Below are 144,179 nucleotides of genomic sequence, written 5' to 3'. Positions count from 1 at the left end.
CCCCCCAGGATAGCAAGGAATAACGGCCACAAGTTGTTGGAGAGTAGGTTTAGATTAGACATCCATAAGAACTACTTCACAGTTAGGGTGGCTAGGATCTGGAACTGACTTCCAAGGGAAGTGGTGCTGGCTCCTACCCTGGGGGTCTTTAAGAAGCGGCTCAATGCCTACCTGGCTGGGGTCACTTGAGCCCAGTTTCCCTCCTGCCCAGGCAGGGGGTCAGACTTGAAGATCTACAAGGTCCCTTCCAACCCTATGATTCTATGATGATTCTGTGATTTCTAAAAGCCTGTTTGTGACAAAGTCCCCTTCAAGCCCAAGTGTCTGAAGCCAGAAGACACACAGGCTGGGAAACTGAAGACATGTGCCACACTGTTCCATAACAGAGATAAGGGACTCTGCCGCATTGACCAGGTCATAGTGCCCAGTTGCAGAGCCCTTGGAACTTTCATTTTTAGGGAACAGATGAAATTAGGAGGTGTGGTAAAAGCCCAAATTAAGGTGTGTCCATGTGATGGGTTTGTGAAACAAAGAAATATGCTGACAGGACAGAAAGTGGACAGCATTATGACCACAGAGGAACCAATTAAAAATGCCCAGAAGTGAAGAGTCAGCAGGGGGAGGGAAAGAATACAAAAGGAAGAATTTCAGAGCAGCAAAGGGTCCCCAAGAAGGGAACCGAGGCCGCCAAGGACAGAGGGCATACCACCATCCCATCTCACCCACCCCACTGTGGAGGAAAGGGGCCTCAGCCCTTGACCTTCAGGCTGCTGACATCTGACATTCAAGAAAGAAACTCAGGGTGAAGCTCATGCACTGGCCAGATGTACCTTCCCTCTGTGCAACTCTAGGACTGGTAGATATAGAATTGTTTGCATTATTCTTATCTTCTATCACTGTGTATCAATAAAATTTGCCTATTGTGGAATGGAGAGATTGTGGTTGGTCTGAGGGTTTGGGTCTGCCTGGAACAAGGTATCTGGGTCATAAATCCAGTGTCAACAGCAGCAAAGAAAGTTTAGGTTAGATATTAGAAAAATCTTTCTCATGAGGAGAGCAGTAAAGTACTGGAATAGGTTACCCAGATAGGCTGTGGAATCTCCATCCTTGGAGGTTTTTAAGACCCAGCTAGACAAAGCCTTGGCTAGGATGATCTAGTTGGAGGTGGTCCTGCTTTGAGCAGGGGGTTGGACTAGATAACCTCCTGAAGTCCCTTCCAAGCCTAATCTTCTATGATTCTATGATTATATAATTTATTATAAACCAGAAAATCAGGGAGTAGAGGTGGATGAGGCACTCTTCAAGGAGGTGACCTAATTATCCAAAAGTTGACAGAATCATTACAAAGTAGGGTGTGTTATTCAAAAGTTTCCCCTGGTGCATATTGAGGTTATCACTCCTAGTCCTGTCCCCTGGGGCCACAGAGAAAAATCTGTCTCCATCCTTTCTATAATTAGCCTTCAGGTATTTGAAGACTGTTATTAAATCCCCCTTCAGTCTTCAGAAAAAAAAGTAGGCTGTAACCAGACAGTTAATAAGGTTTATTTTGATAACAAAGGACAGAAACTGAAGTATGAGATAATAAAGGAAACAGTCAGACTGCCTATACACATGCTCTTTTGCATTCTAAATAGAACACATTCCAATTTGAATGCTCCAGCATTGCCTCACTGTCATGTGTATTATTCCCTGTGCATTTTAAACTGACTGTGAGAGGGGGGACTTTATGTAAACCTTGTCACATGAACTTTTGATAAAGCATCCCACAGCCATTTTTAAACACACGGGGTGCATCCACACATGCAGGCACATGCACTTGCAGCAGCTCAGATAGGAGCAGCACAAATTTGAGCTGCTTATTTTTGCTTCAGCGCACATGCCCGGACCTGCACTTTGGTGTGGGGCAACTTGTGCCTCTTGGGGCAAAATAACCCTACCCAGCTCCTCCCAGATCTGCAGCCAGGGGGAGCTAGAGCCTGGGACAGCACCTGTGCTGGGCCTAGCAATACAGAAACTGCCCTGGCAAGCAGCTCAGGGCTACTCTCTCTCAGGAGTTTCTGGGGGAGGAGCCTCTGGGAAGAAGCTGGCCGTGTCCCTTCCTGTCCCAGGCTGCTGCTGCTGCTGGTTGCTGCAAGCTTGGTCTCAGGAGCTTCTGGGGAGAAGATGGCCAGGCCCCTTCCTGCCTCTGGCTTCTATTAGCTGCTGGCTTGGTCTCAGAGGTTTTGCAGTAAGTTAGCCACACCCCTTCCTGCCTTGGACTGCTGCTGCTGCTGTTGCTCAGTAAGCTTCAGCCCCCTTCCTCCCTATCCCCCTTCTGCCCCACAACCCCAGCCTGCCCCTACTAGATTCACCAGCCCTATGAGATATTTTGTTTTTCTTTATTGTCTTCCCTGCCCTCATGTGAAACAATGGCAGGGCAGGAACCTTCTGGGAGGTCAGATGACCCCACAGAGCTTCCTTCAGCCCCCACTATGGGGGTGGATCCCAGCCAAACCCCCAAGGGGATGCATGCCCTGCTGCCTCCACCCTGGAGGCAGAGTCCAACCAACCTCCTCCGGGGGTGGAGAAGCCTGAAACCTCTGCTGCAGGGGCAGGTGGGACTCTGGTAGGGAGCCAACAGGGCCAGGGGGTCACTCCTGGCCAGCCCCCACCCCTGGAGGGGTTCCCAAGCCCCCTCTCCTGTCATCAGGGACCAAGGGAAAGGGCAGTGGGAAGGGATCCTCTTCAGCCTCCTCCACAGCTGGGGGTTGGAAGGGCAAGGGCCCTGCCCTGAAGTCTAGACCACCAGTGCCTGAGGGGACCAGGTGCACTACACCAGCCAGCATGCCCACTCAGCCTGTCCCTGACCCTAGCCCCGGTCCCACCAATGTGGCCCCCTGGAGGGGAACCGCAGCTATGCACAGGCAGCTGTGGGGAGACCTTAAGCCAGGGGGCCTGGACCCTTCACTACCTGCCGTCCCAGCTTGGGCAGCGGGGCCCCCTTTCTGGCGCTCACCCACAGGCATGGGGTGACGTGCTAACTGTGCAAGTGGCAGAACCTGTACTTTGAGACCTGGGTACAGGCCCTGGCTTGGGCAGTGGGAGCCCCCAAGATTGTGGCAGCCTCCCGCTTCCATGGCAAGGGGGTCTTTTTCCTTGCCTGGGAGGCCACTGCACAAAAGGCGGTGGAGAGGGGGCTCATGGTGGGGAGCGAATACATCCCCCTTGAGCCTCAAGAAGAGCTGGGGACCAGGGTGGTCCTCAGCTCCATCCCTCCCTATATCCCCAATTGGGCCCTGCTCCCCCAGCTCCAAACCCACTGGAGAGTTATCTCCCCGGTGGGCCGAGACCCTGGCCTCGGCCACATGCACTCTTTCCATCACCAGGTCATGATCCAGCTGGTGGTGGGAGCATGACTGGAGGCTGAGGGGTGCCTGGTAATTCCTTATCGGGGGGCCCTGGTGAGGATTTTCTATACACTGGGGGACCTTCGGTGCTTCTGGTGCCATGCCCCATGGCACTTGCACCATGAGTGCCCCATGGGCCACGTGGGGAGGGCATCTCCGGGTCCCACTGGAAAAAGGGGTGCCCCTACCACCAGTGCCCCACCCCCCTCAGGCCCCCCTGAGTCCCCCTTCTTTTGCACAGTCCTCCGGCATGACAGGGGGAGTTCCTCACTTCTCTTGGATTTGGCCCAGATCATGGAAAGGTCCGGGCTGAGGACGTCCCAGAAGACCCATTAGAACTCCATGGTCAGCCCTCCAATGCCCGACACCTTATTGCCAGGCATCAGGCGAAGGGCGGCTGAAAACTCAGCCAGAGTGAGAGGAGATTCCAGCCCATCCTGGTCATGCATGCTGACCTGCAGGTGTCCCTTCCACAGAGTCTGACTGGCTTTGGAGTCGGTCAGATCCAGGGAGAAGAGCTCTTCATAGAAGGCCTGCACTCAGTAGCGCATCTTGCCTGGATCCATGAGGGGGGTGCCGTCACTTGCCAGAAGGCAGGTAATGTACTTCTTGGCCCCCCGCCTTCTCTCCAGGGCATATAAGAAGTGGGATCCATGGTCCATCTCCCGAAGGAGGTGGACATGTGAGTGGACAAATGCACCGTGGGCGTGGTGAGTGTCCAGAGCATGAAGCTCTTCCTGCCTCTCTCAACACTCTCCCCAGGGGGACAGGTTGGTTGGGTTGGTGACCAGATGCCTATCCAGCTCTAGCACTTCCTGCTCAAGCTGCTCCCAGACCATCTGCCTCTGCCAGGTGTGCCCCCAAGTGTAGCTCCAGCAAAAAAGCCAGATTCATAGATTCATAGATGTTAGGGTCGGAAGGGACCTCAATAGATCATCGAGTCCGACCCCCTGCATAGGCAGGAAAGAGTGCTGGGTCTAGATGACCCCAGCTAGATGCTTATCTAACCTCCTCTTGAAGATCCCCAGGGTAGGGGAGAGCACCACCTCCCTTGGGAGCCCGTTCCAGACCTTGGCCACTCGAACTGTGAAGAAGTTCTTCCTAATGTCCAGTCTAAATCTGCTCTCTGCTAGCTTGTGGCCATTATTTCTTGTAACCCCCGGGGGCACCTTGGTGAATAAATATTCACCAATTCCCTTCTGTGCCCCCGTGATGAACTTATAGGCAGCCACAAGGTCACCTCTCAACCTTCTCTTGCGGAGGCTGAAAAGGTCCAATTTCTCTAGTCTCTCCTCATAGGGCTTGGTCTGCAGGCCCTTAACCATACGAGTGGCCCTTCTCTGGACCCTCTACAGGTTATCCACATCCCTCTTGAATTGCGGCGCCCAGAATTGCACACAGTACTCCAATTGCGGTCTGACCAGCACCTGATAGAGGGGAAGTATCACCTCCTTGGACCTATTCGTCATGCATCTTCTGATGCACGATAAAGTGCCATTGGCTTTTCTGATGGCTTCGTCACACTGCCGACTCATGTTCATCTTGGAGTCCACTAGGACTCCAAGATCCCTTTCCACTTCCATGCCACCCAGCAGGTCATTCCCTAGGCTGTAGGTGTGCTGGACATTTTTCCTCCCTAGGTGCAGCACTTTGCATTTCTCCTTGTTGAACTGCATTCTGTTGTTTTCTGCCCACTTGTCCAACCTATCCAGGTCTGCCTGCAGCTGTTCCCTGCCCTCCGGCGTGTCCACTTCTCCCCATAGCTTTGTGTCATCTGCAAACTTGGACAGAGTACATTTCACTCCCTCATCCAAGTCACTGATGAAGACATTAAAGAGTATCGGTCCAAGGACAGAGCCCTGCGGGACCCCACTGCCCACACCCTTCCAGGTCGAAGCCAACCCATCCACCACGACTCTCTGGGTGCGACCCTCCAGCCAATTCGCCACCCACCGGACTGTGTAGTCATCCAAGTCACAGCCTCTTAACTTGTTCACCAGTATGGGGTGGGATACTGTATCGAAGGCCTTCCTGAAGTCCAAGTATACGACATCCACCCCTCCTCCTGTGTCCAGGCTTTTCGTAACCTGGTCATAAAAAGAGACTAGATTGGTCAGGCACGATCTGCCTGCCATGAACCCATGTTGGTTTCCCCTCAGCATAATTTGTCCTGCCGGGCTCTCGCATATGTGAGCCTTGATAATTTTTTCAAAGACTTTGCCAAGGATGGAGGTGAGACTGACTGGCCTATAATTGCCCAGGTCCTCCTTCCTCCCCTTCTTGAAAATGGGGACCACATTAGCCTTTTTCCAGTCCTCTGGGACTTGGCCCATGTGCCACGAGCGTTCGAATATTCCCGCCAGTGGCTCTGCAATGATGTCGGCCAGTGCCTTCAGCACCCTCGGATGGAGCTCATCCGGGCCTGCCAACTTAAAGGCATCCAGTTCCTCCAAGTGACTCTGCACCATCTCAGGGTCTATGCATGGAAGTCTGGTGCCTTGCTGCTGCCTCTCTACAATCCCAGTGAGAGACTTGTCGTGACCCTCGCTTAGGAACACTGAGGCAAAGAACTCGTTGAGGAGTTCAGCCTTGTCCCCCCTGTCCGTCACCAATTGTTTCTGCCCATTTAGCAGGGGCCCTATTCCTCCCTGGGCCTTCCTTTTACTCCCTATATATCTAAAAAACAATTTCTTGTTGTCCTTTACTTGGGATGCCATCCTCAGCTCCATGGTAGCTTTGGCCCGTCTAACTGCCTCCCTACAAGCACGAGCAGAGGAAGTATATTCGTCTTTGGTGATCTCTCCCTGTTTCCACTTTTTATATGCTCCCCTTTTGGCCCTTAGGCTGCCCTGGATTTCTGCGGTCAGCCAGAGAAGCCTCCTGGCCCCTTTCCCTCTTTTACCCCGTACAGGGATCATCTCGCTTTGTGCCCGAAGGATCATTTCCTTAAGGCACAGCCACCCTTCTTGGGCTCCCATCATTTCAAAACTCCTACTCTGCAGTGCATCCTTGACTAATCGCCTGAGTTCATTTAAATCAGCTTTCCTAAAGTCTAGTACTTTCACCCTACTAGTTACCTTACCCACTCGACGTCTTATGGTGAATTCTATTATTAGGTGATCACTGTCCCCCAGATGGCTACCGATCTGTAGGTCCCCTACCATGTCATCCCCCGTTGCCAGTACCAGATCCAATATGGCATTCCCCCTAGTGGGACCATGCACCTCCTGTGTCAGGTGGAGGTCCTGTACACAGGTTAGAAACCTGCGTGAGCGGTGGGACTTTGCCATCTGTGTCTCCCAGCAGATGTCTGGGTAGTTTAGGTCCCCCATGACTACCGCCTCTTTAGCTTTTATGGTCTCTGAGAGCTGCCTCAGGAGCCCCATATCTATTTCTTCCCCTTGATGTGGGGGTCTGTGTGCGGGCCGGGCAGGAACCCGGGCCCTTTCGTTGCGCTGCACGTGGGCTGTGGCCGGCAGCCCAGGCAGGCCGGGTCGGAGAGGGCGGGTGCCGAGCTAGAATTAGGTACAGACACGTAACAGTTGATTTTAAGATTGTTTACTTACACCGAGATGGTCGCGGTGCAGGCTGGAGACTTGCTTGAGTTGCGGTTACAAAAGAAAACACGAACAATCACGTGGAGTTTGCTAGGCTCCACACAGACAGAACACAAACAATCATGTGGAGTTTGCTAGGCTCCACGCAGACAGAACTCCAGATGTCCAGGACAAGCGCGCATCAAAATAGAAAACTCGTCGATACGTCTTATAGAAAGTTACCGCTCGAAGACGGGAAGAGGTGGGCGGTGGATCAGGCCGCCAAACTCCTCTGAGTAACAAACAGGGCTTCGATGACCCTGCCGAGCACCCAGAGTCCCCACGAGATGGATGCGGAGTCCTCTTCCGCTTGGGCGGAAACTGCTCAAGCCTCTTATACGACTAGCAGGCCAATCGCTAGCCGCCACGTGGGAATAATTTAGCACTAGCCAATAGCGGGACACAAATTTGCATGCGAAGAGCGGGAACTCCTTTGCACTGTGCATTTCTGTGTTGCAAAGGAAATGCACCCTGCAAAGACAGCTGCAAAGTGGCGGGAACTCTCTCCCTTGCACGCGGGTTCTCTGTGCAGCAGAACTCCACCGTGCTATTAAGCTGTAAACCCACGGGGATAATTCTTAGTGCCGAAGCACACACAAAAAATCAGACCTTTGGGTCATGACAGTCTGTAGCAGACCCCTACCACCAAATCCCTTTCTCCTTGCCCCCCATGTAGCCTAAACCACAATCCTTCTACTTCCTCATCCTTGGATTCCGTCTTGATTAGGGTTGATGTATATTGCTCACTGACATAGAGCGCAAACTCTCCCCCTTTTTTCCCCACCCTGTCCTTTCTGTACAATCTATAACTCTCAATATGTACCGCCCAGTCGTGGGACGAATCCCACCAGGTTTCCGTTAGCCCTACTAAGTCGTAGGTGTTTTCTGCAAGCAGGAGCGCTAGTTCATCCTGCTTGTTCCCCATGCTCCTAGCATTAGTGTATAGGCACTTGAGCCTTGCGACAGGTGCCTTTGCTGCCCCCCTGCTCCGAGTCCCAAGGGGCCCCTTATTTCTTACCTTCTCGTTTCTTACCTGTGCCGTAGTGCTGGCCACCCCGCGTCTTGCAGGTTCCCAATGTTCTCCTTCTTCAGGCTGGGCTGTCCTTGTGGGTGCCACATGGTTTGGTGGTCCACAGCTTCCCCCGCCCTCATCTTCCCCTCCCCCCGGCGAGCCTAGTTTAAAGCCCACCGGAGGAGATCCGCCAACCTAGAAGAAAACACACACTTACCTTTGGGGGACAGGTGAAGCCCATCCCAACTGAGCATGTCCCTCATCGTGATGTGCGGGTCGTTGTCCAGGAAGCCAAAGCCTGCCTCGAGACACCACTGCCGAAGCCGCCAGTTGGTCTCTCGGATGCAGTTCTCATGCCGTCTTCCGCATCCGTTCACAGGTAGGATGGAAGAGAATACCACCTGTGCACCGAACTCCCTCAGCACGCCGCCCAGAGCACTGTAGTCCGCCATCAGGTGATCGGGGGTTCTCCTGGCCGCATCATTAGTACCCACATGGACTAGGACCATGGGGTAGTAATCGGTGGGCTTGATCCTGACCTGGATTACCTCCTTCACATCCCAAATCTTTGCTCCGGGCAGGCAGTAAACCTCTTGTGTTGAGGGGTCCTGGCGACAGATGGGCCCTTCCGTACCTCTCAGGATGGAGTCGCCTATGACGAGCACTCGTCACCTCCTCCTCTGGGTCCGCTTGGATCTCTTGACCTGTTCGGAGCATGAAGAATGTGGTGTTTTTTCCTGTCCAAGGGTTTCCTCCTCCCCTTCCATCTCCTGCAGGGTCGCCAGGGCCTCATACCTGTTCTCCAGTTGGACTGGAGGAACTGGCACCTGTTCGCTGCTAGCAGCTCCGGTCCTGGATGTGACCATCTGCCACTCTGCTGTGGAGGGCACTCCCCGGGATGCTTCTTCCTTAGGTGCCTGGTCCTGCAGGGAAAAGAAATAGCTGTCAATTTCATCCTCCGCCTCCCTGATCCCCCTCAGCCTGCTAACCTCCTCCCGGAGCTCCCTCACCTGCCGGACAGGTGTGGGGGCCCCCAATCTCTGCCCCCCCCGGCCCTGCTGGGGATCCCCCACAGGCATGGAGGTAGGGGGACATCAGCTCCCCCATGGGCTTGGTCTGGGTGGAGGCCTCAGACCAGCCCCGGTTAGCCATGTCCCTCTGGGCAGGGGCCCTAGTAGCACTCCTTGTTGACACCATTCTAAGCTGCTGTTTGTTTGTCTACGCCCTACCCATACAGGAGTCTCTCTCCTGACCCTTCCTGCCCGCCTGCCGGCGTGAACGCCTGTGCAAACGCCAGCGCGCCCTTACAGAGTGCACCTGTTTGCGCGCTCTGTTCGCGCTGCATGGCTCAGGAGTGCGGCTCCCTACCGGCTCAGCTATATGGGACCCGGGGGGTTTCCCCTCCGGATCCGGCTCAGCTGTGCCAGGCCCCTCCGCCCCTCTTACCTTTGGGGGATCAGCTGTTGCTGCCCCCGCTGCTGTTTCCTCTGCTGCTGCTGCTGCTGCTTCCTCCTCCGCCTCGGTTCAGTAAGTTAGTTAGTTAAGGGGGCACACGTGCGTGCGGGACACACGTGTGCCTGGATCCTCTCCTTCCCGCTGCTGATTCCTGAGATGGGCACCTTCCCCACATCCCACCATCTTCTAGCTGAGGGGAAAGCTGCCCATTGCTCCAGCCAGGTCAGCCAGAACTCCCTGAAGGCCTCCCTGAAGTCCACATCCTCCAGCAGACTGGAATTGAAATGCCAGTAGGCCGACCCCAAATACCCAGGCCCTAGTGTGGCCTGGGCCCAGACAAGGTGGTGATCACTGAAAGGGGTTGGCTGAATGCCAGAGGAGTGGGCTCGGGCAAAGTACGGCAAAGACATATAAACCCTGTCTAACCAGAAGTGGCATGTCTGCTCCTCCCCCACCCTCACATAAGTCAAGGCAGGGAGGTTGGCAGGGTGACAGACACGCCAGATGTCCACCAGGGAGTAGTCCATCAGGATCTCCCTGAGTACGCCCACGGTGGCCCGGTCCCACTTCCTGCCTGAGCAGTCTCGTGCCTCTAGGGTGACGTTAAAGTCCCCACCAAGGACCAGGCACTTGAGAAGATTGAGGGTGCCGGTGTATGTGGCCACCTGGTGGAAGAAATCCACCAACTCTGGGTCCCTCACAAGGGCGTATACATTTTGAAGGTTCAGGACCAACCCCTGCACCTGCACCCAGAGGTGCAGCAGGTGGCCCAGCATCACCTCAACGTCCTGGAGAACCTCTGGCTGCAGGCCTGGGGAGAAGAACAGGGTGGCCCCCCACATGAGGTGACTGAGAGGTGACTAAAAAAGTCCCTGCCTCCCCACTCCAGCTGCCAATTTTGCCTGTCGGCTGGAGTTGTCTGGGTCTCCTGCAAGAACACCATGGAGTACCCTCCCTCCTGAAGGAAGAGATCACCCGGCACGCTGTCAAGATCTCCCCAGTGCTCCAAGGCTAGCTGTACCTTGCTGGTGGACTGGCAGGTGTAGTCACAGTCAAATCCGAGAGAAGTGAGGAACTCCCCCTGTCATGCTGGAGGGCTGTGCTGACCCTCCTGCCAAAGAAGGGGAATCCCCATGACCTAAGGAATTGGCATCCTGTGTCCCTCCTCCACATGGACTACAAGGTGGTAGCAAAGGCCATCTTGCTGCACCTGTGGTCTGTGCTGATGGACATGATCCATCCCAACCAGACATACACGGTGCTAGGACATTCCATCTTCAACAACCTGTACCTAGTTCAGGACCTCCTGGAGCTAGCATGCCAGGAGGGCCTGTCTTTTGCCCTCCTGTCCCTGGACCAGGAGAAGGTGTTTGACAGAGTGGATCATGGGTACCTCACAGGCATGCTGCGGTCCTTTGGCTTTGGGCCCTGCTTTGTGTGGGCTCTCCAGGTGCTGTACACCTCTGCAGAATGTGTGGTCAAGCTCAACTAGACCCTGACAGAGCCCATTCCATTCAGGAGAGGGGAATGTTGAGGCTGCCCATTGTCATAGATTCATAGACATCTGGGCTGGAAGGGACCCCGGAGGATCATCGAGTCCAGCCCCCTGTCCCAGGGGCAGGAAGTTGGCAGGGATCATAGGATCCCAGCAAGATAAACATCCAAGCATGTCTTGAAGGCATTCAAAGTGGGTGCTTGAACCACCTTCTTTATGTCCAGCCTGAATCGGTTGTGGAGCAGTTTATGACCATTCGATTTTGTCATCCCTTGAGGTGCCCCAGTTGAATAGTCATTCCCACAGATCCTGGTGAACACCACGATGAACTTATTGGTGGCCACCAGATCACCCCTGAGCCTGTGCTTTTCCAGGCTGAAGAGTCCCATGGCTCTCAGCCTCTCATCGTAAGGTCTGTTTTCCTGACCTCTGATCATGCGCATGGCTCTCCTCTGTTCCCTCTCAAGCTTCTCCACATCCTTTTTTAATTGTGGGGCCCAAAACTGGACACAGTACTCCAGCTGCAGCCTCACCAAGGCCAAGTACAATAGGAGAACGACGTCCTGGGATTTGCTTGAGAAGCATCTATGGATGCAAGCCAGAGTTTTGCTCGCTTTACTAGACACAGCATCACACTGAAGGCTCATGTTCATCTTGTGGTCAGTCATGACCTCCAAGTCCTTTCATCTGTAGTGCTAACCAACACAGCACTGCTGACCCTATAAGCATGCCGTGCATTTTTCCCCCCAAGGTAGATAACCTGTTATTTTTCAGTGTTAAACACCATCAGGTTCTCATCCGCCCATTTCATGAGCCTGTCAAGATCTGCCTGGATCACCCTCCTGTCCTCAGGTGTGGATGCTTTAACCCAGAGCTTCGTGTCATTGGTGAACTTGGCCAGTCCGCTTCTGACACCAGTGTCTACATCATTGATGAAGATGTTACATAGTATAGGCCCTAGGACAGAGGCTTGAGGGACCCCACTGGTCACAGGGCACCACAACAATTTACTTCCATCAACGAACACCATCTGGGTCCTACCACAGAGCCAATTCCCCAGCCAGCAGATTGTGGTGAGTTCAAGGCCGCGGTTAGCCAAGAGGTGATCATGGGATACCAAATCAAAAGTTTTTCTGAAGTCAAGATATATGACATCAATCTCTTCCCCCTCGTCCAGGTGATAGGTTACCTGGTCATAAAGGAAATGAGATTGGTCAAGCAAGACCTACCCGCAACAAACCCGTGCTGGGTATCTCTCAGGATATTGCCATCAGCTAGTCAGTTAAGGATGGTCTCTTTCATAATCTTTTCTAAGACCTTCCCCAGGATAGAGGTCAGGCTGATGGCCCTGTAGTTTGCTGGATCCATTTTCCTCCCCTTCTTGAAGATAGGCACCACATTGGCCTTCTTCCAATCTTCGGGCACTTCATGAGAGCACCAGTTCTCAGAGATCCATGCCAGGGGCTGAGCTATGGTGCTAGCCAGCTCCTTGAGTACCCTTGGATGTAAACTATCAAGGCCAGCTAACTCGAAGGTATCCAGCCTGTGAGGGTGTTTCTTCAAAAGGTCAGCTTTGATGGAGGGTAAGGAATCTCCCTCACCTGGGCCTCCCTGTCCCACAGTGGGCAGGGGCGTCCCATGGGACTGGTGAAAAACTGACCCGAAGTACCCATTTAGCAAGTCAGGCCAGCTGTACGCCTTGGCCCTGGAAGCCTTCCTCATTCTCCTGTGGAAGCAGGTGGCGGAGTTGATGCTCCAGGAGCTGGCAGTGCAGCTGGTCCTGTCACCGTATGCTGACAATGTACTACTCATGATCCAGGACTCAGGTGACCTGGCGCAGGTGGAGGCCTGCCAGGCATTGTACTTGTTGGCCTCCACTGCCCAGGTCAACTGGGTCAAGAGCTTTGGCCTGGTGGTGGGTGACAGGTGGCAGGTGGGCTCACTCCCACCTGTGCTCTATGGGATCCACTGGAGCATGGGCTCACTGCTATACTTGCAGGTCTACCTGTCCCCCACAGACCCCTCCCTGCCAGAGAACTGGCACCAGCTGGAGGCAAGGGTGGTGGAGCAGCTCCAGGCATGGGCAGGGCTCCTAAGATGTCTCTCCCTGCATGGGAGAGTGCTGGTGCTGAACCAGTTGGTCGTGTCCATGCTCTGGCACCACTTACATACCCTGCCTGTGCCCTGTGAGGTCCTGGCAGGACTCCATAGACAGGCGCTGGAGTTTTTCTGGCCAGGATGGCACTGGGTCACTGCAGAGGTTCTGAGCCTCCCCTTGCAGAAGGGCCTGGTTTGCCTGCACAGCGAGATCTTGGCATTCCACCTTCAGGCCCTGTAGCAACGGCTATACGGTGTCAGTGGCCACGTAGCATTGGACCACCTGGGGTGCACTTTCCTCCACCACTTCTGGGGACCCCGACATGAGTGGCAGCTCCTTGGCCTGTGGGGCTTCTCCCTGCAGGACCTTTAAGGGCTGCCAGATTTCTACCAGGACCTCCTCTACCAGGACCTCCTCCTCTCCCTCCAGGTCCCATGCAACACTCGCCCAGGGCACCAACCTGCTCATTGAGCCCCTCCTTGGAACCCCCAGCTGGAGGTGCCAATAGCAGAGGCACTCCAGTTGCAGCAGAGGTTGATCCTGGCTGGTGTCATCCAGTGAACCCCACTGCACTAGCCCAGTGCATGGGTCTACCCACAACACTTGCAGTCAGCCATCTAGAACAGCTGGACTACCTCCTGACCCCTTTTCCGTGGTCATCCAGGTCTTTCACAGTGGCAGCCCCTTCCCCCACTACGTCCTCCAGCCCACCGGAGTTTGTGGTGGGGCCAGTGCCTCGCCTCACAGCGCTCCCCGCTCCACCACCTAAACTGGCTGGAGGACATCAGACCAGCCCGCTTTTGCATCGTCCATCACCTTCACCTCTACACATTCGTGTGCTGCATGCCATCATGCTGCCCTCACGTCCCACCCAGACACCAAATGGCAGGACCTGCTCAGCAAGGGCATGGCTGGGGCACCCCAGTGGCTGAGTCTGTACTCCATCCCCATCCCATGAGCCATTGGGGACCTCAGCTGGAATCTCCTTGATGGAGCTGTCGCCATGGGCATCTAAGTGGTGAGCTTCACAGACACCCCCGTCTCCTGCCCCTTCTGCGGGCAGAGGGAAACCCTGGTGCACATGACCCTTGAGTATTCCAGGCTGAGCCCCTCCACCTCCACCTCCAGAACCTCCTCCTTAGGTTCTCGTTGAATTTAATCCCACACCTGTTTGTTTATGGGCACCCCATTCATGGCCCCACCAGGTCCCAGGACCTCCTGGTCAACCTCCTCCTGGCCCTGGCCAAGTGGGCCCTGTACTTGACCAGGAAAGAGGCTCTGGCCAGAAAGGTGCCAGGAGACTGCAGGGCCATTTTCCTCTCCCTTGTCTGTGCACATTTCCAGGCAGAGCACCAGCGGGCAGTGTCCAGCAGCTCCTTGGATGCCTTTGAGGACAGGTGGGTGTGGCCCAGATGGCTCTACTTGGTGTCCCCCTCGGGCTCACTTATTTTCACATTTTGACCCTTTGCCTGCACAACACTTCTATCTTGTTGTTTTCATTAGTTGTCCCAAGACTTTAGTTGCTCTATTCATCCACTAGCCCCTGTAAAAAGGGGCTGCTAGTTAGCCAGGTAGGCCTTGCCCATAGTAATCAGATGGACAAATAGGACAAATAGGAGCTTCTGGGGGGAAGTTGCCCATGCCCCTTTCTGCCTCAGGCTCCTGCTGCTGCTACTACTATTAGCTCATTGGGGGGGGGGGGGGTTCCTCTGCCACATGTCACATGCTGCTGCCCCCCTAGGAGGGGAGGGGCCCACCAAATCCTCAATGCACTGCACCCCAGCTTCTGCACTCCTGTTTCAGCCTGCTGCCCAGCCTGCCACTAAAGCGACATCTAGGGGACAGCCCAGGAACTGGGCCTGCACTGCCTGTGTCCCCACCTCCTCCCCCCCCCTCCCACTGCCAGTACCTCAGCAGGTCATCCTTCACCTTCACCTGAAACATACCTTGGGTGTCTGATCTGGATGGCTGCTACCACCGCTGATGCTGATGCCGCAGCACCATCTTGCACCACCCTGGACTGCAACTGCACTGGATTACTTCTCTAATGTACTGTTTGCTCCTGCACTCCTCCACAGCTGCCTCACCACCTCTGATCCTGTGCCTCATTTCCTGCCTCCTGCCCTGCTACTAAGTGCCGGCTGGAGGCCTGAGGGGCTCCTGGACTGAGCTTCAACAAACAGAGCCTGTCCACCTCTCCAGCCATTTTTTACACCTGCCTCAGCAGCCTCCCCTCTGTGTTTTCCCCTTGTGTGGTAAGTCCTGTGGTCCACTCCCCCAGCCCTGGTGTTTCTTGTGCAGCTGAGTAAGACAGCTTGAGTCTCCCCAGTCCTTGTGTGTGTGTTCCCTTTCTCCCACCTTACCCCAGGCATAACCTGCCTGGTTTCCTGTGGGGCTGTAGCATAGTAAGCTTCAGTTCCCTTCCCCCCGCCCCCAGCCCCAGCCTGCCCCTATTGGATTCACTGGCCCTCTTGTGTTTCTTGTTTCTTTTTGGTTTCCCTCTCCCTTATATTAAGCAATGGCAAGGCAGGAGCCTTTGAAGGGGGGGCAGGGGCAGATGTTCCCACAGAACTTCGTGCAGCTCCCGCTGTGGAAGCATGTTCCAGCCAGGCCCCAAGGGGGTGCATGCCTCTACATCCCCCACCCTGGGGATAGAGTCCAACTGACCCCCTCCAAGGGAAGACAAGCCTGTGACTCCCACTGTGGGGGCAAGTGAGACTCTAGTGGGTTGCCAACAAGGCCAGGGGGTCTCCCCCAGCCAGGCCCTGCCCCCCACCAGAGGGGATCCCAAGCCCCGTCCCACCATTAGGGACCCAAGGCAATGGGAAGGGCTCCTCTTCGGCCTCCTCCACAACTGTGGGTGGGAAGGGCAAGGGCCCTGCCCCCTGGCCTAGACTACCAGTGCCTGAGGGGACCAGGTGCATTACATCAGCTGGCATGCCCATTCAGCCGGGCCCTGGCCCTGGCCCTAGCCCTAGCCCTAGCCCTACCAAGGTGGCCCCCCAGCAGGGGGGCTGCAGCTATGCCTAGGCAGTTGTGGGGTGACCCACAGCCACAGAGCCTGGACTCTCCACCATAAGGCCCTTCCAGCTTGGGTGGTGGGGCCCCCTTTCCAGCACTCACTTGCAGGCATGGGGAGAAGTACCAATTACCCAAGAAGCAGGAGAACTTGTACTTTGAGACCTGGCCCTGGCTCAGGTGGTGGGGGCCCCCAAGATCATGGCAGCCTCCCACTTTCATGGCAAGGTGTTTTTTTCCTTGTCATGGAGGCCACCGCACAAAAGGTAGTGGAGAGTGGGCATCCCCCTTGAGCTCCTAGAAGAGTTGGGAACCCAGATGGTCCTCAGCTCCATCCATATCCCCAACTGGGCTCTGCTCCCCCGGCTCCAAACCTTGGGGAAGGTTATCTCCCCAGTGGTGGCTCTCCCACTGGGATGCCAAGACCCCATCCTCCAGCACATGCACTCCTTCTGCCTCCAGGTTATGATCCAGCTGGTGGTGGGTGTGCTGCTGGAGGCCATGGGGCGCCTTGTGATTTCCTTTCAAGGGACCCTGGTGAAGTGTTTTATATGCTGAGGGACCTGCAGTGCTTAGGGTGCAGCACCCCGGGGCACTTGCATCATGAGTGCCCCATGGGCCAGGTGGGAAAGATGTCTACAGGTCCCACTGGTGCCTCTGCCACTGCTGCCCCTCCCCTCCAGACCCCCCCAGCCACAACACCCAGCCCCCCCCGTGAGCTCAGGGGACCCTGCCCCTCAACACTCCATACACAGGAAAGATGAAATGTATAATCCCAGTGGAGAAGGCTTCGGAGCTGCTGGCTGGTCCCAAGCAAGAGACCATGGAGGAGGTTCCACACTCCACTAGCCAGGGCCTGCCCCCCTGAGACCATGGGTTCCAAGGCTGACGCCTTGGATGACCCAACGGTAGGTCCACTAGCAAAGTCCTCCCCCTCCTACAATCTGGAGGACATGGGGGCCCTGGGGCTCACCCCAGTGAGTCCTGAGGAGGGAGATACTCTCTCCCAGAACCCTGAGGTGGGCACCAATGCTACCCCAGTGCCTGATGGGTCTTCTCCCCACCTCCCAGAATAGCCTTGCTACCAGCCCACCCACCCCAGAGGGGGTCGAGGTGGGATCCCCTGACTGACAGACCGATCTTGTCATGGACGCTGCGCAGACCACCCAGGGTTCTGGCTCTGCCCTGCAATCTTATGAGGGAGTCTCACCCCCACCCTCACCCCCTGCTTCTGTCCCAAGGGGCTGCAGAGCTCTTCCAATCCCAACCAGAGTCCGTGGCCTTAGCAGACCAGGGGGTTCAGATGGTGCCCAAAGAGCCCACTGAACCCCAGGACCAGGAAGAGGACACCCAAAAACTGGTGGGCTCTGTGGAGACTGCAGACCTCTCAGCTCCAGCAGTCCCCAGGAGTGAACAACATGCATTCCTTGACTGCAAGTACACCCGGCAGTCCACCAGCAAGGTGCAGCTTGCCTTGGACCACTGGGGAGATCTTGAGAGTGTTTTCAACATTGCAAGGGTGCTGGCACAGGAAAGGGGCCCAAGAGCTGCAGCACTTGGATCTATAGGCCAGCCTGCAGTTTCATAGATGTCCTCTATGCATATGGGAAGGTGCTGCATGAGCCAGGAGGCCCAACATCAGGTGTTGTGGCACACAAGACCCATGCCAAACTGTCTCATCCACCTCCCCAGCCATGTGGTCATTTAGATCGATGAATTTTACCCCCACCTTTTTATTTTTAGACTCCCCATCTGTGGCACCACCAAGTCCTGGAACCTCCTGGTAAACCTCCTCCTAGCCCTGGACAAGTGGGCCCTGTACATGACCAGGAAGGAGGTTCTGGCTGGTAAGGTACCCAGGGACTGTGGAGCTGCTTTCCTCTCAGTGGTCTGCACATGCCTCTGAGCAGAGCACCACTGAGCAGCATCCATCAGCTCCCTGGATCCTTTGAGGACTGGTGGGTGCAGCCTGAGGGGTCTCTGCTCGGTGCCCCTGTCAGGAGCACTCATTTTCATGTTTTGACCCTTTGGCCTACACAACACTCCTATCCTGTGTTTTTCATTAGTTGACCCAAGAATTTAGTTGTTCCATTCATCCATTAGCCCCCGTAAAAAGGGGCTGCTAGCTATCCAGGTGGGCTTTGCCCATGGTAATCAGATGGACAAATAGACATGTGTTGTGGCTCATAAGACCCATGCCAAACTGTCTGATCCACACCCTCAGCCATGAGGTCATTTAAGATCAATGAATTTTAGCCCCCACCTCTTTATTTTTAGACACCCCATCCACGGCACCACCAAGTCCTGGGACCTCCTGGTCAACTTCCTCTTGGCCCTAGCCAAGTGGACCCTGTATATGACCAGGAAGGAGGCTCTGGCTGGGAAGGTTCCTGGGGACTGTGGGGCCGTGTTCCTGTCACTGCTCTGCACACACCTCTGAGTGGAGCACCACTGGACACTACTTGGATGCACTTGAGGACCAGGAGGCTCTGCTTAGTGTCCCTCTCAAGAGCACTCATTCTCACGTTTTAACCCTCACGTCACTCCTGTCCTGTTTTTTGCCTTTGTTGTCACAAGAATTTTGTTGTATTTTTCACCCACTGGCCCGACACAGTAAGGGCTTTTAGTTAGCTGGGTGGGCCTTAGGGCCCACAGTACCTGAAGAATACAAATAGACAGGATCTTCTGAGGCCTCTGGAACCTACTCCTGAGGTTCTGGATTAAATTTACCCCCCACCTTTTTATTTTTGAACACCCAATCCATGGCCCCACCAAGTCCCAGGACCTCCTGGTCAACCTCTTCCTGGCCCTGGCCAAGGGGGCCCTGTACATTACCAGGAAGAAGGCTCTGGTTGGAGGACTGTGGGGCCCAGAGACTGTAAGGCCACTTTCCTCTCACTAGTCCGCATACATCTCCCAGCAGAGCACAACTGGGTGGCATACATTGGCTCCCTGGATGCCTTTGAGGACCAGTGGTCACAGCCCAAGGGGCTCTGCTCAGTGTCCCCCACAGGAGCAGTCATTTTCATGTTTTGACTCTTTGACCCTCACATCACTCCTGTTCTGTTTTTTGCCTTTGTTGTCCCCATAATTTTGTTGTGTCATTCATCCATTGGCCCCATACAGTAGGGGCTACTAGTTAGCTGTGTCGGCCTTAGAGCCCACAGTAAATGGATGATACAAATAGACAGGAGTTTCTGGGGCCCAGCCAATTGATATCTGGGGACATTAGACCCTTGTGCCAGATGGACTGCTGAAGCAACCCTAACCCAGTGTTCCCTGCACCCTCTACCCACTGCAGCAATCTAGCAGTGGGGGCTGCTGCCTGGCTATGGCCTGCTGCCACCTGCAATAGCATGTGGCCCCAAGGCTGTGCATCTGTCAGACCTGGATGGGGGCTGCATGGCAGCAGCAGAGGTTTCTGCACCTCTTGGGCATCTGCCAGCAGGCTGTGGGTGCAGTTGGCCTTTGTGTGGCACTACTGCCATGTGTGCAGCCACCCTGCCATCTGGGCAGCTATCACTGGGAAGGTGTTCTCACTGTGCTGGCCTGATTTGAAATGTCAAAGCACATCCTCCTGGACCCAAATGGCCAGGAGGTCAGCCACTTCCAGCTGGGCCCCGGGTGCCAGCCCTGAGCAGGCTTTTCTCCCTTGGTCCTGCCACCTGGGTCCTGGGCCATGGCCTGCCCCACTTGTTTTCTGGGGGGGGGGGGGGGTTGATACCTGGATATCAACTGTTTTGAGATGTGGCAAGAGGCATGTGTGGGTTCATCTGGATGCACACATGACAGTGAGCTGTTTTAATTAAAGTAGCTGTCTGGGAACTGCTCTAATTAAAACACCCCTCCCTCCCTTCTCCCCCCCCCCCCGCCCAATCCCTGAGCATATGTATAGGCAGCCTCAGAACTTTTGATGGATTTGTATGAATTCAAGTCAACAGAGTCTGATGAACTTCATCCCATGAAGGAACTGTTAGAGGAGATTTTGGAGCCCTTGGCAATAATATTTATGAAGTTGTGAAAGAAGGAAGAGGCACCAGAGGACTGAAAAAGGCCAACACAGTTCCCTTCTTTAAAAAGGGCAAAAAGGAGGACCCAGGGAACTATAGACCAGTTAGCCTTAGCTCAATACGTAGGAAGTTAGGGAGAAGGTTAGAAAGGCTAAGGCAGCAACTGAATTTAATCTAGCAACAGAAATCAAAGACAATAAAAGGTCCTTTAGATATGTAGGGAACAGGAGGAAAACAAATGAAAGCATGGGGCCATTACTTAACAACTCAGGACAGCTGGTTACCGATGCTCAGGAGAAAACTGAACTCCTGAATGACTACTTTGCTTCAGTATTTCACCAGACTAAGGGGAAGATCATACTAGATAAGGTTCAGAATGGGCATGGTGGGAATGACTGCCTTCCTACTGTTGATGTTGAACTGATGTGTGATCAGTTAGAAAAGTTAAAACATTTATAAGTCAATGGGACCAGATGAATTTCATCTGAGAGTACTAAAGGAGCTGGTCAAATTTACCATGGAATCCGTCCCTGGTGAAGCTCTTCCAAAACTCGTGGCATATGGGGGAGGTCCCTGAAGATGGGAAGAGGGCCAATGTCGTGCCTATCTTCAAGAAGGGGAGGAGAGAGGACCTGAGCAACTATAGGCCAATAGTTGTAGAAGGTGGGATTCTGAATGACTGCCAGCATGGCTTCATTGCAGGCAGGTCTTATCTTAACAAAATCAGCTCCTTCTATGAACAGGTAGCTCACCACCTGGATATGAGAGAGGTCAACATCGTATACCTAGACTTCCAAAAGGCCTTTGACCTGGTATCCCATGATGTTCTCATGGGAAAATTGGAGGATTGGGGGCTTAATTGCTTGATAGTCAGGTGGGTAGGAATCTGGCTACGGGGTAGGACGCAGAGAGTTCTAATGAATGGATCTGTGTCGTCCTGGTGAGAAGGAGCCAGTGGTGTCCCTCAGGGGTCCATGCTTGGTCCAGTGCTTTTCAACATCGTCATCAATGATTTGGATGTGGGGGTGAAGAGCTCACTGGCCAAGTTCACGGATGATACCAAGTTATGGGGGAATCTATGAAGTTACTGGAGCACATCATAAGGAAGTCCCTTTACAAGCATCTGGAGAAGGAAAGGCTCATCATAAACAGCCAGCATGAATTTACTATGAACAAATCATGCCAAACAAACTCAATCTCCTTCTTGGACAAGGTAACTAATTGGGTGAAAGAATGTAATACATTATATTCATTGTATCTGGATTTCAGCAAAGCTTTTGACAAAGTCCCGCATGACTGTCTCATAAACAAATTGGAGAAATGTGGGTTAGATAAAGCTAATATAATTTTGTCCCCTTTAAGAGTGCCTCTTCTTTCTGACTTGGTGATCTATAATAAATCCCCACCATTATATTGGTGCTGTATCATTCACCTCTTATCTCCAGGTTGGGTAGTCTCTAACACTTCTTGAAGTCTGCAATAGTGTTCTTTTTTGAAGGAGTTCCAGATGATAATATCTTCCATAGCAATGTCCACATCATGAATATGCTCATAAATATTGTGTATGGCTTTATGATACACTTCAGGAGTGGAGGCAACACCAAAAAAATAGACATAGAAATCTATAACTTTCAAATGCAGTATTTAATTACTTAATTGAAAAAATCTTGCCTTTGTGAATTGGGTCTTAATCTCTTTTCTAGGTGGAAATTTATAATGTTATAATTTGAAAGTCTTATCAAAGTGCTTCATATCCAGATACATATAAAACCAGTCTCTTGTTTTTTCTCAATAATAATTACAGAGCTTATTCATTCTTTAGGTTCCTGGATTTTCTGTATCACTTCCATGTTTTCTGTTCTTGCTAACTCTGCCTTAAGTTTATCACAGACAGCAAAAGGCACATTTCTTCATGGCTGAACAATGGGAGACACATGCTTATTTATTTGACTTACATATTCACCTGGCAAGGAACCTATCCCTTCAAATAAATCCTTGTACTTTGACATGGGTATCTCATATTCTTGGCCCATGTCTTCTTATATTGCAAGCACACATTTAACTAGATTCAATTTCTCACAAGCTGCCAGATCCAAAATTTGTGCAACCTCCCTAGGTACAACAATGAATGTAGTTTATATACAGTACTCTACTCTTATACTGGTCAATGCCACACCACAAGCCATGATGCTTCCTCCCTTAGCTTTCTCCTTCAAGCTCTATCAGATGGCTTGGGTTCCTCCTGTTTTGTCTCCTGCAGCCATCTCCTTTTTCTTATTTTACAGTTAATTTCCTTGATAAATAAACTCTTTATTAAGTTTTACAATTCTAACATGTGGGTCCCATTTTGATTTTCATCAAACATCTTTTAGCAATGGAATTTTCCTCGTTCTCTCCTATTAAACATTTCTAATTTAATAATATTGGTAGCTGTTGTGCGGGCTGGGAGCGGTCCAAGGCCCTCGGGGGGGTTTTCTTGCGCGGCGGGCTGTGGCCAGCAGCCCGGACACGCTGGGTCGGGGAAGACAGGCAGCACGCTAGAATTAGGCACGGACACTTAGTGGTTGATTTAAGATTATTTTACTTACACCGAAGATGGTCGCAGTGCAGGCAGGATAACTTGCTTGAGTTGCAGTTACAAAACAAAACAAAAAACTCAAACCTGCAGAACATAAGGGTACGTCGCAATGGGGTTTTGGCGATGGGAGATGAACAAAAACCTCAAGAGTACGTCGCAATGGGGGTTTCAGTGACGGGAAGAAAAAAAACTGCAGGACTCGAACCCCGGGTAGAGCTCTGGATTCACTCATACGAAGTTTGCTAGGCTCCGTGGAACTTGCACGCAGGGAAGGGTACGTCGAGGGATCAGGCGGCGACGGGGAGAGGTGAGAGGCTGGTCAGACCCCTATAGCCTCCTTGAGATACACGCTGGGTCCAATAGGCTCCGCAGCGCTTAGAGAGCTTCACGAGACGTGAAGTTCTCCTCCTCCTGCTAGTCGTAGAGTCCTCCAACTTGGGCGGAAACCACTCAAGCCTCTTATACGGCTAGCAAGCCAATCGCTAGCCGCCACGTAGGAATAATTTAGAACTGGCCAATAGTGGGGCACGAATTTGAATACGAATGGAGGGAACTCCTTGCAACGTGCATTTCTCTGTTGCAACAAAGAAATGCACCCTGCAAAGAAAGCTACAAGTGGCGGGAAATAATTCAGCAGTGCCGAAGCGCACACAAACAAAAATCACACCCTTGGGTTGTGACAGCTGTAATGTGCTGTATATTAAACAGAAAATCTATGCTATCTGTAAAACCAGTGGACCAGAATTTGCCATATTACATAATGACTTCTCAGACAAATTTCATGACTGAGGTAAGGTGTGAATACATGTACATTAGGCCTGTGCAAAGCAGCTAGTATTCTCTTTGGTTTTGGATTTGGCCGATTCAGGGGATAGTGATTCGGTTTGATAATTCGAATCACTGTCCTGAATCGATTCAGCTGAATCTGATTTGAAGATTCAGCTGCTGCTGAATCTCCGAATCACCCAAACCCATCCCCCACCCATTCTCCCAGCCTGACACTTCCATGAGCCCCCCAAAGCCCTGAGGCCGCAGGGAGCCCGGGGGGGGGGGGGGGGGCGGGGTGGCGTTCAGGGTTTGTTTTTTTTAAAGGGCCGCAGCTGGGCTCCATGGGGCAGCCATGGGGAGGGCTGGCAGAGTGGAGGGCTCATGGAAGAGCATCCCATGCAGCGTGGGGTGGGGGGCAGCGGGGATCACCCCCCCACACACCCAGCAGCACCCGGTGAGTGGGAGCTTTTTTTTAAAGCACTGGAAGCTGGGGTGGGAGGGGCAGCAGGCAGGGGATGGGGCCTAGCAGGGGTCCCCCCATGGTCCCTCACACTCCCCCAGTCCTCCCTCCCCGGTATGAAGTCCGGCTCCATTTCCCTACTGCAGTGGGCGGGGGTTACCCAAATTATCAAAGATCTCTGAATCTTTTCCGAAGATTTGGAGAGCTTCGAATCGATTTGGACCTTATTATTGGTCCCCTGATTTGATTCAGATTTGGAGATTTGGCCACCAAATTGGGCTGAATCTCCTCTGAATTGAATCAGCACCCAAAGCTTCACACAGCCCTAATGTGTATGTATATATGAATATAAACACAGTTGGAACACAGTTGGCCAGATTCTGTTGCAGCTTTTAGGCACATAACTGGACTTAGTCAGGTGACTATTCCACCCCATTAAAGTCCCTTAAAAATCCATAATGAATCTATTTATGTAACATATCGTCATCTGACTGTTAAGGCTGATTCACAATAAAGTAGTGAGCCAAGGGCTCCTGTTACATTAAAGGGAAAGGACAGAAACCTAAGCTTGCTGTGGGAAGCTAGCTATACTGCAATAAGCAGCCAAGAGGAAGCTCCCAGGCAGGGCAGAAGTAAAGACTGAAAGCAGCTGGGCTAACCTGCAGCAGAGGAAAACAGGCTGGCCATCAAGACAAAAAAAACTCCTGTGTGCAGCCGGAGAGCCACCTAACAGGAAGGTGTGGGGCTTTGGAGCACACAAGACTGGCATCTGAGAGCAAGTGGACAGTCTTTCCCTGCGGGCTTTCCCAGGGTAGCTACAGGGGAGAATGGAGGACAGAAATACTGCCCATAAGGCAACTGGTGCCTTGAGGCCCTAGTAGGGCCAGGAGGGCCACAATTTAGTGCCCAAGAGCAAGGCTAAGGTGCACTAGGACCTTACTCTGGAACTCTGGGTCAGCTTCCCTAAACTCTATAAAAATTCCATCAAGATGTGGCAGGAAAAGAAAAAAGGAAGGGTGCCCTGAACAGCTGGAGTGGAGTCATGTGGGCACCATGGGGCATCACGGCTTCCCTTGGTGGCAGACCTGCTACATTGGAGGACTCACCCACCTTTTGCATTAACTGTTTCTCAGACGATGCTGAGATGCATAAGTTCCATTGTGGCTATGGAGGTGTTGAACTCTGTGTTGGATGCCAGAAGTGTTCCACACAGCTCACATAACAGGAGTACAAAGTGCAGTTCCATGCATACTCCGATTTAAAAACATGGACAGAGATTCAGACAGGAATGTTACGTAAGAAATAATTTGTTAGAACACTTACTCTGGTTCCTGACTGTCCATGGTTTGACATTCCACCCGGTCTCCCAAACGAAATGACTCTAGAATAGCACCTAAGAGGGAACTCTGTACCCATTATGCTGAAACTATATAATAGAAAGCCAAGAATGAAAAACTTCCAGGTTCAGAACCGCAGCCTTCAACAAGATCTGTGACTGTGGCTCTAAAATGAGTGCCACCCTCTTGGGTTTTTCTTCCTGCACTATCCTAATAATCCCAGTAGTTTGGTTACTCATATAAAGGACTCAGCAAGAGTACTATATTATCAACAATTTACTGTGCACACATGAGCCAGATTCATTCCCAGTTTATTGCCCATTTGTTTGTTGTCACAACATTATTATTAATTTCTTCCCTCCTGCTCAGATACCTGGAAGGCACAGTTGGATAACTGCCAGTAAATCATCCACAATATATTGCCCAAACAGAAAAAATGTGTGCCAGATTTAAATCTTGTGTCTTTATTAAAGCACAAGTCAACAGTAGCACAATACTGCATCTCCATATTTCTTTCACATGCAACTGGGAATATAGTTCTCAATATATTGCCATACATATAGCTGTCATGAGAGCAGAAACAAACACCCTAGTCACATAGAAGACAATATAACATTACCTTTTTAGCCTTGTGTGGGGTTGTGTTGGATTACTTAACAAAGGGTAGAACAGAAAATTTCCTGGCCAGGATCGTAGGTATCGCAATCACTTGTGGGGATGTCCAAGTGGTAGTCCCGACTCTCAACTGTCACACCTTGATATTGAAAGAAGATCTGTATCAGGGAGGAGTTATTCATAAACACCACTTGACATTGGGATATCAGGTCAGGTTCTCCTGGGGCTGCAACCTCCCCTATACCCCAGCCTAGGACCACCCAGCTGTAAAACCGACTTTCATTAATCAGGATCTCACACAGGTCTTTCTTTTCAATATTTTTCTTTTATTTATTAAATTTCTTTCCTTTGTTTTAGGTTCTCACAGTTCTGGCCGATTGTAGCAGCAGACTTCAGTATCCACAGACTGTCAGATTGCCTCTTCTGGCTCAGGTAAGCCTCGTGTCTAGTCTCCCTAGAGATAAAACCCATTTTTGCAATAGGAATTATAAAAGAAAATTAGTAACAAAATGAAAGAAAGCTCATCTGAGCTGCAGTCATTCCATTTTCCCTTTTCTTCAGGGTGTATCAATCCCATCCAGGAGGGTGTCTTTCCCCCTTCAACCCGGCAGGCTGCTTCAGGTTATCTGACACATTAATTCATCAACCAGCAGAGACTCCAGTTCAGTGCTCTCAAAAATAAAATAAAAGTGAAAGGAAAACTTTTACTTGGTTCAGTAGGGGTTCAGCCACACTCCCCTAAGCTAGTCTCGCCTCTCTGGGCTATCAGTTCATCTCTGGCATTGCCCCCTCTCCTGTGTTTCTCCTGCCAGTGGAACTCCTCAAAGCTCCTCTGCCCTCTGGTTGCTGGCTTGCTGCCTCCAGGGCCATCCCACCCATCTTTCTGGGTTTTGGGATGCGTGTCCTTCCCCCTCATCTCCACATCCGGGTTCTCTCCCCTCTTCCAGGGCCTCTCTAGTGTTATGGAGCAACTGGTCCAGAACCGCGGCTCCTGGGGAGCATTTTTTTCTTTTGCTGGCTCCTTACTCAGTAAGTATCCTTGTAGTCTCCTCTTCTCTACACCTCGGTAATGCCAATAAATGTAAAAGAAACACAAGTACAGCTCCCAATGTATCTCTAACATAGACAGATTACAGAAAAGTAATAAAACAAATCCCCACAAAATTCCCATATATAGAGAAAACATAACCTCACTATCACAAACTATCATGACATTATACTCCTATTTAGTTTGTAATATATAATAATACCATGAAAAAATATGAAATCTCAAACATAGCCCACCTGGAAAGCACAACTATGATATTCCTTTAGTATGTTGCTGCACATGTATATGTGCAGCAATTCTTCACGTAATTAATTATCAGACTATCTCTTGAATACCCCAGAGCCAACATTTCCTTTTTAGACACTATGATCACTATCCAGAATGGTAAAATACAGGCCACCATATACAAGAAACCCGCAGACCAACATACATACCTGCACAGAACCAGCAATCACCCTAAACACACCAGGAAAGCTGTAATATACAGCTAAACCCTCCAATACCACTGAATTTTCACTCACAAATCTCAAAGGGGCTTTCACTCAACAAGGACACTCCTCAGGAAAGAGTAGATCACACTTTTGAAAGAGCCACCCAGATAAGACGTGAAGAATCGCTGCAGAACAGAAACAAAACCCCCATGAATCACATACCACTAGTTATGACATATCATCCCTCCCTAGAACCTATACAGAAAATCCTCAATAATTGCAACCCATACTAGAAGACAACCCAATTCTTAAAGAGATCTTCCTACAACCACCCATCCTAGCCTTTAAACAAGCACTGAACCTAGCCAACCTCATCACCAGAAGCAAAGTTTCTACGGCCCAAAACACCTAATGGATCCAAACCATGCCATGACAAGAAATGTAAAACCTGCCAACATATCTCCATCACCGTCACAATAACTCCACCCCACAACAGAACCATCAGCATTCCTGGATCTTACACCTCCAGAAATATAATATATCTCATCCAGTGCACCAGATACCCTGATGGAAGATACATAGGAGAAACCAAACAACAACTGTGTACCAGAAGGAATATGCACCAAAAATCTATCAGAGACAAGAATACCCAATTACCTGTGGGGGCAAATTTCTCACAAGAAAACCACTCTCTCTCTCCAATGTCTCAGTTCTAATCCTCAAAAGGGAATTTACAAAACCTTTCGCAGATGAGCCTACAAGCCTCACTTCATCAACCTACTGAATACAAAAAAAATCATGAACTAAATATAGACATTGTATTTATGACACATTGCAACCTGTCTAAATCTGATACCCCAGGTAACCTCTCTTCTATCTACCAGCTATATTCTTATCACCAGGTCTACATTCCTCCCCCTTCCCACCCCACACCTGTCTCTCAGCCATTGACAGCTTCAATTAGCATTTTCACTGACTAGCATTCTTGCATGCTTACTGGCCTCTGACTTCTATTCTATTCCATCCAGGAAGAGCACAGACCAACTGCAGATGCTTCCTCAGTCTGAAGAAGGGTGTTCATACCCGAAAGCTTGCAAAGCATTTTTTCAACTATTTTAGTTGGTCTAATAAAACATATCAGATTTACCCAAAATCCATGTCTTGCTTTGTATGGGAGTCTATGTCAAGACTTGTAAGAAATACGTAAGCAAGACATTGGTAAGTTTTAGGTATTTTGTGATCATACTGGTGTGAGTTTACGACCTGCTTATTAATCAGTGACAGCTTCTCATGCAGGAATTATTGGCAAGTAGTATACCTGAGTTAGGGGAGTCTCGGGCAGTAGCCCCAAGCATCACAATTTGAGGGGGGTGGGGGAGTGGGCACAATAGCCAATTAGTGATCCCCCATGCAATGCTGCCGCCCAGAACACAGAGAAGTGCTGTTCCACCTCTGGTATCGGGGTTACTCTTCACTCATCCTTATCCACCTAGGTGACACTTATCTGCATAACCACAATGTTTGACATGCCCAGTTTGAATTCTATCTACACTGGAGTAGCTATGCATGCTCAGGAGGCTGTACTCTGGCTGCCTAGGCTCCAGGGTACAAATGAATGATTTGGTCATGCCTGTTCCATGGAGTAAGGCCCCAAACCCTTGTTGCAGAAAAACATAACTAGCCAGTACTTGATGCTGGAGGAGGGGGCACGGAACAGCACTCATATCTTTTAGCCCAATCGTATAATGATTAAAGAACATGACCAGTGTGTGGGATACCCTCCTGTTCACCAAGAGGAGATCTGAACTTGTCCCTGACAAATTCCCAGCTAAGTGTGCTGTATAGCTGGCAATGGGCTAGGCGTTGCCCAAAGAGCTTGAAGCAGAACATCTGAACAGCTGGGGGGGGGGGGGGGGGGGATTTGTGAAATGAGGAGGTAGAGCAGAAGCCATCTGAAGTGAAAGGGGACCCACTCAGAGAAAGAGGAGGCCCTGTCCCTGAAATGAGGCAAAAACTGCCTCAGTACTTTTTATTTGATTCACTTTGAATATAAAGTGCAGCAGGGGCCAGAACCCCAGATAAGGGTTCTTTTCCATTTTACTTCTGGCAGGTCTACATGCATCTGAACAGTCCTACCATGGCACAGATGCAGAAAGAAGCTAAACTGTGTGAATACCCTGTGTTGCAGCTAGATGGTTAAGGGCCACTTGGGCATGTAAATGTGAAATAGGATTTAGGCACTAGTTTGCAGTAAGCAACCACTGCACACTTACTGCATGCTACAAATTTCCATGCTCAGAACAAGCATAGAGTAGCTAAGCATAAGTGTAAATTCACCTTTTATTGAATTTTACAATAACCATAGATAAGGCCACACTTGCTGCAGGAGATGTTTTCCATCCAGAGAGGCTCTTTGGTGAGATGTGTAAAAAAACAAACAAACAAACAGCTTCTTTTTATCAGGGTTAATGGAACGCTAAACTTTCATGCAGAGGAATGGGACCCTGTCAGCTGACAATGGAGCCAGCATTTCATTTTGTGAAAAGTCCCCTTGGCCCAAGACAAAAGGGCTGCACAGGCACAGCACAGATTACATATCCTGTGATGTCCTGCAGCTACTGTCTGCCAAGTCTTTTGTGGACCAGAGAAGAAAATTCCAAACTATGCTTGGTCAGAAAATGTGCCAAAAGCAGAGGCTTCCTGGTAAGTGGCACAGCCATTCATACCTGGGCCTTCCCAGATTCAGGATCTGCTCAGGGTCTTCTCTGTGAGGAAGGGAAAAGGCCTGGCCACAGGAGGCCAGCAGCCCAGGAGTTGACAGTCACATCTTGGTGAAGATTTTCCTGGTGGCAAGTCTCCCCAGTGCACCCTTCACCTCCTTGTTCCTCAGACTGTAGATCAGGGGATTCAGCATAGGAGTAACTACCGTGTAGAAGATGGAGACCGCCTTGTCCTGGCCTGTAGATGAGGTTGCTGAGGTGGGCCTCATGTAGGCAAAGACAGCTGTGCCATAGAAGAGGCTCACCACCAGCAAGTGGGAGGCACAGGTGGAAGCAGCCCGGCGGCGACCTTCCACTGAGTGAATGAGCAGTATGGCAGCAAGGATACGGCCATAGGAGGCAGCAATGAGCAGGAAGGGCACCAGCAGTAGCAGGGTCCCAAAAACAAACACCACCACTTCTGCTGTGGTGATGTCAGCTGATGCCAGTTTAATGACAGCTGGCACTTCACAGAAGAACTGGTTGATACGACTGGGGCCCCGGTAGGGCAGATGCAATGCAAAGCCATTGACAATCAGAGAGTTGAGGAAGCCACTGACCCAGGCTGCAGCTGCCATCCTGCTGCAAAGGTGCCGACTCATGATGGTGCCATAGTGCAGGGGGTAGCAGATGGCCACATATCGGTCATAGGCCATGATGGCAAGCAGCACACACTCAGCCATCCCAAAGGCCAGAAAGATGTACATCTGCAGGGCACAGCGAGCAAAGGGCAAAGCCTTGTGTACTGAAAGCAGATGCACTAGCATCTGGGGCACTGTGACCGAGGAGTAGCACATGTCCAACAGTGAAAGATGCAACAGGAAAAAATACATAGGGGTGCGGAGGCGTGGGTCAACCCCAATCAGCAGCACCATCACGGCATTCCCTGACAGGGTCACCAGGTACATGGCCAAGAAGAGCACAAACAGCAGTGTCTGTAGAACCATGCTCTCAGCCAGTCCCAGCAGCACAAACTCCACCATGGTGCTCCGGTTTTCCACTCCCATGTGCCTGCTGACTGCCACCTGCAAAGAAGCAGAGAGGGTGGAGTTCAGAGCCAAGATATCCAGAGCCATGTCAGCAGCTCCAGCCAAATCAATCACACTAAGATTCCCCCTGTTGTCGGATCCCAGTGACCTCTCCCCAGAGGAAGATGCTCTACCACACCAGCTAGGCCCTCAAGGAGCCCTCCTTGCAATGCAGGATGCAGCTGCCTCCCTCTAAAACCCCCCAAAGCAGCTTCACATGGGTATTTGAAGAAAGGATCATTCTAAGGGGGTGCAATCCTGCTCCTATGGCCACAGAAGCATACCACTGTAGAGTGGATGCCACCAGCTACCAGTGCTGTGTGCGCCTTATTAAGCATGGAGTCATACAGGTGACCAGAGAGCAACTAGCAGCCTTAATTCATGGTTTGCCTGTTATGCCTGCAGAAAGAAAGGAAACAAGAAAGATGTCTCCTCGACAGGCCCTAAGAAACTGAACACCCCAAAAGGCACCCAGAAAACCCAGTAGTTAAGCCTGCTTCTGACCAGCCATGCGTCCAAGAGCAGACATGCGATCAGGCTTGTATGTGGGGCCGGAGAGCAGGATGGTTTCCCAACACAAATATAAAAAAGGTGTCTGTAAGTAGAGTATCCAAATGGAAATTAACCCCCCTCTCCTCCAAAAAAAATAAAAAATAAAAAATTCAATGCAAGTCACTAAAGGGAAATTCAAGGCAACAAAAAACAACAAACACAGAAAAATGTGTAGCTAAAAACTACATCATTCTCTTTGTCCAGGCAATTTGCAGATGAGGGTGTGGGTTCTAATGAAAAATGTTTTCATCGCATACATTCTGCACAGTTGAAAACTGTTTTTTCCACCAAAAAAGTTCAAAATAGACACTTCTCTAGCTTCCTGGGTTTTCAGCTCTTTGCAGTGTATAAAGATGAGTAGCAGATGAGTAAAGTATTTCATTCTATCAAAGTAGAGTAGGGATGGGCAAAATATGATGCACAGGCTGGATGCAGCCTACCAGGCCATTCTATCTGGCTTGTGGGGCCCCTAAAAATTTAGAAAAATAATATTTATCTGTCCCTGGCTGCCTGTCAAAGATGACAGGGGATAAGGGCAGTAGGACCCAGGGGAAGTCACCAGCAGGATCAAGCGACTGCAGAAGCAAGGCCTGGCAGGCCAGACCCCCCCCTCACCCCCCTGTGAAAGGAAGCTGTGAAAGTAGCAGCAGGTAGGGGGGAGGGGCAGTGAGCAGGCACGCAAAGCTCAGCGACAGCTGGACAGGAGTGTGGGTTCCACACTGGTGCAGGATGGCAGGAGCATGGGGCCAGATTGGCAGGGCTCTGGAGCCAGGCCATCTCCCCCTCTCCCTGCTGGTGCAGCCCAGCCTGGCTCCATAGAGCCCTGCCGGCCCACAACCTATGCTCCCGCTCTGAAGCACCCCACTCTGGGCCCCGTGCTTCTACCCAGCTGTCACTGAGCTCCACACACCCACTCACTGCCACTTCCTCTGCCTGCCACCACCACTTGCTTACCACTGGCACCACTCCCCTCCACCACTCTGCCAGTCACTGCAGCACCATGTGATTCCCAACTGCAGCGCTGGGCAGCAGGATGCAGCAGGAGCTGGCCCAACCTTTGTGATTCTCAGCTGGCCCTGTGTGGTGCCAACTGAGCTGTTCTGGCTCCTGCTGTATCCTGCAGTCTCATCCATGCAGCTGAGACATGGTGCCAGAGCAGCGAGCTGGGAGGGGGTGGGCAGTGGTGACAGATGGGGGGGGGTGGGAAGTGGCTTTGAGTGGAAGTGTGGGACCATGCTGGTGCCTCAGAGCCAGGAGCAGCAGGAGAACAAAGCCCCAGCTTGGAGGAGCACTGCAGAGGGGCTCTGGGCCAATCCTCCCCTCTACATATGCCACAACCCACCCCAGCCACCTTCCCCCCTGACACACTCACAACCCCCCGCAAACCCCATACCCACCCACAGCATATATCCACACACACACAAACATGCTCCCCCACCTCACATACACACACAGCCACACCCCACACACACACACACCTACACCCACACTCTCCCTCATACCCACAACCCCCTACAATACAGGAAACCCTCGCTATTCACAAACTCAGGGTTCGCAGATTCAAATATTCGTGGGGGAGGGCAGAGCCAGGAGGTGGGGGGAGAGCAAGCACCAGGGACATGGAGGGAGGCAGTGGCAGCAGCATCTTGTCCCCCAGAGGCAGCCACAGTGGCACTCGGGGGCAAGGGGTCAGTCCCCAGGTGCTGCGGGGGAGCCCCGGGGATGGGGAGGGAGGCAGCAGCAGCATCTTCTCCTCCATTGCTGCCAGAAGCAGCCACAGCTGCACTTGGAGCAGCCGCAGCAGTGCTCAGGGGGCAGGGGGGAAAGGGGTCGGTCCCCAGGTGCTGCGGGGAAGCAAGGGAGGCTGTGGGGCCTGATGGGGAGCCCCGTCAGTCTGACAGGGAGCCCCATCAGTATTCACGGGGATCTCTGGAACATATCCCCCATGAATGGTGAGGGTCTCCTGTATACAGGAATAAGACTGCATTTTAAGCTATTGTGTGATTACCTCTGTGTACACTACACAAACACATGTAAATCAGGACAAAAATATTTTTTTAAATCAAATAATGAATGTTGTAGTAAATGTTTGATTTTTATAATATAATTTGGTATTTTTCTGGTTCTGAGATGGCAAACCCTTGCTGAAAGGTGTACTTCGGGGGGGGGGGTGAGTAAGGGGTGCGACTTCTGGTCCCAAGATGGTGACCAGGGGGTGGGGCACCTGTCAAGGGGAGGATCTACCCTTGTGGCCCTTGATGGCTTGCCAAAACTCGGTAAGAGGCCCTCTGGACAAAATAATTGCCCGCCCCTGATGCAGAGTCTACAGCTTATTAATGTTACCTCTGTTGTGGCTTATGGTATGATGAATAACCTGGTGATAGATAGATATGCAGGGAAGGTCTGCAGGCTGCATATATATATAAAAATAAACACTGTGTGTGTGTGTGTGTGTGTGTGTGTGTGTGTGTGTGTGTGTGTGTGTGTGTGTGTGTGTGTGTGTGTAAACGTAAACACTTTCCAGAAAATAAAATCCGGGATCTATTTCTAACTTAATATCCTGATAATTCCTTAAGACCAGAAAGCAGTTTCACATCCCTCCTCATTTTTTCTCCGTTTTTCAACACTTGCCTGCCAACTGCCCAAAATAGGTATGTTAGAGCTAAGCTAATCCTGGCACCTTACAAGAGGAAATGGGTGAGACAGAGTGTCATGATATGGCCATCCCTGGGATGGCCGTGATGTCCCTAGGGCACTATGACCATGCTGGCTCCGCCCTATGGGGGCCTACTAATCTCACCTGCCACATCTTGTTGTTATGAATGATGGATTGGGAGGCTGCCCTCGAGTTGCTGCTTGGTCACAGTCCTGACAGATTCGCCAAACCCTGTCGGTTGCTGGACCACTTTATTGGGCCCCACACTCAGGAGGGGTCTTACAATACCCCCCAGCCTTATGGGCCAGATGCGTGACTCCAAAACCATCCCTTTATCACGCCCCATGCCTCACAGATGTTATGTAAACATTGTCTCCTTGTGTTGAGGCCTCAACTTAGTCCAGCCTCAGTAATTATGCCTTCTCTGGCTCTGGGGTCCACTCATCCCCCCACCATCACAGCGCCCACACTGGCACTGGGGTCTGCTCACCCCTGCCCCATCACGGTCCCCATCCTGGTGCTGGGGTCCCCACACTGTAGTGGGCCCCCAATGAGGCCTCCTCCTTACCCAATAGCTTCAACCTGATCCACCATTTACAAACAGAAATCAAAATATGAGCTCCTGGGCTATAACATAATGCAAACAGTTCAATCTGTGCTCTGTCCCTTTAAAAGCATTAAACCTCCTCCCTAGCACTATATGTCTTGCAGGCCAGGGTTCCTGGTGAGCTCCTGGAGCTTCTTAATCCTACCAGAAGTAGAACAGGCAGTCAAGCATCTCTACTTATCTTCCTCTAAGAAAGCTCCTTCCCCTTTGGCTGCTGACAGAGAACTGACCCTCTAGCCCCAGCCCTGGGATTTCTGTGTGCCCAAGGCCCTACCTGTTCTGGTCAGCTGACCACCTGCAGGTACAGGCTAATTCCCTCATTCCTGCTGCCACAGTAACCTGCAGCCCTGGGGTTCCTGCCTGACTGGTAGGGCCCTCTCCTTAGGTAGTTTCTGCCCTTAAAGGAGCAGGAGCCTTAGTGCTCTGCGACACAGAGAAACTGACTTTATGTTTAAATTAAAAGTAAGCATAAAATGTCTTTTATATTGAGATACCTTACCAGTTGGTACTTCCACTTTCTGGATAAACAACAGGGGAAAAAATCCCAAGAATTAAAAAATAAACCTATCACCTCTGTACTGCTATGGAGTAGATTAGAGTTCCTGGTTCACTGCTGACAACAAGATTCATTCTTGTCCTGCAGTCTCTGCGTTGATCAGACTACTCACAATCATTAACTTTTTCATTAGAGTGAACACTTTGTAGGTCTGGACCCTGAACCCTGTGCGTTTAAGAAAAATAATTATCATAAATAATTATTAAGACTCTTCCTCTCAATCTGCAAGGCAGACAGTGGCCTTTCTTGTGGCATGTTGATTTATCACATGGCCAAGGTGCATTACCTTCTGCAACAAAAACTTCTTTGGTAAACAGCTTGCTAACCACAAATGAAATATAACTCTCCAATCTGGTTTGCAAGAAGCATCTGGGGTTTATTCACAACAACATTTTTAATTTGTTCAAGAAATATTTCATTGTTCTGTTTGATCCAATCCATTTTTCTCCCTGTCGTTTTGGTTTGACCTCCAAACCAACAAAATCCATCAGTCACGCATTTTGACTGTGGAGTGTTTATTTATAGATTAGCTTAATATTTCCTGTGTATCCAGGTGCAGCTCTGGGCTTCCTGTCTCCATTTCCTTCTATACACAGTCTGATTAAGGACTGCATACAAAGTTCATCCAGGTAAAATCAAAGGTTCCCATTAACTACAGATCAGATGCAGGGGGCTTTTTTCTGTAGTGTTTGATGGCAGAAGTGAAATTTTCCACTCATTCTTTAACTCTACATAGGGGCTTCAGCTCTAAATCCTTGGGCTACAATCCTGACCCAGGTGAGTTTTGCCATCCTTATCAGTTTTTCCTTTAGGTTTACCCCATCTCTTTAGATGGTCCATTTCAGCTGCCAAATGTTGATCCAACCTCTGGTACTGTTCTGATTTACAGGGAAAGATTCAACAAGGCCACAAGAGATTTCTGAATATCCTTACACCTGCTACACTGGAACAGGCTAAGGCACTAAGCCTTGTAGAGAAGGCCCAGTGATTGCAGCTCCCACTCTTTGCAATCAGCATGACAGGAGGGTGTTCTGCATTCAGCAGAAGTCATTTGTACCAGCTGTTGGATGATGACCTACTGTTTATGCCTTCAGCCTGGAATGTGCAATGCAAAGGATTTTTAGGGATACCTTTTATTAGACAAACTATATACTACAAAGAGATGTTGAAAAGCTTTTAGACACAAAATGTCCATTCTCAGGTCTTAAAGAGAAGGTACAGCTTATTCCGATACACTTGGTCCAATAAAATATATTACTAAAACCTCGGTTCTCACATGTTTCCTGGGCCATCACAGCTACAATACCTCAACCCTACTTCAATCTCAAAACTCTTTGAGGTTGGTCATTAAGAGTATTCTCATTTTCCAGACTGGTAAACTATCATCACAGGCCACTGTCCAAGCTGGGAAAAGTGATGAAGTCCTGATGCCCGTCCTGACCCCAAGCTTCTCCCACACACTATATTTGCATCTAAAATTCCCCCAAGTTGGGAAAAATCTTAAATCCTAAAAGGAACAAAATGCTTTAAACCTGGACACACCCTGAATTCCTGGACACTGTGCCCCCTGAAGGGGAAGTGGACATGGAAAGGGACACAAGAAAAGATCAGCCTGTGCCACATCCAGCTCCAGTACCTCACAGGCAACTGGCCAGCTGAAGCCCCTTCCCTTAACAATCCTATGCTGTTCAGTTGACAGACACTTGCACTAAAGGAAGATGGCTTTGCAGAAATAACAGAGCAACAGAAGTGGCCACGAATTTATCTGTGTCTTAGCTATTTATACACCTATCATCAACGTAGCTAAATACTTCACAGTCTATCACACATGCGTGACTACCCTATAAGCCACATACTGTCTTTCTCCTCATGGCATATAAGCATAGAAAGGAAACATGATTTGCCCAAAGTCCGTGGTGGAACAGGAGCAGGAACCCAATTCTCTCAAGCATAATACTAGTACTTGAACCACTGAACTGCTCTCTGGAAAGAATGAAGTAGGAGAAAAAGATGAAAAGAACAGGGTGTCCTGCTTGACTTAGTGTTGTCACAGGAATGACACTGTAAGAGACTGAAAACAACCTCAGAAATGTGAAGAGTGTAAACATGAAGGAGGGAGCTTTTCTTTTCTTTTCTTTTCTTTTCTTTTTAATAGAATGTGCTGCAGATGAGCTGAGCCAGGGCCACTGGGATAGAATTAAAAAATGGAAACTTTAACCTGAATGGCCAAAAAATCTCAAGTAAAGCCTGTCTCCACTTCTGTTTCCCTTCCTCCCTTTTACTTGCCTCAGCTGCTTTAGAATAGAGCATGTGTTCTATTCTGGTAGGGTGGCGGGGGCAGGACCCGATGATTTCACAATATCCCTTCCAGCCCTAAACATCTGTAAATCTGTGAATCTATGAGATGCTACTGCACAGTGGTTACTGCACATTTATTTAATACTTGTATAAGCAGGTATTAAATAAATGCACAGTAACCAGAGTACTGTGCAATAGTGCCAGCAAACATCTTTTAAGTGATGCTACTGCGCAGTAGCCTAACAATACTGTGCAGTAGGATATTAGCACTGTCCATGTTGTGACACACTAGTGTGCAGTACTATTTGGCTACTGGGAAGTCAGTGTCTCGTATAGACATGACCACCATGTCCAAATACCTTCAAATGGTTAAATAACTCATTTGGACATTGATACAAGATGTCTAGCCCACGCTACACATATATTGCAAATACTTTAAAGACACTATCACATGTAGATCCATTTGTTACTGAGAAAGTGGTACCAAAAAAAAACATTTTTGACATACTAACACAAAGCAGTTAGTGTACTCGTAAACTGATAAAAGAAATGCCCAGTAGTACTTACCCGTATAGGTGATATTTCAGCGTGGGGGGGACACCTGGCCAAAGATCCCATTTTATCTGCATTTGCTCAGTCAGTAAGACAGCAGCAGCTTCTCTCCAATCTTGAAATTAGACAACTTTGAGGTCAAGGAGATGTACTTGACAAGTGTTGGAAGGATCTGGAGCCACATGGGAGTCCATACTTACACAACCCATCATTGTCAGACACATCTTGAAGTAAACAGTTGTTCAAATTGTCCTACTGTTCAGCAATTCCCACTCTGGGAGACTTCAAAAACCAGCTTGTCCCTCAAGTATTTGTAACTCGGGACTTTTGTCACAAACAAAGGCTGAACTTTCAGCTGCCAGAGGGATTAGCATCCAGGCCGTCAATTAAATCATAAGTTTTATTGCTTAGCATCAAACTTTGAAAAAGTTTGTAATGATGCTGAAGTGGCACTTGAATAAACAGGACTTTGTGATTCTCTGGTGAGTAAATAACAAGGTATTCTATAGATAGTCAACCTTTTCTTGAAGGCCTGGTGAGGTGGCTGCCATTCTGCCTTTATGTCCAAAGTCACTAAACAAGACAGTGTTCGTCTCATAAAGACTTTATCTTAGCAAAAGCATAAGGCCTGATTTTTTTCTTACTCATTTCACTACAAATGTGATGGAACCCCACTGGAGCCAAGTGGACTGGCTTCTCATTCATGCACTCTAGTGCAGAGCTGCTGTGGCCTAAGAAGAGTCAGTAGACTTGGCTCCTATTGTGCTACAGTAGTTTATGAGGATTTTAGATTTCAGTTTTTCCAACAAGTGAAAACTAAGGTTTGGGAAAGGCCTTACTTCCCTCCCCCGTGTATGCTCCTGCATGGTTGTTTAAATAATAAATCAAATAATCAATAATCAATCAAATGATCAAAACATCAAATAATCAAATAATGAAAAATCTTACACACAGGCACACAGACACATGCACACACATTACAGTAGTCTATGAGGATTTTAAATGTTAGTTTTTCAGGGGAAAAAAGAGATTTCCTCAGGTCTGAAACCTGTACCAGGTTTCTTCTTGTTTGCTGGCCAATACAAGACCTCCAGCAAATTCCCTCCTGGGGTCTGGGTAGTAGGCCCAGGCCTGTGGACTCTTCACCCCACTTACCCACCTCTGCACCTACCCCTCTGTTGCAGCCTTGTAACTTTCAAATCATTGCTGACAACAGAGGAAGCTGTGATCCTGAGCTACAAGACCCTATATGACACTTTATATAGTCTTCTCTTCCTCCCAGCTATCACCTCTGAGGTCTGGGTAATAGGCTCTCTGCCCCACTTGCACTCTGACTTATAATTATAGTTTAATTCTTTACAATGATAAATCATGCACTGCATGCAAGTTCTGAAAATACCTTTTTAAGATTTCTAAATACCTTTTTTCCACCTCTCTGTTGTCTGTTGCACCCTTGTAACTTTGGAATCCTTGCTGGGGAAAAGCATCTTGCTGTGCAAGTAAAACCCTGCCTGCTTTCTGCCCTTCCCCTTTGGGAGCCAGAACCACTGGAGTGGCAGAAGCTGAGGCTTCTTCACATGCTTTGGCGTGAGCATCAGCACTTGTTGCACCCTCATAACTTTGGAGTTGGTGCTGGCCACAAAGCCCTCTTCTTGGCTGCTGGCCAAGACCTCTTCACCCCAGAAGTTCTTCACATGCAGAAGTTCTGCAGGTTCACTTCATATAGTCTTCTCACCCTCAACCTGGTTACTGGGCATGTACCTACCACCAAACTGTAGTCTTTCTTGACTTCAGCAAGGCCTTTGACACTGTCTCCCACCCCATCCTCATTAAAAAACTAGGTGACTGTGGCATCAATGCCTACACGGTCAGATGGATTGCAAGTTGGCTGAAGGGTCGTACTCAGAGGGTGGTGGTGGAAGGGTCATATTCGACCTGGGGGGAAGTGGGCAGCGGAGTCCCCCAGGGCTTGGTCCTTGGGCCTGCGCTGTTCAATTTCTTTATCAGCGATTTGGACAATGGGGTGAAAAGCAACCTGTTCAAATTTGCTGATGATACCAAAATTTGGGGTGAGGTGGGTGCACTAGTAGGGAGGGAAAGACTGCAGAAAGACCTGGATAGGTTGCAAGGGTGGGCTAACAAAAACAGGATGTGTTTCAATACAGACAAGTGCAGGGTGCTACACTTGGGCAGTAGTAACTGGCAGCACACTTATAAGATGGGAAACTCCCTTCTTGAGAGCACGGAGGCAGAAAGGGATCTTGGAGTCATCATCGACTCCAAGATGAACATGGGCCGACAATGCGAGGTCACAGTCGGCAGGGCTAACCAGACCCTATCGTGAATCCACAGGTGCATCTCAAGTAGGGCCAAGGAGGTGATCCTCCCCCTCTACGCGACACTGGTCAGGCTGCAGCTGGAGTACTGTGTCCAGTTCTGGGCACCCCACTTCAAGAGGGATGTGGACAACATTGAGAGGGTCCAGAGGAGGACCACCCGCATGATCCGGGGACAGCAGGGCAGACCCTACAATGAGAGACTATGGGACCTGAACCTGTTCAGCCTTCACAAGAGAAGGCTGAGGGGGGACCTGGTGACTGTCTATAAACTCACTAGGGGGAACCAGAAGGGTTTGGGGGAGACCTTGTTTCCCCTAGCGCCCCCCGGGATAACAAGGAATAACGGCCACAAGTTGTTGGAGAGTAGGTTTAGATTAGACATCCGTAGGAACTACTTCACAGTTGGGGCGGCTAGGATCTGGAACCAACTTCCCAGGGAAGTGGTGCTGGCTCCTACCCTGGGGGTCTTTAAGAAGTGGCTTGATGCCTACCTGGCTGGGGTCACTTGAGCCCAGTTTCCCTCCAGCCCAGGCAGGGGGTCGGACTTGAAGATCTACAAGGTCCCTTCCAACTCTACTTCTATGATTCTATGAAATTCAGATTGGGGTACATATCTTATGACACCTACCCACCACTCTGTCTCCCTGAGGGAGAGTTCTGTCTCCTTGAGTGGAGGTGGGGGCACAGAGAACATACACTATAGGTGGTATGGGGGCCCACAGAATTAAGAGGGGGTAGAAAATGAAGGGATTATTTTCTAAGCTTTGGCCCAGGAAAGATTCCAAAGTTACCATGTGACTGACATGGAGAGTGAGTAGCATAGCCCGACTCAGCCAGCCAGCTGAGTTGGGCCATCCATCTGGACCTAATGAGGCCTCAACCATGCCTGGAGGCCCCCACATGAGGAGGCCCCCTTTGCAACCATGGCTGCCCCCACCCCCACCACCACCATGTTCCTGCTGCGTGGGATATGCTCAGTAACCAGGAAGGGAGTGTGTGGTGGGAAGGTCAGGAGTACCCTTTCATGGAGAGCCCCAACTGAGAAGATCCGTCTGGCCATTGCAACCTGACTGTGCTCTGGAGCGATCTCCCAGTCTGCCCCATGGAGCTTTATCAACTTGTTGGGTGAACCAAATTGGTGCAATTACATGGCCAGGAGCTATTTCATAGTTTCATAGTTTCATAGTTGGTAGGGTTGGAAGGGACCTGAGGAGATCATCTAGTCCAACCCCCTGCTGTGGCAGGAAAGAATACTGGGGTCAAACGACCCCGGCCAGATGTTCGTCCAGCCTCCTTTTAAAGACCTCCAGGGTAGGAGCCAGCACCACTTCTTTTGGAAGTTGGTTCCAGGTCCTAGCCGCCCTGACAGTGAAATAGCGCTTCCTAATGTCTAGCCTGAAACTACCCTCCGCTAACTTGTGTCCGTTGTTTCTTGTAACTCCCGGGATTGCTCGGGGGAACAGGGACGCTCTCAATGCCTGTTGGTCCCTCTTGACTAGTTTGTAAACAGCCACTAGATCCCCTCTCAGCCTTCTCTTTTGGAGGCTGAACAGGTTCAGGTCCCTCAGCCTCTCCTTGTAGGGCCTGCCCTGCTGCCCCCTGATCATGCAGGTGGCCCTCATAGATTCATAGATTAGCCCTCATAGATTCATAGATTCATTTCCGGCAGCAGGCAGTGGTGAGAGGGGGAGGAGACATAGAGGAGAGAGAGCAGGGGAGGCAGTGAGGGGAACCACCTGCCTGCTGCCCAGGACTGAAGTCCCCAGGAATGGGGCAACAGACCCATCGAGTCTTCAATGCTCAGAGGAGCTCAGAAGAAAAAAGAAAGAAAACCCAAGAGAGAATGAGAGAGCGAGAGCAAAAACCCCAGCTCTGCATTAATTGGCTGTGGCTGATGTGTGACTAAGCTGGCGGGACAGCAATCAGCAGAGGAGCAAAGAAAAAAAAATGCTTGATTGCTGAAGTCACCATCGAGAGACCCAGAAAGTGAACAAGGAAGGAGACAGAGGAGATGCTTTCGGGACTTGGAGGGGTTTTTTCTTAATTTTTTAATTTTTTTTATTTTGCCTGGTTGGACCGTCCACCTGAACAAGTGTCAGCCGGCTGGCTTTGGGTCAGGAAAACTATCACCCTCCCAAGCTTAATTAAAAATCATCAAAGACGTGGCAGGAAAGATAACGGGGCAGGAGCCTGACCCGATTCTGCCGACTGGCGCCCACCCTGGTACCAGCAAGGCAAGTGGATGTCCTCAGGACACTGGACTCCATGTCTGTATCCTGTGGTATCCTGACATAGTGGTGCATTGGCCAGGAATTCTGACAACGGCCAAGGGGAGTCTGAAAACATGGAAGTCGCGATGGCGACGGCTGCAACTGGCACAGACCAGATTTTAGCAGACACTACAACTGATGGGGCAAGTCCTCCAGCAACAGCAACAGCAGTCAGCCCGTCAACTCGCTCTGGAAGAAAGCTGGATACAGCAACAGGCCTGGCACCAGAGGAATGTGGTAGAGCTAAAGGTACCCAAGATGTCTGTCCATGATGACCCTGAGGTATTCCTAGAAAGCTTTGAGTAGGCACCATTGGCAGCTAGGCTAGAGGAGTCTCACTGGGTGGGACAGCTGGGAGTGTTGTTAATTGGAAACGCGCAAGCAGCCTATGGGGCTATGACGCGAGAGGAGGCCACAGATTATGACAAGGTAAAGCGGGAGATCCTGTGTTGACTAGATATTAACCTGGAAACCTATCGGCAGGTGTTCAGGGCTAAAAAGAAGAAAGAGGAAAAAGATCCAAGGGTCTTGTTGCAGCACTTGGCAGATCTGGTAACAAAGTGGTTAAAGCTTGCTGAAAGTTCAAAGACAGATATCTGCGACAAGGTCTTACTAGAGCAGTTCCTGATGATCCTGGATGAGGAAACCCAGAGCTGGGTCTGATATCATAGGCTGGTGCCTTCAGCTGAGGCATTGCGGCTGGCTGAAAACTTCAGCAGCGCTTTTGGAGAGAAGCCTCCAGAGTGGAATGTGAAGGTAGGCTTGTACCCGAAGCCTTGCGAGGCCCCGAGGCTGGGGAATAGAGAGGTCCAAGAACAGCGAAGACCCAATAGCAATTCGATAGTTTGTTTTCAGTGTGGGAAGGTGGGGCATATGTCCTGAGACTGTGCTAACTGGATGCAGTCAGTACCTAAGGTGCCTCATGCTCCATTTGAAGACCTGACCATAACTCTGGGCCGTGGGGAACCCGGAGGCGGGAAGTCCATGGACTGTAGTATAGGTAGGGGAATCAACAGCGGCCCTCTGCCTCAACCAGTGGTGGAGGCTTGGGTAGGGAGCAAGAGGTTCAAAGTCATCATTGACACAGGATGTGCGCATACATTTGTTGTACCTCAGTAGCTCAGGAATGTAGGGGGCGGTCAGGAAGGCCAAGGCAGAAGTGGAGTTGGGACTAGTGATCCAGATCGAGGACAACAAGAAGTCCTTTTACAAATACATAGGGGGGCAAAAGAAGGTGCCAGGTAACATGGGGCCTCTGCAGGACACGCTAGGAAATCTGGTCATCTCGCCTGACAGTAAAGCTGACATATTCAACAATTTCTTTGCCTCCGTATTTCTGAGAAGAGACCCGGATATCACCCCCATTGGCACCCCTGAGGGCCCTGTGGGTGGCACACCCAGGCCTAGGGTTAATGAGGACCTTGTCAGGGAACTTCTGGAGGGACTAGATGTATTTAAATCTGCAGGTCTTGATGATCTCCACCCCAGAGTGCTGAAGGAACTAGCAGGGGTCATTGTGGGACTTCTGGTACAGCTCTACGAGCACTCATGGTGCTCGGGCGATGTGCCAGAGGACTGGAAAAGGGCCAATGTGGTCCCCATCTTCAAGAAAAGGAGGAAGGAGGACCCAGGAAACTATAGGCCTGTGAGTCTTACCTAGGTCCTGGGGAAGCTTTTCAAAAGAATTATCCTGGCACATGTCCAGGAAGGGCCAGCAGGGGAGGTTATGCTCAGGGGCAACCAGCATGGGTTCATTAGGGGCAGGTCTTCTCAAACCAACCTGGTGGCCTTCTATGACCAGGTCACCAAGTCCTTGGATGCAGATGTCGCAGTTGATATAGTCTTTCTGGAATTCAGGAAGGCTTTCGACACAGTCTCTCACCCCATTCTCAGTAAGAAACTAGGAGACAGTGGTGTTGATGCCTAAACAGTCAGATGGGTCACTAACTGGCTGGAGAGCCACACCCAGAGGGTGGTGGTGGACAGGTCTTATTCGACCTGGAGGCATGTGGGCAGTGGGGTTCCCCAGGGCTCGGTCCTTGGGCCCGCACTATTCAACATCTTCATCAGAGACTTGGGGGAAGGGGTAGAAAGCACCCTGTTCAAATTCGCAGATAACACTAAGATGTGGGGTGAAGTGGGTACACTAGTAGGAAGGAACAAGCTAGTAGGAAGGAAGGCTGCAAGTGGATCTAGACAGGTTACAGGGGTGGGCCGATAAGAACAGGATGGGGTTCAACACTGACAAGTGCAGTGTAATGCACCTGGGGAGGAAGACCCAGCGGCACATCTACAGGCTGGGGAACTCCCTTCTCGCCAGTGTCGAGACAGAAAAGGATCTTGGAGTCATCATTGCTGCCACAATGAACATGGGCCGACAGTGTGGGGACGCGGTCAGGAAGGCCAACCGTACCTTGTCGTGCATCCACAGATGCATCTCAAGCAGGTCCAAGGAGGTGATCCTCTTCCCCTACGCAACACTGGTCAGGCTGCAGCTGGAGTACTGCATCCAGTTCTCGGCGCCGCACTTCAGGAGGGATGTGGCCAATATGGAGAGGGTGCAAAGGAGGGCCACCCACATGATCAGGTGTCAGCAGGGCAGGCCCTGTGAGGAGAGGCTGAGGGACCTGAACCTGTTCAGCCTCCAAAAGAGAAGGCTGAGAGGAGATCTAGTGGTAGTCTACAAACTAGTCAAGGGGGACCAGCAGGCATTGGGAGAGTCCCTGTTCCCCCGAGCACTCCTAGGAGTTACAAGAAACAATGGACACAAGCTAGCGGAGGGTAATTTCAGGCTAGACATTAGGAGGCGCTATTTCACAGTTAGGGCAGCTAGGATCTGGAACCAACTTCCAAAAGAAGTGGTGCTGGCTCCTACCCTGGGGGTCTTTAAAAAAAGGCTAGACAAACATCTGGCCGGGATTGTTTGACCCCAGTACTCTTTCCTGCCATGGCAGGGGGTCAGACTAGATGATCTTCTCAGGTCCCTTCCGACCCTACCAACTATAAAACTATGAAAGAAAAAAACCCTGGGCATAGTACTTTTTGAAACCATGGCCTTGGCTAATTAGCAGCTCTGCTTAGCTGAGACCCATTTGATGAGGACATGCCATTACCTAGTGTAGAAGAAGGAGGTATTACAATTTTATTTGGATGAAAATAAGTTCTTTCTGAATACATTTTATTCTGGAGAGGGCAGATTACCCTAGGCTGCCTTGGGAGTGCTGCTCCTCATCTCCCTCTTCTCTCTGTCTTTTGATGAGGCTGAGAGGAGAGATATGGCAAGGGAGGACAAAGCAATCCTGAACAAAGTGATGATAAGCTTTCTCCAGGGGGGAGTAGGTTGCGGTGGTGGGGGGGATGCGGTCTCCAAACCCAGTTCCGAAAGGTGCTGCATGCAGGAATTTGTAAAGCAAATGTTGCATTACAAACACTGCATTGAAAAATAAATCATTTTTGCATCGCACCTCCCATAACAGTACAAAGAAAAAAAGAAGCTGTTTTCCTGCCTGCAGAGAAAAAAAAGAGGCTATTTTCCAGGTGTTAACCCCAACTCCCCACCCCCCTCGGAGACCATATCATACGCAATATAATGCATTTAAAAGACTTACTAAATTGTCTTTAAAGACTTGCTAAAGGACCTGAGTGGGGTTGCTTAGTCTTTTTTCTTACAAGACATATCTGGCTGGACCGCACCCTTAACAAGTCCACCCTGCAACTCTTTGCAAGTCTTTCCAGTAATGCTATGACTAAACACCACCCAGGCACAGCATTCCCACCACTGAGGCCAGTGCAGTCTCCAAAAACAAACCCAACCATCCCTGAAAAAACATAACACATCTATTATATGAAGAAAAAACTTTACTGAACTAACTGAAAAACAATAACTGTATACAAAATTGACAATATTAAAATAAAATAAATACAAAACGTAACAAAATAAACAAAAGGTTCAGACTCTTGTCTTTCTTAGCAAAAATAACTATATAACTATACATGAAAAATTCATACGAAAAAATTCATACACACATGTACAATATAAAAAAAATGTAAAAAAAAAAAAAAAAGGTTTTTTTTCAGTATCCACTGTTGTGTGACCCTTCACTGGCCTGTGGGCTTGTCCCCAGTGAGTTCCACCCACAAAAGTTTTATGGAAGGAGGGAGGAAAAAGGAAGAAGAGGAAGAGGAGGGGGGCTTGGTGCACCGTCAAAAAAAAATGGACTTTTGCCACACCCCCCACACATGTGCACACACACACACACACACGCATGCACATGCACACACATATACACACATGAACACATGCATGTTCGCATAAGGTCGGTGGGACATATTACCAAAATATCACCCAGGACACTGCAAACCCTGGGTGTTGGGTCTGGCAGGCAGCGTCCTTCTGCCCTTGGACTCATGGCTCTGGAATGGAATGTGATGAAGTTCAGGTTGCAATATTGAAGGAAGTCATGAAACCACTCACTCCCTCTCCTCCAAAGTTTCAAACTACTTGCAGAAAACTTACCATTACACTGATGCTGCCACTGGTAGCCATAGCCACTGCATTGGCAGAAAACGGGGAGTGCAGGGCTTGCAGCAGGTGGAGGGTACCAGCGGGGCTGGAGGACAGGAGGGTACATGGGCAGAGGGAGAAAACATAGGCAATAGGTGGCAGGGGGGGCAACAATTAAGAGGGGGTAGAAAATGATATTATTGCTCTCCCCCATTCTTTCAATCTTTTAAATAAAATAATAAAATAAGAATAATTGGTCAGTCCAGTCAACCAAGCCTGCCCTGACCTGACTGCAGAGGGAGGGGTGAGGAGTGAAAGAAGGTTAAAAAGAACATACAGTGCCACCTACTGGCTAGAGGCTGGAACACAGTGGCCCCTTATGGCAAAGGGGATTAATTACAAGTCTTTGGAGTCTGGCTGTTTGCACTAATAAAATCCACATTTGGAGTGGCGTAACAGGAAAGGGACACAAATTAAAACAGCTCTGAGTAGTTTTACTTTAAGGCACTAAATGGACTTTAAAGCAGCAGGAAATCCCAGGTCATGCAAAAACAAATGCAGTTGCATCAACGTAAATGGGAAATTTTGTTTCATCTACACATGCCCCTCTTCTCTAAACTAAATAAGCCCAGTTCCCTGAGTGTTTCCTCATAAACAGGGATTCTGGTTTTCTCTGATAAAAAAAATTGCAAATTCTCTGATAAAACCCCCAAAATCCACTATTAAAATTAAAGCCCCCCCACAGCCCTCCTGGTGTCCCTCTTTCCCCCCACTACAACCCCACAGCCCTGCTCATGTGTCCCTTGCCCCTCACCCACAGGCCCTAGCCCCCCAGCCCTGCCAGATTTCACAGTTTCATAATCTGAACAAACAAAACCAATTTGTTTAGGATTCAGTGCTCGAATAGTGCAGAGAAAAATCAACTGCTGGCTGTTTACTTTTCATGCTGTACTGTCTCAGTTTATCAGCAGCACTCCGAGCAGCTATGGATCCTCTCACATTATCAGCTGCTAAGACAAGATGCTCCAACCACAAAATTGTGGTGCTGCTAACAGGCTGGCCAGTTCCCTCAGAACAGCTGTATCCCCTTGTTCTGTTTGTTCAAGTTTCATAAACCCATGGTAGAGACAGGAGTACTGGGCATGGTACTTGATGCAACTGAACCATGTGTTCCACCTGGTCACAACTGGTTCTGGTGGAAGTGCTAGTGAATCAACATTCTGATCCTCCAGGTATCTTAAGAACCATGCACAATGAGCTGGAGCTTTCACTAAAAGGAACTTCATTAAAGCTACAAAGCGATCCACTTGCTTGAAGGTCTCTCACCAAGTAGTTCCTGCCAAAGCAAATATATAAGCATAGCAACAAATATGTACACAGTTTGACCACAGACCACAAAGCACATCATTCCAAACCTTCACCATGTAGCTCACATTGTCTGTTACAAATGCCAATATTCACTGAAGTGGTATGGCAAATTCCATCAGACAAGAAATCAAGGCTTGTGCAATGGTGGCATGATTAAGTTTCCTCAGGCACACTGTCTTTACCAGCTGTGGTGTGGGAATGTTAACATGCTTAGGAGGTTGTACCTTGAGCACCTGAAATAAAATGTTGAAAACTGGCCTGTTTTGGAAGTCAGTTGTTTCATCAGCAATTACAGCAATGAAGTTTCCTTCAAAGTCTTTAAGAAGGCAGTTTTTCCTCTTCAGAAAGAGGTGGTAGGTGGGAATACAATTGGTCTGACTTGGGAATGGCACCACTTCCATTAACGTATTTGCTCAAAAAATCCCTGACAATAGGTAAATCCATTTTATGCAGAGGAATGTCTGCTTTTAAACACATTCAAATAAAATCCAAAGTCATGGCGTCACGGTGGTCTTTAGCAGCTGTAGAACTCTGCAGTCACAGTGCATTGTTTCTTTGATGGCCCTGCTTTTTCAGTATCCTCTTTTCATCTCTTTTCATTCTGTTTATGCTTAGCACTTTCCATGTGTTCCATGCTCGTCTGCCTTTGAACGTGATCTACAGCCTTATTGCATGTAGTGCAGAACAGCACAGTACCATCAGTGTAAACTTATCCTTGCCAAGTTCAGCAACACGGTCTTTAGGTGCGAGTTTCACAGTCTTTGGCATATTTTCTGGACTTGAATACAATGTCTGGAGACTGAAGTAAAATTTGAGATGCATCAAACACATGAACCCTTGTACATAGGGACCAACTCAATTTGCAGTTGCACTTTTTTTACTGAAAGCATGAAATCAATTATTTTCCATGAAATACCCTGCATTTTTGTTGGGGCTGGGAAAACAAAAAGGACTCCCTTGTTCTAAGCAGAAAAGGTAGGAAGCTTTTCCCCGCTAGAGCAAATTGTGGCAAGCTGTACTGCAACCTTGAAATGCAAGGCCAGTGGTTTGGGGGCAACACAGGGAAGGTAACACAGGACTGCCAGGTGCCAGCTGGCACTGCCTGTGGGGCTTGGCCCAGTGCAGCCAGTCAGCAGCTGCTGCAAGATTCCAAGCAGAGGCCATTGCCCCTGCTGCAGAGGAAGACAAACCCCCACAGTCTGTACCAATCTGACCAAGGGAAAAATCATTCCTGGTCCACAGCACCAGTCTGACCCTGAGCCAGATGGGCAAGACCCTGTAGCCAGGACCATTCAGGACTGAGTCTCAGGAAAAGCATTGGCACATCCCTGAATGGTAGCAGACCAACCTCTTCTTGAAAACCTCCAGTGCAGGAGAGTTTACAGCTTTCCTGGGTGTCTGTCCCATTGCCCCGTGCTCCAGCTGGGAATCAAACTGGAACTGAACCAAAACCTAAGAATTGGTTAGAACTGGTGTTTGATTTGCCCCTGAACCATCAGTTGCCCTGAACTACTGAACCACAGTGGGAATCAAACCGTCAAAAATCACTGGGTTCACCAGTTAACCTTGCCTCGCTGGTTAGGCTGGGGTTACTGGTTAAATAGAGGTCACTAGTTACCCCACAAGTCAGATTGAGGTGACCAATTCAGTCTTCATTAAAACTGCCAATAACAATTTATTTAAACTATAAAAACCACTGGCTCACATGAAAACACACAAAGATAGAATGATATACTCACTGCTACCACAAAGACTCATCTCACTGCTCTACTGTGAATCCTGGGACTTTCTGATTTTGCAATTTCTATCACACTACTCTTTCACCCCTTTAGTCTGTATGCTTAACAGAGAATGGAGTTAAATGTATGTAAACAGCTGTAAATAAATATTACTGCTTTCTTAGGGGACTCTTATTCTTAAATCTTACATCTGCTTAAGGCCAACTAGTTCCAAATGCCCACTTCCAAAGCCTGTTTAACACTTTATGCAGTTGTAGCATGTAGGAGGTAGAGAGGGATGGGAGCAGGCAGGATCCTGGGAGCAATGGAGAGCAATGGGATACTGAGGGCACGCTTGCAAGGGCTGTGAACGGGTGAAAGACATGGGACAGGCTCCCTGGCTGGGAGGTAATAGGCTGTGAAGAAGTCCCAGGCAGTCCCATAGGGTGAGAGGGGGCTGGGGCCACAGCTGAGCCTCTTCTGCACATAATTCCCTGGGTTGTACAGAAAATTCAAAATAATGTACAGTAAAACGCAACAACATTATGCAAAATTAATTGCTTTTAAAAAAATATAAATTAAACTAAATATAACAGTATTTCATCCATCCTTAGAAATATATGCAGATACTTTTGTATGGATGGGGGGTTGGTGTGTGGGGGGGGCATTTGTGAAGGTGGTGGAGGTTCATGTGGGGTTTGTGGGGGGTGTGAAGGGTTGCGGGGGTGGGCTTGAGTGTGGTGTTTGTAGGCCGGCGCAAGGGGGGGGGAGGCATGAGAGCCTCCACCATCATCCCAAGCAGTCTCCGTATGCAACATCCTGCACAAGTTCAGGAAACTGCACATGGAGGTGTGGAGCCCACCTAGCCTGGCACATCCATGTTCCACATGCAGGCAGCAAGGCACTCTGGCTGGCTGCAAACCCCCAATCCCTGCCAGACTGCCCAGGCACCTTTATACCCGCAATCCTCCTCCCCTCCTTCCCCCCCTGATATGTGCAAACCCCAATCCCCGCCAGAGTGCCCAGCCACTTTTATACCCTTGATCCCCACCCCACCCCCCCCCAAAGTGCCCGTCTGCCTGCATGTGGAGTGCTAGCAGCCTGACTGGGCTCAGTGCCTCCATGCTTCACATGCTGCCGGCCAGGCACTCCAGCTGGCTGCAAACCCTCCATCCCCAGAGTGCCTGGCCGGCTGCATGTGAAACATGGAGGCACTGAGCCCAGTCAGGCTGCTAGCATTCCATTTGCAGGCAGACGGGCGCTCCGGCCAGCTGCAAACCCCCGACCCCCACTGGAGTGCCTGGCTGCCTGCATGTGGAGCACTAGCAGCCCAACTAGGCTCAGTGCCTCCATGCTTCACGTTCAGCCAACCAGGCACCTAGCCAGCTGCAAACCCCTGATCCCCACCAGAGTGCCCGGCTGCCTGTATGTGGAACACAGAGGCACTGAGCCTAGTCAGGCTGCTAGCACTCCATGTGCAAGCAGCTGGGCACTCAGACTGGCTGCAAACCTCCAATCCCCACCAGAGTGCGTGACTCTATACCAGAGATCCCCCCGCAATTTTTGCAAACCCCTGATCCCTCCTAGAGTCCCCAGCCACTTTTATACCCATGATCCCCCCCCACCCCCCGAAGTGCCTAGCTGCCTGCACATGGAGCACTAAAGGCCCAAGCCGTTTGTTAATCATGACCCCCAAATCCCTTTCATCTGTAGTGCTAGCCAGCGTAGCACTGCCTAGCCTATAAAGATGCTGCAGGTTTTTCCTCCCAAGGTGGAGAACCTTGCATTTTTCAGTGTTAAACACCATCAGATTCTCGTCTGCCCATTTCCTGAGCCTGGCAAGGTCAGCCCTCCTATCTTCAGGTGTGGATACTTTGCCCCAAAGTTTGGTATCATCAGCAAACTTGGCCAGTCTGCTTCTGATACCAATGTTCACATCATTAATGAAGATGTTGAACAATACAGGTCCAAAGACAGAGCCCTGGGGGACCCCCACTGGTCACAGGGCACCATGACGATTGACTTCCATCATCCACCAACCACAGAGCCAATTCCCCAGCCAGTGGATCGTAGTGGACCCGCAGCCACATTTGGCCAGTTTTGCCCAGAGGTGATCATGGGATACCAGATCAAAGGCTTTTTTAAAGTCAAGATATACAACATCAATCTCCTCTCCCTTGTCCAGGTGATTGGTCACCTGGTCATAAAAGGAAATGAGATTGGTCAAGCCAGACCTACCCACAACAAACCCGTGCTGGCTACCCCTTGGGATGTTGCCATCAGCCAGTTCGTTAAGAATGGCCTTTTTGATAATCTTTTCTAAGACCTTCCCCAGGATAGAGGTCAGGCTGATGGGCCTGTAGTTTGCCGGATCCACTTTCCTCCCTTTCTTGAAGATAGGCACCACATTGGCCTTCTTCCAATCTTTGACCACTTCACCAGAGCGCCAGGAGTTCTCAAAGATCTGTGCCAGAGGCTGGGCTATGATGCTTGCCAGCTCCTTGAGTACCCTGGGGTGCAGATTGTCAGGGCCAGCTGACTTAAATGTGTCCAGCCTCTCAAGGTATTCCTCCATGAGGTCAGCATTGATGGAGGGTAAGGAATCTCCCTCACTTGGGCCCCTCTCTCCCGTGATGGGCAGAGGCATCCTGTAGGACTGGTGAAAGACCAATGCAAAGTACCCATTTAGCAGGTTGGCTTTTTCTTGGGTGTCAGTCATCAGTTGTCCCATCTGATTTAGCAGGGGTCCAGTGTTGCCCTTGCTTTTCCTCCAGCTCCCCACATATCTAAAAAAGGACTTTTTATTATCCTTGATCCTAGTAGCCAGTTGGTGTTCTGTCACAGCCTTGGCTTTCCTGGTTTGCTCCCTGCAGGTCCGGACCAGTGTGGAATATTCCTCCTTGGAGGTGGATCCCATCCTCCATCCTTTGTTGGTTTTTTCTTTTTAGATACAGGAGATCCGCTAGTTCCTTGATGATCCAAGGGGGCTGCTGTGCCCTTTTGCTGCCTTTCCTCTGAGATGGAATAGCCTTAGCTTGTGCACCTAGGATCACTCCTTTGAGAAGCAAACACTCTTCCTGAACTCCCCTCCCCTTGGGGTCATGATCCCTTAGGGCCTCACCGACAAGCCTCCTAAGCTTATCAAGGTCAGTTTTCCTGAAGTTGAGGACTTCTGTATTGCTGACTGACTTGCCAGCTTTACGGCAGATGGTGAAGGTGATCAGCTCATGGTCACTGTCACCCAGCTTCCCTTTGATCATTAGGTCACTGATTAGGTCATCCCCGGTTGCCAGTACCAGGTTGAGCAGTGCTTTACCTGTCGTTGGCCCATAGACTTCTTGTGTCAGATAGAAGTCATCCATGCATGAGAGGACTGCTCAGATTTGGCAACTGCTCAGATCTGGCTGAGCGCTCTTCCCACGAGATGTCTAGGTAGTTGAAGTCTCCCATGACAACCATGGACCAGGAGCATGCGGCCTCAACCAGTTCCCTGGTGAACTCCTGGTCAAGCTCTTGACTTTGGGTGGGGGGTCTGTAGTAAACTCCCACCATTGTGTCCAGTGTGCCATGTTACCCATGGATTTTAACTCAGAGGGTCTCCAGTCATCCACCCTGGTCACCAATATCAGTTTGCAGGGATGTGTAGCTCTCCTTGACATAGAGAGCTACACCCCCGCCGCTTTTATCCCCTTGATCTCTCCTGTAAAGGGTATAGCCGTCTATACTTGTGGTCCAATCATGGGTGGAGTCCCACCAGATCTCTGTTATCCCTATGATATTGTAACCCGGGCAGTACTCCAAGAGGTACCCCCTCTCCAATTGAAGGGATCAAAGCAGGTGCACAAGTGCTGTGGGAGGTGTAGGGACTCTCCTCCCCCTATAGAGCAGAGCCAGACCACCAATGGGGACTAAACCATATACCTTTTAATGAGGGAACAATACTGGGAACATAACCATTATAAACCAGGGGGGTATAGGGGACACTACAATGCCCCGAAGGGGAAGGATTCAACAAAGGTTAGACACTTACAATCATAGACATATTCATCCAGTTGACAAAAGACAGGGCTAACCAAAGTGTAAAACACAAACAGCAGAACAAACAATACTGGTTGGTGAAATATAAAAGGCACAAAATACAAAATGTCAAATAACGAGGAATACAGGGCCTAGGTACCTGGAGGGGGAGAAAAGGGGAAAACACAATGGCCCTTTTCCACTGCAAGAGGAATGTGTCCTTGTTAGCTCACTCACCCCAAGTCACCCAAGCCTCTCCTGCCGGCCACAGCCTCTCCTGGAGCCCAGCGGGGAGCCTCTCCTGCCAGCCACATGCCGCGCTGCTGAGGACCCCAGTTCTGCCTGCAGGTCCCACTCCTTCAGGCTCTTCTGGGCCAACTGTTTCCGCCCCGCTGACTCAGCTCTTGCCAGCTCCTTCTTTGTCATCCCTCACTGGTCTCTTCCCCCTGAGTCAGCCACGCTGCCCCTTTTATCCCCCTCCAGGTGACCCAAAGGGCCAATCAGGGGACATGGAGGGTGAGTCTCTGGGGCCTGATTGATGGGGAAAGGGAATCCCAAGTCCTCCAATCATCTTTTACCCCTTCAAAACCCCTGGGCCAAATCATTACCAGATTGGTGAGGAAAGGGAATCCCAAGTCCTCCAATCATCTTTTGCCCTTTCAAAACCCCTGGGCTAAGTCACTACCAGCCAGCCTGTCACAACATCGTATTCCTTTGTGTTGAGCAGGAGGACAAGTTCCTCCTGTTAATTCCCCAAGCTCCTGACATTTGTGTACAGTCAGGCAAGTGTCCCCTTGAGGGCCCTTGCCTTGCTCACAGATTGTTTCAGAGCTGGGGCCAGGGTGGGCTCCCTTAAGTGCCTTGGCCTGCTGGCTTTGCAAGGGTTGCTCAGCAGGCCAGCAGTGGCAGTAGTCCCCCCATCCCCCGGTGGGCTTAGTTTAAAGCTCGGTGGAGCAGGTCAGTCAGTCTGGCTGAGAAGAGCCTCCTCCCCAGAGGAGAGAGGTGGAGGCCATCCCTTCCCAGCAGCTTGCTCCCTCTCTCACCAAAGAGCAGACTGTGGTCATGGAAGCCGAAGCCTTCCCGATGACACGAGTGCCGCAGTCTTTGGTTCACTACCTGGACCTGCCTGCCCCATGATTTTTCAAAGGACTGAGGTGAGGCTGACCAGTCCATAGTTCCCTGGATCCTCCTTCTTCCCTTTCTTAAAGATGGGCTGTGGCAGGGCACTGTTTGCACCTGCCACTTTGAGGGCCAGAAGGCAGCAGCCAACAGGTGCCTGATGAGGGCAACCATTTTAAATTCAGGGCTGCCCATATAAACAGGGCAGTGCTGATGCTAGTGGTCAGGCAATAACATTGCCTGGCTGGAGGGCTGCTGGTGTCAGCTGGAGGTAAGGAAGGGGATGGATAGGAGGCTCCCAGTCCTGGGCATGACCTAAAACTGCACCCTGCTGGGAGTGGATGGCCTGGTGGAGCTCTCAGTGGTGTGGAAGCCCCCAGGAAATGCCAGGCCAGTTACCACCCCAGTGAAAGGCAGGTTGGGGTGCCTTAACCCCTAGCCCCCATGACCAGATGGGTTACCCCTAGTTTGGAGGGCCCAGAGAGTGGACCCTCAGAGAGAGAAAAGGGCCATAGACTCAATGCCTGTCTGAACTTCCCCTGACTGGTCCAAGCTGGGGCCAGGACCAGAAGTGTTGAAGGGCTGGGGGGGGCCCACCGTGAGGAATGCCCAAGAGCTGAGGACCTGGAGGTGGGTCAGGACTAGAGAGCCGAAGATCCCAGTGAGGGGATCACACCTGAAGAGGGATCAGTTCAGGGAGCTATGGTGCCCAGTATGACAGCAGAAGAGACCGCCTGATGAGAGGATTCCAGGTGGGGTTCAATCAAGAAGATTCTGGGGCCCAGTGTGGGGGGCTGGTGATGATGAGCACACCTAGATGACATCTGCGAGGCTTGGGCTGTGGTGTAGGGGAGTAATGGAGCTGCAGATAGCACCCCCTGGCATTGGGGCAGTAAATGGGCAGCCTCCCACTTAATTAACATCCTCTAATTAACTATACCAACAAGGCATGGCGGGCGGTTAGCCCAGGAACAGGTGGGCCACGGTTAGATCAGCCCTGAGCAGGCCCCTAGTTACATGGGTACTATATCTGCCCTTTTGCAATCATCCAAGACCTTTCCCAATCACCATGAGTTTTCAAAGATGATGACCAGTGGCTCTGTAATCACATCACCCAACTACCTCAGCACCCTCGGGTGCATCGCATGCAGCCCCATAGACTTGTACGCACTTAGCTTTTCTAAATAGTCCCTAACCTATTCTTTCATCACTGTTGGCTGCTCACCTCTTCCCCAAATTGTGCTGCCAGGTGCTGTAGTCTTGGAGTTGACCTTGCCTTTAAAGACTGAGATGAAAAAAGCATTGAGTACCTCAGCCTTTTCTGCATCCTTCGTCACTAAAATGCCTCCCCCATGATATTCCTCTTATTCCTGGCATACTTGTAGAAACCCTTCTTTTTACCCTTCATGTCCCTTGCTAACTGTCATTCCAATTTTGCTTTGGCCTTCCTGATTTCATCTCTGCATGCTGGAGCAATACTCTTATACTCCCTACTTTGTCCAAGTTTCCACTTCCTGTAAGCTTAATTTTTGTGTTTTAGTTCACTGAAGCCAAGATTGTCTTTTGCCATACTTGCTACTCTTCTTGGGATGGTTAGTTCCTGTGCCCTCAGTAAGGTTTCTTCAAAGTACAGTCAGCTCTCCTGGACTCCTTTCTCCCTGATACTAACCTCCCAGGGGATCCTGCCCATCAGTTCCCTGAGTGAGTCGAAGTCTGATCTTTTTAAGTTCAGGATGCTTACCCCATTGCTCTCCTTCATTCCTTTCCTTAGAATCCTGAAGTCAATCATCTCATGGTCACTGCTGCCCAAGTTGCCACCCACAATTACATCCCCCACCAATTCTTCCCTGTTCATGAGCAGCAGGTCAATAAGAGCATGGCCCATAGATGGCCTCTCCAACATTTGCAACACAAAGTTGTCCCCAGCACTCTTCAAAAACTTCTTGGATTGCCTGTGCACAGCTGTTTTGCCCTCCCAGCACACGTCAGGGTGTCTGAAATCCCCCATGAGAACCAAGACCTGTGTTTAGGCAACTTTCTCTAGTTTTTTAAAGAAAGCCTCACCCTGCCTTATCTTCCTGATCTGCTGGTTTATGGTAGACCCCATGATGACATCACCCTTGTTGCTCTCCCATCTGACCCTAACCCAGAGATTCTTCAACAGGCCTTTCTCCAGTTTCATATTGGAGCTCTGAGCAATCATACAGCTCTTGTACATAAAGCACAACTCCCCCCTCCTCTTCTAACCTGCCTGTCCTTCCTGAATAGTTTATACCTATCTATGACTGGAACACTCATGTGAGCTATCGTAGTCTCAGTTATCCCAGTCACATTGTACCTCTGTGACTGTGAGGTGCCTTCCAATTCTTCATGTTTATTTCCCAAGCTCCATGCATTTGTGGTCAGACACCTGAGATAACTAACTAGTCAACTGCCCTACTTTCTCAGGAAGACAGAAGGCCTCCCCATCCTGCTTGTGCTTCTTCCACATCAGCAACTTTCCCACATATCTCAGGGCTTTGGTCTCCATCCCCTGGCAGACTTAATTTAAAGCCCTCCTCACTAGGTTTGTGAGCCTGTCTGTGTAGATGTTCTTCCCTCTCTTCATCAGGTGCATCCCAGCTCTTCCTAGCAATCCTTCTTCTTGGAACCCTGTGGTCAAAGAAGGCAAAGCCTTGCTGGCAACACCATCTGTGCAGCTGTGCACTGATCTGCAGGATGCACCCCCTCCTGCCAGGCCCCTTCTCCCTGACAAAAAGTGTCTCCTGGCAGTATCACTGGTGCCCACATGGATAAGCAGCATGGGGTAGTAGTCAGAGGGCTGGATAAGTCTTGATAATCCCTCCATGACATCTCAGATCTGGGCTCTGGGCAAGCAGCAGAGCTCCTAAGACAACAGGTCAGGCTGGCAGAGAGATGCCTCCATCCCCCACATAAGGCAGTCTCCAACCAGCACCACCCATTGCTTCTTCTTGGTGGTTTTAGTCTTAATCCTTCCAAACTTGGGGAGGCCTGTCCTGTCCGAGTCCATCAATGGAACATGCTCCTCCTCCTCTGTTGCTAGATGCACTGGCTGACCACTTTTCCAGACTCTAGGCTGAAGGTGGTAAATAGTAGAATAATGAAATGTACCTGATTAAATACTGTCAACTGAACTCTTGCTTTCACGTGTTTGTGGGAGGAGGGGAAGAATGTGCAAGGTGGGTAGATTATAGGGCTGGGGAGTTGTAAATTTTCAACTGATTGCTGAGCTGTGTTCTTGGGGATGTTGAGGGAGGGAGGGAAGGGAGCTGATGAGAGCTTGGACTGTTTGAGGCTGTAGGCTCTACACAGAGACCCAGGAGGAGGGAGATAGACAGGGAAGGAGGAACTGTTTCAGCTCTCTGTGTCCAGCTCATCCTTGCCCAGTTTTTTTTTTAAGTGATATAGCCATAATTTTGAAAACAGGCAGATCTTTTATTAAACAGAATAGAATGTGGAAACAGGAGCACAAATAAGTAAACAGCTGTAACAAAGTAAACAGATACAATATTTTAAAAAAGCAATAACCTTAATGATGTTTATAATGAAACCTTTTACTCCCCACAGGCCCGGTGTGGCCAAAACACATGCATGTGGTGTGTCTTCAGATGGCAGCAGCCACTGCTGAAAAATTGTTCAGGCCATGGGGCCCACCTACCTGAAGGCTAGTGGGTGCTTACTCATATTTCTGCCAAGGGGAACACCTGTGGAACAGTGAAGCCCAGTGGCAGCACGTACCCACAGGAGCAACTAGACAGACCCACTTGAGGGTTAAATTGTGAGGTGATGTGGAGAGCACCAGGATGCTCTCTGCAGGTTCAAGGCAGACATGAGGCAATCCACAGACTCCTGCTTGAGCCTCACAGGCTCCCTAAGCATCTCATTTGTGCACTTAGAAATGTCTGTGTAGTGGTCCTCAGCCTCTTTATGCCACCTGGGAAGACACACAGCAGAGCAATATGACTCCTTGATCCCCTGCCTGACAGTGGCCAAACACTGGAGGTGCTGCATTAGCTCTTCTTCCCTCTATTGCCTGCCCTCTGAGACCCAGGAGTGGCTGACCTCTGCCAGAGAAGCCAGCAAGTCCATCTTTGTGCAGACCCGGGTTTACCTCTGCCCGGAAGCTTTCCGGGCACCAGTCTCTGACCTCATCCTTGTTTCATTATCTGGTTCCAAGGTGCCATTGCCACCACTTGCAGGTGTCTAGCCTGAAAGTAGAGAAGGATGACTAGAAGCTCATTGTTTTCCTTGCTGTTCCCTGATTGAATGAAGAACTTTTCTGCAAAAGTTGGAACTTGCAAGGCCACCCAGCCAGTGGGCAGGTTCATTCACCTAGCAGACTCTCAACATGGTAAGTTTGCTCTCCTTTGGGCTCCCTAGGGATCTGCAGAAGCAGAAAGTGTGTTTGGGCAGCCACAGGAGAACAACTAAGGGGTTCAGCAAGGGCCACTTTGGTACAGCCTGGGCCTCTAGCTCCCATGAGGCCTATGAAACACAGCAGGCCAGTTGAGTGGGGTAGGGGAAATCTGCTGAGCATGGTCTGTTTACCTGGAACCCCCTACTGCCCCTTCTCTATAACTGCAGGTTGGCACCCTCACCAATGCCATCCTGATCCATCTGAGCCCACAGCGGAGATGGCACCTGTTCATTGCTGTGCATGGCAGTCCAGTGGTATTTGCTTGTCTCTTGCTACAAGAGATGATTGTCTCTGATGACTTTGACTCATGGGTGAACGTGCTACAATGGCTCTCCAGTGTGTTTCACTCTTCCTAAAATGTCAGGAAACACCTGATGGTGTCCTTTACTACCCACTACAACCACCCTGCACAGTCCAACAAAGGCATGTCTCTAGCCTGCCTGTCAGCCAATAAACCACAAGGGCTTCAGAAATGGAGCTGCTGCACCACTGAAAATGCACGGCTTAAGCAAACATTCCCTCTCCCACCCACTCCTGCCTTAAGGGGAAGATAAGAACAGCCTACCTGTACAAGCTATAGAGGGTGTGTGGAAGGATTGTGGGGTGGAAGGAGTCCCAAAAATGTTTCAGGGTTGGAGAATCTGCCACCTCCACCTCCCATTCTCTTCCTTCACATCCCATATGGATTCAGGGCCTCTGGTTCACCCTGTGAACCACCTTCTTCCCCTGAGTTCACTAGGATGGGGGACCAGAGGGAGCCTGAACTGATATTTGTGGCTGGCAGCATTTAGAAGAGTCCAGGACAGTAAAAGCAATGCTGGAGCCAGTTACAGGGGAACCTGAATTCCCATGGTGGTCTGCACCAATTCACCAAGCAGCAGGCCTGATGATTTAAAAGCTGCTTGCTTTATCCTTTCCCTGCTTCTGGCTTGCAATTCACTGACTGTAATAAACTGCCTTTGTCTCCCCTTAATACCTTGTCTGCATGGGTGTCAACTGCTTGAATTCTGCTGCTTAAATTCTGCTTAGGAAATCCTTCCTGAGTCTCAATGCAGCTTCAGACCATCAAAAGGCACTGTGGATATGATTTCTGTGGCACAGAAGATCCAGGAAAAAGCCAAAAAACAACACCAGGAACTGAATATGGCCTTTATTGAGTTGACTGAAGCCTTTGACTCTGTTAACCATAAGGCTCTATGGAAGATCTTATCAAAGTTTGGCTGCCCAGGGAAATTTATCACCATGCTAAGACTCCTTCACAACCAAATGACTGCCTCTGCCTCTATCCTATGCAGTGGCTCTGCTACAGAGCCCTTTGCCAATCAAACTGGTGTTAAGCAAGGCTGCACGATCGCACCAATTTTGTTTTCCATCTTTCTTGTGGTCATCAAGATATTCACCTATGACCATCTGCCACATGGCATCAGCACTGAGCACAGGATGGATGAGAACCTATTCAGTCTCTCCCACCTCTGGGCCAAAACCAAAATTACTTTGGCCTCGATTTCAGAACTTCAGTATAGTGATGACTGTGCTGTTGTTGCACATATTGAGGAGGACCTACAAACAGCCCTTAACTGCTTCTATCAAGCATACCAGTGACCCTTAACATCAGAAAAACAAAGCTACTTCGCTAGCCTTTTCTGGGCCAATTAACTCCCCCAGCAAAGATCTTCATTGGTGGACAGGAGTTGGAGAATGTTGAATATTTTGCATGCCTTGGCCGCCATCTCTCAAAGAAGGCCAACATCAACAAGGAGATCCAGTATATGATCTGATGTGCCAGCTCTGCCTTCGGAGGACTGAATCATTGTCTATTCAATGATCATGACATCAGGATTTGAACAAAGCTCCTATTATATAAGGCTGTGGTAATCCCAAATATTCTGCACAGCTATGAAGCTTGGGTAATTTACAGGGACCACCTGAAAAGCATGGAATACCTTCACCAGCTCTGCCTATGGACAATCCTTGGTATAAAGTGGGAGGACTGTCACACACATGCCAGTGTCCTCACCAGTGCTACACCACTGTAAAACCATGGGAGTCCATGCATGCGCCATGTGACTAGAGGTGAGAAGTTTCTAGAGGGTTTGAACTCTCAAATTTGATGAAGTCATGACCTACTTTTAAGGTCTGGGCATGCACAATATATAATGATATTGTTTGTATTGAGTTGAAATAGTTTGAATTGATTGGTCCTTTTGAAGCATTGCCCAGGTTTGAATTTGATTGGGTATTGCACAAAGGGTGATGATTGGACCATTGGGTGTGACAGGTGGTATGACTGGAAGGCCATAAATCCTGTCCAGAGCAGCCAGCAGGAACTCTGGGGTCTCAGACAAACATCTCAAATTGGAGGCAGAAAAATGACAGAAATGGAAGTAAACAAGACCAAGAAATCCATAATCCAACCCTCCCTTTAACCACCACCTGTGGCATTTGCCAGAGAGTCTGTAACTCTAGGCTCAGCCTTCTTAGCCATTAACAGACTCATTTACAACCCTTTACTAGACTTGATTGTGAGGGATCACTGATGACGACAAGGCTACTGATGCTACTTTCTCAGCGTGGGAGAGAATGCAAAAAGCTGGGGGGGTTGCCTTGTGGTAGTGCTTCATCGCCCTAACATCTGGGCATAAAGCCAGGATCAATATGTTATTTTGAGCTCTAGAAGCTGCAGGGGGGGTCCCTACTTTTGTGTGCTACTGTGTTTCTGGTAGGGGGGATGGATGAGGCGTCAAGTGGGCAATTAGCTTAAGCAGTATTAACTGGACAATTAAAGATGCCCCTCCAAAAAACAAGCTAGTTTCATTAATTGTCCACTTTGCCTAAAGTAGTACCTATTACCACACCATACTTGCATACGAGATGGCCACTGAGGAAATGGGAGCAGTCCCAAAGAAAGCCATGAGGTTCCACTGCAGCAGCCGCATATTGCATTCTACAGAGGGCCAGGGAAGGGGGCAAGAAGTCATGGTTTAAGTGCCGCAGATGCCCACTGAGCCATTAAGTTCCAGAGAGCTCTGACTCCTTGCCCACTCACCTCCCATTTCCTGACTTTTCCTAACCCAGCCATAATGGTGGCCTCCCACTTTTCATCCCCAGGATCTGTCCCATTGTGGGCTGTGTCTTCTGGGGCACTGGGACTGTTTTGGGAGAGAGATGGCTGGATGGGGTGGTGAACACTGGTGGAAGGCTGGGTGCTCCAGGTCCTCATTGTTCAAGCCCAAGTCCATTTCAGAGTCTGCACAGCTCTGGCAGATGGCTAGTGAGTCTGTGTGCCTCAACAGGATAGACTGGTTGCTCCAGATCTGGCTCATCACTGTGATAGCCTGAAAAGGCTGCATGTCTTCATCCATGATTGGAATTCTCATCACTCTCCTGGATAGCACAGGCCACCATGTCCACCATGTTTTCTGACATGACCACAAAGACGTGAGAGAGTGCCTCACAGTGGATGTATCTGCACTAATTGCACCTAATACATGGTTACTGTCCCATGTCCTTGCAAACTGCTGCCTCAGTACCTGGCACTTAGACTGGTATGCAGCCCAGTCATGGACATATCCCCAGGTTGTCATTTCCTTTGCAATCCATTCATAGAATGCCTTGTTTTGGTGGCTTGTACCTGCTGATTCTCAATCTAACACTAGATAATGATATCTGCTAACTCCTCTCTGGTCCAGTTGTTGCCACAGCTGTTCATGACATTTAAGTTGTTGGACTGAGGGGCCATGGTAGAGGGAAGACGGATGGGCGTGTGGGGGTATGGAAGTCCAAACTTGCCTAGGGTAAATGGTGGTTGGGTCTACTAGGGCCTCCCTAACAACTGGATGGTTTGTTGGATGGAGGTTCCCAGGGGTTGTGGTGATTAAAGTTGGTTCAGTGGCTGCAGTTTCTGATGCTGATCCTGGAGGGATGATGAGCATGAAATGGCTGGCAAGTAATCAATCATACAGGGCAATGAACAGGAAGGGGTGGCCACCTGGGGCCTGACAGCTCTGGGCAGTAGAGTTCTGTGGTCAGGGCCAAAGCAGCTACACAGAGTTCAAAAGGAGCCAGAATTGGGACTAAAGCAGTGTATTGTGGGATGCCTGGAGGACCAACTGGTCCATTTGCCCCACAGTGATACTGCAAGACAACCATTCAAGCAACTCTCATGATAGCATGGGACAAAGTATAAGCATCTCTTAACCCATGAACATTTCAGAGGATTTGTCCCATGGGAAACAGCAAGGATGTCTGAAAGCTCGCATTTTGTCTTGCAAGAATATATTTGTGTTCTTTCCTGACAAGGACTTACAAAGTGGTTTTAAACTTTCTGCGTAGGAGGTAGTCAATTACATCAGGATCTGTTTGAAACAGATTCCTCAGGATGTCCTGTTGCACCTCTGTGGATACCTGGAAGAGTTACAGAGACATGTAAAATGGTATTTGCACTGTTTAGAGGAGAAAAGAAGAAATCACTAAGGCTGCTAATCTCCAGGCCCAACAGGAAGCAATCAAATCCTTATGCAATTTAACACAATGCAGCGATACTGCAGGGATGTCATGTTGTCTATTTTTTTTCTGGTTAGTCTGACTAGAACAAAGTCAAGCTTGCACTACGTTCTAGGAGACCCAGACAATGATCAGAGCAGATACTAAAGAACTGAACAGCTATCCAGCAGCTGATCAGGGTAGTCCCAACAACATTATATATGCTCACACTAAAGGTAGATTTATACATTTCTCACTTCCAGAGCCCTGCTCATCTTACTCAGCCACAGAGATGCCCCTTCTTTTTTCCTCATTTCTGATTTCATGAATCTTTCCTTCTTGGCTTCCAAGTGGTCTGGCTTCAACAAGCAGCTCCTGGGTGTTACTATCCCTTGGTCTGGTGGATATATCTTTTGCCAGAAAGTGACAAATGTAGGCTCAACCCTTTCACCTCTTCATCCCACCCCCCACCACAGGTTTCAGGAGCTGAAAAACTGGGTCTCCCACCATCTGGCCAGCTGCACTAGCCTGTTGGGCCAAAGGACTCTCCCCTCCTCCAAATGTTCTTTAGTTGTAGGGTTCTTTTTCAACTGTTTTCAGGGCCTTGAATGTAGCTCCATGCCTTTCCAGGCAGAATGGGATCTTAGCTGAGCAAAATTTGCCATAGCAGATCTCTTTTGAGCATGTCCAGGACAAGTCAAGTTCTTCAGCAGGAGACTAGGATCTAAAAGAAATCCTACTCAATCATCTGCATCTCAGAGGTGGTTTCTCCACTAGCATACAAGTAGCCCCGAGCACCACTTACATAGTGTAGATGCTTAAGTAACATTTAGCTGCAAAAAGGGGCGGTTGGATTTGCCGCAGCACAAAGCACTTGACAGTGGTGGAAGTCCCTGCAGAATCTGTGGAGAACTAGAAAGCAAAACTACCACATTATGGATTTACTCTTACAACTTTACCCTCTACCCTCATGGAGCAGCTGTGTCTGCATGCTATGCCTGAGTGATATTTACTGAATGGAGTTCTGTTTATAGAACTAGCTCCTGACCATAAATGGAAGGGCTGCATTGTGGAAGTTGGCTTCCCTGGATAGTTATCACTGAGTGCTGCTATTCTGGGAACCTGCACGGTATTACACATAGTAGCTAAAGAACATGAGATCATGAGAGCAAGCAAAAAGATTTTTGAGGCATTCAAATAATCAAACTTCATGATCTGTGCTGGCAATATAGAGAGAGGCAGATACTGTTTGGTAGTGTAATTTCCTGGCCATATATCTAGAGCACCTGACAAAAAGCTCACCACTACAATCATGAAAAACTGGGCTGAAATTTTCAAGTGTAGTACACAGGGGTTCATTTTCAGTGTATGGTGTTAATGGGCTATGCAGCCCATGATGGCATTCCCACATTACAGAGAGCACATGGAGATGCATTTAATTGGGGCACAGTGCTGCCAGAGTGTGTTTTTAGGAAGCAAGGTAATGTAGAGATGGCTGAGCAGTAAAAATGCAGGTAAATGACTGGTGCTATTGCATTGCTTCTATTGCAATAATCCATAACCCTCTGAAAACAGATGTGAAGAGGAGTTAAGAGCTGCAGATTATGTATGTTTAGAAAAATATATGTTAGCTTCTGAGACTGATATCTTTTAGCAGACCCTGTACTTGGCATGCTTAGATGTCACTTACATAGCAGCATAACTGCAGTTCCTGACATAATTAAGTTTAGATTAAATTTATACCTGGATATATATATATTTACTTGTCCTATGCTTCCTTTGCAATATGGCCATATCGACTCTGTCAGAATACAATTGCCTGGATATGTGCCTAATACAAAGTAAATCCCTGGAAGCTTAGTCAGAGAAAGAGTGAGGAAAAGTCCTGCACTTTTGCCTAACAGCTTACTAGTTGTGGAGTTTGTCCACTGAAAAGGAATCTGTATTATAGACCCCTGTCACCCACAGGGTCTTTGAACTTGCATTTTCCACTTCCTGGCACTTTAACTGCCAGGTCACAGTTTAGATATGTTCAGGTTGTGCACACTTTTCTTCAAGCTGATCCCTTGGGCAGCCAGAAGGAAAGATAGGAGGACAGAGAACTAAGTGGAGAGCATAAACTGCACTCCATGACCTAGACATTTCCCTGAAAGGGAGGGAACCATGGTCCCTGTTTTCAAGGCTGAACTCCTCAATGAGTTCTTTGCCTCAGTGTTCCTAAGCGAGGGGCACAACAAGTCTCTCACTGGGGTTGTAGAGAGGCAGCAGCAAGGCACCAGACTTCCATACGTAGATCCTGAGGTGGTGCAGAGTCATTTGGAAGAACTGGATGCCTTTAAGTCGGCAGGCCCGGATGGGCTCCATCCGAGGGTGCTGAAGGCACTGGCCGACATCAATGCAGAGCCACTGGCGGGAATATTCGAACGCTCATGGCATGCGGGCCAAGTCCCGGGGGACTGGAAAAGGGCTAACGTGGTCCCCATTTTCAAAAAGGGGAGGAAGGAGGACCCAGGCAACTATAGGCCAATCAGTCTCACCTCCATCCTTGGTAAAGTCTTTGAAAAAATTATCAAGGCTCACATTTGTGAGAGCCCGGCAGGGCAGATTATGCCGAGGGGAAACCAGCATGGGTTTGTGGCGGGCAGATCATGCCTGACCAACCTAGTCTCTTTCTATGACCAGGTTACGAAACGCCTGGACACAGGAGGGGTGGATATCGTATACTTAGACTTCAGGAAGGCCTTCGATACGGTATCCCACTCCATACTGGTGAACAAGTTAAGAGGCTGTGACGTGGATGACTGCACAGTCCGGTGGGTGGCGAATTGGCTAGAGGGTCGCACCCAAAGAGTCGTGGTAAATGGGTCGGTCTCGACCTGGAAGGGTGTGGGCAGCGGGGTCCCACAGGGCTCGGTCCTTGGACCGATACTCTTTAATGTCTTCATCAGCGACTTGGACGAGGGAGTCAAATGTACTCTGTCCATGTTTGCAGATGACACAAAGCTATGGGGAGAAGTGGACACGCCGGAGGGCAGGGAACAGCTGCAAGCAGACCTGGACAGGTTGGACAAGTGGGCAGAAAACAACAGGATGCAGTTCAACAAGGAGAAATGCAAAGTGCTGCACCTAGGGAGGAAAAATGTCCAGCACACCTACAGCCTAGGGAATGACCTGCTGGGTGGCACAGAGGTGGAAAGGGATCTTGGAGTCCTAGTGGACTCCAAGATGAACATAAGCCGGCAGTGTGACGAAGCCATCAGAAAAGCCAATGGCACTTTATCGTGCATCAGCAGATGCATGACGAATAGGTCCAAGGAGGTGATACTTCCCCTCTATAGGGCACTGGTCAGACCGCAGTTGGAGTACTGCATGCAATTCTGGGCGCCACACTTCAAGAAGGATGCAGATAACCTGGAGAGGGTCCAGAGAAGGGCAACTCGTATGGTCAAGGGCCTGCAGACCAAGCCCTACGAGGAGAGACTAGAGAAACTGGACCTTTTCAGCCTCCGCAAGAGAAGGTTGAGAGGCGACCTTGTGGCTGCCTATAAGTTCATCATGGGGGCACAGAAGGGAATTGGTGAGTATTTATTCACCAAGGCGCCCCCGGGGGTTACAAGAAACAATGGCCACAAGCTAGCAGAGAGCAGATTTAGACTGGACATTAGGAAGAACTTCTTCACAGTTCGAGTGGCCAAGGTCTGGAACGGGCTCCCAAGGGAGGTGGTGCTCTCCCCTACCCTGGGGGTCTTCAAGAGGAGGTTAGATGAGTATCTAGCTGGGGTCATCTAGACCCAGCACTCTTTCCTGCTTATGCAGGGGGTCGGACTCGATGATCTATTGAGGTCCCTTCCGACCCTAACATCTATGAATCTATAAGGGGACAGGGACAATCCCACTGCTTTCCCAACAAATACTAAATGCAAGGTGTAGAAAATCCATTGGGGCATAGAAGAAATCCTAGGGCCTTCAAATGCTGAGGGCAGTCCCCATCTCACTGAGCTTCATCCCCTGGTTCTTGGCCAGTAGGCTAGCTTCACAAGGAGGTTTAGAGTGTGCTCTAGCAATGCTCATCCTGTGACCTGTTGGTTAAAGCATTGTGTTGAGTAAGAAGGAGATGTAGGTTCCCAACCTCCTCCAGTAAGGGGAACCCAGAACCTGCATGGTCTGTTCACTGGGTAATTGCCTTAACCACTAGGCTGAAAAGTGAGTGTTCATCTCCTCCTGATTTACTGTAGGCAGGTAGGTAGGACTCCTAGCTTTCTGGGAACCCAGCCCTAAATTTCACCTGTGTGTCATGTGACTATCCCCTGACCGCTCATGCCCTGGCCCCTAACAGTTCTATTGCTCCATGTTATGTACTAAAAACAACTTTTTTTTTTTTAATATTATCCCATTGATTTAATGTGCCCAGGAAGAAACATGGTAGTGGAAACAATTTTGCAAGCATTGATATAGCCTCAGGTTTGAGTGATCCAACTGCTACCTGTAGTATTATTGCTTCTTTAACTATGGGTTTAGACCAGTGAGGCTCAAGGAGGAGGAGGAGGCGGCCTTTTAAGATCTTCAGATCCATCCTTACTTGGCTGCTGCCCTGCCACCACTGACCGACCCCTCCTGGCAAGGAGGTTATTAGTGATCACTGTAATAAGTTAGTTAGTTTTTTAAATGTGGTGCTGTTCAATTCACACAAGTAATGGAGAGGTACCTTAGGTCTAAAAAAGTTGAGAACCACAAGCTTAGGCTTTTTTGCCTTGCTGCCTGAGTAAAGGAGTTTAAGGAAAAAGTGATATCTGTATTTGATATCTATATTCTTTAGACATCTATATCTTTGTTCATATCTATTACACATTATGATTGATATAGTCAGTGTACAGATATAGGATTTCAGAATAAACTCTTATATTGTTTGTGTTTGCATAAGTGAAGGCCATACAAAACCCATCTTGAGACCAGTTTTCCACCATGTGCTGCTGGCCATGTACACATGTGAACACATCAGTAGGCACTATTGGCTTGTGACACTGAGCAGGTGGTATAAGCACAAATGCAGGGTTTGCTGCTCAGAAAGCTGAGGTATCATCTTTTGAGCATGTAGAAAGTTCCCTATAGAAACACCTGCCATCACAGCTCATTTCCTCCTTTCTCCTGTAGTAGTCTGTCATAAGTTCTTTGTTCCCTACCTAAACCTCTGCTTCTCAAAAGTAGCCTTGTTCTAGAACAGCAGCTCTCAACCTTTTTAGAGTCGGGGCACCTTCCCCATAACTTTTAAATCTGGTGGCATCTCAGTTGAGAAGCACTGTTGTACTGCCTCTGATTATCAAGTAGCTCCTTATTCAATAGGGAGTCTACCAGACTCCTAACTTTTTTCTTTTCCCACAAAAGCAGAAGACAACAGCAATGCAATTATTGGCTCCTGTCTATGCTTATGGTGAAAAGAGAAAGCAAACCAAAGAAAAAAAAAAACCCTGCAACAGGTTTGACTTGTCTATTTTTCCCTTTTTTCTTTTCCTGTCACTAGCACAACAAATTCTCAATTAGTTGCACTGGAATTACTCCTGATTTTACACCACACTAACAGAGATACAAATGAAGGCTAGACAACAAGATTAAATGAAGTGGTATTCTACTTTCTCTTTTGAGAGACTCTGGTAGATATGAACGGGATTGTTGTGAGTAGAATAAAGGTAAAATACTGAATTAAATTAATTCCAATTGATCTGATATATAATAGTTTACGTAACACATTTTTCATCCCTTGAATTTACAGAAAGTAAGAGGGTGTGAACTCTTGAAAAAGCTATTCTAAGTGGGTTGCCTACCCTGCTTGCTTAGCTGTGCAAGTCAGCTCTGGCTTCAGGCTTTCAAAGAAGTTTTGTCTCAGGAAGGCTTCACAGCCATAATAGACAAATTGACGAAAACACAGCAAACAAAATGAGCAAACAAGTCAAAACCTGCTGTTTGTCTTCAGATAGTAAGAGAGGGACCTTCTTTGGCTCTGCTCATCCTAAACCAAGTCTGTCACTTGTCCCTTCTTCTATCCTGGAGTTTAAGCCTCCTGGTAGCTCCACCCTCATTAGTGGATTAGCAGTCCCAGAGGCTCCTAGTCTCCTAGCCTCTTATCCACAGACCAGCTGGAACTGGATTCCAAGTTCTTGAGGGCCAAGCAGCTCCTTATATGCATACTGTGTGTGAGTGGCAACAGAACAAGGTGCATCATAAAGAAACACTGACCTTTTTTTGAAAACGTAAGATTACAGCTATCAGTGGCATACTAAGCAGAGTTGGTGCCTGGGGCAAATTCTGCAGGAGACAAAAAGTCAACTGCACCTCTTTAGCTAGCAAAGCCTGCATTCTAGTAGGGCCCTGAATACAGCCTATTAGCTAGGCTCCACATTCCACTTCATCTCCTCCTGCCCAACAGCACTTGACCATTTTTACCTTTTCTCCCCTGCATTTTAACATTGTCCTCCACCATCCCCTGACACACAAATTTCACCCACGTCCCCCATACTGTGGGATTTCCACTCAACATGCAGTATCCTTGCCCCTTCCCCTATCTCATCTCTCTTCAAGTTCCTCACCACAATTTCTTTCCCCACCTTTGGCACTACTCCCTCTATTTTTGGCCTGTCTATGAATGAAGACAGGATCCCCCTGCTGGAGGACTTGTTTCTGCTTGGCATGACAGTCCAGAGGAACAGAACCACAACCCTGCTTCTCCACCTATCCGACCAGGTAATTGGTTGCCAAAAAAGGCAAAAAAAAAATCTCACAAGAATTGCACTGAAATTGGTCTGTGTGGTTTGTGGAAGCCAGGAGGGAATTCCTTGCATGCCTTTCTCTAACACTGCCTCACTGAGGCAGTCGTAATCAACCCACATGCAAAGAACAAATCAAATGTGTGTGCAGCAGTTACAAAGTGTCCTACTCCAAAGACATGCTGGAAATACTTTCGTGTTTATGCTGGCATTAGAGACAACTACACAGAGGAGTGGAAAATTATGAAAAAATGTTTACTGAAAATTGATCCTTTCTTACCGTAAACAGGGCTTCATAGTTCTCAATTAATCTCTGGACCACAAGAATGACCATAGTGGTGTCTTCAATTTCCATGACACTGGACTCTCTCTCCAGAAGTTTCTCCCTTTGCAGAAGGTTAGGACCAAAAATTGTGGCCAAATTTGAGGCAGTCATCTTATTTCCCAGAATCTGTCAGCCAAATAAAGAAGTTACAGTGTCAAATAATGACACTCTGACATAAACTGCTCCTGTGAGTATTCTCTTTCCCAACAACTAACATAGGTCATGCACACACACATTTTTGTCCAAGGATAATCTGATGATGCTTCTCCAAGAGAAATGAAATTTCCTACTCCACCACATCTTTCATCTGCCCTGTGAACATTCTGACATCTTGAACTTCGAGTCCAGTATTATGTTTTATTAAATTAACAGTTTGGCCACAGAGAATTTTTTTCTGAGCTGACTTCCAATACTTCAAAGTTCCCTTTAAAGCATGATGCATCAGATCTGCCTTTCTATCTGCCCCATATGCTGGGCCTTCAGATTCACATCAACAATCATAAAAATAACAATTAATTTCTGATAGCATTGTATACCTAAAGATTTAATACGGAAAACTTCAAATGTTGTAGAGATGCCTATGTTCACGCCTCTCCAGAGTAACAAAACTCCAACTCAACCCATTACATAAAATTGTTTTTAATAGTCATCAAAAGCTAAACATAGAAAACTCTAATATTAAAAAATGCCTACTGATGCCACCGAGCCAGAAGTTAATGAGCCAAAAGGAGCGTGCTGAAAATTAGGCCCAACTGGTAAACAAAATATTCCACTTCTCACAAATTTGGAGGGATCCATCATTTGACACTGATGCACACTCTACTGAGCATGCTCAATAGCCATGTTGACACTTAGACTTCAATACTGCAGGGAATATAGGATCATAAAGTGTGCTTAAGTGTAAAAAATGGTAGTTCACAGCTGGAAAACTTCCATTTGGCCATCTAAAGCAAAATAGGATTCTGCCCTTAGGTTTTCTACAATTCCACTTATGATGTCATGTTATTAACTGATAAGGCTTGTAATCCAAAACCAGTATTTAAAATACATGGGGAATCATTTTAGAACAATGCACTCTGATTCTGCCAGAGTCAAAAGAAAGAGGTACATATCACTGGGCAGCAATTGCAATTAACTTTTCTATGTCACCATCTCTACAGACAATACATACCAGAACACAAAAATTATGGGTACATGAGCAAAAATGTCTTACCTCTTGTCCATCTGGACCTGTGACATTCTCAGCATGCTGTGCCACCTTGTTCAGAAACTGTAGTAGTCGGTAGAGGGTATCACTGTTACAGGGTGGTAGTAGGTAAACCAGTAGCTGCAGTGTCAAGAGTTGAGCCATACCTTTCACAGCTATTTAGATGGAGAACAGCAGTCCACTTAGGCCAGTAACGGGCAAGACAGTCAGCTTATTCCACTCTATTTGTTTTCTTAAGCAACCTAACAAGGATCATATCCATACTTCATGGTTTGGTTAGGGGAACCCATGGTTGTCCCATTGGCAGGGCATGACAGAACTGAAGGAGAAGAGAATAAGTCTGAAGTGGAGGAAGGCAAACTAGTCATGAGATTTCTGTTAGAGAGGCCCCACAACAGCATATCTGAAACAAACAGATGTTGTGGTGACCCAGGCTGAGGATTATCAGGACAGGTCTTGCAGCAGGTAAAAGGAGCAAAGGAATGCTTGCTGGAGTAGAGTGAAATGTGGAGAGCATCAACTATCAAAGGAATGGAAGAAAGGGGAGAGAGAGAGAAGAAAGCAGAGAGCCAGGAAGAGGCAAGAGGACTAGAAGCCTCTGAACCACTGAGTGACAGTGCATAGCAGAGACTCATGGCTAAGGTTATGTAATGGTCAGGGAGGAGAAACACAGAAGCAGAGATTAGAAAGGAGCAGTACCTGGGGAAGGTCAGGTCAAGGGTATAGCTCTCATGGTGAGTAGGTTAGTTGGGCAAGGACTGCAGGATGAAGAAGGTGTGGAAGTATGCAGTTTAAGGTTGATGTACAGTAGCTGAAATCATGGGGATGAGAGGAGTGGTTGTGAGAAGAGGCATTGAGAATGGAGGAGTTGAAATCAGGGAAAGGAACCCCAGCCCTTCTCACATAGTTAGCCTCAAACCAGGGAATGTGAGGAGAAGCCTCCCAGGAAAATTGCTGTGTCAATGTTGGATGGACACATTGCAATGAGTTCTAGGAGCTGGAGAAAGATCAGAAGAGGGGAAGGGGAACAGATCTTTTTGGAGATGGCTGGATGTTGCAAAGAGGATAGTCAATCAGTGACATCAATGCCCCTTTCCTCCATTGGGGGAGTGGCTGGGCTGCACCATTGGCAGGGTCTGGTTGGGATGATTCAACTACCTGAAGCATGGTTACAAAAATGATAGAGCTAAACTCTTCTCAGTAGTGGCAGATGATAGAACAAGGAGAAATGGTCTGAAGTTGCAGCAAGAGTAGTTTAAGTTAGATACTAAGAAAACCTCTCTCATGAGGAACATAGAAAAGTACTAGAACAGATTACCTAGAGCAGTTGTGAAATCTCCATCCCTGGAGATTTTTAAGACATGGGCAGACAAAGCCTTGGCTGGGATCATTTAGCTGGGGCTGGTCCTGCTTTGAGCAGGCAGTTGGACTAAATGACCTCCTGAGGTCCCTTCCAAATCTAATATTAGAATCATAGAATAATAGAAAACTGGGGTTGGAAGGAGCTTGACCTCAGAAGGTCATCTAGTCCAACCCCCTTCTCAAAAGAGGGCCACGCCCAACTAGATCGTGCCAACCAAGGCTTTGTCCAGCCAGGCCCTAAAAAACTCCAAGGATGGAGATTCTACTGCCATTCTGTGTAACCTGTTCCAGTGCTAGTGAAAATGTTATTTCCTAAGCTAACCTAAACTCTCTCTGCAACTTGAGACCATTTCTCTTTGTTCTGCTATCTGCCACCACTGAGAATAGTATAGCACCATCCTCTTTCAAACCACCCTTCTGGTAGTTGAAGGCTGCTATTAAGTTCCCTCTCCAAACTAAATAAGCCCAGTCCCCTCACTCTCTCCTGAGATGTCATGTGCCCCAGCCCCCTAGCTTGTTGCCTCCCACTGGACTCTCTCCATTATGCCTGCATCCTTTCTGTAGTGAGGGGCACAAAACTGGACATAGTACTCCAGCGGTGGCCTCCCCAGTGCCGAATAGAAGGGAAGAATAACATTCCTTGATCTGCTGGCAACACTTCTACTAATACAGCCTAGTATGCAATTAGTCTTCATTGCAACAAGGGTGCACTGTTGGCTCCTATTCAGCTTATTGTTCACTATAGCATCCAGGTCCTTTTCTGCAGAGTTGCTGCTTAGCCAGTCAGTCCCCAGCCTATACTGGTGCATGGGATTTTTCCATCCTAAGTGTAGGACTTTGTATTTGTCCTTATTGAAATGTATGAGATTTCTTTGGGTCCAATCCACCAATTTGCCCGAATCCTAGTCCTACCCTCCAGAGTATCCACTACCCTGCTCCAGCTTGGTGTCATCTGTAGACTTGCTGACAGTGCACTCCATCCCATATTCCAGGTCACTGGTGAAGATATGAACAAAACTGGTCCCAGGAGCAACCCCTAGGGTACTCCACTTGATACTAGCTACCAATTAATGGGATAACAGAGACCTGGTGGGACTCCACCTATGACTGGACCACAGGTACAGATGGCTACACCTTGTACAGGAGGGATCATGTTGTAATGAAGGGCAGGGGTGTAGTAGGGAAATGTACTGCTCCTCAAGTGGAGACTGGCACTCAGGGAGGGCAACTTGAGACCCTCTGCGTTAAAATGCAAGGAGAATGTGGTGAAAGGGATATAACTGTAGGAGTCTATTATAGACCTCCTAATCAGGAAAAAGAGGTTGACCACGAATTCTTTAGGGAACTGGCAGAGGCTACACACTTGTGGTGCATGGTTGTCATGAGTGACTTCAACCACCCTGACATCTCATGGGAAGAGCACTCAGCAAATATGATCGGTCACAAAGCTTCCTCATTTGCATTGATGAGCTCTATTTGACTCAAGAAGTCTACAGGCCAACAAGAGGTAAGGCACTGCTGGATCTGGTTCTGGCCAAAGGGGATGATCTAGTGAGTGACCTGAGGATCAAAGGGAAGCTAGGCGACAGTGATCATGAGTTGATCACTTTCTCTATCCATTGCAAAGCTTGGCAAATCAGTCAGCAAAGCAGAAATCCTCTACTTTAAGAAAGCCAACTTTCAGGAGCTCAGGAGGTTGGTTGTTGAGGCCTTGAAAGATCATGATCTGACAGGGAAGGGAGTCCATGATGAGTGGTTGCTCCTTAAGGATGCAGTCCTAAAAGCACAAGGGAAGTCCATTCCAGCCCATAGGTAAGGTAGCAAACGGGCTGGGAGACCCCCTTGGTTCAACAGGAAACTCATGGACCTCTTGAATCTAAAAAGTGAAGCTCATAAGGGACAGAAGTCAGGAAATGCCACTAAGGAGGAGTATGCAGCACTGGCACGCACTTATAGGGAGCGGACCAGAAAGGCCAAGGCTGAAACCAAACTCAAACTGGCTACAGGAATCAAGGACAATAAAAAGTCCTTCTTCAGATAAGTGGGAAGTCAGAAAAAAACAAGGGCAACGTTGGACCCCTGTTGAACCAAATAGGGCAGCTGACAACCGACACCCTGAATAAAGCTAATCTCATCAATGATTACTTTGTGTCAGTTTTCCACCAGCCCACAGGGATCACCCTGCCAGACAGGATGCAGTTACCAAGGTAAGGATGATCATACACCTATAATTGGTGAGGATCTTGTGAGGGAACACTTTGAGAGACTGGACAATGTCAGCTGGCCCGGATAGAATGCACCCAAGAGTGCTAAAAAGAGTTGGCTGACATCATAGCACGACCAATGGCAAGGATATTTAAGACCTCATGGTACTTGGGAGAAGTCCCAGAAGATTGGAAGAGGACAAATGTGGTGCTGATCTTCGAGAAAGGAAGGAAGATCCAGGGAACTACAGGCAAATCAGTTTGACCTCAATCCCTGGCAAGATCTAGAAAAAAAATTATCAAAGAATCCATCAACAACAGGTTAATGGAAGGCAACATTCTGAGAGAGAGCCAACATGGCTTTGTTGTGGGTAGGTCTTGCCTGACCAACCTCATTTCCTTCTATGACCAGGTGACGCATCACTTGGACAAAGAAGAGGAGGTTGATGTCATATATTTGTATTTCAAAAAAGGCTTTGACTTGGTCTCCCATGATGCCCTCATGGTAAAATTGGGGAACTGTGGCCTTGACAACTTTGTCCAATGGCTGGGGAACTGGCTCCATGGTTGGACCCAGAGAGTGGTAGTCAATGGAACTGAGTCAACATGGTACATGGTGACCAGTAGCATCCCCCAGGGCTCAGTACTCTTTAATATATTCATAAATGTTCTAGATTCGGGTGTCAGAACCAGACTGGCTAAGTTTGCAGATGACATCAAATTATGGGGAAGTGTGGTCACGCTAGAGGATAGGCTGGCAACTCAGGCCAACCTGGACAGGGTCACAAGGTGGGTGGATCAAAACCTGATGACATTCAACACAGAGGTGTACCACCTTGGGAGAAAGAGCCCAAATCAATCATACTTACAGGCTCAGCAGTGTTACACTTACTAGCACCATGACCAAAATAGACTTGGGGGTCATGATTGATCACAAGATGAACATGAGCCTCCAATGTGATGCCGCAGCTGGCAAAGCAAATAAAACTCTGCCTTGCATCTACTAATACATCTCAAGCAAGACCCAAGAAGTCATCCTCCCACTTTACTTCGCCTTGGTGAGGCTGTAGCTGGAGTACTGCATTCAATTCTGAGCTCCACACTTCAGAAAGGATGTGGAGAAGCTTGAGAGAGTCCAGAGGAGAGCCACATGCATGATTAGAGGTCAAGAGAGCAGGCCTTATGAGGAGAGGTGGAGAGGCAGGAGACCCTTCAGCCTGGAGAAACAAAGGCTCAGGAGTGAATTGGTGGAAACCATAAGTACATAAGCGGTGTACATCAGGAACTGGGAGGGTGTCTCTTCACCAAGGCACCCCAAGGGAAGACAAGGTCTAACGGGCACAAACTACTGGAAGACCATTTTAGATGGGACACGAGGAAAAATTTCTTTACCATCCGAGTCTCCAGAGTCTGGAATAGACTCCCCCAGAAGTGATGTAAGCACCTACTTTGGATACCTTCAAGAAACTCCTGGATGCTCATCTTGCTGGGATCATCTGACCCCAAATGATTTCCTTCCCTTGGGAGGGGTGGGGGGGTGGACCCAATGATCTCGCAAGGTTCCTTCAAGCCCTAATGTCTATGAAATCTATGAAATTACAGATCAAGTTACTGACTACTACCCTCCGAGTCTAACAATCCAGCCAGTTTTCTGTCCACCTTACAGGCCATTCATCCAACCCATACTTCCTTAGCTTGCTTGTGAAACTGTTGTGGGATACCAGATCAGAAGCCTTGCTAAAGTTAAGGTATATCACTTCCACTGCTCTTCTCATATCCACAGTACCAGTCATCTAATCACAGAAGGCAATCCGGCTGGTCAGGCATGACTTGCCCTTGGTGAATCCATGCTGACTGCTCCTAATCACCTTCTCCTCCAAGTACTTAGAAATGGATTCTTTGAGGACCTGCTTCATGATTTTTACAAAGACTGAGGTGAGGCTGACAGGTCCATAGTGCCCTGGATCTTCCTTCTTCCCTTTCTTAAAGATGGGCACTATATTTGTCCTTTTCCATTCATCCAGGACCTTTCCAAGAGTTTTCCCAAGATGATGGCCAGTGGCTTTGCAATCACATCAGCCAACTCCCTCAACACCCTTCTATGCATCCTGCCCAATCCCATGAACTTGTACATGTCCACTTTTTCTAAATAGTCCTTAATCTGTTCTTTCACCCCTGTTTGGCTTCTCACCTCTTCCCCAAATTGTGCTGCCAGTGCAGCAGTCTGTGAGCTGACCTTTCCTGTGAAGACTGAGGTGACAAAAACATTATTGAGTATTTCAGCCTTTTCCACATCATCTATCACTAGGTTGTATCTCCCATTTAGTAAAGGACCCACACTTTCCCTGATATTCCTCTTGTTGCTGACATACTTGTAGAAACCATTCTTATTACCTTTCATGTCCCTTACTAGCTGTAACTCCAATTATGCTTTGACCTTCCTGATTTCATCCCTCCATGCCCATGAACTGCTCTTACAAGAAGTGGAAACTTGGACAAACGATTAGGGAGAAGTGTAAGCTTCATTTTTGTGTTTTAGCTCACTGAAGAGTTCCCTGCTAAGCCAAGCTGGTCTTTTGCCATACTTGCTAGTCTTTCTGCATGTTGGGATCATTCCTGCACTCTCAGGGTTTCTTTAAAGTACAGCCAGCTCTCTCAGACTCCTTTCCCCCTCAGACTGGCCTCCCAGAGGGAACTGATGGGCAGGCTCCCGAGTGAGTCAAAGTCTGCTCTTTTGAAGTACAGGATCCTTACTCTGCTGCTCTCCTTCCTTTCTTTCCTCAGAATCCTAAACTCAATCTCATGGTCACTGCTGCCCAAGTTGCCATCCACTACTACATTCCCCACCAATTATTCACCATTTGTGAGCCACAGATCAAGAAAAGCATGGCCCCTAGTTGGCCTCTCCAACATTTTCTCCAGGAAGTTGTCCCCAACACTCTCCAAAAACTTCCTGGATTGCCCATGCACTGCTGTATTGCTCTCCCAGCAGATGTCAGGGTGATTGAAGTCCCACATGAGAACCAGGACCTGTAATGGGGAAACTAGTAGACCCCATCATGACATCACACTTGTTGCTCTCCCCTCCAACCCCAACCCACAGACTTTCAATGGCCCTGTCTTCAGTTTCATACTAAAGCTCTGAGCAATCATATGGCTCTTTTACATAAAGCACAACTCCTCCTCTTCTCCCCTGACTGTCCTTCCTGAACAGTTTGTTCCCATCCATGGCAGTGCTCCAGTCATGCAAGCTCCTACCAAGTCTCTGTTATTCCAATCACATCATAGTTTCATGCCTGTGAGAGGACTTGCAATTATTCCTACTTGTTTCACAGGTTCCATGAATTTGTATACAGACACCTGAGGTAACTAGCCAACTCCCCTACTTCCTCAGGGCTGTTGGCCTACTGCCCCTTCCTGCTTGCACTTCCTTCAAGTCACCCACTTACCTCAGGGCTTTGGTGTCCATTCCCCAGCAAACCCAGTTTAAAGCCCTCCTTACTGGGTTACTGAGCTTGCCTGAGAAGATGTTCTTCCCTGTCTTCATCAGGTGGATCCCATCTCCTCCTAGCCATCCTTCTTCTTTGAACAATATCCTGTAGTCAAAGAAGGCAAAGCTCTGCTGATGACACCATCTGTGCAGCAATGCATTGATCTACAGGATGCGCCTGCTCCTGACTGGGTCCTTCCCCTTGACCAGGGGTGAGAGCACACCTTCACCCCTGCAACCAGAGCCCCATAGTCACTTTTGATCTCCTCAGGGTCTTCCCTGACAGTATCATTGGTGCCCACATGGTTGAGCAGTATGGTGTAGTAGTCAGGGGGCCAGATGAGTCATGGTAATCCTTCTGTGAGATCTTGTGTCCAGACTCTGTATAAGCAGCAGAGCTCCCAAGACAATAGGTCAGGCTGGCAGATGACTGTCTCCATCCACCACAGAAGGGAGTCTTCAAAAACCACCACCCAACACTTCTTCTTGGTGGCAGTGGTCTCTATCCTTCAAACCTTTGGCAGGCCTGGCCTGTCCTCCTCCACCAAGAAAATATGCTCCTCCTCCTCCATTGCTAGGGCTCCATATCTGTTCTCCAGGCAAACTGCTGCAGGTAGGGATGAATATTTCTGCTTCCTGCCAGAGGTCACAAGTTTCCAGCTTCCACATCCCTGGAAGTCCAGGTCCTGTTCCTTGTCTAGCACTGCCTTTGGCAGTCCTTCCTCCACAATCCTAGAGGTCTCTTTCATCATCAAATTGATAAAGTCCTCAAGGCAAAGAATGTTTGGAGCCTTGCCACCTCCTTCTGTAACTCTCTTGCCTGCTCCATGAGGGACACCACCAGAAGGCACCACTCACATCTCAGGCACTCCCCGACCTGGCTGTTACTGGAAGGAACCTGCAAGCCACAGTCTCCACAGCACCATACCAGGACCTGGGTGGTAGCATTGATAGTGACTGGCCCTGCCTGGATAGACACCTCACAGTACATGCAAAGGACAGTTCAAAGTAGCAGTGGCTCTGGCATTGTAATGTCCTCCAGCCATTTCTCTTGGTCTCTAAATCCATCCCTCTTCCAAGCAGACCTTCCCTAGCAAACTCACATGTAAGCTGGCCTGTTCATTGCTCCTTGGTCCCAAAAGGTTCCTTTTTCCCTGCTTACTCTCACCAAGCTTAGAGTGAAGGATGATAAGAGAGAGTTTCCAGGCAAACTCCCTAGCAAATTCCCCCTCGCTTGGGACTCAAGGTAAGCAAGGGGCTTAAACATTGGTCTAATGCCTGAATGTTAACTATTTACACCACACCCACCCACCCACCCACCCACACACACACACACACACACACGCTACTCTTAATCAAAAGAGCTTACCTTAAAGGTTCCCCTTCAAAGAGGTGGGTGGTAAATTGACCTGCAAATTGACTTGGGAACTACTTGCTCTGTTTGCTACTCCATTCACACATTCCCTGGTCACTTGAGGAGTCTCCTTTTATATACTGCTGGGCCTGGACCGGCTCCACCCCCTCATTAGGGCTTCTGTCAGACAGGCAGCAATCACTCAGCTAGCAGCACTCCCAGCTACTCAAAACACCCCCCAAAACACACAGAGCCCATCAAACAAACATTCAGCAAACCAAACACACAATCATATTCTGTTTCTATGACATACCTACTAGGGCTGTGCAAAATTTCATCGCCAGTTTTGTTTCAATGCTGTTTTGACCCATTTCAAGGTTGAAACAGCAAAATTGAAATGAAACAGATATAGTCAAAACAGCCTCAAAACAAAATGAGGCAAGTCGAAATGTTTCACCATTTCAACGCAGTTTCGACGTTTTGCCCATAGGCTATAATGGGGAACATTGAAACAGACTATAACTTTGTCATTTCTGGCCTGATTTGGTTGAAGCTTGCAGGAATGGTAGTCCCTTCTGAGGGCATGAAGCCTGCAAAGTTTAAAGGAGATTGGTGCAGGGGTTCAGGGAAATTGCACCACTGAACCACAAAGTTTTGTAACAAAATTTGTGCCATGTGTATGTGCTAAGCCACAGTGGGGTCAAAACTCCAGGCATGCTAGCCCCTGTGGAGGCCACAAAGCCTGCTAAGTTTCAAGGAGATAGGTGCAAGGGGTTCAGGGAAACTGATTCTTTCCTCTCCTTCGTCTGTGGTTTCGTAGGTGTTAATCCTTGCTCATTAACTCGTTATCCTAGCTAACTACTGTGTATTGAGCTGGTCCCTGAGTGAATCATGATTGATTGCTAACACAGTAACTAGCTAGGATAACGAGTTAATGATCAAGGAAAACCACAGACTAAGGAGAGGAAAGAAACAATACAGAGCCGGGAACTGCTTCTGCCCCAAGACAGACACAGTCAGTTGCACAAGCTCCCATGTCACGAGTTTTGTCTGTCAGCAGCTAGGGATGCAGGGCCCTCAGAAGGGGCTACCGTTCCTGTAAGCCAAATCAAGCCAGATCAAACCAGAAATGACTAAGTTATAGGCTGTTTTGTCTTTCCCCATTATATCCTATGGGCGAAACGTTGAAATCGTTTCGCCGTTTCGACCCTGTTTCAACAGAACAGAACAGAACAGCTGTTTCAAATCAAAACAAAATTCAAAACAAAATGCTGTCCTGTCAAAACGTCAAAATGCTGGTCAAAATGGAACGCTGCCATTTCACACAGCCCTAATACCTACCTTTTGTATTAACTGTTTTTCCAAGGCTCAGGCAGGATGAAATATAATCATGAGGACTATATCAAGCAGTAAAACATCTGTTAAGTAGATTTGCATCATAGCAAAATTACAACCTTTCATGCAAGGAATTTCTCCAGAGCCTATTAAACAATACATTTTCGGCTATTGTCAGACTGCCTCATGGAGATAATATGAAAAATTTGGAGTCCTCACCTATCTGTGACATCAGGAAGCCACCAGGCATTGGACAGCCAGCAGGACACATGCATGAATTTGTGCATGCTGAGAAGGGACTGTGCTGTGGAGCCTGCTGCTGCTGTCTTGTGCCCTACAGCGCCTGCTGGCCTGGAAACTTCCTCTCCAGCCACCACTGCCTCCCAACTATCCCTCCTCTGCCTGCACCAGGGCTGCACAGTGGTGTTCCTGGCTGCATGCTTCCAGCCATTTCTGCTCTGCTTTGCTCTCCATTCAATTCAAAGCAGGGCATTACTGAAACAGAGGTCCCAAAGATTCCTGTAGTTCACCAACACCCTTCTTTCCTTGGGTTCTCCAGCACTAGGTACAACTTCCTTGTCAGCTAAATTAGCCTGCCAGGGTAGATTCCCTTTCTGTAACTGCAATGTTTACCCTGCAGCACCCTCCCCTCAGTGCAGATGCCTGCTCACCGGCCCTCTAGTGGCAGAGCACAAGCTGTGCATAAAAATCATAGAGAAATCAGAGAAATAGGGCAGGAAGGGACCTCCGAAGGTCATCTAGTCCAACCCCCTGCCTGAGGCAGGATCATCCCTACCCAAACCACCCTATACAATCGATAATCTAAGATCTTCTTAAACTACCATAAACCCTGAAAGAACACAAGACATAACACCCTAACCTGCCATAGGTAAAGCAGGGGAACCATGGCAGCCAACATTCTGCTTCCATGAAGCTAATATAAGCTTGATAAATCCAAGGTAGTGGGCCATGACCCCTGGTACAGAGGAAGGCAACGAACCCCACAGTCCCTACCAATCTGACCATGGGGGAAAATTCCTTCCTGACCCCAGATATGGTGATCAGTCTGACCCTGTGTGGAGAGGCAAGATCCTCTAGGCAGGAACCTCCAGCTTTGGGCCCAGCAAGAACACTGGCACACACCAGTCAAACTTTCCAGCCTTGGCTTAAAAATATCTGACACATAACAAAAATGGGAGGGGAAGGCAACCAGCTCAGAAGCATGGCAAATACCCATAGTAGAACATAGGCATAGCTATGCCTAGATCACCCCTGGACCAGTGGCTGTCCAACCTCTTCTTGAACATCTCCAGTGATGGAGAGTCTATCCCACTGCCTTACTGTTCTAACAGTGAAGAAGTTTTTCCTGATATCCAAACTAAACTTACTTTGCTGCATATTCAAGCTATTGGCCCACATTCTACTTTCCACAGCAAGACAGAAAAGGTGTTTTGAGCCTTCTTGATGGCAATCCTTCAAGTATTTAAAGCTTACTATCATGTCCCCTCTTAAGCGCTTTTTCTACAAGCTGAACATGTCTAGCTCCTTCAGCCTCTCCTCATATGACTTGCTTCCTAAGCCTTTATCTCCCTCGCTGCCCATCTCTGCACCCTCTCTAACTTCTCCACATCCTTTATAAAATAGGGACCCCAGAACTGTGCACAGTACTCCACATGAGGCCTAACCTGTGCTGAGTGGAGAGGCATTATCACCTCCCACATCTTGTGCCTAATGCTTCTATTGATGCATTCCAAAACTGCATTTGCCTCTTGTGTGGCTATATCATACTACAGACTCATATTGAGTAGGCCTGTGCAAATAAGAAAGTATTCGATTTGGATTAGGATTCAGATTCAGCCAATTCAGAGGATTGCAATTCGATTTGGAGATTCAGATCACTGTCCCGAATCAATTCGGCTGAATCAGCTTTGGAAGATTCAGCGCTGATTCGGAAAGATTTGGTGATTCAACCATAGATTATAATAGGGAATCACTGAAATACCTATAACTTTGTCATTTTTTGGCAGATTTCAATGAAAGCAGTAGGGATGGTAGCCCCTTCTGAGGGCACAAAGCCTGCCAGGTGTCAAAGAGATAGGTGCAGGGGTTTCTGGGAAACTGCCTCAAACTGCTGAAAGCCAAACTCATGTCACCTGTGTGTGTTAAGGCAGATTTGGATGAAAACAGCAGGGATGGTATCCTGTAACAGGGGGCCTTCCTGGTGCCAGTTAGATCTCCACCCACCTACCTGTTTCTGGGCCAGCCTACTGCCCCTCTTTTGCTCAGGCAGAAACAGCTCACAAAAGGGATAGAAAGGCTGCAGATAAAAGGTTTATATTCTGTTTCTACATCCCTCCCCCAGAGCACTGTGATTGGAAGGGGACTCAGGGAAAGATCAGTCACTGGCCAGCTACAGATGTCAGTCTTTCCCCCCCTCCTTGCTCCCCCTCCCTCTTCTCAGTTTCTGTTCCCCTGGAAGACTGCCTTCTGAATCTCCTAATCTTTTTCCAACCCTTTTCCAAATCGATTCAGAGGCCCCAGATCGATTTGAAGGGTTTTTTTGGTCTCCCAATTCAATTCAGATTTGGTGAATCGGCCTCCGAATTGGGCCGAATCTCCTCTGAATCGAATAGACGACTGAAGCTTTGCACACCCCTAATATCGAGTCTGTGATCTACCAAGACTTCCAAGTCCTTCTCTATAGTGCTGCCATCCACCCAGGTATCACCCATTTTGTTTTTGTAGTTTTGATTATTCTTCCCAAGGGACTCCACTCAAAACCTCCTGTCATTCTGACATGGACCACAGATACCTTTTGGACACCAAGGCTGGCAGTCCCTTCCCAGTCATCTAAGTGGCCATTTTTGGCAGTCTACATGGCATCATCTGGGGTATTTACACACTGGTAGGAATTCTGTTCCTGGCTGCATAAGCCTGCACACATGGATGACTCCATACACACACACAACTAGCAAAAGGAACTCTGTATTGAACTCTTCACCTTCATAAGAACAAAATGTTCATATTTTTTCTTAAGAAACTGAAGTGCTGATGCCTTGTCCCCAGTCCAATTAGGTAGGCTGTGGTTTTGTGTACTTACAGGCTGTGCTAACAAAAGCTGTATAGAGCTTTCTGGGAATCAGAGAATCCGGCATATCCCGGAAAAACTCTTTCAACAGAGCTGCCACTTCATGGACACTTTGATGCTCATCCAAGAAAACATCAAGCCCCTGGTCAAACTCTTCCCGCAGCTTAATGACATAGAGGAAAAGAGAAAGGAAAAGTAATAATTTGTGCCTTCTCCCCACAAAACCACTGCAGTCAGAGGTCTATCAATATGACAATGCTAGGCACTGAGTTCCCTTTAACATGAATGGGATTAAAGCACACAGATGACAGGCTTAGTACTAGATTCTACAAGAAGAATAATCACCCTCTTTGTCATCTGTGCATTTCAGCCATAATTCCTAGTTACTCTAAGGGATGGGACATTTAAAAAAAAGACATCCAATATTGATTTTAAGACTAAAAGGACATGTCTACACATGCTACGGCAACAGTGTCTGTGGGTGTCTACACATGACCAGCAGCTACTTCGTTATAGTGACGCACTCCTCCAGTAAAACATGCCATTACGGCAAAATAGCTGCTAAAAATAACCGTGTGTCATGCATACAGTACAATATAGGATGTTACTGCGCTGTGTTAGTATAAGGAAGTACTAATCATGGTTCAGTAACAACATCACCATAGCAACACATGTAGATGCTAAGCGATAGTGAAACCATCACATCTGAGATAAGTGATTTACTCTAATAATTAAGTGCCCCATTTAAAAAATGTCCACCTTCTTTCTAATGTGAAACTCATCCAGCAATTGTATTTTTTTCTCAGTCTGTCTGCCAGACATCTAGGAGAATATTCTGTTTCACATATTCTGTGTGCAAATAGCTGTTAGCACTCTGCAAATTGTTACATGTGTCTGTTGTGGAAGGTTCTTAGGTGAGGGTCCAAGCCCTCATAGTGTATGTGCTGACAGGGGAAGCTCTTCCTATCAGAAGGCTGTCTCTTACTATTACTTTCAATAAACTCAATTATAGCTTCTGGAATCTGACTCAGACATGTTGATCAGAGTTGAATAGAGTTCTTATGTGTCCAAGGTGGTGGTTCTCAACCTTTTCAGAATCAGAGCACCAACCACCACTTTTTGAACATGGTGGCACCCCCAGTTGCAGCCCACTGTTGTACTCAACTTACCTCAGTGTTTCTCAGTGGTGCTGCTACTGCCAGGTGAAAATATTCCACATACTTACTGCACAGCCAGAACAGGGAAAGTTATGGCACACATGCACTCCTCCTGAATTAGGGCTTTCTGATGACCCTAAAGCAGGTAGGAGAGCTGGCTTCATCTATAGCCCTTCCTGGTCCAACCCTGCACCACACTCCCAGAAACAAAGGTGCACAGGACATGTGGAACTGTCCTACATTCCTTTGGCTTGTGAGGGGGAGTTGGCTTGTGGAGTTAGGGCTGGACCAGGGAGAGCTGTATCCCAAGTCAGCTCTCTTGCCTGCTTTAGGGTGCTGCAGCCCTGCAGATGGGACAATTTTCCTGGCTGCGACCGCAATGGTACCTGCATTGTAACACCCCAGAGGAGATCTCCAATTGGCTGAAGGCTGCCCCAGGGCCAGTACCAACAATCAACTGATTGTTGGCACTGGCTGCCAGAGCAGCCCCAGTTCTTCAGGCTGCCCTGTGGGAGGGATGGGGAGAAGTAGGAATCAGAGCCTCCTGGTGGAGGGAACTGAAGGGTTTACCCACTGGGGACTTCAAAACCTGCACCTGGATCATGATCCTGAGCTCCCCCCTGCACTGGCTGTAGAAAAGGTGAGCCTGGGTTTTGATGCCAGTTAGATCTCCACCCACCTACCTACCCAGGAAGTACAATCCTACCCAGGAAGTACAATCGTACTTCCTGCCATGCACATGCGGTGTGCCAGGCAACATAAGTGCTGGCATGGGGGATTAGATCCTTTGGTGCCTTTAGCTGAACATGTGGGACCCTTTCTACCCAGGACACATTAGAGAATGTGGCTAGAGCACTGTAATCCTTAAGGCTGCTCTGATTCTAACACAGGCCAAGTCAATTCCCAGGGGCTCTGGATCAATTTGGTAGCTCTACGTCTGTGTCTTCTGCAGATCCTTTTCACTGATTTCCTAAGCCCAGCCCCTGAACTATATTCTCTGCTTTTGCAAGACCATGCCTATGGTATTTTAAATTCCTGTACTCTGAACTGCATTATATCGATGCTCTTCAGTCTTTGGCTTTCTTCTCTCCAGCTTTTAGTTTGGACCTTGCATCTAATCTTTAGTCTGAGCTCTATTTTGTTTTGTGCTCCTCCCTCCCTTGTACTGCCATACGCCTCTTTCCTTCTTTCTTCCTCTCAATGCCTTGGCTTTTAGTCTCCTCTCTTTCCCTTTTTCCCTTATCTTGTTCTTCCTACTTCATACTCAGCCTCATTCCTCACATGCATAAGGCATGGAGACTTGGTTGGACAGCTACTGCACACACAGAAGGCACAAACAGGCAGAACAGTTTTCCTGTACACATGTGCATCTCTCTACAGCTTCTTTTGTGTAAGCAAAATAAGGAGCTACAAAGAGCCATGTTTAGAGTTGGTTATGTGTATAGTATAAGCAAGGTCTTTTTTTATATGTCCTATCATCCCATTATCTCTTTAGCCTTTTGTGGTGCCTGTTCAAATGGGTTGGTAAGCTGGACACTCCACCTGTTGAACTCTTTTCTTAGAACTTCCAACACGGAAGATACCCACTGTCTGGAGACCTGAAAAACAAGCAGGTTGGTGAGCAGCTCTGCATTCAAACAAACGTCTTCATATATCCAAATTTATGATTTATCTGGGCAATGTAGGCACCCCAAGAACTTTCTTTTTACGTGCAAAGTAAAACATAGCTTAACTCTAACTCAAAAGATATTTTGTTGTCGCTTTTTCTTCCTGTGCTGCTCCTGTGTGACTAGCCTCCCTCCCTGGGGTACTGTTAGCAATTAGGATGAAATCCCAGGTCTCTAGCCTCCCACTGGTAGAGCTTTCCTTATTCTCTCTATGCTACTGGGGGGATGCCCAGACTTGGCATTTGGAATACTTTTTGGCCAAAAAATTTTAGTAAAAAACTGCAGCTTTTGATGATAACAAAACAGTGATTGAATCCATGTCAGTTTTGCTGACCTTTTTACCTTGGGAGATAGAACGCTGGGAAACAAATGCAATGTTTGTATTTTTATTTCAAAACATTTTTTCATTTCTATATTTCCCTCAAATTAATTTCTGTTTCAAAAAGCTGAAACCATACAACACAGTATATTTGGGAATATAAAGGAAATATCTATACAAACAATATATTTTTTCTTTTTGAAATGGTCAGGAACCTGAGATAGCTGTTATTCATATGGGTCTCCTTGGTACTGTTATTCTCTGCTATGTGGGAGTTGCCGAGTAGTGAAGATATCTCTGGGATTCCAAGCCCCAGAGAAACTTCCAGTAATCTTTGCTAGCTCCTCTGACCCTGAAACTTGCAAACTAAATCTAGGCAGAAAGACAGGGTTTCAAGGCAACTCTAGAGCCATTGTCAAATACTGAGGAATTGATGTGTGTGGCAAAAATGACTTGTCGTAGCTGTAATAAGATGAGGTTGGAGATTCAGTTACCACTTGCTGTGCAGGTGTCCTCTGTCAGACCATTCATGCAATGACACTTAGGCAGGAAGAATCCTTCAACAAATGTCCTTCAATGTTTCAGAACCTCAGAAAAGATCTTGCTTATGTTCTACAAATAAGTGAAGGCCCATGAAGCTCGGATGTCTCTTATTTTGGTTGAGCCTATTTGTTTATCCTTAGGGTGCCTGCTGCAGGCTAGCAGGACAATTTCTGCCCCTTCCCACTTCTGGCAGAGGGGCTGGAAAGAGGGATTTAAATTAAAGGAAACTGAAGGGATGTGTCCCCAAGACTTCCTGGAATCTCTCTAAGAGCAGCATCCATCATGATATACCTGTAACATGCTCAGATCCATGCTCTGGGCCCAGCCAGTCCTAACATGAGGGAGCAATGAACTCATACCCATGCCCTGGGCCAAGCTCATCCTAATTGACCAGTTAGGGTAAGCAGTCTCTTGATGCTGAAGGAAACAGGCCCCACCCACCCCAGCCTTTAGAAGCTTGCCCCAGAAATCAATAGGTTGCCGGGGAAAGATTCTGGTGCTTGCTCCTGACCCTATCACAGTTTCTTGATTCCTTGCTCATCTAAAACTCTGGATTTGACCCCTAGCTTACTGTTACTCTGAATTAGACTCCTCATTTACCTTGAACTTCAGCTTAGACTTCTGCCTTACTTTGCATCCTCAGAAGCTAGCTCACAAGTCAAAGCTTCCTGGCTAGAAGCAAATGTATTAAGTCATAGAAATTAAGGCCCGCATCATGTTGCCCTGAGTTCACAGGGCATTTTGTCATTGATATCAGGCTGCCACCCAACACTGTTTAGCATTCTAAAAGCACTGGTTCATGTGGAGGGAAAAGCTACTTTACCATATGCTTCAATGTGCTGGCAACATCTGTCCACAATGCGTGGAACCTGCCTGTAGATGGGGTTGAGGCTTAACATCCTTTTCCTCTCCAGAGTTCTCCTAAGGTCCAGCTCATTGGGATGTGACAGCTGCAGTGCTTCCAACAGCCTGGAAGTGTTGTCACCCAAATCAGTAATGGAGTCCACTGACACTGCCCCCTGAAATCAGACACAAAAATTATTTGTGCACTGGTAAGTGCATGAAGTCCTCAATTTATAAGCAGCCTGTGTTTTGTGGAAGGACAGTCTGACATGTCACCAATCCATTGACCATGTACAAGTTCCACTGTGGCTCAACAGAATCTCTGCATTAAAGAAAATCACCATAGAACTTTATTTCCTAAGACAGGTGTGTCCCACTTCTTGACAAATTGGGGCTAGAATGTATTAGAGCAGCACACCTGGGGGGCTGGATAGAAAAATATCACTCTCTCTCCAGAGCTATTCCTCTCAGGCAGTTGGGCTGGCCCCACAATGCAGCCAAAGTAGATGCAGGAAAAGAGATGCTCTGGAAGAAGGGCCCCAATCAGGGCTGAGACTACTGCCCCCATATCCTTTTAGTGGTACTTCCAACAGACCCTCTCACTAGAGTCCCCATCATAAGCCAGCAATGAGGCACCTCGCTTTCCACATCCCAAGGTCTGCACCCTTCCCCTACCCCCAAGACAGAGGCACTACTAGCCTGTTACAGCTGGGCTTTGCCTGGGTTTGGGCAGGGGCTGTGGGGTTGGGAGAAGTGGGGGCATGTGTGAGGTTAGGGGAAAGAGGACTGTGGGAGAAGGTGTAGGTTAGGACATGGGTGGATCTAGGATTTGGAAAATGGGGGTGCAGGTGGTGTGGTATATCATCACATAGTACAACGCATATTTTTTCTCCAATTAAAAATAATCTAGAAACTTGACTAATATGCTACAGGTAAGTGCTCTATTATTCTGCTTAAGAATCCAAGCAAAAACAAATATAATTGAGTTTACATGGGCCAGCTCTGGCCAGGAAGAGAAGTGCTCCCAGCACCCCAACATGTGTGAGTCCCCCCTGGACACTCTACCATTGTCTCAAAGTGCCCCTCCGTGCTTTTTATGCACTGCTCCTGCTGCCTCAAGTACCCCTGGCTTGACTCTGTCCCCTCTTATCCTACATGTCCCCTAGACTCAGCCCCACCTCATTGTGATCCAAGCCTCATGACTCTCCACCATCCCCCTCCTGCCCCAAAGTCCTATCTTGCCTGCTTAATACACTCATCTGCATCACACCCCAGGCCTACCTGACCCCTCGCTACCACCCCCTGCGTCTCACACGACCTTCCCCTGCCCCTCTGAGCATTGAAACCTCACTGCAGCCCCCCACACCTGCCCCCACCCACAACCCCTGTTGCTCCCAATGCCCTCACACACCCCATTTCATTCTCACAGCACCCCCCGCCTCAAGGCCCAAACCTCTCTGCTCCTCACATCCCCCCACACCCAACAGTGAGTGTTCTATCTCCTCATAGTGTGGAAATGGCAACTATGAGATAGTGAAAGGGATCAGAGAGAAAAAGGTGAGTGATGAAAGTATGTGCCAGTTTGGGGAGACAGGGAGTTGTCAGCACAGGAGCAGAATTAGGAGGAAAGGGAATGGTGGGTACATGTACAGGGATAGCAGAAAGGTTGCGTGGCCCCCTTTGGCATAGAGCAGCTCCTGCACTCCCCCCTCCCCCTCCCCCATTCCCACCATACCCCTCTCCCTCAGTCCCACGTGCTGTTCCAGTCCACCTCACTCAGACAGCCCCACAGCTCTCTCCCTTATGGTCCACCTGCCAGGCTTGCTGAAGAAACCCAGAGCTAGCTCTGCACATGCTGGCTCCAAAAGCAGAAGCAACAAAGCCCTGTTTTTGTTGCACTGTACACAGGAAAATTGACTGCTGCAGGGCTAATTACCCTGGATTTTGCTACACAGGGGCTCATCTACACACTGCCATATGGCAATGTTGTTATGATGCTGTGCTTTAGTATTTCCTTTTGGAAGTACTAAGCACAGTGCAGTAACTGAGCAGTGCGTGTAGCACATGGTTACATTTTGCCACTATGGCAACGTAGCTGCCAATCACGTGTAAACTCATGTAATCACTACGTCACCATAGGGTGACATGTAGATGCATCCAGCATGGTGCAGTTCAAATCTATGTTACAGGCCAGAGGGCCCTCAACTTTGATAGCCCTGCTCTAACAAACCAGTTCATTTCTCATGGGTACCAAGAGACAAAGGTGACCCAAGCAGGGTGCGGGGCCTGGGGAAATCAACATGTGCAGGGCCCCGCCCCCAGACACAAGGAAGCCGATGGTGGATTCAAGGGCGGGGGGGTACCAAGAGGCTGGAGGTGGCAGATTCAGCTCCCTGGGGCCCCCCAAAGCACAGGGCCCAGAGCAGTTGCCCCAATTTGCCCCCCCACCCAGAGACGACTCTGCCAAGAGAACTGTGCATCCAGAGGGAACATTCAGATCCCTTTCACTCTTGTTCATAGACCATGCTCCTGCTCTGATGCCCATCTACACACAGCCTTGGACAACTGGTAGCACAGTCTTATTTCCAAGCAAACTCCAGTAACGTTTTTTCCGGAGTGAAATTTCCCATGTAATTGGCAAGTATTACCTCCCTGTTTTCTTGCACCCCCTTTGCCCTTCCCCCCTCAGCAGGAGGCAATTGTTGAGAGGGAAAATGGCCAGCGACTTACCCTGCTCTCCTCCAGCTCATAGTGAGAAAGAGCAGACTGTTGCCTCACCCACTCTTGGATCTTCCCAAACAAGCTGCTTTACCTGTTTCCCCACCAAACTGTAATTTTCAGGCACCCAGGAGACCAGCAGTCATTGTTCATAACCCCAAGATCACCTACCACCTACAGGCTGCTTGCCCACTCTATCAGCAGCAGCAAGATCAGAAAATGTCCTTTTGGACTGGCTGCTGCCACCTGAAAGTCATTTTCATCATTCTATCCTGCACAAACCTACCCAGAGCTGTGACTTACAGGCAGGTTCTGCTGGGCAGCAAAGAGGCTGGTTATCAGAACTGTTCAATACAATTTTCTGATGGTGCAATGTTCTGGGTATTTTCAGTACAATATTACCTAGAGCACCCAAATGATATTAGGACCACATATCTAAAAAAGGACTTTTTAGTGTCCTTGAGCTACAAATATCAAGGACAATAAAAAGTCCTTTTTTAGATATATGGAGAGCCGGAGGAAAAGCAAGGCCAACATTGGACCCCTGCTAAACCAGATGGGACAACTGACAACTAATGCCAAGGAAAAAGCAAACTTGCTAAATGGATACTTTGCATTAGTTTTTCACCAGTCCCATGGGACAGCCCTGCCCACTACGGGACACAGAGGCCCGGGTGAGGGAGATCCCTTACCCTCCATCAATGCTGACCTCGTGAAGGAACACCTTGAGAGGCTGGATACCTTCAAGTCAGCTGGCCCTGACAGTTTACACCCCAGGGTACTCAAGGAGCTGGCGAGCATCATAGCCCAGCCCCTGGCACGGATCTTCGAGAACTCATGGTGCTCTGGTGAAGTGCCCGAAGATTGGAAGAAGGCCAATGTGGTGCTTATCTTCAAGAAAGGGAGGAAAGTGGATCCAGCAAACTACAGGCCCATCAGCCTGACCTCTATCCTGGGCAAGGTCTTGGAAAAAATTATCAAAGAGGTCGTCCTTAACAGACTGGCTGACGGCAACATCCTGAGAGATACCCAGCGCGAGTTTGTTGTGGGTAGGTCCTGCTTAACCAATCTTATTTCCTTTAATGACCAGGTGACCTATCACCTGGACAAGGGAGAAGAGATTGATGTCATATATCTTGACTTTAAAAAAGCCTTGAATCTGGTATCCCATGATCACCTCTTGGCAAAACTGGCCAACTGAGACCTCGGCCTCACCACGATCTGCTGGCTGGGGAATTAGCTCAGCAGTAGGACCCAGAGGATGGTGGTTGATGGAATTCAATCATCGTGGTTTGCTGTGACCAGCGGGGTCCCTCAAGGCTCTGCCCTTGGGCCTATACTATTTAACATCTTCATCAATGATGTAGATATCTGTGTCAGTAGCGGACTGGCCAAGTTTGCCGATGACACCAAACTCTGGGGGAAAGCATCCACACCTGAGGACAGAAGGAGATCCAGGCAGACCTTAACAGGCTCAGGAATTGGGCGGATGAGAACCTGATGGTGTTTAACACTGAAAAATGTAAGGTTCTCCACCTTGGGAGGAAAAACCTGCAGCATACTTATAGGCTCTGCAGTGCTATGCTGGTTAGCACTACGGACAAAAGGGATTTGGGGGTCATGATTGACCACAAGATGAATATGAGCCTTCAGTGTGATGCTGTGGCTAGTAAAGTGAGCAAAATTCTGGCTTGCATCCATAGATGCTTCTCAAGGAAATCCCAGGACATCATTCTCCCATTGTACTCAGCCTTGGTGAGGCTGCAGCTGGAGTACTGCATCCAGTTTTGGGCTCCCCAATTAAAAAAGGATGTGGAGAAGCTTGAGAGAGTGCAGAGGAGAGCCACGTGCATGATCAGAGGTCAGGAGTACAGACCTTATGATGAGAGGCTGAGAGCTCTCTTCAGCCTGGAAAAGCACAGGCTCAGGGCTGAGCTGGTGGCCACCTATAAGTTTATCAGGGGTGCTCACCAGGATCTGGGGGAACATCTGTTCACCAGAGTGCCCCAAGGGATGACAAGGTGAAATGGTCACAAACTTCTCCAAGACCGTTTCAGGCTGGACATAAGGAAAAACTTCTTTACTGTCTGAGCCCCCAGGGTTTGCAATAGACTGCTGCTGCAGGCGGTTTGGGCACCTACCTTGAATGCCTTCAAGAGACATTTGGATATTTATCTTGCTGGGATCCTATGATCCCTGCTGACTTCCTGCCCCTGGGTCGGGGGGCTGGACTTGATGATCTTCTGAGGTCCGTTCCAGCCCTAGCATCTATGAATCTATGAATCTATGACCCTGTTGCACCAGCGGTTGCAGACAACTAACAACTGGCCACCCTGAATCTGCCTAAAAGGCAAAGAGAACGAAGTCCAGATTACTATCTCCATTTTAAAGTGAGGATTGAGGCACCTGGCAAACACCCAAGATTAAACAAGTGTGTCATCTTCTCTGTGCTTTGAAGTAATAGATAGGAGTGCTCACAAGTAAAGCCAGATGGAAAAGTAAAGATGAAATACTGAATTTGCTTATAGCTGGCCTGAAACCAGTCAGGTTCTCTCTCAGCTGCCAAAGAACTGTATTGTACTCTAGGGGGACTTTATTGTACTTATGGGAGACAAGGAATGTACTCTAGAGGTGCACCGATAGAGGTTTTTTGGGCCAATACCAATGGCCAATTTTTAACGAGCCGTATCAGCCTATACTGATCCAATTGCCAATATGCAGCCAAACAGCTTGGAGAGCAGTGTCTGGCTGGTAAGTCTGTTGTGGAGGAAGGAGGATGGGGGGCAGATCGAGATCCTCACAGTGAGAGAGGGAGTATGGTTGGGGCTAGGGCAGAAGCAGGCACTGCACAGTCAGGAGGAGCCTGGGACAGAGCCACAAGTTGTTTGTCCCAGGGGCACGGGGCGTGGGGCTCCAGCCACTGCACACACCCTGGGAGGGCATGGGGGACATGTGTCCCTGGATCTGTGCGCGGGGTGAGGGCTCTTTCTGGCAGGGGGTCTGGGCCAGGCTGTGCTCAGGGCAGGTGGTGGTGGTACTGGGAGGAGGGAATTACAGGGGGAAGGAGCTGCAGCCACCCCAAAACTTACTGTAGCACCCCTCCCAGTGTTGCCGCCACCACCTGCCCCAAGCACAGCCCCAGTACAACCCCCCCACTAAAAAGAGCACGGTGCCGCCCCAGCCCCAGCCTGCAGTGGCAGCCCACACTTGCCCTATGTACAGATCCAAGGTCACACGTCCTCCATGCCTTCCTAGGGTGTGTGCAGTGCAGTGAGAGAGAGTCACCAGTGCAGTGGTGAGAGCCACCCCTCCCACCCCACACATGAGCTGCGCACAGCTCCATCCCACACCCCACCCTGACTGTAGCGCCTGCCCCTGCCCCAGCCCCACTCCCTCCCTCACCACAGGAGCCTTGATCTGCCCCCCCAAGCCCCTTCTCTCAAAACAAACTTACCATCCTCTCCCAGGTGCTCTCCATGCTGCCAGGATGCACTCTTGGTTGCCTGCATGCTTCATGCATGCATGAGACATTTATATGCAACATTTATCATCCACATCAGCCAAACAATCCAATTTCCAATAATGTTGATTTTCCTTATAGTGGTGCCGATCCAATATGGCACCAATGTATTAGTGCACCTCTAAAGTACTCCCATAGAACAGCAAGTTTCACCATGGAGTCAGGAAGATTGCTGCATCCTGTTATCACTGTTAACCCTCCTCCCAGCAGTTCCCACTAAGGAAGAGCAACCCTAAGCTGCATATGGGGCTCCAAAGGAGTATGGAGGCTTCAGTGGGGATGTGCTAAATTAAACTCTGCTTTTGTCATGCTGTCTCCCAGGGTGCTTGTACATGTGACAATCATCACCATGTACACATGACAAAAATTTCCTTTGTGTGGCTTAATAGTGTCACACAATACATGTGTACGAGGTTTGGGGGTTTCAGATGAGTTTGTAACATTGCAGACTAAACCACATCCTCATGTAGTTTAGTTTGCAATGTTGCTACTTGTAACCTTGCAGCCTTTAATCTGACAGCTTGCACCCTGGCCGCAAAAAAGGCAGGCAGGCTCCACCGAAAAAAAGGATTGGGCCCCTTCCCACTCCAACAGGCACCTGGAGGCAGAAGCAGTTAGAGACCCAATCCTTTTTTCTTTTTTTTCAAGGAGCCTACCCTCTTCTCCCACGGCCGGGGGTAAGCTGCCAGCAGGCCGAGTGGCCCCTGAGCTATTGGGGTCCCTAGTCCTTCCTTCCGCAGTGCTAGCACCCTCTGGGGCCACCCAAGCAGGCTGATAATGGGCCAGAGTCTGCCCCTGCTCAGAGGAAGCACCCAACCAGATCCAACTCTTCTCTGAGCCTGTCGGGGCTTCCCGCACCCTGTACGCTGTCCCTGTCACCTTCCTGCCACCTGGGACCATCTGGGAATGGGCTGGCTTGCATCTGGCCCACTAGCAGCCACCAAGGCAGCCCTGGGGGGCACCACCACCCTGGAGAGAAGAACTGGGGCTCCCTGGAGCTCAGGCAATTCTCAACCTGCCAGCAGCTCACCTCCAAGCCATGGAAGAGACAAGCAGGCTCCGCCAAAAGCAGGACTGGTCTCCTCACTGCTTGTGCTACCAGCAGCTTGCTGCAGCTGGCTGGATGCCTTGGGCCACCTGGGAAAGTGCTGGCTTCAGGGGCACTGCAGGGAGGTGGCAAGAGGGTGGCTGAGTGCCCTGGTGGCAGAAAGCAGTGGAAACACTGCACAAGGCACTGGAAGCCCAGGTGAGCTCATGGGAAGTTGGATCAGGCATCTCTGAGCAGGGCAGCACCAGCCAGCTAGCAGCACACCTTGCTGCCCCACAAGGTGTCCGTTTCCCTCCCCCCCCTGCCCAGCACAGGGGCTGCTCATCCCCAGCCACTGTCAGGCTCCGACCCCAACAACAAGAAAAAGGATCAGGCCCCTCACTGTAACGTGACAAAAAATTGAAACAGTTTAATCCTCAGGGTTTTATTTTATACCTCACTGTTTCAATTTAGGGGGCAAAGAATAAAACCTTGGGGATTAAACCCCCGTCATGCGTACAAGTGCCCCCAGTTACTATAATCCTGTCTTTGGTCTGCACCAATTGTCAATGAGATCTCAGGATTTTATGCTGCTAGATATCCCACTGAAGCCAGTACAACCCAGGGTACTACATTAGCATAGTTTCTCCATGCTAGTGATGGACCCTAGGAAGTGACCTTAGTTGCTGAAGTGCCAAGGCTTTTCTTTTGCTTGAGTCCAGCACAAATATTTTTCCCCATAGAACCAATCTGAAGCTCTACCCTTCGCTGGCTCTGGGATCTTCTGTCCAGGAAAATGGGAGAAAGTGGCTCATCAGTCAGCACTTCATAGGATCGCACACAGCTTCCACCCAATGGGGATTTCTTCTGAATCTGAGTTCGGAATTCAGTCACTGATGCTTCCACCTCCAACCAGACTCTGCGGTTGCCTTTCACTGCTTCCTGCATTTGCTTATGTGCCCGATCATTGGCAATGACTTGGGAGAGTGGAATCCCAAAGGCCAGAGGACAGCAGTCTGGGAAAATACAACACAAATGGAAAAGTATGTTAGTATAAGTGAAAAACAGAGTGACAGAAGTAAGACAGAAGGAGTGGTCCTGGGAATGGCATTCCTTTCCGTCAGGATTTGTGCACTCCACCATGCAGTAGCACTTCAGGATACACCAACCAAGGATTCAGGTAATGTGAAGCTACTGACTCATTCCCACATGGAGCCTTCATTCTCAGAGGTCAGTGGCTGGTCACATAAGAGCTGCCAGCTGAGATGGGCACTTCCTACCTAGCTGGGGCCTCCCTACCAACACTTGTCTCTGTAGGTGGGTTGGTATCTGTCCTAAAGGACTAAGAGCTCAGCTCCTACACATCAAGCTGTGGGGTGGGAAGCCCTCTTATACGCCCCAACTAACCCAAAGCCTTCTGCTGCACTGTTGCTGAGGGGCACCCTTAAAAGCAGAGGGTCTCAGATTCAACACCCTAGCAATAGAGAAGCAATTCTCTCTTTCAGACTGATTGACTCAGACAGATATCAACATGTTACTTATAGTTGGAATCACATTTCTAAGGTTTCCTTGAACCCATTTTTTCTCCAGATAAACTTGGAGTACCACCAGTAGCCAAATTATCAAGATAGCAAGATGTAACAGGGTACAGGCTGAGGCCTATTGAAAATCTGAAATCTGTGGTGGGTACTGAGTATCTGATTCCTGAATATCTTTAAATGCAGACTGGATAATTTTCTTGATTATAAACTTTAGCGGCGGTTACAGAACTCAGTTAAGTTATCACCGGGTGCAGTTCTCTGGCTTGTATTATTTAGCAGGTCAGACTAGATGATCGAAGACTGTAAACAGACATCTCATTTGAAGCAATCTTGACTGATCTGAGTCAAAACCTGAACTGGTGGGGAAGGGGAAGTGGAAGGGGAGCAGCTCAATCCCAGAAGGCAAGAAGGAGTGGGCCCCCAGGCTGGGTGGGCAGGGACTGACGGGCCCAATGAAGGCTGCCAGGAGCTGGCAGGGTCCCAATCTGGGCCACCTCCAGTGCCTCAGAGAGCAGACAAGCCAGGCAGGCACAGAGCCAGCTTGGCTTTAGCCATGCATCTGTTCACCAGCCCTCTAAGGGCAGGTTAAAGCAGTGTATATTACAGGGTGTGTTAGCCCTTAACATGCAACTGCTCAAAGTTTGTGCTAATTTTAAAATCAATTACCATTCCTTAAAGTTAGCAAGTGTTAATTGCAAGGTATAACTACACCCTTGCAGACATATATAGCATTGCCCTGGGGAGAAAGTATTAGCACTTTTTATCTTGTATACTTCACAGGTACTTAAAGTTGGACAATAGACAGATACATCTGTAGGATCCTGGAACAAAATGATTTTCCCCAGGAGAAATGTGACATCAATTTGTACCTTAAAAGTCTCTTCTGGACTTAAGCCCTATTCAGGAAAATCTAACTGATGTGGCCCCAGGTACTGTGGCCCTAGGTCCTTGCCCATAGTTGCTAGTAAAACACCCTCTTTGTTAGCATTCATTGATACAGTAAAAGCCACGTTAACCGGCACTTCATTAACCAGCATGCTCTATTAACTGGCATGTCGGTTGACGCCGGTTGACGTGGCAAAAGGGAAACCGGAAGTGAGACTTCCGGTTTTGTCAAATCCCACCAACCGGGGGAAAGCAGCCTCCATGGGTAAAGCAGCCTGTGCAAAGCCCCCCCTCCCTTTCCCCCAGCACACTGACACCAGGGGAGGGGCGGGAGGGGTGGCACGGTTAATCTGAGATGTAGACACACTGGACGTGGTGGGAGGGGCATCTTTGCCCGACCAGGTAAAGATGCCTCTCAGATAACCAGCACATTTGGTTATCCAGCACCCCCCATTTCCCAAGGGTGTCAGATAACGGAGCTTTTTGTATAACATTCAGTGATGACCAGGGGATTTTCAGCGAAGATTGTTTTTCAGAAAAGCTTTATTGCTGAACTCTTCAAGCAGCCTTGGCTATTCTCCCAGAAGCACCGACTCATCTCCAGGGATCTTGGTTTTCTCTGATTAAAAATTGCAAATTCTCTGATTTAAAAAAAAAAAACCCATAAAATTCTCTGATTAAAATCTCAAAATCCACATTTTCCCGCAACTAAAATGAAACCACTATATATAGAGACAGAGAGCTATAAAATGAAACCACTATATATATAGCTATCTGCTTAACACAATGTTTTATTGATATATTTACAATTTTAAAGCAATTTGGAAGCCTAACAGTGCCTCAAATTGTTATAATAAAATAACTTCTGAATACCTATATATTTTGGTATTTGAGTTTGGGTTTTTTATCATGGAAAATCAGAGCTCCCCTACCCTCTTCGTTCACCAGGACATGGGTCCAGCTGTGGATGTCCCTCCCACTGCTTTGTGGCACTGAGCACTTGATATGCTGGTGCCCTGCCCCTAAGTCCCAAGCCACAGGCCCCCCAGCCTTGACAGTGTCCTTCACTCCCAATGCACAGTCCCTCATCCCTCCCCCCCACCCCACCATGCCAGTACCCCTAACTCCCAACCCACAGCCATCCATCCCTACCAGTGGCCTGCACTCCCAGCACACAGCCCCTTGACCCTGCTGGTGCTCCTTACTCCCAACCCACAGTCCCCCTTCCCACATTATGCCCCTCACTCCCAACCAGCAGTCCCCTGTCCCTGCCAGTGACCCTCTTTTCTGAACCAAAGTCCCCTGCCTCCCCCCCCCCCCCCCGGTGCCCTTCAATCCCAAACCACAGCCCACCCGCCCCCCCAGCCCTGCCGGTGCCCCTCACTCCCAACCCACAGTCCTCCACCCCCTCTAAACCTCACTCCTAACCTGCAACACCCCTACCCTGTTGGTGCTCCTCACGCCTGATCTGCAGCCCCCCACCCCTCTCAGCCCTGCTGGTCCTGACCCACAGGCCCCTACCCCTGCAGCCCTGTCAGAGGGGGCCCCCAACTGTCCCCACCCTGCCCAGCTCCACACAGGCTACAGGATGGTGGTCTGTGGCGACACAGCAGGGACAGCCTCCAGCATGAGCTGCATGCAGCACAATTCATGCAGAAGCACAGGCAGTGGCAGCTGGGGCACCACATGCTGCCCTGTGCTGGTGGCTGACGCTGGGGCTGTGGTGCAGCACCGTGGGGAGGAACAGTGCTGTGCTTCAAAGCAGCAGCATGAAGTGGAACACGGCTCAGCCCAGGCCATGCTGCAGGCAGCAGGAGAAGGGCAAGGGGTTCCAGGCTCTGTCCCTCCTGGGCCAAAGCACAGTGGTGGCAGCTGCAGCTCTAGCGGCTCTGGCTCACACAGGCAGCAGCAGAGCAAATCCAGCCCCAGCATGGACTAGAGGGAGGAGAGGGAGATGCCTGTGACACCCCATGCTGGTCTGGGGCTCCCACACTGCACCCAGCAGCCTAGCCATGGCTCCCTTCCCCATCAAGGAACCATTTTTGAGGCACCCTGTCTCTGACAGCATGGGCACCAGCCTCCAGTGCAACTGGCCCAGCCACACAGCTCCCTGCCACCCCCAAAGGACCCATCCCACCCCCTTCCCTGCTGGGGGGGCACATGCCTCTGGGTGGACCCCACTGGCAACAGCGTGTAGTTGGGCTCACTGATGGCACAGTGCTGCTCCACTGCAACCCCAGTGGCTGGACATCTTCTCCCCGCCCCTCCCCACCTACACATCCAGCTACTCACAACCCTGCCACCCCCCCCCACACACACACACACATACATGCTCCACAGAGCCCCTGAGACAGTCCCCAAGCCCTGGCCCTCCGGATTTCCACCCCACCCCCCATAGATTTACCTGTATCCAGCTGCTGGGGCTGCTCCAACCACCGTGCCTAGCTGTATGCCAGCCATGTATGTGTGTGCATGCACATTCGCATGGCGCCCCCTGCTTCCTGTCTCCCTCCTCCCATTCCCCCTAGCTCAAAGCAGCCCTTTGCAGGCTGGAGGACTGCCAACCTACAAGAAACCCACCATTTCCTGCAGTTTTCTCCTTTAAAGAAGAAAATACATGGTTTTCTCCTTTAAATGAGACAATCCATGCTTTTTCATGTTTTTCTGCAGTAAATGGAAAACCCAGATCCTTGCTCATCTCCTTGGATCTCTGGTACCATGCTGCTCTCCAAGTAGTCCAGCTCACTACTTCCTGGCCATCTTACCCTGGCCTCTGGTCCAGAAGTGCCTTAAAATGTTCTAACCACAAAGCCATAGCTTAGATATTCCAGAAATATTTCTTTGTCCCTCCTCCTGAATCTGTCCCTCTGGGCAGCCCTATGAGAATGAAAAGTAGAGCCTAGGGAAGGGAGATAGAAAGGGGGAGGTTGGCTCAATGAAGTGGATGATTCCTTGACAGAACGAGGTTCTGAATTCGGGCTCCTGCCCTTAACAGCTTTTCTGCACCTGCAGTTATTATTTATCATTGGATATAGTGGAAAACACTAATAGCATAGTTTCCACTCCACTGAGGCAGAAACCACATCTGTGGAGAAGAGTTTAGAACCAGAACACAAGGGTGAGAAAACCTCCTTCCTCCTCCTCTTCCTCGTGTACTTCATGTCAGTACTTTGTTCACCTGGGTGATCCTATTCTGCCATAGATGGAAAGAGAATTCAAACTGTACATAAATGCCACAAATTGCACTCCTGTGGCAACAGGAATCCTCTACATGTTTTTTCTAGGAGCCTTATACCCAAATTGAGGAGGGACTCTAACTTTTGGCCAGCTCCAGCCTCCCTCTTATCCTGCTTCCTAAGCTCCTCATAGCCCCTTGGCTACCAGCTTCCTTGCTTCCGCTGTGACTTCCAATCTATTCCAGCCATGAGGGCCCAAGAGGTCTAGCTGTTAACAGCAAGTGAGAAGCATTTAAAAGTTACCCTCAAGGTGCCTTTCAAACACGCCCACTTCACTGCTGCATATTATCAAAACACAAGGGAAGTGCTCCAAAGGCATTTCCCAAATGCCCCAAACCTTAGTTACAGAAAGACAATTCCAGGTCATTCATTTGGTATGATCCTTTTCAGAATGGGAGCCCTTTTAGAATGGGAGCATATCATTCCCAAAACATACATGTTGCAAAAGCAGGAAATACAGAATGATACTTCCCAGAGAATAGATCCATACAGCCTTAACAATGCCCTGGGAAATCTGCCCTAAGAGAATTCATACCTTTTTGTTTGATATAATTGCCTGCCATTCCCACAGGGTTGCATGCCCTTATTGTATAACAAGAATCTTGTTGGCCTCAGAATCATAGAAAAGTAGCTCTACAAGGGGCATCAGGAGGTCCTCCAGTTCTGTGAGGGACCACCTTTTGGGCATATGTGCCACACATTACCCCCTACACCCTTCCCAAATTCCACTCCAATCCCTACCCTCTGACTGATCTGCTGCTTTGCTTTCTGATCCCTGAGCTGTTTTCCCTGCCCAATCTCCTGCTCTGCTTTTTTGTAGTATCTGCCCTTATGCTAGCTGTCTCCAATCTGCCACATACAGAGGTTGCCCATAGCACTTGTGTCATGCATGCCACAGGTTGACAATCTGTAGCAGAATGCACCCTAGGGCCAGCCATATCATCCCCTAGTGGTTGCCATAATCCTGCCCAGCTCACCTGCTCCAGCTTCTTAGCATCTCTCCTGCTTCCTTTCCTGCCACCCCTTGGTGTTAAAGATAATGAGAGGAAGCTGTTCTCAAAGGCTGGTGACCTCTAGATGCTCTCTCTACACTCAGTCCCGCTCTTGGGCTCAACTTAGCCTGCCTAATTTGGGTTCTGACCCTGCCACGCACAGTCCTATCTCAAGCAGAGGGTTGAACTAGAACATGGATGGCGTGGCCCCTCTCAGCCTTTGGGGGCTCTGACCCCACTGGCCCTAATCACCTTAAGAGCTAAATTCATGGTCTCCATCCTACCCTACAGTCACACCCATGCCTCACTGGCAGTACTCTATACTCATTCAGAGGGGACCCCCCTGACCCCAACACAGCTTTTGGCTCTCAGGCCTTGAACTTTTGTCCAGACCTCAACCTTCCCAGCCTTGGCCCTTTTATTCTGGCTATGCCCCTCAGCCCTGGTGCACTGCCTTGAACCCTGGTTCCTGGACCCCAACCCCCTCATATGCTCTGGGCCCCTGGCCCTGCCCTATACTCTCACATCTCCAGCCCTAGCCTTCTGAGTCCCTGGTCCCAGGCTAAGCTGCCAGTAAAAGAGTGCCCCACCACACTCCACTCTATGGCCTCCACACCTTCCCTGTAGCCACAACCCAGTCCTCCAGTTCCCGACCAGTTACTGATAAACCACTTCTGGGTTTCCAAAGTACCAGCTACCTCCTACCCTTTGGCTGCTAATTCTTTGCAGCTCCTCAGGTACCTGATTGGTTGAGTTTCCCCCTGTTACATCTCAGGCCAGCAGGAGTTCTGCTTGCAGTGGGACTCAGGGCCAGACTGAGCCTTCTGGTGCAGCAGCCAGACTTTTGGTGAGCTGAAGGGGTGGAACCCCAGCCTACATGGCCCCATATTCAGCCTGCTCCCAGATGTTGCAGCTTAGCTATTGGGCTGCAGCCACAGCTCTCTCCCCTGCTGTGGGCTCCCCTGGCTGCAAGTTGCTCTGCAGTTGGCCTTCACCCAATTGCCTACCTAACTGCAGCCCTTTGGTGTTGGCTCCCTACCTCTTAAGTAGCAGGGTCAGAGGTTCCTGCTGCACCATCCATGTTCTAGTCCAACCCTCTGCTTGAGATAGGATCATCTCTGTTTAAACCATCCTAGACAAGTTTTTGTCTAACTTGTTCTTAAGAACTTCCAAGGATGAAGATTCTGCAACTTCTAAGGGTAGTCTGTTCCCATGCTTAACCACCCTCATAGTGAGAAAGTTTTTCCAAATATCCACCCTAAATTTCCCAAGCTGCAATAAGACCATTGCTGCTAGTCCTATCCCTATCCCCTGCAGTCACAGATAAAAAGTTGATCTCTGTCCTCTTTATAATTGTCTTTCAGTTATTTTAAGACTATCAGTCTTTCTTTTCCAGATTAAAGAATCCTAGTTCTGACCTTTCCACTTAAATCATGGCTCCTAGACCTCTAGACATCTTTATTGCTTGCTACTGAAATCTTTCTAACTTGTCCACATCTTTCTTGAATTACAGTAGCCAAACTAGACACAGTACTTTAGTCAGGGCCTCACCAGTGCCAAAGAGAGCAGAAGAATCACTTCCCTTGATTTGCAAGCAACACTGCAATTAATACAGCCAATTATTCGGGGGGGGGAGGGGGGTTGCAGCAAGAGCTTCCTGTTGGCTCATATTCAGCTTACAGTCCACTGTGACTCAGGTGCATTTCTGTAGTGCTGCAGCTTAGTCAGTCATATCCAGTCTGTATCTGTGCATGTGATTGTTCCATCCCAAGTGTAAGACTTTGCACTTGTCTCTATTGAAATTCACTTCAATTAATTTCAGACCTTGAAGGTGAACCCCACATCTCATGGGCTTTGCACAGTTTAATATTCGTAAAGAATTCGTCTAAGAAAAGCCAGCAGCCTTGCCTCCAAAGATTTAGTACGTGAATACTGAATATGAAAATATTGAGTTTGCCATCCTGTCCATGTACCTCTTTTGGTAACAGTTTTGAGATGAAAATATTTGTCATTACCATTGGATTTTTGTAAGAATTCCAGTCTTTGCCTGTTTTTATTCATGCAAATCAGCAAGAAGCTTCTCCCAGAATCAAAGCAAACAAACAAACAAACAAGGAAGACAAAACTAAACAATAAATAAAACAAATACCAAAACCTTGTATTGGGCACAGTCACTCCTACTTGCATATGATGGTGCTTTAGATTTGGGTGGATGCAAGAAGGGAGGGAGTCTCATAGGGCCTTTATAGATGTTACATTTTTCCAGGTTGAATCCAGACTACAGCCATCACTATATACACGCTGACATCTGTAGTCCAAATTAAAAGTGGCTCTAGTCCAAATTAAGTAATATTCATTGAATGAGGATTAAAATTAATACATACTACGGCAGTCCAAATTTGGCAATTTAAACTGTATTAATTAACATGTATATGTAGCTTTGCTTTTCAGAAAAACACTACTTAGGAATTCAGATAAGCAGATAAGCATTGCAAATATAAATCCCCTCAAGGGAACCTCAGTTGGGTTTTGCAACACAACAGAACTTATCAGGCACAAAGTAACACCTTAATAAAGTCAAATTTGCCAACAGCACCCCATAGTGACTAAGTATCAGGTCAATTGCACAGCACTTCAGATAACTACAACAATGTAGCAGTGCTAAACAGGATTAAAGTCACCTCCTAATTTCTTCCAACCTCTGTTAAGGGGCTTTCAAATGTATAGACCTGTAGTTCTCAACCTATTTGCCATAGTGGGCCACACTTGAAGCTCTCAGTGTGTTAGGTGGGCCACACCAACACAATTTACATCCTGTGTATCCATTTAAAAATGTTTTGTATCTGTTATCTGAGAGTAATACAATACAAATCAATATTCTGTAATACCTATCATTTCTACCCTGTCAAATGTCTTTACTTTTCTTAACAGGATGTCACATGAACTACAGCAGTGTGTTGCATGGGCTACATGCAGCCCACAGGCCATAGGTTGAGAACCACTGGTATAGACTGTGTATAGCCCCTGCCATGATGGTCAATGATCTATCATCTCTTAACCCTTAATTCAAATTGAAATTTAATTTGAACTGTGTGATGCAAATCAGTTAACACAGTTATAAAATGCTGAGCATGTCTACAAACAGACATAAGGGCTGTCTTCTGCCACCCCATCCCCATACTACCCTACTACATAGGGGCAGCAATTCAGGAGTGAGGGGCTGTAACAAGGAACCCTAGCCCTGTTACTAAGAAACAGAGTGGTCCCTTTAAATCCAGAACCTTCCAGTCATGGCTGGCCAGTCAAGTAGAGGTTAAGGATTGAGCCCTGCCAGTCAGTCAGGTGACAGGAAGGGGATGGCCAGAACCCTATAAATGGTGAGTGGAGAAGACCAGAGAGGCAGCAGAAAGGGCGCAGTATTCATGGTGTGAATGGACCCCAGCACCAGAGAGGGCATAGTATTTGGGGGTGAGTGGACCCCAGCGCCAGAGAGGGCGCAGTATTTGGGGGTGAGAAGACCCCAGCGCCAGAGAGGACGCAGTATTTGGGGGTAAGCAAACCACAGCACCAGAGAGGGCACAGTATTCGGGGATGAGCAGACCCCAGCGCCAGAGATGGTGCAGGAGCCCAAGTGAGTTTTGAGAGCTAGAACCTTGGAGTCAAGCCCTGATTAGTGGGTTTTTGACTGACAGGCCTAGCTAGAGAGAGAAGGGGTAAGCCCACAGTGGCTGAGACCCCAAAATAGAGAGGAATTTATAAATGCCATCTGCGAGGCTTGGGCTGCGATGTAGGGGAGGAATGGAGCCACAGATAGCGCCCCCTGGCATCAGGGCAAGAAATAGCAGCCTCCTGCCTAATTAAGATCATTAATTAATTAACAACGAGGCATGGCTAGAAAGAAGGTGGGCGGTTGGCCCAGAAACAGGTGGGCGGACCAAAGGCAAAATCGGCCCCAAGAAGGCCCCCTACTACAATGGTGCATTGGCTGGGAAGTTTTCGTATGGCAGTATGTATCATAAGGCGGTGGTTCGCCCATATAAGGGAAAGTGCCCTTGGGTCCATAAACAAGCCAGAGAAATGGAAACAGACACTAACCCCAGACCTGGAATTGCAGCAACAAGTCTTGGGGCAGCTAAACCAACTAATACAAGGCCTACAAGATCAAGCCACAAGACAACAGGCACTGTTAGCCAACGTGACCAGGAGTATCCACCCACAATCAACAACCCGGGTAGGGATGTGTGGCTACGGGGCCAGAGTTGACTCTGAGGTGGGAGACAAGCTGCCCGTGTTGGCAGTGGAGGTGACAATAGAGGGGAAAAGAGTATGGGCTATGCTAGACTCAGGCTCATCGCAGACCATGGTCCGGAGCAATGTGTTACCGACAAGAGAGAGGGAATCATAGAATCATAGAAGTAGGGTTGGAAGGGACCTTGTAGATCTTCAAGTCCGACCCCCTGCCTGGGCAGGAGGAAAACTGGGCTCAAATGACCCCAGCCATGTAGGCATCGAGCCGCTTCTTAAAGACCCCCAGGGTAGGAGCCAGCACCACTTCCCTTGGAAGTCAGTTCCAGATCCTAGCCACCCTAACTGTGAAGTAGTTCTTACGGATGTCTAATCTAAACCTACTCTCCAACAACTTGTGGCTGTTATTCCTTGTTATCCCAGGGGGCACGAGGGGAAACAAGGTCTCCCCCAAACCCTTCTGGTCCCCCCTAGTGAGTTTATAGATGGTCACAAGGTCCCCCCTCAGCCTTCTCTTGTGAAGGCTGAACAGGTTCAGGTCCCATAGCCTCTCATTGTAGGGTCTGCCCTGCTGTCCCCAGATCATGTGGGTGGCCCTCCTCTGGACCCTCTCAATGTTGTCCACATCCCTCTTGAATTGGGGTGCCCAGAACTGGACGCAGTACTTCAGCTGTGGCCTGACCAGTGTCACGTAGAGGGGGAGGATCACCCCCTTGGCCCTACCTAAGATGCACCTGTGGATGCTCGATAAGGTCCGGTTGGCCCTGCTGACTGTGACCTCGCATTGTCGGCCCATGTTCATCCTGGAGTCAATGATGACTCCAAGATCCCTTTCTGCCTCCGTGCACCCAGATACTGGTGGTCACCCCTGATAAACTTATAGGTGGCCATCAGATCACCCCTGAGCCTGCGCTTTTCCAGGCTGAAGAGCCCCATGACTCTCAGCCTGTCATTGTAAGGTCTGTTTTCCTGACCTCTGATCATGTGCGTGGCTCTTTTCTGGACTCTCTCAAGCTTCTCCACATCCTTTTTGAATTGTGGAGCCCAAAACTGGACACAGTACTCCAGCTGCGGCCTCACCAAGGCTGAGTACAAGGGGAGAATTACGTCCCTGGATTTGCATGAGAAGCATCTATGGTTGCAAGCCAGCGTTTTTGTCGCTTTACTAGCCGCAGCATCACATTGCATGCTCATGTTTATCTTGTGGTCAATGATGACCCCCAAGTCTCTTTCTTCTGCAGTGCTAGCCAGTATAGCACTGCCGAGCCTATAAAGATGCTGCAGGTTTTTCCTCCCAAGGTGGAGAGCCTTGCATTTTTCAGTGTTAAACACCATCAGGTTCTCGTCCGCCCATTTGCTGAGCCTGTCCAGGTCAACCTGGATCGCCCTCCTGTCTTCTGGTGTGGATGCTTTGCCCCAAAGTTAGATGTCATCAGTGAACTTAGCCAGTTCACTTCTGACTCCAATGTCCACATCATTAATGAAGATGTTGAACAATATGGGTCCAAAGACAGAGCCTTGGGGAACCCCACTGGTCACAGGGCACCATGACGATTGACTTCCATCAGTTCTTACTCCCTGGGTTCAACCACTGAGCCAATTTCCCAGCCAGCAGATTGTGGTGGACCCAAGGCCACAATTGGCCAGTTTCTCCAAGAGGTGATCATGGGATACCAGATTGAAGGCTTTTTTGAAGTCTAGATATATGACATCAATTTTTTCTCCCTTGTGCAGGTGATAGGTCAACTGGTCATAGTAGGAAATGAGATTGGTCAGGCAAGACCTACCCGCAACAAACCTGTGCTGGCTATCCCTCAGGATGTTGGCATCGGCCAGTCCATTAAGAATGGACTCTTTAATAAACTTTTCTAAGATCTTCCCCAGGATAGAAGTCAGGCTGATGTGCCTATAGTTTGCCAGATCCACTTTCCTCCCTTTCTTGAAGATAGGCACCACATTGGCCTTCTTCCAGTCTTCGGGCACTTTACCAGAGCGCCAGGAGTTCTCAAAGATCCATGCCAGAGGCTGGGCTATGATGCTCGCCAGCTCCTTGAGTACCCTGGGGTGTAGATTGTCAGGGCCAGCTGACTTGAAGGTATCCTGCCAGCCTCTCGAGGTGTTTCTTCATGAGGTCAGCATGATGGAGGGCAGGGGATCTCCCTCACCCGGACCTCCCTGTCCCGTAGTGACAGGTCTCCCGAAAGACCAATGCAAAGTACCCATTTAATAGGTTGGCTTTTTCCTGGGCATCAGTTGTCAGTTGTCCCATCTGGTTCAGCAGGGGTCCAATGTTGCCCTTGCTTTTCCTCCGGCTCCCCACTTATCCGAAAAAGGACTTTTTATTGTCCTTGATGCTCAAAGCTATTTGGAGTTCAGTTGCAGCCTTGGCTTTCCTGGTTCGCTCCCTGCAGGACTGGACCAGTGTAGAATATTCCTCCTTGGAGGTGAATCCCATCCTCCATCCTTTGTAGGCCTTTCTTTTTAGCCTCAGGAGGTCTGCTAGATCCCTGGAGAGCCAGGGGGGCTGCTGTGCCCTCTTGCTGCCTTTCCTCCGAGATGGAATAGAATTAGCTTGTGCATTGAGGATCGCTCCCTTGAGGAGCAACCACTCCTCCTGGACTCCCCTCCCCCTGGGGTCGTGGTCTCTTAGGGCCAAACTGACAAGCCTCCTGAACTTGTCAAAGTCGGCTTTCCTGAAGTCAAGGGCTTCAGTGTTGCTGACTGACTTGCCAGCTTTACAGTGGAAGATGAAGGTGATCAGCTCATGGTTGCTGTCACCCAGCTTCCCATCGATCACTAGGTTGCCGATTTTGCTGAGTGATCCTCCCACGAGATGTCTGGGTAATTGACAACTATGGTCCTAGAGCATGCGGCCTCAGCCAGTTCCTGGGCGAACTCCTGGTCAAGCTCTTGACTTTGGGTGGGAGGTCTGTAGTAGACTCCCACCGTTGTGTCCCCTGTGCCATGTTCCCCACGGATTTTAACCCAGAGGGTTTCCAGTCGTCCACCCTGGTCACCAATATCAGCTTGCAGGGACACATAGCTTTCCTTAACATAGAAAGCTACACCCCCACCCCTTCTATCTACTTGATCTCTCCTGTACAAGGTATAGCCATCTATACCCGTGGTCCAGTCATGGGTGAAGTCCCACCAGGTCTCCGTTATCTCTATGGCATCGTAATTATTTGCATTAAGAAGGAGGATGAGTTCCTCCTCCTTATTACCCAAACTCCTGGCATTTGTGTACAGGCAGGCAAGTGTTCCCTTGGGGGCTCTTGCCTTGACCACAGATTGTACCAGGGCTGGGGCAGGGGTGGGTTCCCTTAGGTGCCTTGGCCTGCTGGCTTTGCAAGGGTTGCTCAGCAGGCCAGCAGTGGCGGTAGTCCCCCCCATCCCCCAGCAAGCTTAGTTTAAATCCTGGTGGAGCAGGTCAGCCAGTCTGGCTGAGAAGAGCCTTATCCCCAGGGGAGAGAGGTGGAGGCCTTCTCTTCCCAGCAGCTCACTGCCTCTCTTGCCAAAGAGCGGGCTGTGGTCATGGAAGTCAAAGCCTTCCTGATGACACCATCACCACAGCCCTTGGTTCACTACCTGGATCCTGCTCTCCCTCCTTGGCCTGTACCCCGAGACTGGGAGGATCGAAGAGAATATCACCTGTAGCCCCAGACCCTTTAGCCCCACTCCCAAATCCCTGTAGTGCCTCAGGACCCAGCTGGGAGCGCTCTGAACCGTGTCATTGGTGCCCACATGGATGAGGAGCATGGGATAGTGGTCAGTGGGCTGCAGGAGCTTAGGGATCTTCTCCACAATGTCTCGGATGCGAGCCCCTGGGAAGCAGAAGACTTCCCAGGCTAAGGGGTCAGGGCGGCAGATTACCCCCTCAGTCCCCCTCAGGATGGAGTCTCCCCCAACAAACACTTTACGTTCTGTCTTGGGGAGAACAGGGGCAGTAGCTGCAGTTGAGCCTGTGTTGCCTGTGGGAGCCGGCAACTCAGTAGGCTCTGCTGGGGTTGCAAGAGGTTCATACCTGTTGCTAAGTTCTGGCAGGGCAGGGGCCTTGGTGAAGCGGGCCTTGGGGCCCTTGACCACCTTGGTCCATCCCCCTGACTGGACAGAATGGGAGGTCCCGGAGTCCTCCCTTGTCCTGGAGGGAGACCGTGGTCTACCCTCCGGCTCCCAGGGGAGAAGGGCCTGGCAGTAGGAGTCGATCTCCTGCTCACAGTCCCTGATGGCACGCAGTCTCTGGACTGTGGCCTGGAGCTCTTCCAGCTGGCACGCCAGAGACCCCAAAAGGGAGCAGACCCCACAAGGGGAGGTAGCCATGCTCCCGGGCCCCGGAGCCTGAAAAAGGGACAGGCAGCACCCGCAGCCGAGAGCCAGGGGCTCTGTCTGCATGGAGCCCGGAACCATGGGCTCTGTCTAGGTGGCGGTCTCTGAGGTGCCAGACATGGGGGTCGCAGACCCAGAGGGGACCCTCAGGGTGCAGCAAGTGCCCATCCGCGGCATGCCACTGGTAGGCGGGCTGGGCCTGAGTCTGCCTACCTTGTGGGTAACTGTAGACTGTGCCGATGCGGACAGTGTCTGCTCCGAAGGTGGCAAATGAGCTATTGAAAACATTCTCACAAGTAGGACTCCCTAGAGAACTGCTGACAGACAAGGGAATGAATTTTACATCACGCATGTTCGAAGAAGTGAATAAAGCTTTGGGAATTAAACACCTAAAGACAGCAGTGTATCATCTCCAAACAGACAGGCTCATGGAGTGGTTTAATCAGACATTGAAGCAGATGTTAAAGAAATTCATGGTTGAGAGTCCTCAGAACTGAGATAAAATGGTACCACCTTTGTTATTTGCTGTAGGGGAGCACCCCAGGCCTCAACCTGTTTTCATCTTTTGAACTATTGTACGGCCGGCAACCAAGAGGAATCTTAGATTTGATTAAAGAGAGTTGGGAAGAGCAGCATAGCAAAGATCAGAACTTGATCCAATACGTAATACAACTGCGGGAACACCTTGAAGCAGCTCAGAGAGAAGTTTTAGGAAATCTCAGAGAGGCCCAGAAATGACAAGTGATGCATTTTAACCGAGGCACGTGGGAAAGGAAGTTTGACCTGAGGGACCGTGTGTTGGTTCTATTGCCTGACCATGAAAGTAAGTTACTCGCCCGGTGGCAGAGACCCTATGAAATTATGCACCAGATGGGGCCCGTAAACTATGAGGTGTATCAGACAGACAAACAAAAAAAGAAGCAAGTATTCCATCTCAATATGTTGAAGAAGCGGGAAGAGCAAGAGCATATGTACCTGCCCCTTTATCCTAAGGAATTAGAATTGGGACCCTCTTTGACAGAAGGAAATGGACCGGGTGATATAGAACTGGCCCCACAACTATTTGAAGAGCAGAGAAGGGAGGTCGCCAAGCTAGTCAGGGAATATTGAGATGTGTTCCAGGAAACTCCTGGGGAAGCTCGGGGTGTGGTACATCAAATAAAAACTCCTCTGGGCCAGGTGATCCATGAGAACTGGAGATGGATTCCACAGTGACTACAAAGTCAGATAACGGAGATTGAGATGATGCTGGAGAAAGGCATAATATGCGAGTCCCACAGTGACTGGCAGAGCCCCATTGTAGTAGTGCTGAAGCCAGATGGGAAAATTTGTCTCTGTATTGATTTCCAGAAGGTAAATGCAGTGGCTAAGTTTGATGCCTATCCGATGCTGAGAATAGATGAGCTGGTGGAAAACAATAGGCAAGCTCGCTACATTTCCACTTTGGACCTGACAAGAGGTTACTGGCAGGTCCCAGTAGCACCTGAAGATCAAGAAAAGACCGCGTTTGCCACCCCTTGGGGTCTCTTCCAATTCCGGTGCATGCTGTTTGGATTACATGAAGCCGTTGCTATGTTTCAGCATCTAATGGACAGAGTTTTGGCTCCCCATGGGGGTTATGGCATGGATTAAATGATGATATTATTATATACACTGAAGACTGGGCTAGACATTTAACCGCGCTGAGAGCAGTAATACAAGACTTGAGAAGGACCAGGCTAACAGCCAATCTGAAGAAATGTACAATAGGGAAAGAAGAAACACAATACCTTGGGTTCCTAGTAGGAAGCAGAAAGGTGAGACCATTGTTAGACAAAGTAGAGGCGTTATGGAAGTACTGAGCTCCTCATATGAAGAAACAGGTGAGGGCTTTTATGGGGCTAGCTAGTTATTATAGAAGATTTGTACGTCATTTTGCACACTTAGTAGTACCCTTGATAGAGATGATAAAGGAGGGGGCCCCAACCAAGGCGAGGTGGACGCCGGAGGCGGAAAAGGCATTTCAAGTAGTGAAGGACGTGCTATGTTTGCAGCCCCTACTATATACACCAGATTTTAATAAGCCCTTCCTGATGCAGGCCGACACATCAAATGTGGCTATTGGAGCGGTGTTGGTCCAGAGAGAAGGAGAAGAAGAGCATCCTATAGCATACATAAGTAGGAAATTACACCCACCAGAATGGAATTACGCCACAATAGAGAAAGAGTGTTTGGCGATTAAGTGGGCTGTTGAAACACTCCAATATTATCTGTTAGGGCGACAGTTCACGCTGATCACAGATCACGCGCCTCTATGCTGGCTGTAGAGCATGAAGACGGATAATGCTAGACTGATGAGATGGGCCCTTGTCTGCAACCATATTGCTTTGAGGTGGAGCATCGCCCAGGAATTCAGAATGTAAGTGCCGATTTCTTCTCGAGACAATACAAAGAAGAAGAGGGTCTGGGGGAGAAAGAAGGAACCCAATCAAAAGAGAAGAGGAGGGGTGTAACAGGGAACCCTAGCCCTGTTACCAAGAAACAGGGTGGTACCTTTAAACCCAGAACCTTCCACACACGGCCGGCCGGTCAAGTAGAGGTTAAGGATCAAGCCCTGCCAGCCGGTCAGGTGACAGGAAGGGGATGGCCAGAACCCTATAAACAGCGGGTGGAGAAAGCCAGAGAAGCAACAGAGAGGGCACAGTGTTCGTGGGGTGAGCGAACCCCAGAACCAGAGAGGGCGCAGTATTCAGGGGTGAGCAGACCACAGTGCCAAAGAGGGCTCAGGAGCCCGAGTGAGTTTTGAGAGCTAGAGCCTTGGAGTCAAGCCCTGATTAGTGGGTTTTTGACTGACAGGCCTAGCTAGAGAGAGAAGGGGTAAGCCCACAGCGGCTGAGACCTGAACGTAAAGAGGAATTTATAAATGCCATCTGCAAGGCTTGGGCTGCGGTATAGGGGAGGAACAGAGCCGCAGATAGCACCTCCTGGCATTGGGGCAAGAAATGGGCAGCCTCCCGCCGAATTAAGATCATTAATTAATTAATAACAGGTGTGGCAGATGAAAAAACAGGTGGTTAGCCCAGAAACAGGTGGGCGGGCCAAAGACAAAATCGGCCCTGAGAAGGCCCCCTGCTACAGGGGCACTCAGTCAGGACTGACCACTGATGTTTACAAATGGGTCCTGGTACAAAAAACATTGAGAACCACTGCTCTGGGCTACTGGGCTAAAATGTAAAAGATGTCCTCCCAGTTACGGGTTTGGAGCCTTATATGCATCCCTGTGGCTGTGTACACATAAGCAGGGGCGTGCCTTTGCAGCAGCACAAATTTCTGCTGCTACTTTGTGCCGCAGTGCATGCCCCTGCTCACGTGCTTTGCAGAGGGACACTCTGCCCCACTGCTCCATGTGCTGCAGGGGAAGGGGACCTGACTGGGGCACAGGGTGCCTCAAGAAGGGCTAGCCATCCCCTGTGCTGAGGCACCCTGTGCCCCAGCCAGCCAGGGAGCAGCACATGGAGATAGCCCTGGGCTGCTGCTCCCCTATCTCTGTGCACTGCAGAGCCCCCGCACTGCTGTGCCCTAGCCAGCCACCCCCTGGCTGACTGGGGTGCAGTGTGCCTTGAGACAGGAGCTAACAGCCTTGGTATGAATGTTCCCCTGTCTCTGCATGCCTCAGTATAGGGACTCCACTGTGGAGCCCCCAGACTGAGACACATGAAGCACCAAGGCTAACACACACTGTGCCCCAGTCAGCAGCTCCGCAGTGAAGCCCCCATGCTGAGGCACAAGAAGACAGGGAAGCAGCCAGCCCAGGGCTGCCTGCTCCCCCACTGAGGCACCCTGCAACCCAGCCAGATGGGAAGTGGCTGGTTGGGGTTCAGGGTGCCTCAGCACAGGGGCTCCACAGCACACAGAGATGGGTTTGTCCACATCTCTGTGTTTGTCCCAGTGCCTGCCACTTTGGCATGGTTTGCGCCACTTTTTTCCAGGTTTTTTTTTGTTTCCAGAAATCCCAGTAGCAAATTTTGCCCTGGCACTGCAAATTAGCAGCACTGCACACTGATTAAGGTGCAACTCGTGCAATTTGTGGTACTGCAAAGAGGTTTGCCTCACCACAAACCACACATGCCTGCATGTCTGGATCCAGCCTGTGTGAGTATATGGTACTGTGTACCTGTCCAGTCAGAGTGCCAGCTACTGAGTGTGTTATGTGCACATGTGGCTGTTTGGGCAGCCAGGGCTGAATCTGCACATAAGTACCAAAAACTGCAGATACGCAGCTGCATAATTGCCATTTAGATACATAAAGCAAATGTTATTTACCCCATAATTTCAGGATAACTGCTTGAATCCACTCACCTTTCTTCTCCTTGGAGAAGCTCTCCAGTTTGCTCCGGATGGATTTGTTTTGTTTAGGTCCAGCTAAGGAGGGAAAGGAAAGACTACATGTCATTAGATTTTCTGCAGCACATTTGCTATCCAAACATGTGGAAAACTTTCGGTCATTTACACAGTGTAATGTAAAATTCCCTCTCTCAGCCCAAAAGCTTCTGCAGATTTCAAGTCAGATTTCTGTCCACTTTCTATAGTCAGTGGGAGGAGAGGTTATGTTTTACCAGAATCTATCATATTACTCTCTGCAGTAATACACTGCCCTTTATTCTACCCTCACCCACAGCTTTAGGTCTGATTTTTAGGATGTCCTCTTTTTGTAAGAAAAAGCAAGAAGCCAAAGAGTAAATTCTAATCGTTACATACTGTACCTGCCCTTCTTCCACTTTCTAACCTCTAGCAGCCTCAGTGATGTGCTAGCAATATGCAGCAGCTAAGATTTAGTACAGACAGGGAAGTAACCACTAGGCAGCCAAAAAATATATTGACATGAATTAGTTCAGCCATAATCAGAACAGTAATTAATCACTACAAACGTACCACTTTTCTGAAGTCAAATGAAAACATAAATATCAGCTTATTTGGTTTTACCTTCCAGTTTGTATTAGACTTCCTTCCCTTAGCATTCTCACACTTGTTTTTTTTAACTCCACTATTTTAGTAGTGCATGATGAATGCATGAACTTGTATGAGTGTTTGAGACTAAATGTTCCAGATGGTATATAAAAAAAGATACAGAATTTATTGAAACTGTAGAATGGCTTCTCAAACACTTTAAACACCCCCAGATTAAACCATCCTGCTGTCTGTACATAAATCTTTGGGTAGAGGAGCTTTGCTGAACATTTTTGAGGAAGAAGTGTTTATGTAGGGACAGGTCAGAGAGAGGAGCAGACAGCGCACAGAAACAGGGAGTTTTTGTGTGTTATCATGGTTTCACTTTACAACTAAAGCATCTACAACTCTCATGTAAGCTACCATAAACTTCAAATATACTGCACATGAACACAAACATAATTAGCTTCTAAAATTCAGTAGAAACAAAGGTAACTATATAATAATGTAAAGCAATATTAATAGCTGGCTTCATTTTTATGAATAACCATTTTTGCATTAATATTGGAGATTTTCTGCCCATCAATATGTGTTGCCATGCATATCAGACCCATGTTCTCTCTAGTGCACTATTCTTCTTCAGTCTGTAGCAGCTCCTGGCCCAGGGGCAGATCCAGAGAGGAGTTTGGTGATAGTGTTGTACCCTGCCTTTGATTCCTGCTCCACTCAAAATTTAAAACAAATTACTCAGTAGGAACTACCACGTTTCTAGTCAGGCAGAGCTGAGGGAATCAACCAACTTCACAGCTCATTATCATGTCTTTTTCCTGATAACCTCTTCACTCTATAGGCATTAACAGCATTTGGTCTTCCACTAATCAAGCTATTCTTCCATATACAATTATCCTGTCTTCTACCTATTTCTGGTAATGATTCTCTGCTAACCCCACAGTGTGACCAATAAAGGTGTGTCATCTACCCTGGTGATTTTCAAAAAACATCTTGATGCTTATCTTGCTAGAGTCATCTGATCCTAGCAGTCTTTCCTGCCCAAATGCAGGGGGCTGGGCCCGATGATCTGTAAAGTCCCTTCTAGCCCCTAACAAGTATGAAACTATGAAACTACCTAGGAACCTTTACTGGATGGCTTTAATCCTAGAGCAGTGGTTTTCAACCTGTGGTCCACAGACCCTTTGGGGTCTGCAGACTATATCTAAGGGGCCTGCAAAAGATGACTATGATCAATCAAAAGTATGTGAATGCCTACACTTACAATTCAAAGGGGTCCACACTTCCATTAAAAAAATTTTAGGGGTCTGAAAATGAAAATAGGTTGAAAGCTACTGTCCTAGGGGATTTGAGCCCACAACAAATCAAAGGCAGGGGGAGGGGGAGGGTGAAGGCAGGCTGTGTTGTGCAGTGGTGCAGCACTCAGGTGAGGTGAAGAGATCAACCCCTTTATGGATTATTCATTGTAGCAGATGGAGGATGCTGTGGAGGATGCTGTGGGAGACTGAACCAGTAGCACAACCAGGGCAGCATAAAACCAAGGTGGACCCAGAGGGGTTGATCTTCCTGGCTGAAATGTTTCCTCCCTTGAACCCAACTGTTAGTTTCTGTACACTGAGGTTGAAGGACAGTTGAGGCCAGTTATGGCAGGCTGAAAGGAAATATGAGAGAAGTTGGCATTCAGCCCCTGCCCCCACAACCCCCAACTCAGTTCTGTTTGTTTTTGCTTGGATCTTAATATAGCCCTAAGCCCCTAGCATATAGGTAGAGTTACTAGTTTCTTTTTAACTGAAGAAAAATATGCACTGTATTATGAGTTGATGCATTACACCATCTGCACACCCCCCCCCCCCCCTTTTCAACATCCTAGATTGGCCCATGTTAAGACACTTACATTTTGTTGGCATAACTGTGTAAGAACAGCCCCCTCTGGCAACATAGCTTTGCCAAAAAAAAGCCAGAGGCATGATAAGCAGTTTCTGTTTCCTGGGATGGCTGCAGTAGCACTGGGTTGGTACCCCAGTCACCAACAACTTGTTACATTACTGGCAAAAGCTATGCCAGCATACACTATCAAAGAAAGCCTTTTCCTGGTGTAGCTTATACTGTTTGGGAAGCTGGTCTTTCTAAACAGAGACCTATATGGCTCTACCCAGGTGCAGATTCAGAGGGATCCAGATGTTAAAATGGGGGTGTGGCAGCATGGTTGCATCCCCCTTTGGCTGTGTCACATGAGCTCTCAGTGTAGGGTCTGCTCAGAGCCCCTCCTTTCACGCAGCTCCAAAGTCCAGAGGGTGAGCATTCATCCCCTGGGCTTTGGGTTTTGGAAACACATGAAAGCTGGTGGGCCCCAATCAGCTGGTGAATTCAGAGTTCACTGCTTACATGGAGCTCCAGCAGGAGCCTGCACATGTGTGAAACAGCTGAGGTTGGGGTGACGGGGGAAGGGGATGTCACATCCCTCTTGCTGCATTTCTGGATCTGCTACTGGCTCTACTAGAAAACACGTTCCAGTACAAAAAAAATCTAAGCCACTAAACCCCAGCTGCTCCAGGCCTCAGATTCTTCCAACCCCCACTCTCCTACATGTATCCTGGTGTCCTCCACAGTGACCTCTACCCATAACTCTCCAAATGTTCTCTACTCCCTCTCACCCTCACCTTATTGCAGCCTGCTTCCTTTCTTATCTAGTTTTTCAGCACTTCCTACTAAAGATATTGCCTACCCCAGTAGCAGGTGTGCCACAAATTAACCCTGCACCCTCCCCATGAACACCACGTGCCCCCAGAGGCTGGGGAGGCACAGTGAGCTCCCACAGGTGGTGGCAGCGCTGTCAGTAGCAGGGGGCCAGGGAGGTGGCAAGCACTGACCAGCAGTTAGTGACCGCCTACAGATGCCACCAGCAGAGTCAGTGGCTGCCAGTGGCAATTGCAGACCACCCACAGACACCACCAGCGATGTCGATGGTGAAGGGGTGGTGGCACTGCCAGCAGTGTTGGTGGTGCCTTTTCACAGGGGGTGCACCACCATGTGCACCTGCATGCACCCCCCACGTGTTGCCCATGACCCTCCCTGAGTACCACTCTGATTCCTTGTTCTTACCAGAGTGGCAGCTGTGCTCCTTGCCCTATCTACTACTGTGCTTCTTGTGCCCTCCCCAGTCTGTTGCCTGCCACACAGAGGCTGCCTGTGCCACTTGTGGCACCCATGCTGCAGGTTGGCCAACTTTATCCTAGCTGTTCTCCTAAACATGGCTCAAAATATAGGGGGGGAGAGAGAGAGAGAATGTTATTCGTATTCCACTGAGCATATCCCCTCTAACCCACATCACCCCTCAAGACACCTTCAAAGTGCAGATTCCTGATTCTCAAAAATCTCTCCAGGCCTCTTTGAAGCCTCCATCTCCTCTTGTAACAATGAAGGTGGGGAGCATTTGGGATCCATTTGGAGATAAGGTTATTTTAAATCCCTGTTTTACTGTTACCAGGTGGAGCTCGGCATCTCAATATCATAGGCATCAGCCACTTCCTGTCACTATTGGACCTACTACTAAGTACAGAGTAAAAGGTGGAGAACAGTTGCAGCATTTGGAAATTAAAAGGTTCTGATTTGACATTTTCTTATTTTTCTTTAGCTACATAAAGTTGTAGACCATAAAACTGTGGTTGGCTTTTTTATAGATGCATGAAAGAGAGTTTTAACATTTTTATTTTGGAAGAGAGAAAAACGTTGTAAGAATCATACGGCTGGCAGAAACCTCAAGGCCCAACCCCTTGTTCAAACTGCAGGATCTGCTGCCTCTGATTCTTCCCAGACTAGCTTATCTAGCTTCTTGAAAACTTCCAGTATAGAGAGTCTGTGATTTCTCTAGACAGCTTGCTACACTGATGGTTAAGTGTTTTTTTTATTAAATGTAATCTAAATCTGCTTTTGCTGAAATTTAAACCTGTTGTTCATGTCTGCTGTCTGACCCAAAAAAGAACTGTTCTTCTTCATAGCAACATTTCAAGTATCTGAAAAATGTTATCATGTCTTCCCTTCATTTTCCTTTCTCTAAACTAAACATACCTACCATGGTTCTCTCATTGTTCCTCATACGATCTGCATTCCAGACCATTTATCATATTCACCCACTTGTGGTTCTTCTCTACATCTGAACTGCATACAATATTCTAGCTGAGGTCTGAACAGTTTTGAGTAAACTGGTGCTACCACCTCTTGTGTCTTACATACAATACATGCAATACTTCTTTAATGCAGCTCCAAAGTACATTGGCTTCTTTGGTGACTCATAGTGAGTCTGTGATCCACCAAAATCCACAGACCCTTCTCAGGAACACTGCTGACTCACCAATCATTTCTGTAGGTGTGCATTTGAGGTAGAATCCTCTTCATTTCATGCACCACAATGACACCTGCATAACCCAGCTACATAACTGGCAGTTTTGGCATCTCTGCACAGTCTGCAATCCTGTTGCATATACATATGAAGTGTCCACATGGCTACTGGGCATGTACAGGTATGTGGCTCTGCACAAATATACCTGAGCCCTGTCCTGTAGCCTGCTGGTTACAGAATTTTCTGGGCAGTAAAAAAAGGTGGTTCAAACCCACTCAGACAGAGAAGAATCTATAATCCAGCCCCTCTTGCTGAATGAATACTCTAACCACTAAGCTGCTGATAAAAGATGGGCTCCACCTTGTCCTTGCCCAAGATTGCATAGGTGTTTTAGAATATAAAAACCAAATTTATAAGCCAGGATTTCAGATGTACACTCCTTTTCTGCACCTTCTATCAGCTAGCCCATTTAGTGTCCTAGCTACTGTGACTTTCTATACCAACAGCTTCTCTCTTCTCTATTCAAATTAGACATGTATTTTTTTCTTTTAATTTAACTCCTGGATACTTATGCCTAAATTTTGGGAGAAACAACCCTCGAGTTTGCTTAAGCATCTAAATTAAGATTTAGAACTCCAGACATGTCTGAACCATATTGGCCTCACAAAAATGCAGTTGCTTTCCTTTTAAAAGAAGAAACCTACTTTTACTATAATAGCCCAGGGATTAAAGCAATGATCTGGGAAGTGGGAAGGCTGAGTTTTAGTCCTCTTCAGACAGGAGTTCAAACCCACAACTTCCAACCCTCTGAAGGATTCTTTAATGAGGCTATGAGCCATCCACAGGTTAGGTAGACCCTACACTCCTTCTCTTAAAGTGGGATAATTGTGCTATGAGAAATGCAAAATCCATGCAAGAAAGAAAGAACCCAGGAGAGAGCTAGCTCTATAGTTGGCTCTTTGATCTATTTATGCATTTTTGTTTTCCAAAGCTATTAGATTAAAAAAGAGAGAGAGAGTGCATCTTAGGAACAAGGACCAAACCCCAGGACTCCCCAGTGCTAAATGGCTAATCACTAGACTACAGACTGATATACCCTCTTGTGATGCATCCTGTTGGCTCCATTAATCTTGCATTCTTAACTATTTTGTGGCCCAACTTCAAACAGACAGGGAGTGTTCCTTCACCAGCACTATTCTATATAGCAGTGATTAAAGCACTCTCCACAGGGGTGAAAAATGTGATTTTGAACCCCTGCAGGCTGAAAAGGGCTAGAACCTGGATCTCTTAACAGCTAGGCTTCTTGGTAAAAGGTGAGCAGTGGCACCACCACCCTATCCTCTGACAGCTCTGTTTCTAAAAGGCAAGAGTGAGGACAGCTCCATTTTTTAGAAAGCACCTACTATCAGAGGCAACATTTCAAGATTCTGGATTCTGAGTGGATTAGACTAATTTGCAAAAATCGAATCAATTCAAGCTCAGGCTTCTTGAATGTCTGTCCCTAGCCATGATATTTATAGTGCTTTCAGCAGTTTAAAAGCAATATAAAAAGTGACCAGATCAAAGACACAGTATCATAGTGCTACAGATAAGTCTGAGCCACATCAAATATGGCCCTAGATGAAGCAGGGATAATTCTGAAGTGCTCCACTGTGAAAGGCATCAAAATCAGGCAGTGTATAAATGGATCACAACAGAGGTGTCACCTTTCAGGCACAACCAGAGCTGGCATCAGAGCTGGACCAAGGTGAAAACCCTGAAGGTGCTAAACAAGACCACTTGTGATCTCAACCAGGTTTCAGATGCGTTGTGAGCAACATATGCTTACTATGAGGAGCTCTCAAAGATCTTCACCAGGGACAACCCTGCTGAGCCCTACGTTACCACCAACTCTGGGGTGGACCCAGAACCACCTGACAACAGCAATGAGGCAGTAAAAGGAATGTGAAGAGGCTCCAGTCCAACCACCAGAAAAGGAGCTGCCCAAAAAGACAAGGAGGATTCTGGGGTGTCCCGACTCCTGTTTTGGACTGCCAGGCAGGAGGTGTACCAGCAGCTGGGACAGGGAAGCTCAAATGGCTCTGGCATCAGAGAGGAGTAGCCTACCACTCTGCCACCACCATGTTACCAGCTAGTAGAGATGCTTGAAAAGGAAAAAAAGGAAAAAAAAGAATGGAACTGTAAGTAAACAAAGACTCTGCCATGAAGTGAAGAGTGGAGCAAGTAGCTCTTGGCACAGTTCAGTCAGAGACTGCAGGGCAAGGACATGCTAAGTATCCATTTTCTGCTCTCACTAGGAGAGCAATGGATATGAAACTGGCCAGCCCTGCAAGGTCAGGAAGCACAGACCAGAAGCCTGGGGGTTGAGTACCTGCCATTTAGCAGGGAAGCAGCATACTAGCGGTGGACTTATTAATACAGCCTGGCAGCCCAGGCTTAGAGAATCTTCATTGTGATTGGTGGAACCCATCCACCAATCAAGTAACACTGGGAAGGGGCTTGCCCTGCCCCTGCCTGGAGGGGAGCGGGGAGGAATAGGAGAACCCTGGACCTGGTTGTAGCCTGCTCTTTGCAGGTCCGACAACACTCGGGGGCAGAGTCTACGGAGCGAATAAAAGGAGCTGCATGCCCAACACACCACAGATGCGTTGAGGGACAGAGAAGATAACGGGCAAAGAAGAGCTGGTGTGAGCTGGCCAGTGCACAGAACCAGCACCCTGAAGAGCCCGAAGATGCCTCTTTGCGAGCAGAAGCAGCAAGTGGCTGTGTCCCTAGCTCCACCGCAGGGAACATGGTGTCGGTGCACGGCTTAGTGCACAGAGCCCAGACCCTGGGAGCTGTTCGAGATGACTTGGGTCTGCAAACCCTGACGTGAGGCCAGGGACCCAATGCATGCAGCGGTGCGTGGAGCCCAGACCCTGAGAGCTGCATGAGGCAACTCAGGTCTGCAACCCCCCAGCGTGCAGCCGGGACTTCAGTGCACACAGCAGTGCATGGAGCCCAGACCCTGGGAGATGCACGAGGCGGCTCAGGTCTGTGATCCCTGGCAGGTGGCCAGGGAACTCAGTGCAGGCGGCACTGCATGGAAGCAGACCCTAGAAGTCACTTGAGGCAGCTCAGGTCAGCAGCCATTGACACAAGGCCAGCGGCTCAGTGTAGGCGACGCTGCACAGAGGGCCCAGGAGCAGATTGAGCCCCAGCAGTGCACAAGGCCACCCGGACCTCCAACCCCCAGCAGAGCCCTCAGTGCATGCAGTGGTGCACAGGGCCACCTGCAGATGGCAGCCCAAGGGGAGCCAGTGGCCTGGAAGGGCCTGCCCATGAGGAGCAACTCAGCCAAGTGGATGAGGACCACCCATCCAGGCCTTGAAGTTGTAAGTTGTTGGGGAAGGGATTCCTACAGGGGATGGGAGCTACCTCAGCTGTGAGGCAGTTTATCCTCAGGGAAGCTTGACCTAACCGGTTGTTGAGGTGCCTTATATTTTGTGGGAGAGTGGCCCCTAGTCTGTGACACTGTTCCTTATATTTTGTAGACATTTTAACTTTGTATATTAGTAGTTCAATAGAGTGTTAATTATAAACTTCTTAAGGAACACTGCTGGGACCCCTTCCCTAATGGCTATACTTACCTGTGTATATTTGTGTATATTTGTGTTTTGACAGTTGTTTAATTGTATTTATACTTGCTCACCTGTATTTAACTGTTGGTTGTCTATTTTAGACCAACTGTCTATCAACACATTGCTTGGGGCTACCTGGAGGGGTGTAATCTTTCAGCCTTTATCTGTAGGACAAAGTATTATATGATAATTGTGTGTGTGTATGTTTTATTAATAGCAATTCTTTTAATTTTGTATATATTCATAAATCTGTATGTAATTAAGTATCTCTTGTCCTGGCCTGACTCTATAGGGAGTAGAGGGATCTAGGCTGCACATTACAGATCCCTCTCACAGCACTCCTGCCTGTCACCCATCCCTTCTATCTGGAGAGGGCAAAACAGTACTTGGGTTCACCTGGGTTACACTAGCATCAACTCCAGTATACTTTGAGATGCTTTAGCAGAGAGGAGCTCTGTATATTTGTGCAGTACTGATGCACTCCAAATTAGAAGTCCTTTAAACAAAGTCCTTTATTAGATACAGCCCTAAATAATAGCCACACTCTCTGGAAGGGTCCTAAACCCTCCTGTTTCAGAAATTTCCCATTTGGTATGTTATTCTATAGCTGCTACTACAGGGTCTCCCAAACATTTCTCCATTGCCAGCACCAGGATCCTAGACTAGCTGGATCCCTACTCCTTGTGATATTTCTAGCTGTGCTGGTATGCAGAGAGATGCTGTCTCTTGGGATGTGCTATATTTCTCTGTCAGTGAGAAGTAACCATCTTTCCTTGAGCCCTAAATTCTAGAGAGTTAAAAATAAGCACCAATTTCCTAACATCCCAGCTCTTAAGCTGAATTTAGGGACATTCCGAAGCTGCAGTGAGTCTGTTCTGCCCAGAAGGGATTAACATTGTTCCCATTGGAAGGGTTTGCCAGATGTTTTTGCATCTGCTCAAGATTAGGGGGCTTGTCTCAGATACAGAGAACAAGCAAGATCATGTTCTCACGCTACAAAGGGATTGCACGTCCTTTAGCAATCCTGATGCAATGGGGACTGACATCAGACCAAACACATTAAAAAATACAAAACAAGAAGGCCAACCCCCCTACATAACCGCAAATCCACTTGGGTTAAAATGCAATAAACACTTTGTGCAGAAACATCTCATGTCAATTAATACATTATTATTGCTACTATTCTTCTTAGCAACAGCAACAGAAACAATAATTACTAATCATGACTAGAACTCTGCAGTTCATCCCGTCTCACGCAGCATTTTTTCTCCTCCTCTTACCTTTAGGAAAGTTGATCGCGCTGATTGTATGATTTTCTTGCAGCCGATAAAAAGCAATTCTTTGTAGACTGGCTCTTTCCAATTCTGAGAGGCTATGTAAGTGCACAGGCTGCATTGTGATTCCCTGTCCTAGCTTAAAACATCAGGTAAAATTTCTCTAAAATGCAAAAAGATTAACAAAAAGTCAAAGTGGCCAATTGAAGAGTCTTTCTTAGAGAGATGAACAGATCAAACCTAATAAAACATCCTTTTAAATTAATAAATAAGTTAAGTGTTTTACATCCCCATAAAACCTTTTCACTATCAAATTTCCAAAATTAGGTGAAAAATGCATTTAATCTGTTAGAATTGTCAAATAAAGCAATTGCAAGTGTAGAAATGCCAGATAAGGATCTGCAACCCTAACTTAGGACCCTGATTCATATGCATCACTACAATATCAGCTCAAATATTATCCCCACCCAGATCTTGAGAGCTGCTGAGAGCTGGTTTACCCCTGAAACAGCTTCAGGGCTAATTTAACCCAGGCTATTTCCTTCATTCACTCTTCAGTATAGATATCTTGGAGAAGTATAAATGTACATGTGGGAGGAAGAAAGCATGATCTAAGAAAAATAAATTTCAATTTAAATACAGATATTTATTAGCATAACTAGATTATTTATTTAAATCAGAGGTTGGCAAACTTTTTGGAGCAGCTCAGTCCAAGACAGGCTGGTTGCCATTGCCACTGCTTCTCCCCAGTGCTAAATTGCCACTGATGCACATGGGATCCAGCTGTAGTCAAATGCACAGAAGCTCCAATGCTGAAACACTGCCAAATTGCCCCACTGCCGAAGTACAACCAATATCTAGGCTTTGCAGGGTTGATGAAATCACTTGGCAAGCCAAATCCAGTCCATGATCCATAGGTTGCCAACCCCGATTTAAATAAATGTTGCTATTCCTTTGCTTTCATCCCATTTTCTAGTCCTACATTTCTTTAAATAGATCTTAATTGTTAGCAGAATTTTGTAGAATCCTAATGAAGTAGGGCCAGGAGGTAACCTAATCCAGCCCTTGCTCAAGGCTGGATCATCCCTGTTTAAACCATTCCACACAAGTGTTTGTTGAACTTGCTCTGAAAAACTTCCTAATTTGCACAGGAGTTTTTATTCCAATTAAGAAATTGTCTCCTTAAACACTGAAGTGTGCCATAAAGAGAACTCTGGAGCATCCTCACTGTGATTGCAACACAAACTGAGATGTATTGTAATAAAGTAGCTGACCCATTTTATGATTTCAGCCAAAACCACATGCCAAAATATTGAGCTCCGCATAACCAGAAAGCTATAGTTTTTTGTCTTTTCCCGGCCTGCAGCCTCTTCCTCTGCATCCTAGTTCCTTCAGTTCAAAAACTTTGTTGTTACTCCCAGTCCCAGATTTTAAGCAGGAGCAAGAGAACCTGGGTCCCATGGGCGACTGGTGCCTCTTGAGTCTGAGGGAGCACTTGCAGAAGTCGCCGGCAGCATCAGCAGTGGGGATGGCCCTGCTGGGGGGGCACATGCCACCCCCCCCATGTACCCTCTACTGGTCACCTATGCTGGGTCCTGCTGGCTCACTGAAATCTGCAGCAACATTCATTATACTCCCATCATCCCCTGCTGCCAACATTCTCTCCACAGGTTTGCTCGACATCAGGGATATCAACTGCTTTCAATTCCTTGCTCACTTGGCTCTACTGCTCTCAGAACTCAGTAGTTTCAACAGGTGGCCATGACTCCTGCCTACCTTGATCTCAGGGCAACTCACAGCCAAGAAGGAAACCCCCACACAATACCTTGACAAAGCTGAGAAAAGACACAGAGCAACAGAGCAGCAGCAGCTATACTGGAAAGCATACATGGTCAGAATGGAGTCCACAGTCTCCCAAAAAAGGGGTTAAAATATTTCTCTCTTTAAAAGAAAAAGAGAAATAACTTATGATAAAGGAAAATGCAATTAATTAATTAAATAAAAATAAATTTTTGAAAAAGTACCAGACCAAAGATTCTATCCTCTTCTATATAGGTTCTTATACTACCCTCATCACAGTAATATCTCAGCACCTTCCAAGAATGTGTTAAATGATGTGAAGAACCTTTACCCAAAGTACCTTGTCTGCTTTAAGTGCTGTGACAAACATCTGTCCCAGATACTTCATTCTAATGCCTGCAAGCTACCAGAAAAGAGGAAACACTAGACACTACTCAGGATGGCTTAATTTGGGACCAGCTGTATGGTATCAATAGCCACTTCTGATTCCAGACAAGAAGTGTAAATAGTAGAAGAGGGCACTGTTGCAGACATGGGGTGACAACAGTAGAAGAGGGCAGTGCTACAGAGGTGGGCAGATAGCTGTGGTGAGAGAACTTCAGCAGTGGTGGGAGAACTCTTTCCTGGAAAGCTGCACTGAGTGGCTTAAAGCTGTGGAGGCAGACTGCCAAGTGAATGTCGTTTTGAGTGTGGAAAAGGGAGTGCTGACAGCGGTCTGACAAAAAACAGCTGCTAATGGCTAACAATTCATGGGAAACTAGTAGCCATTACAGAGTCTGAGTATAAAAAAAGATGCTCCATGCACACTTTCTGAGGCTTTTGAATGCCCACCAAGTCAACAATTTTGCACAACATTCCTATTCCCTGCCCTCAATTCACTCCCTACCTTGTCCATAGCAAGCCCATAGTCCTTGAGAGCTGAGTTGTGGGGCATCTGGCTATTGTTAATGCTGGAGGTGTTGAAGGATATTAGTTCCCTAAGGGAACTTTTTTGCCTATAACCAGGGAAGTAACTGAAGCCAGGGCTTCAGACAGGGCTGACTCTTTGTCTGCCTAGTGTTGACCCCAGAAAGAAGTGCCATATGGTAGCTGCCACATACTCAGTGGTTGTGTCTACACAAAACACTGACTGTGCAGTAGCTCGTTACAACCGTGCAGTAGTGTCAACACATAGCACAATGCTACTGTGCAGTAGTAACAAGCTACTGCACAGTCAACATCACCAAAAAGCCATTCAGGGATGTTACTGTGCAGTAACACTGGCTACTGTACAGTCATTTAGTACTTGTGTATGCAAGTACTAAATGACTGTGCAGTAACAACTAAGGCACAGTCAACAACTCATGTAGACACAGCCAGTGACTGCACCTCTGTACTGAAGTGACTTGGGAGGAACATTAATGAGAAAATATGACCAATAAATGGACTCTGCCCACTACAACTGGCAATTCACAAAATCTAGCAGAGAACACTGCATTTTCTGCTTGTACTGGATGTTACTGCAGATTAAGTACAGTGTTTGCTTTGCTAAATCTGCAACATCCCTGTTGATCATGGAACCCTTCTGGGTCACAGCCATAATTTTCTTTATGAGCTTCTGCATCTCCTTCCTCATCTGCCTGATGCCTTGCTCCTGTGATCCTGGTTCTATTTCATCCTTTTCCTCTAGGCCTCTATGGCCCTTTCATGACTTGCAGAGGAGTCTACCAGCTCCCACAGCCTCCTCCCCTTGTATTCTTCCTTTCTTGCCTTACATTTGCAGACACTGCATGTGGACAGCTGTCAGCATCTGTGACTTTAAGACCCCAAGAGTTGCAGGTGCTAATCCTAAAAGGCAAGAAATATAAAACATTGTTATTGTTTCCTGCTCTCTTGCTGCAATAAAACTCCAACATCCCTGGAATTTCTGGAAAGTCACTACCAGAGCCTCTCCCAAAACTTGGGAACCCATAGGCGGTGGAAGGCTGGGGCTAATAGGGCTTAGCCCTCCCAAACACAGGGCAGCAGGTAGGGCTGCAGGGAAACCCGGCTGCAGGCTCTGGGCTGTTGCAGCAGGGTGGAGAGGAGTGCACACACTCAGATACACAGCCAGGATCACAGTCCCAGTGTGTGGCTGCCTAGCACAGTAGGCAAGTTTCAGTCTACTTTCTTTGTGAAGGGGAAGGGGCTTGGGGGCACAGATCGAGACCCCCACAGTGCAGGAGGGAGTGGGGCAGGGGCAGAGGTGAATGGGGCCCTGGCCAGGCCAGGTCATGGGACAATCAGAGCCCAGTGGCATGTCCAGAGGCGCGGGGGGGCACTCCTGCCACTGCGTGTACTGTGGGGGAATCAAGGGGGGGGCACGTGCCCCCCCCATCTGTTCATGGGGTTTAGGTGGACTGCAGCTGCGGGCTGGGCTCTTCTCTGCCTCTGCACCTCACTGCTTCGAGAGCGGTGCATCCTGCCACTGGTCTGCACCGTGCCCCCTGCCCATCTGGCAGTGGGACACACATGGTGTTGCACTGTTCCCAGGGCAGCTGCAGCAGGGAGTAAAGCCTAGTTCACAGCCGCAGCCCACCTCTTCCCCGCGCACAGATGGGGGGGGGCACGTGCCCCCCAGGCCTCTGCTGGGGTGTGTGCAGCAGTGGGAGCCTCTCCCCTCCCCCCCCATGCCTCTGGATGAGCTGCCTGGGCTCTGATTGTCTGATTGTCCCACCAGCTGGCCCTACTCACCCCAGCCCCTGCCCCACTCCCTCCCTCACCACTGGGGCCACAGTCTGCCCCACCTCAACACACAGCCCTTCCCCTCCCCCCACCCCTTCCCACACAGACTAACCTGCTGGGTGGGAGAGAGGGGGCACGCACATGCACATGCATGCTCAGCCTCCCCCCAGCAATTATTTTTCCCCTTCCACCTATGCAGAGATCTTAGCAATGATAATACTTTCATTCTGTAACCTATACACTTTTGAAGCCATCATCTGATATCAAAGTCAAGAAATGTGCAGGGGAGCTGAGTGGGAAGAGAGTGTGGGGAAGATGATGGTCTCCAGAAGAGGATCATGTTCCCTACTGTAGTCAAGAGAAAAAAGGAGAAGTCACATCCAGGTACTGAAACCCTAGGGCAGTGAAGATAAGAATGACCAGAAGAGGCAGTTCAGATATTACTTAATGGATAAACTACCCAAATCATGGAGGAGTTAGAAGAAACAAACCCTAAATCATTATGTTTGAAAGGGTGTAGATGGACCTGTTTCCTCTAGGACAAAAATGCCACTGATAAAAAGAAGCTAAACCTGTTTAGGGTTGCATCATTGGTTTACATCAGTTTTGAACCAGGACTAAGCCACTTCTCACAGTTTAAGTATCACATTTGTCTGGGCACTAAGACAGCCTGTGTAGCCCAATAGTGATGGGTGTGGCAGCCTGAGATTCAATTCCTTCTGTCCATCAACTAAGTAACTATGGAAAGTAGAGCAGTTCCAACAGATGAATTTGAAAGAAGCCCATTCTACAATAACCTACTTATTTGGGCACTCCCCTGAAATGGGAGAAGCATATATGCAAGTCCTTCTGACAACCCCCAAATAATTTCAAACCCAAGCTCCTATAGTTTCCATAAATGTCTTAGCTATTGGCTACCAGGAGTTAAACTTTCTCTTCCAGCTTTGACCAAAAAAGTCACTGTGGAGCATAACAGTTTAATTGATCTTGGCATGTTCTGGCAATCAGTTCCAAGGAACTGCATTTTCCATTATAAAAACATTTACCTGGAAAAGTTCAGTCCAGTTGTACTGGGAACTATTCCCAACCTCACCCCCTACTCTCTAAGTGCAAAGTACAATGGTCTGACATGCTTTCTCCAATATAAACAGAGAGTGGTATTTATTACAACTGCTACTGTTATTATCCCAATACTACTATGCCACTACTGCTACTACTACTAGAACAAATCCAACTCCACTATATACAAAAATCTCCACTGGGGAAGTGAAAGAAAGGAAAAGAGTAAGACCTTATTTTATTTCTTTTATTTTACTTCTTAGCCTCTTGTTATAAAAATATTAAAAACAAAAAGTAAAAGGACATAACCCTACAAGGAGCTAGGCATGAAAGCATTCATCAATCAAAATTATATTGTGACCAATACTTGAAATCCCCTCCCCTTTCACATAAGCTCTTCATGCAGTCACACTGTTAGTACTAGCCAGCTGTCTTCCATCACACAGAAAGCCTAGCATAACACAAATTGGTCTGTGTTCCATTGCTAGGTAAAGTACCCAGACTCAAAGGAGAAATGCACCCAGACCAGGAAGAAAAAGAGGTGGAGGACATTATTAGAGCCAGCCCCTGTGAGCCACTTCCTATGGCTGTTCAGGGTTGCCATCTTGGGAGGGAAGGAAGGAAGGAAGAGAAAGCACGATAGCCACATCACTTAATGCACAACTGGACAACACTCAGACACTGTGGTGATGCAGATGCCACTGTATATAATACAATGGATTGGAAGTTGTCTCCAAAAGACTTTACATTATCTGTGTGTGAAATAGGAAGTTGCAACGAGCAATCCTGAACAATTTTAACTGTATTGGGCTTTGCCAGGCATTCAGTGTAAAGAATAAAACTAGTACAAACTCTGAAAAACAGATTTCCCAGGGCTTTCTTACATAGATTCATAGATTGTAGAGTCGGAAGGGACCACAATGGATCATCATGTCCGACCCCCTGCCCCTGGCAAGAAAGAGGACCGAGGTCAGATAACCCCAGCCAGGTGACTATCTAGTGTCCTCTTGAAGACCTCCAAGCTAGGTGATAGCACCACCTCTCTTGGAAGCCCATTCCAGATCCTGGCCACCCTTACTGTGAAAAATTTCTTCCTAATATCTAACCTAAATCCACTCTCAACTAGTTTATACCCGTTATTCCTAGTCACTCCCTGGGGCGCCTTTGTAAACAGAGCTTCCCCTATTCCCCGTTGACCTCCCCTAATAAATTTATAGGCAGCCACAAGATCTCCCCTCAGCTGTCTCTTGTGAAGGCTGAAGAGATTCAGCTCTCTCAACCTCCCACCATAGGGTCTATCGTGAAGGCCGCTAATCATGCGAGTGGCCCTCCTCTGGACCCTCTCAAGATTCCCTGCATCCCTCTTGAAGTGTGGCACCCAAAACTGGACACAGTACTCCAAAGTATCCACGGTACATATTACATTTCAAGCTTATCAAATGTTGATCAGTTAGTGTTAGCTTAAGTTTAGAGCGGTTACACGTTCAGGCTAAAAACCTCTGCTACTAAAGGGTTGGTGAGCCAAGACAGGCTTCTATCCCTGCTCTGACCCCCTGCCTAGGCAGGAAAGAGTGCTGGGGTCAGATGACCCCAGCCAGATGCCTATCCAGTCTTCTCTTAAAGACCCCCAGAGTAGGGGAGAGCATCACCTCCCTTGGAAGCCTATTCCAAATTTTGGCCACCCTTACCATGAATAAGTTTTTCCTGATATCTAGCCTGCATCAAAGGAACACCAGCCCACCAACTGTCAATGCTGACTTAGTGCAGAATCACTTGGATAGACTGGATGTGTTCAAGTCAGCAGGCGTGAATGAGCTTCATCTGAGGGTACTGAAGGAATTGGCCAGTGTCATAGCAGAACCACTGGCACTGCTGTTTGAGCACTCGTGACACTCGGGTCAGGTCCGGGAGGACTAGAAAAGGGCAAATGTGGTCCCTATTTTCAAGAAGGGGAGGAAGGAGGATAGGCCAGTCAGTCTCACCTCCATCCTTGAAAAGGTCTTTGAAAAGATTATGAAGGATCATATTTGTGGGAGTCCAGCAGGGAAAATAATGCAGCAGGGAAACCAGCATGGATTTGTAGTAGGTAGCTCATGGCTGACCAATCTGGTTTCATTGTATAATAGGGTCCCAAAACGCTTAGATGCAGGAGTAGAGGTGGGTGTAGTTTTCTTAGATATTACCAAGGCCTTCGATACAGTATCTCATCCCATTCTTATAAATAAATTAAGAGGCTGTGACATAGATGTTTACACGGTCCGGTGGGTGGCAAATTGGCTTAGCAGTCACACCCAGAGAGTGGTAGTAGATGGGTCAGTGTCGACCTGGAAGGATGTGGGTATTGGGGTCCCACCGGGCTCAGTCCTTGGACCTGTACTCATCAATATATTCATCAGTGACTTGGATGTGGTTGTGAAGTGTACTCTGTCCAAGTTTGTGGATGATGCTAAATTGTAGGGTGAAGTGCACACTCTGGAGGGTAGGGAACAATTGAAGGCAGACCTGGACAGGTTAGAAAAGTGGGCAGTACACAATAGGATGCAGTACAACAAGGACAAATGCAGAGTGCTGCACCTAGGATGCAAAAATATCCAGCACACCTACTGGCTGGAAAGTGACCCTCTCAGCAGCACAGAAGTGGAAAGGGATCTTCGAGTCATAATGGACTCCAAGATGACCGAGAGTTGTCAGTGTAATTAAATCATCAGCAAAGCTAGCTGCACTTTATCATGCATCAGCAGATGCATGATGAAGAGATCCAAGGAGGTGATACTTCCACTCTACGCAGCATTGGTCAGACCGCACTTGGAGTACTGTGTCCAGTTTTGGGTGCTGTACTTCAAGAATGATGTTGATAGACTTGAGAGGGCCCAGAGAAGGGCCATTCACATGGTTAGGGGCTTACAGGACAAGCCCTCTGAGGAGAGACTGAAGGACCTGGACCTCTTCAGCCTCCGCAAGAGAAGGCTGAGACGTGATCTTGTGGCCGCCTACAAATTCATTATGGGGATGTAGGAAGGGATCAGAGATGCTCTGTTCACCAGGGCACCTCTTGGGGTTGTCACAACCCAAAGTTGTGAGTTTTTGTTTGTGTGTGCTTCGGCATCGCTAAATTATGCTCCCGCTAAATTGCAGCTTCCTTGCACGGTGGAGTTCTCTGCTGCAGAATAGAACTCCGGTGCAATGGGGAATTTCCTGCCAATTTGTAGCTTTCTTTGCATGGTGCATTTCTTTTGCATCTCAGAAATGCACGGTGCAAAGGAGTTCCCGCCATTTGTATGAAGATTCATGCCACATTTTTGGCTGATTCTAATATATGCACGCGTAACGGCTAGCGATTGGCTTGTTAGCCGTATAAAGAGCTTGGGTGGCTTCCGCCCAAGTTGGAGAGAAATCACTTAGAGAGCGTGAAGCTCTCTAAGCGCTGTGGATCCTCACGGACCCAACGCATTTCTTAAGCAGGCAACAGAGGTCTAAATAGCCTCTGGCCTCTCCCCGTCGCCGAGCGCAATCCTAGACGTGTCCCTTTCCTATATACTCAAGATTCGAACCCACGGAGCTTTAACAACTCCGGGGCCAGAGAGCCGAACCAAACCCACGGAGCTTCAACAACTCCGTGGGAAAGAAATTGCCGAACCCGCGGAGCCTTAACAACTCCGGGGCCAAAGAACCGAATTTGTCGTAGTCCTCCAACGAGGTTTTAAGCGGAGCTGCACCTGGAAACTGTCCAGTCTACACTGCGACCATCTTGGGTGTAAGTAAATAATCTTTAAATCAACCATTATGCCTCTGTGACTAATTCTAGCCCGTGCGTGCCTTGCCGCTGTATGGTCTCCTCCGGCCCCGCGTGCCTGAGCTGCTGGCCACAGCCTGCGTGCGCAAGGACGGGCCCGGCTCGCCCCCGGCCCGCACAGGGGTAACAAGGAACAATGGTCACAAACTGACAAAGAGCAGATTTAGGCTAGATATCAGGAAAAACTTATTCATGGTAAGCATGGCCAAAATTTGGAATAGGCTTCCAAGGGATATAGTGCTCTCCCCTATTTGGGGGTCTTTAAGAGAAGGCTGGATAGGCATCTGGCTGGGGTCATCTGACCCCAGCACTCTTTCCTGCCTATGCAGGGGGTCGGAATCGATGATCTATTGAGGTTCCTTCCAACCCTAACATCTATGAATCTATGAAATAAAAAGGCATGTTCAGCTTGCAGAAAATGCTATTAAGAGGCGGGAGTGTAACAGGGAACCCTAACCCTGTTACTAAGACAGGGTGGCCCCTTTAAGTCCAGAACCTTCCAGTCACGGCTGGCCAGTCAAGTAGGGATTAAGGCTCAAGCCCTGCCAGCCGGTCAGGTGACAGGAAGAGGAAGGCCAGGACTTTACAAATGGTGAGTGGAGAAGGACAGAGGGGCAGCATAGGCAGACTCCCAATGACTACGGTGCTGCGCCTACAGTCTCAGTTGGAAGACTACAACATGCCTCACGATCACTTAAAGTAAGCAGGCATGTTGCCTCCCTTGCTTAATGTTAACCAGTGGTTTGGGTGAGGCTATTAGGGGATGGAGGAGGCCTCGTAGGGGACCCACAGCAGCATGAGGACCCCGGCACCAGGGAGGGCATGGCATTTTGGGGCACATGGACCCCGGCACCAGAGGGGGTGCAGCATTTTGGGGTGCACCGACCCTGGCGCCAGAGAGAGAGCAGTATTTGGGGGTGAGCTGACCCCAGTGCCAGAGAGGGCGCAATATTCAAGGTTGAGTAGACCCCAGCGCCACAGAGCGGCAGGAGCCCAAGTGAGGGGGGGCTTTTTGAGAGCTAGAGCCTAGGAGTCAAACCCTGATTAGTGGGTTGGTTTGTTTTTGACTGACAGGCCTAGCTAGAGAGAAAAGGGGTAGGCCCACAGTGGCCTAGACCCCAACGTAAAGAGGAATTTACAAATACCATCTGCAAGGTTTGAGTTGCAGTGTAGGGGAGGAATAGAGCTACAGCTAGTGCCCCCTGGCATCAGGGCAGGAAATGGGCAGCCTCCTGCTTAATTACATCTATTAATCAATTAACAACAAGGCATGGCAGAAGAGAAGGTGGGCAGTTGTCCCATAACAGGTGGGCAGGGCCACCAGTAGACAGACCCCAAAGGGGTGCCCCTGTTACAGGGAAACATGACTAATCTGAAAGGCTGCTATAAAGAAGAGGGAGAATACCTTTTCTCCCTCACTGAAGACAGTAGGACACATAGCAATGGCTTGAAGTTGCAGCAAAATAGATTTGAATTGGATATTAGGAAAACTGCAGCACTGGGGGTGGCATCTCCTCTTCCTGCACACTGGTCGTGTTACATGAGATGCTGACTGCACAGTAGCATCACATGGCAGAGAGTGTGATGCGACACTACTATGCAGTAGTAATGATCTACTGTGAAGTCAGCGTCACAAAAATCCCATTCCTTGTTGCTTCTGTGCAGTAACTCCAGTTACTGTATAGTCTTTTAGTACTTGTTTATACAAGTACTAAATGACTGTGCAGTCACTGTCTCATGTAGACATGGCCACAGAGGTGAAAATAGAGAGGTTGAGCAGTGGACTGGGAGGGGAAGGGCAGGGGCAGGCGAGGTGCTGTTGAGAATGGAGGGGAAAGGAGTGGGTGCCATAAGCTTCCAGAGGAGATTCCTACCTGATTTGGGAACTTAAGAATAACCCCAGCTGATGTCCTTATGGTATGATCTGCCAGCCCCGTAAGGGAGGAAGCTGGGAGTCAGGGTGGGTGCAAGCACCCCTGCAGTGCCAGGTGCTACTCCCAGTGCCCTCCTTTTTCCAAAATCCTGTGTAGCAGCATTAAAATTCTACTCCCCTGAAGGGATAAGGAGGGCTACCCTGCAGAGGGACAGAGAGAGAGAGTTTGTCCCAGTAGGGAGGGCTACCCTGCAGAGGACTACCCTGCAGCGGGACAGAGAAAGAAGATTTGTCCCAGTAGAGACATCATTTGCCCTGGGGGTGAGTAAAGCTGCTTTGGAGGCAGCCCTCTTTGAAGTGGGAGGAGTGATGTAACCCCAGCAGGGTTTGAATGAGAGGGACCTTACAAAAGACTGGGAAGACTCCTGGCCTGGGTTTGCCTGAGAGGGCTTGTTTAAAAGAGGGAAGCAGTTTTTCCTGGGGAGAAGAACAAAAGGAGAAGAGAGGGGGTGAGAGACAGGGTGGAGGCCAGGAAAAGGACCTCACCATGGCCGTGCCACAGAGAGCCCCTGTTGGAGCCCTGCAGAAGTAACAGCAAGAGGCCGCACTGGAGAGAAAAACAGTGCATCCCTTCTTCCTCTTATCCCCCTTGGAGCCCTCCCCAGGCAGGCACAAGAGAGGACTTGCCCGTCAGGAGACTCAAAGCCTAGGAAGACCCTCCTGCAAGCCCCTGTGTGGCTGGGGAGGGGAGGGGGCACAGAACCAGGGGGAGACTGCCCTGGTTTGCACTGGCAGGGGATGTGCAGGCTCAGTGTGCCAGAGGGTGCAGTGGGCAAGAGGGGGCAGGGGGTTGTTTCAGCACACCAGAAGCCCCGGGGAGGGGCCCAAGGAGGGGGTTGCATTTGCCCGGTGGTGTGAGGCTGTGCTGGACAGAGGGAAACTGTTACAACCTGCAACCCAGACACTGTACCCTCTGTGCTAGGAGATATGGGGCAGGGCAGGAATAAGCTGTCGTTCAGGGATCGCAGGGGAGGAGCCACCGCCTGCTGCACTGAGGCCCCTGAAGCTTCTGCATGGGATGCCAGCAGCAGGGACTGCCCACAGCTCCTGTGCCAGGGACACAGAAGCAGTCCTGCTCCCAAGCAACAGGCAGTGCACACAGGGTCCTCATAGTTGTAGACTGAGTGTTTAAATAAGTTCTTGATGGTTTATTGGTTGGTGTATCAATTTATTTGTTTATTGATTCCTTATTTATCAGGGGTAATTCGTATGCCTTCCCCTGGTATAAAGTATCAGAGAAGCATTAACCCTTAAGCCACCATCGCCAGGTTATGTTGTGTAACATTATTTGTTTTATTGTATTAGTTATGTTATCTTGTAAATAATTAAATTCTGTAAATTCAAATATTATAAAAGCCTTAGTCTCTCTGTCTCTCTGTCTGTAACACTGCACTCTAATTGGTTGTCTGAAACAACCAATCAGAGTGCTCCAGCAGTGTTCAAGACAGGAGGTGGCAGCAGTGGCACAGCGGCCCACTGCCATGACAGCAGGGATGGAGCAGCCAGAGCAGGGATGCGAGGCCAGCAGCTCTGTCCCCCCCACCCGCCGCTCTACTCCCTGTAGGCAGCAGCGGCACGGGGTGCTGGCCAAGGGGGACAGAGGGGACAGCAGGGCAAGGTTCCCCCCCCCTGCTCCTGGGAGACAGAGGTGGCGACAGCACGGGGTGGTGGGCACTCCGTCCCTGCCCTCCCTCCCCCCCCCCCCCCCCCGTCGCCCCCTCGTCATTCCTGAAGGATAATTTGCTAGTAGTTTTAAAATGGTCTGCAAGGTTGTTTTGATTGTAAGGGGAGGCTTTCCACTCAGAGACCCTGCAGCAGCTACCCAGGAACTACCCACCAGCTACTGGGTACCCCAGGATCCAACAATTCAGGTAAGGGCACAGGTAGCATCACGCCCAGGTTTATTATACCTGGATCCACCTATGCTTTTAGACAACCAAAAATGGTAATTTAAACAAGGAATGAATCTTGTAGCCTCTATTTTCTCTTCCCTTGTTTCATGCTCTTCCTCCATGACAGCCTATCATCCCATCTTGTCTGATTTCTTCAATTATCAGTATGCTAATGGTTTCTCAATTCTATTTCATCTCCACTAGCTGATCAGTTTTGTTCCTTTGTACTTAGTAACATGCCTCCAAGGATTCCCCTCCTCTTCTGTAGATCTGTCCATGGGATCATTCTTTTTAGTGTCAGAGGCTTCTCTTTTGTGGGCAAAGCCTCATTTTTGTTCTCCCTGCTCACTGGATGCCAAAGGTCACTGGCAGTTAGGCTTCTGTATAGTGAAGAAGCTCCATTCTTAATTAGGCTCAGCTGGTTGACTTCAGTCCATCAGATTGTTGAATGCTGGGAGTGCACTGGACTGGGGACTAGGCTGAGAGCACACTGGAGCCCTTCAATCATCTGATCAATGTTCCCAGCCCCAGAAGCTCACTGCCCACAAAACTCTTATGCTATTTTGTGTAATAATTTTGTGGCTTATTCCCTGCTTTATCACACCACTGATTGCATGAATGTGTGGCTGGGTTATTATTTAAGACACAAGTAACTAGTTAATCACGTAATGTAAATGTAATGTAATAAATGGAATGTCTGCCAGGGGCCTGGTGGACAGCACACACCTCACGTCCTGCACAAAACTGTATTTCAGTGACTGACAGCCCAGCCATTGCATATCCTCAGAGAACTGTACCTCACTGACTGGCATCATAAATCTCATACCCAGCATACCACAGTATTTCTATAACCATAGCAGAAACAGCATTTCCAATGTAGTGTGGTATATCACTGACTGCTGTCAGTCAGCAGTTTGGGTATCATGCTCTACATGGTGTGGTACCTCACTGTTCAGGAGCCCAAAACTCCCACCAGTGTGGCACAGTACCTCACAAACTAACAGCACAGATCTCACATAAAATATAGCCTGGTTTGCATATCCATCAAAACATAGCACTTCCCTGACAAATGATGCATACTTTATACCCCACATATCACTCTTCCATACTAAACTACAGGATAGTGCTTACATCCAGCACAGCCTGGTACTTCAATGACTGATAGCATGGATCTTGCATTCAAAATGACACTGTCCCCCATAAACTGATAGCAAGCAGCATGACTCACATCTTCTACAGTGTGGCACCTCACTGTAGATCACCTCAAATCTAGCTTGGTTTCTCACTGACAAACAGCATTCTCACATCCAGAATAGTCTGTTACCCCAGAGATTAATTGCACAGCTCTTGTACCCAACAGGATGCATACTGCCAACACGCAGCTCCCATCCAGCTTAGCATGCACGATAAGAGTACTCTCTGGATTTGTTCCCCAGCAGACTGTGCATAAAACACTACGACTTTCGTAATTCCTGGATGAAATGGCTGAATAATCCAATGACACTTAAAAGCAGGTATAGTAGGTGCCAGCTAATGCTGATTTCCAAGAATAGCTGACAATGAGCAACTATCTCTTCTTCCCTAAAATAAACGTAATGAACATGAGCCTGCAGTGTGATGCTGCGGCTAGTAAAGCGACCAAAACGCTGGCTTGCATCCATAGATGCTTCTCAAGCAAATCCCGGGACGTCATTCTCCCCTTGTACTCGGCCTTAGTGAGGCCACAGCTGGAGTACTGCATCCAGTTTTGGGCTCCACAATTCAAAAAGGATGTGGAAAAACTTGAGAGAGTCCAGAGAAGAGCCACGCGCGTGATCAGAGGTCAGGGAAGCAGACCCTACGATGACAGGCTGAGAGCCCTGGGGCTCTTTAGCCTGGAAAAGCGCAGGCTCAGGGGTGATCTGATGGCCACCTAATAAGTTTATCAGGGGTGACCACCAGTATCTGGGGGAACGTTTGTTCACCAGAGCGTCCCAAGGGATGACGACTAGGTCGAATGGTCATAAACTACTACAAGACCGTTTCAGGCTGGACATAAGGAAGAATTTCTTTACTGTCCGAGCCCCCAAGGTCTGGAAAGAGCCTGCCACCGGAGGTGGTTCAAGTGCCTACATTGAACACCTTCAAGAGCAAACTGGATGCTCATCTTGCTGGGATCCTATGACCCCAGCTGACTTCCTGCCCTTTGGGCAGGGGGCTGGACTCGATGATCTTCCGAGGTCCCTTCCAGCCCTAATGTCTATGAAATCTATGAAAATGTTTCCTTTCCTAATTAAATCGATCAGTCAAATCTCTATTTACCTCCTCAACCCCTAATACATCTTTAAAACACAGCTGCATTTGGTGCTGTTTCTTGGCAGTTGCAACCCTCATGCAAACAGGAGAAAAGAAATTGCTTTTACCTTACACAGGTATGCTGACTTCCTGGTTCACTCCTTGTTAAAATGCTTGTTTAAACAGTTGTCTCCACCTTGTCCCCCAGAATCCTGTAGCTTACCCTAACTGCCAGTAGATGAGAAGTGAGGAAGGAAAAAAGAACTGAATTTGGAAACAAAGACAGGAGCAGAGGGGAGGGAGAAGAGGAGATAAATTTCTTGCCAAGTCAAATGAAAGCCAAAAATACCAGATGCAAGAGGAGGAAGAGTTAGATGAAAGAAAATAAAGTTCCCAGGCCTGCTGTGTTTATTTTTTAGCAGAAGGGATTGTTATGAAATTGTAGCATATGAAATTCTAACATATCTATCTAAAATTCTTCTAGCGTGTGTGCACTTGTGGTTTTTTTATTTGGTATCTGCAACGCCTGGAAAAACGGTTTCTCTTGTTACAGTTAAAAGAGAGCGTGCAAATGCAGCACAACATTTGGAGCCATGCTGCCTTCCACATTTGCTCCATTTCTGCCAGTTACCATTGCCTCTCTTAGAAGACTCCTTACTAATGGAAAATTCAACCTGTGAAGTGGCTTCTTCTGGCCACATTCTTTTGTGCCTATCACATGGACAACCCCTTTTTGGTGCACTCAGCTTTGCAGCCTGGGCCTTCGCAGTTTCTCCTACTCTGAATATTTGAATAGTTTTTTTCAGGGGAGAAGTCTCCCTCACGCAATAGCCTTTCTTAGAATGCAATGTCTGCAATGCCACAAACAATCTCTCTCTAATCAGGGTGGATTTGATTTAAATCAAATAGATACAAATCATGATTGAAATCATGGACAGGATGTCTGATTTAATCACTGTTTTCTACAAAAAGTGCATTCCTGTTGTTTGATATAATCTTAAAACATATTATTCACAACTCAGAGATAGACGTAGGTTTCATTTTTAGAAGGTAGAAACTATAAATTTTAAAACAGTGATTTTTTTTTCCTAATTAATTTTGGAGCTACATCAGAAAACAGAATTATAATTTGGTTAGTTTATTTACCGAAGCTAACTGAAGCAGATACTTGTGAAGTCATTGGGATGGAAACTATCTCCAATTCACTAAATTAAGCATGGATATTTAGGGGTTATTTTTGCCACGCTGTATTAGGAGGACAACCATTACCAAAAACAACTGACATTTAAATTGTTTTATTTACCTAAAACAACAATGTATTTTGGATTTCTTTTTCAACAACAAACATGTACAATTATTTTAACAAAACAAGCCTATGTATTTTTTTTAATTTTAACTATTTTAGTTATACATGTGAAATACATTTTTAATAAAACTTAAATAGATTATTTCAGCCAGATCAACATGAGAAACTTAAAATACTGGGTTATGCAGTAAACTCAGGCTTCACCTTCCTCTTCCTGTTTATTCATAGACTGGAAAAGCAAGACAAGCTTTCCTGCTTTTTTCAGTTCCCAAGCAATTTCTCAATTTGGAATGAATTAGTCCAAAGGAAGAAAATATTCTTTCTGTACCTGCAGAAGAAGCTACTGCTATTAAAAGCGGAATTAGCACTTCAGTAGTCTCTGATGGATCCAGGTGCTTAAGTGGCTTCCACCAGTTCACTGGTGTTTTGTCTTTTCTTTAAAACCTCATCAGCAAACACATATTTCTTGAATGGTTCACCTTTAGCCCTGATTTTTTTTTTATAGTTGGTATTATGGAGGGATGATTTAGAGAGAGGTA

General features: G+C 48.6%; 2 protein-coding genes across 2 annotated transcripts; both read right to left on the bottom strand.

Moving 5' to 3' along the window:
* Positions 1 to 29,629: 29,629 nt before the first annotated feature.
* LOC102561268 (olfactory receptor 2D3) lies at positions 29,630 to 35,550 on the bottom strand. Its single transcript, XM_006274246.2, has 2 exons — positions 35,481 to 35,550; positions 29,630 to 31,091 (listed from the first exon to the last, which is right to left on the bottom strand). The coding sequence occupies exon 2, from the start codon at positions 31,071 to 31,073 to the stop codon at positions 30,129 to 30,131; it is 945 nt and encodes a 314-aa protein (XP_006274308.1). The 5' UTR covers positions 31,074 to 31,091; positions 35,481 to 35,550; the 3' UTR covers positions 29,630 to 30,128.
* A 23,535-nt stretch (positions 35,551 to 59,085) lies between these two features.
* On the bottom strand, positions 59,086 to 142,631 carry LOC102559877 (rho GTPase-activating protein 6). Its single transcript, XM_006274239.4, has 10 exons — positions 142,463 to 142,631; positions 126,887 to 127,043; positions 117,051 to 117,113; positions 98,250 to 98,503; positions 90,203 to 90,398; positions 88,393 to 88,448; positions 85,706 to 85,856; positions 72,867 to 73,015; positions 71,609 to 71,779; positions 59,086 to 64,492 (listed from the first exon to the last, which is right to left on the bottom strand). The coding sequence occupies exons 2-10, from the start codon at positions 126,999 to 127,001 to the stop codon at positions 64,391 to 64,393; spliced, it is 1,257 nt and encodes a 418-aa protein (XP_006274301.3). The 5' UTR covers positions 127,002 to 127,043; positions 142,463 to 142,631; the 3' UTR covers positions 59,086 to 64,390.
* Positions 142,632 to 144,179: the final 1,548 nt, after the last annotated feature.

The sequence above is a fragment of the Alligator mississippiensis genome, chromosome 8 (assembly GCF_030867095.1).
Source record: "Alligator mississippiensis isolate rAllMis1 chromosome 8, rAllMis1, whole genome shotgun sequence".
In the NCBI taxonomy this organism is placed as follows: domain Eukaryota; kingdom Metazoa; phylum Chordata; order Crocodylia; family Alligatoridae; genus Alligator; species Alligator mississippiensis.
This window is presented reverse-complemented; position numbering and strand designations above follow the sequence as displayed.

What these genes read in the sequence shown, in the direction of transcription:
- LOC102561268 (XM_006274246.2), bottom strand. Translation starts at nt 31,073, where the DNA reads ATGGGAGTGGAAAACCGGAGCACCATGGTGGAGTTTGTGCTGCTGGGA.
- LOC102559877 (XM_006274239.4), bottom strand. Translation starts at nt 127,001, where the DNA reads ATGCAGCCTGTGCACTTACATAGCCTCTCAGAATTGGAAAGAGCCAGT. An exon ending in CGCGATCAACTTTCCTAAAG is followed by an intron (nt 117,114 to 126,886) that starts GTAAGAGGAGGA and finishes TTCCCTCCTTAG; the next exon opens with CTGGACCTAAACAAAACAAA. An exon ending in CTAAGAAAAGAGTTCAACAG is followed by an intron (nt 85,857 to 88,392) that starts GTGGAGTGTCCA and finishes TATGTCATTAAG; the next exon opens with CTGCGGGAAGAGTTTGACCA.